At 43.0% G+C, this 142258-nt stretch overlaps 9 protein-coding genes across 10 annotated transcripts; 6 read left to right on the top strand and 3 right to left on the bottom strand.

Annotated features, from left to right (window-relative positions):
- Positions 1 to 51397: 51397 nt before the first annotated feature.
- Positions 51398 to 63225, bottom strand: LOC118787101 (stimulated by retinoic acid gene 6 protein-like). Its single transcript, XM_036542529.1, has 18 exons — positions 63071 to 63225; positions 61982 to 62051; positions 60671 to 60771; positions 60198 to 60328; positions 59220 to 59340; positions 58664 to 58709; positions 58394 to 58522; positions 58244 to 58302; positions 57004 to 57124; positions 56606 to 56762; positions 56269 to 56344; positions 55996 to 56077; positions 55606 to 55654; positions 54984 to 55101; positions 54751 to 54870; positions 53958 to 54121; positions 53569 to 53715; positions 51398 to 52833 (listed from the first exon to the last, which is right to left on the bottom strand). The coding sequence occupies exons 1-18, from the start codon at positions 63091 to 63093 to the stop codon at positions 52616 to 52618; spliced, it is 1932 nt and encodes a 643-aa protein (XP_036398422.1). The 5' UTR covers positions 63094 to 63225; the 3' UTR covers positions 51398 to 52615.
- A 624-nt stretch (positions 63226 to 63849) lies between these two features.
- Positions 63850 to 73467, top strand: tmem39b (transmembrane protein 39B). The gene is made up of 9 exons (XM_036542462.1): positions 63850 to 64148; positions 66491 to 66704; positions 67297 to 67516; positions 67929 to 68012; positions 68387 to 68541; positions 69224 to 69557; positions 71844 to 72031; positions 72184 to 72304; positions 73133 to 73467. Exons 2-9 carry the CDS (start codon positions 66574 to 66576, stop codon positions 73364 to 73366), a joined length of 1467 nt encoding a protein of 488 aa, XP_036398355.1. The 5' UTR covers positions 63850 to 64148; positions 66491 to 66573; the 3' UTR covers positions 73367 to 73467.
- A 918-nt stretch (positions 73468 to 74385) lies between these two features.
- LOC118786562 (importin subunit alpha-7-like) lies at positions 74386 to 91410 on the top strand. The gene is made up of 14 exons (XM_036541683.1): positions 74386 to 74484; positions 82094 to 82227; positions 82339 to 82434; positions 82753 to 82852; positions 83092 to 83186; positions 83359 to 83490; positions 83685 to 83773; positions 84392 to 84491; positions 86217 to 86380; positions 86885 to 86963; positions 87829 to 87954; positions 88163 to 88290; positions 89822 to 90000; positions 90633 to 91410. The coding sequence occupies exons 1-14, from the start codon at positions 74481 to 74483 to the stop codon at positions 90818 to 90820; spliced, it is 1614 nt and encodes a 537-aa protein (XP_036397576.1). The 5' UTR covers positions 74386 to 74480; the 3' UTR covers positions 90821 to 91410.
- Positions 91411 to 99676: 8266 nt separating this feature from the next.
- Positions 99677 to 107133, top strand: ccdc28b (coiled-coil domain containing 28B). Of its 2 annotated transcripts, none has more exons than XM_036543089.1 (6): positions 99677 to 99775; positions 101068 to 101259; positions 102403 to 102572; positions 103315 to 103469; positions 104381 to 104403; positions 104592 to 107133. In XM_036543089.1, exons 2-6 carry the CDS (start codon positions 101093 to 101095, stop codon positions 104644 to 104646), a joined length of 570 nt encoding a protein of 189 aa, XP_036398982.1. In that variant the 5' UTR covers positions 99677 to 99775; positions 101068 to 101092; the 3' UTR covers positions 104647 to 107133. The 2 variants fall into 2 exon arrangements, with proteins under 2 accessions (XP_036398982.1, XP_036398981.1); XM_036543088.1 differs by having other exon boundaries at positions 101068 to 101328.
- A 2992-nt stretch (positions 107134 to 110125) lies between these two features.
- On the top strand, positions 110126 to 111877 carry iqcc (IQ motif containing C). The gene is made up of 4 exons (XM_036542245.1): positions 110126 to 110287; positions 110612 to 110978; positions 111569 to 111690; positions 111797 to 111877. Exons 1-4 carry the CDS (start codon positions 110126 to 110128, stop codon positions 111875 to 111877), a joined length of 732 nt encoding a protein of 243 aa, XP_036398138.1.
- A 2279-nt stretch (positions 111878 to 114156) lies between these two features.
- dcdc2b (doublecortin domain containing 2B) lies at positions 114157 to 122200 on the top strand. The gene is made up of 12 exons (XM_036542243.1): positions 114157 to 114458; positions 114958 to 115009; positions 117480 to 117550; positions 117628 to 117759; positions 118115 to 118261; positions 119122 to 119161; positions 119804 to 119869; positions 120197 to 120377; positions 120828 to 120937; positions 121398 to 121487; positions 122016 to 122112; positions 122187 to 122200. Exons 1-12 carry the CDS (start codon positions 114184 to 114186, stop codon positions 122198 to 122200), a joined length of 1275 nt encoding a protein of 424 aa, XP_036398136.1. The 5' UTR covers positions 114157 to 114183.
- A 1413-nt stretch (positions 122201 to 123613) lies between these two features.
- tmem234 (transmembrane protein 234) lies at positions 123614 to 126758 on the bottom strand. Its single transcript, XM_036542608.1, has 5 exons — positions 126736 to 126758; positions 126170 to 126321; positions 125027 to 125093; positions 124711 to 124803; positions 123614 to 124172 (listed from the first exon to the last, which is right to left on the bottom strand). Exons 1-5 carry the CDS (start codon positions 126746 to 126748, stop codon positions 124087 to 124089), a joined length of 411 nt encoding a protein of 136 aa, XP_036398501.1. The 5' UTR covers positions 126749 to 126758; the 3' UTR covers positions 123614 to 124086.
- Positions 126759 to 126827: 69 nt separating this feature from the next.
- Positions 126828 to 133666, top strand: LOC118787053 (eukaryotic translation initiation factor 3 subunit I). The gene is made up of 11 exons (XM_036542463.1): positions 126828 to 126958; positions 127675 to 127767; positions 127904 to 127991; positions 128177 to 128242; positions 128873 to 129022; positions 129995 to 130122; positions 130381 to 130491; positions 131089 to 131178; positions 131921 to 131994; positions 132136 to 132228; positions 132931 to 133666. The coding sequence occupies exons 1-11, from the start codon at positions 126956 to 126958 to the stop codon at positions 133010 to 133012; spliced, it is 978 nt and encodes a 325-aa protein (XP_036398356.1). The 5' UTR covers positions 126828 to 126955; the 3' UTR covers positions 133013 to 133666.
- A 2490-nt stretch (positions 133667 to 136156) lies between these two features.
- tdh2 (L-threonine dehydrogenase 2) lies at positions 136157 to 141126 on the bottom strand. The gene is made up of 8 exons (XM_036543126.1): positions 140967 to 141126; positions 140456 to 140498; positions 139981 to 140051; positions 139587 to 139736; positions 138916 to 139088; positions 138223 to 138313; positions 137541 to 137810; positions 136157 to 136302 (listed from the first exon to the last, which is right to left on the bottom strand). The coding sequence occupies exons 1-8, from the start codon at positions 141124 to 141126 to the stop codon at positions 136157 to 136159; spliced, it is 1104 nt and encodes a 367-aa protein (XP_036399019.1).
- Positions 141127 to 142258: the final 1132 nt, after the last annotated feature.

Here is a 142258-nt window from a genome sequence, read left to right as displayed (position 1 = left end):
CTTTAATAGTGTGCTGCAGCTATTGATAGTTCACTGGTGTTTGGCAGAGAACCCCAGCTTAGATGACCATTAATTCTGCAGAATGTTCACAGCAAGTGATTATTCCTAACTGCAATATTCCGTGTGAGTGATTACCACTGAGTGTGCAGCTGTGAACTATGTTATGGGAAAGTGGGATTGGAGCATTGAGAAACATGAGTGTATTGTCCTGACAGCAGGGACAAATGGACATGGCCCACTGCTGGATGTATGTATCCGCCTGTATAAATGGATACAGTTGCAACCTATGTAATTCACTCGGATAAGAGTACCTATTAAACATCTATAATGTAATGTAATGTACAGAGAACATGTTGGGACAGATTGCTTCGTTTCACCTCTGGCACCAGACCACAGTTTAGATGTGGAAGAAAAAGAAGGGGAAAGAAAGGTGGGAAAACAGAGCTGAGGATATTTGAGTAATGATTAATTCCTCTTCAGCATCCGTCTCTATTTCACTCCGGACAGCTTTATTTTTCTACCCAGAACACTGAGCAATCAGTCTGTTCGATGACATTTTACAAGTATCTTTCTGTTTTACTGCGCTGTCATTGAAAAGAAAGAGAAGAAACAAATAAATACTGTACACAATTTACAGCGACAACAGGGCTGATTTCAGGAGATAAATGTCAACCTGTTTTGGTTTTGTGTAGCATTTTGACTGTGATTTTTATGTCTTCAGCGTCCCAGTTGTTTGATATCATTTGTTGAATATACTTTCCATTTTCAGTGCCTGTGTTTTTCTTCCTTGCAATGGTTGCAGAACAAATGCTAACATTTAAATTATTCTAGCCCAGTCCTTTTCTTTTCCATTTCCATTTCATCAGCATGGTGTTTCTTCCATTGGTGCTCCCAAAGCATTGGTTTTTTGAATCATAAAATGTTTAAAATGTTTTTCAGCATCTCTTATGCAGCAGTTCTAGTGCATACAGTCTACAACCCAGAAAAACTAGCAGTCTTCACATCTACCATTAAAAGAAATTGGCACGACAGCTGTCGCGGGTGATTTTAAACTATAATGTGATTGTTACTGGCTTTTTAAAAGGTGAATTTTGTTTGAAAGTTGAATGTGTTTTCCAGACACAGAGTTACCTTTACTTCATCTTAGATGTGAGCATTTCAGCAGGTATTCTATAATGATCCTTTCAGGTCAATTGATGGGAATGGATTGTTGAAACTAAATGCATTCTGATAATAAACTTTTCTCTGTGTCACCCTTCTCCCCCCAAAAAATTTTGCTTGTACTTGCAGCTTTCTCCAAGAAAAACCTTATTATTAATATAACATGTAGCTCTTAGCCTTCCAGGAATGTGCTATAATATAGAAAAGACACCCTGTCTCCAGCCAAACACAGTCTGGATAGGCCAGATACCAAAATTATCAGTGACCAAGAAATGGGGGTTATTTTTAATGTTTTCTTTACTCCAGGCCTGTGCAGATTTACATCTCTGACATATGTAGTCTTCTGTGTGTATTTGGAATCACACTGAGCATCTCTGTGCAATAAAATTTCATATTTATTGAGGGCACAACCATCACATATTCATATTTTAAATGACAAAGGATCTCTAAATTAATGTCAGAAGCATATGTCACAATTAAAAAAAAAAAATCCTACAGACTCTGACAGCAGCAACAAGGTGTCAGGCACCTATTGTGTACGTAAAGGCCATTTCCCAAGGTATGGACCAAACCCTCAGAATATTTTCGATGAACAGGACATGTAACGGAACAGAAGAACCCTGTATTGGCGGTGCTCCGGCATTCTGAAATATGAAAGAGGAGTATTTCACTTGGAGGATTTGGGGGGATGTTCTGATATCCACAACACCACATCCCCCGACCTGAGGAACCTAAATGCATAGGGAGGGAGGAGACAGGGAGGTGGACGGAAGGATGCAGAAACCATGATATAAACAAATGCAGGAGGTCAGTGGTTCTGTTTTACAGTTTGGTGGAGGGGAGATGTGGTCCTTCCTCCTGAACTTCAGTGAATTTAAAAGCTTATGAAGACTTTAACAGGAAAAGAGGTAAAAGTCAGAAATGTGCACTTAAGATGCATCTTGCATGGGTACTGCTGTATGTCCGTGTAGGAGATAGCAGAAACTGGAAGGCAAGGCTTTGCTTTTCTTTTCCACTTGACCTGGGTCATATGCTTTAAGCAGACTGAGGAAATGTGTTTTGCAGTTGTTTTATTCTGATATGGACGTCTTTGCCTTGAACTTTAGATTTATCGTGAAGCACCAGCAGGTGTCTGAAAAGACCATAGTTTTATTCTGCTTTTTCCATTCAGAGATTTTCCATGTAACAGATCGAATGAAAGTGAAACAGAGTGAAGAGTTTTGAAGGGTACGCCAAGAGACACTCTCAACAAGCAGTGATCTGTATCTCTCTCTCTGTCTCTCTCCTTTGTCTTTTATATCAGTGCTTTAGCTGGAGAAAAGGAGGAGAAGGGAGAGAAAAGGGATGAAAAGATGATGAAGGTCACCTGCAGAGACACTCCTGACGTTGATGTGAGGTTCAGTCGTTTCACAGCTGGTGTCTGTGATCATCGTGGGCTGTGCCGGAGAACATTCTCACAGGGATACACATTTCTTTTCCATTCTTTTCACTTTTCCCTCACCTTATTTTCCTGGAAATGACTAGCATTGCTCTGCGACTGGGAAAGAGGCATCAGATTTAATCTGATAACCACAATGTGGACAGCGGTTGCTTTCTTTGGAAATGTAGATGGTCATAGGCATGTGTGTGGGGGAGGGCTTTTCGACTGGAGTGTCCCCTGTGAAATGTGCTTTGGAGTCCGCATGCTTTGCAAACGGACAAAGAAACAGAGGCAACTTGCCAGAACATTTGTTAAAATGTGTTGAATGTGTTGGGGAACTGCATGTGCACACACACACACACACACACAAACACACACACACTTCTGTATAACTATGTGTTGTTAAAAGAAGTAGATATAGTGTTGTGGGTGGCAGTGAGTGTCAGGACACCTCTGACTGCAGTGTTGGAGATGGTTTTAATGACAGTTTCAGGGGACCTGTGAAGGCTGAGGTCCCTGTGCCACAGCAGGGGTTGTGTCTGAGAAGGTGGGAAAAGAAACTAATCTTTTTCCACATCTCAGCTCTTCCCTTCTCCCTGTGTGTGTATCACTGTAAAGGTACCCACAAATGCAGGTGAATACACAGTCATACCAGCTTTTGGTATTATTTGTTGGTATTTGTTGGTATTTTGTTATCTCTTTGGGCAAAGTCTGGGATTTTGTATAGAATGGTTGTGAAAAGACACATATGTAGTATGCTGCTTGGTTAAATTACTCACTCGCGACCTGGAACACCACTCTATAGTCCTGGTAGTTTTTTCCTTTCTTTTCATTTTCTCCTGCCAGGTCCAGTGAAATGTATCTATGTGATGCCCATTAGCAGCAGTGGAACCCCAAGGTAATCAGAGTTCTGTCACGGCGCAGGAAGGCTAGTGAGCCGATCACCGCACAATTGATCTAGCTGTCCTCCATACGAAATTGCCACAGCCTCTTAACTGAATATGGCTACTTTCTGCCTCCTGGAAAATCTGTTTCCTTAAGACGTGTTCTTTTCACTGGGCGTACAGTCTGATAAAGCGTCTTTTCAAAATCCATTTATTGGATGATATCTCTCAGCTGTTCTCCACTGTTAGCATGCCCTCCTGTGTGTACTAAATGTCTTGTGTCATTGTCCAGGTCATAGAGTGTCATTTTTAGTATGATGCAGTCATAGTTTCCACTGAAGGGGAGATAATATGGTTGTGTGTGAGTGAGTGTGCGCAAGTTTGTCAAAGGTTTTCAGAGAGTTCAGGGGATTACAGTTGGTGGTTTTGATAAGGAAATGAAGAAATATTCTCAGAACACCGCCAAAAATAGCTGTTTTACTTGTCCAGGACGAGAGGGAAGAATAATATGAACCTTTAGCTATCCCCCTAAAACCTAAGAATGCTTGTGAATCAAAGCTTAAAGAAAGGATTTCCCCGTTGAGTCCATCTTTGTCTTCTTCTTTTTGCAGATGAGAGAACTTCCTTGCACACAGAGCTTCCCTGTTTTAACAATGGCTCTGTTCAAAAGAGAAGTCCGACCCTACAATGAAGGTCTAGATTGTTTAAAAAGCTTTGATGGCAGTGTACCTCTGAGGAAAAAACCCTGATCTCAGGAGCAGCTCACAGAGCTGCCTGAAGCACAAGGAGCACCACATTTTTAATCTCTCAGATTAACTGAGTGGTCAAATGGTTCATTTGAATACCGGCCTCTGGCTCAGATTAAGTCAAATCTGTCCCCTGGCAGGTGAATGTAGGGTTACCATGGAGACAGGTATTACCGAGCGCGCGATGATAGTGGAAAAGGCAGGGGAAATAACCTGGCCTGCCGTAAGCACTCAAGGTCTCCCCCAGAGCTGTATGAAGGCTGTCCTCTCTACGAACACTGGTGATTAGCCTCGTTGGTCAGAGTTAATGCTAGCCCCTTTGAAATAAAATTTTTCAATGTATTAAGCAGCAGTGCATTTCACTCCCAGTAATCCATCCCACAAAAAAGAAGATGAAGGCTTCTCTCTTCAACACGCTCCCCTGCTGCGGAACAGAAATCACCTGTGGCTATGAGAAGGGCACTGTGTTCAACAGTCTCAGTAGTTCCATTGTCTAAGGATTTATCCCTAGCCAGATTGGGTCTTGCCAGCTAGAGCAGCGATAGTCTACTACATTATGTGGTTTATGTGTTTGAATTGTAAATGCGATGTCACTTGACATGACAACTTGGCAAACAAAAACCACAGAGCTATCCTCATTAGCTAACTTGTTTGTTTGTCAGTGATATAGATAATTCACAGACTAGTTTGCTCGTTAACAACTTTATCCAGCTTTAGCTGGCTAGCTAACCCAGTTTTGGCTGGTTTTGAAGCATCATTAGCTAAACATAATACAGAGCAAACACAGTGTGACTCAAAGTACAGCAGAGTACAGTGTTTGAATACAATCATAGTCCAGACACCATGTGCAGCCCAGTTACAGTGCAACCCGCAGACAGATGACATAATTACGTAGTCATAGTGTAACTTGACAAAGTGTAACCAAATGCTGTACAGCCCAAATGCTGAACAACCAAAGCACATCACAGACACAACCCAGTCATAGTGCAACACACATACAGTAGAACCCAACTGCATTACATCCCAAACAGTACCATCTGATTATATAATGACCCAATCAAATTGCAGTCTAGTCACTGACTGACGCAAGCACAGTAAAGGCAGATCTTAGTACAACAAATTCAAAGTAAAACCAGTCACAGTGCAACCTGATCACAGTACTACCCATTCCACGTCTGTTTTTGTCCAAAAAAAAAAAAAGCCACAAGAAGGAAACAAGAAAACATTATAAATGAGTGATCTTCTACTGCCGAGCCCGGCAGCGTGCTAATGAGATCCGTGTCGAGAGATATGCTCAGGAAGCGTTCACTCTTGTAGAATGAATGGCTTCATTTAACCCGCAACTCTGCCACTGTTGTTGTTGTTGTTGCGGTTGTTGTTTTATGCTGCACAGTCTTAATTCTGCTTATTAGGGGTCCCTGTTGAGTTATGGATCTTAACGAGGGAGAGCGAGGGAATACAAATATCCGCTAAAAAGGCAGAGCAAGGCCACAATTAAAGCCATAAACTGCCGCACGCGGAACGGCCGCCTTTTCAATTTTAGTCACTCATGAACGCCTGTTGCTCAGAGCTGGGAATTGAGACTAGAATTTTTTTTGTCTTTTTCATTCCAGCCTCTCCGATGCTCACAAAAGAATAATTAAGCCTCCTGTTTTGCCATTTTGACAGAGCAGCAGCAAAGCAGAACACTTAAAAAACTGTCCCCTTCTCTCGTACTGTCTTCATCTAACATTAAGTCACAGCATGTGACGTTTATTAACATGACAGAACGACCCTTGCCTGTTGAGACATCATTCCTAAAACTGAATGATGCAAATTTCAACCCCCTACAGGGTCTTAAATCCATCTGCTGTGAGATTTAGGTTGGGACTATAAAGCCTCTGCAAACTCTGACAGAGGAAATGAAAGTAATTCAAACAAAAACATATCCTACATGCGTGTACTCAGAAAACTGTTCTAATCATGTACAAAGAATGATAGTCTTTACTGACCTGACTTTAATAGAGTCTACACCCAACAGTAATTGCGGTTACCTTCTTTTGTCAAATTTAGTCAAATTGTTTTACAAATCTCAAATTACATCTTAAGTGTACATTACTTCCTTGACCAGTTCGTTCCAGACTAGCTGTCTGGCAGTAGAATGACAGTGTGAGAAGAATAAAACTGCATGCCGTGCTGGCTGGGTCATTCCTGGATTGCTAAACATTGTTTGAGCAGAGCAGGAAAAGTCATTACTGTCATTGTGTTATGTTCTGTGTGTGACACCTGAGATTGCCATTTTGGAATTGACCAGAATGTTCTCAGGGACAAAGAGAATATAGATGCCACAAAATAAAGAAAATTGCTGCCAGATGTATAGGTCTTATATACTCTTTTTGGCACAATGCCATATTCGTTGCCAGCTTCTATTCATTTTCTTTCAACATTTCTCCTCCAGTGCACAGATACTCTTTGTAAAGATTTGTGGGCATTGTGACATCACTGTGTAATCTTCCATTGTTTTGTCCTTGGTTGAGACAGTGGACCTTGGATGGCGATTTTTTTTTTTTTTGCAGAGGTGAAGGGGGCAGAAATGTTTGTTCTACTGCAAGGCTTAATTAAACAACTATTTTAATGGGATGTAAAAGCTCTGGGGGAAAAAAACAGTTAACGATATTAGTTATTACCCAGAGAATGACCCCCCCCCCCCCCCCCCCCCCCACCCCACAAAACACAGGCATACATGTTCAAATACTTACATACACACACACATACACACACACACATACACACACACACACACATGCACCCGTGTACCCCTCCTGTTGAGTATCATTGGCACACAATGGCTACACAGGACTCTCATTAAGAGGAGTGGAGCCTTATCTTTCCAGACTAATTAGTCCCATAATATATGAAAAGGTAGAGGCCAGTGAGAGGGCGTGGCCCTGGCTAAATGTGCTGCAGAATTAAATTAGCAGCCATTGCAAAAAAATGTGCCTGTAATCTTCAGATGAGATCTCGGCGCTAAAAGATAAACCCACATACCCTTATCAGGAGCACATTAAAATTAATGGTGTTCCAAACAGCATCCCTTTCGGCAAGGGAGAAAAGGAGTGAGGGAGTGATGTGTGTGTATGTGTGTGTGTGTGTGTGTGTGTGTGTCTCTGTGTGTGTGTGTGTGTGTGTGTCTGTGTGTGTTTGTGTGTGTGTGGTGTGTTGATTAGAAAGTTCACTCATTTTAATTTGCTCGATAATTAGGGTTGCCTATAATTGGATTTTTTTTTCTTATTCATTCATCAAGATTTGAATAGCAATTTATCAATCATTAATGGTCCTCACAGAGGGAGCCAAGACATAATGCTAGTGGTGGGCAAAGGGGTGACAGGGTCATTTGTGACAACATCTCCTCTTATTTTCACATTCCAGCCAACATCCTGCTAAATAACTATACTGAAACAGCAGAGGCTGATATCAGTTACAAATTACAGCAGCAGTGTATATTAGTGAATGGTTGATAATTATCTCCCTGAGCCCCCAATGAAATCCACTCGATTATGCTGCTGTACGATGCTGTAATGTGCAGGGGTGGGTGGGGCACAGGCCTGAGCTGGATGACCAGATTGATCTGAGTTCGAATCCCAGACGAAAGCCTAACGTTTTTCGCTTCAGGTATATGATATAGATTTAGATTATAGATTTACATGATATAGATATAGATGATATAGATATAGCTGATACAGATTTACATGCCTAAATCGCTCCAGCTACAGCCAAGTTGACTCTTGGAGAGCCATGGGGAATTCTTTTTCTCTTTTCACCCCTTGTCTAAATTACCCCATTGGAGTAATTGATTGGAAAAAAACAGGCCACAGTTGCCTTAAGGTTTCTCAGCTGTTGGCTGACAGGCGTATTTAAAATCTATAGGAACCAAGCTCTTAAGGACTAAAGCAGGCCTCCTTCTGAAGCAGACATCGTGATGTGAGGCAGTGGATCTAAGACACTGTAGGGGAACCAGGCCAGCTGTCTAGCGCACGCAGACCCATTTCTGTCTCTCCCCAGATTTTCCTGGAAAATCTCCCCGAGGCTGTGAGAATCACTCACTCCCAATACCCCGAACGCGACCGTCCTTCACGGTCACCCGGAACTCACCTGTCGCGTCGGTCCCTCATCCAGGCTGTTCCCCGCGCCTGGCATGAAGCATGTCTGATCCCCACGGAATTACACCTTTCAGCCTTCTGAAATGTGGCATGCTCTCATTCTGCGTCGTGAATTTATCCGAGGTCACAAATGAGCTGCATCTTCGAGGCTCAGCAGGTAGGAGAAATGCAGTCCAGCTTCCTGGCTGTAGCCTGTATTTCAGCTATTAAAGTGTGGCTAATACATAAAAAATGTTTTTATTTTTAAATTGCTATTTTAAAAAGCGTGCTATTACCTTGACAACCACAAACACAGTTTAAGGCATCATGGGATGTGGCGTTCCATCTTAATTGCACTGCAATAAAGACAAATTAAATAACAAGCAAGGCACATGTTTTGTTTCTTCATGACATTATCACACTTCAGAATGGGAGCAAAGGGATCTATTCTTTTTGCAATAATGGCTGCTACCTTCCAAATTACTGGCTTACTTAAGCTCTTCGTTAATCTTAATTCTCGCCTTGTCACTGTAACAATAAAGGATTCTTGGGGGAAAAAGCCTAGAGTCCTTGGATTGGTTTGGTCCTCCTCAGCACTGTCTAGTAAAATGTGGGGGGAGAGCGGGGGTGGTGGATGGGGGGTATAAGATGAAAAATAAATCCATGGCAATTTGTGTTATTGGGTGCTGCAAGCCGGCAGTCGAAATGAAACCCACAGAAGATTAAAAAAACAAAAGACTAACTGCAAACGTAGGGGAACAAGGCTGCTACAACAGCTGTTTAAATCAATTCTGCCAGAGATAATCATGGAAACAACACAAACACAGCCCTTGCACAAACCCAGCCTGTCCCCCCTTTGCCTGAATCATCAAGCTTTGGGATGGCTGTACACTTTTTCCTCCCAGTACTGCGGACACAATGAGCGACGGACATGATAAACCGCAGTGCTGGCACCACATTTTACCCAAAGGTGGGTGAAACACACTGCTGTTGCCGCAGTAGCCAGTGCTTAAATTAAATTATTCCCAAATTTCTCCACCTGGGGATCAATAAAGTGTTATCTTATCTTATCTTATTTTATCTTATCTTATCCTATCTTATTATATGTCCCCTTTATACTGCCTTATTCTGATTGTTAATTTGATATTTTAAGCTTGTCTCATTGCGAAAACAAATGTACTCATGTAGGAGTGCTGGGACTTAGTGAATGCAATCCTCTGATACAGTCACATGCCAAAAGTGATTATATTGCACACTGCAAGTCACCCAGTGTTCTGCAGTGAGTAAAACATCCATTGGGGATGGGTGTGGCTTCGCTGATGTCATATAAGCAATATGCAAGCTTCTGATGAGTTACAGGGTGCCTGAAAGCTGCAAGATTTCTGAGGTAATGTTTTTACCAATGTACATATCTCTGGAAAAGAGTGGAGAAAAGTTTTAACTTGACAGTTTGCAGGTAGCTTGCATGCATATTTCCTCGGGTGACATAGGAGGTGGTTACAGACAGGTGCAGAGGTTGAGTTATCATGGAAGTGTTTCCTGACAGTCAAGGCAGTAGCTGTCATCCATTTCAGTCATTCACATTTGTCATTCATCAGTGTCAGTGATCGAGACATAAACTAGTTTTAAGAATGGAGACCTGTACACATGATGTCAAATGAAAATGTGGTGTTTCAGTGAATTCATGTTCAGCAATTGGAATGTAGCAAGGTATGAATGCTAGTTGTTATTTAGCAGATTATTTTTTTGTGCATGAGATAAATGAACAATGTAGTGTGTTGAATAACTGATTTCATGTGCTGTGTACAGGGTAAATGCCATTAGGGACATGGATGGAATTACTAGCACTGCATATTGCCAAGAAATAAACCAGACCGGAAGCACAATGTTACTGAATGCCAAAACCTGGATTATTTCTCAGACCTAAAGCATCTTAAAAGCTAGTACACCTTTTGTGCAGCATTGTGTGGTGTTGAAAAGTAGGTGCAGAATAAGGCCTAGGAAGTGGATTGTATGTCACCCTGGACAAAGGTGAACTGTGTCCTGGTCTTTAATGAGCCCTTATTTCACCAGCGAGTGATCTCTGTGCTTGCATTTCTTAGAACACTCAGAGGACTTACCCACAATGACAAAGAACTCATATGGAGCCTCTTAATCTGTCCCACCCACCCACAAGTCGCTTATTTTAATGAACCAAACCGAAACCATCGTCATAGATGCTCACTGTTACATCACACAGGTTTTTTGTAGCTGAAGCTGGTGTTATTGTGCCCAAAGTTTCCCATCTATAGAGTCTGCAAGACATCCCTTATCCTAAAATTCTCTCTGACTGGGTGTTCATTTGCCAAATGATGCATATTTGGACAAATTATGTCAAGATAAAACACAAATGCATATTAGTGCATCAACCTATTTATCCAGCTCTGCTTTAATAATGAGACAACCTGGTGTCAGCAGCTGAATGCTGTCTTTGTATATGTCACATGTGAACACATAAGATAAAAAATGGGTTATTAGACTATGTTTACACATGATTGTGCCTTTCTTGAGTCATTACATAAATTAGGTGATTTTCAAGCTGTGAGGATTTCAATTGCCCTCATCCTGCAAAACTGTTTCTCTATGTATTATCTAAATAATTCCAGTGGGTTCCCTTTTTCTTAATTGTATGGATCTGCCGTATTGATCTTTTTGTGTACTGCTAATCAGGACATTGGGTGACAAAACGTTTATGGGTTAGAGCCGGGCCAGTATTACAGTTAAGCACCTACTGTATGTCTCAGGTAATTAATTTTGAGACTGCTGCAAGGGCAAAAACACAATAACGGCAACAGCAATAACAACAATGCCGTAACAAAATCTCCGGGCTGGGAGGTCAGGATCTACGCTTTGGATGACCTGTGCTGATCTTAGATCACATGGAAGATGTCTAACGGCATTTGGAATTGTGTTTCATTTTTAAATGTGAAACCTTTTTCTCAAGGTGGTTGCCTTAGAATTACCACCATGTGATCAGACTCTTTCCTCCTCTTTTCAAATGAATAAAAAATGTCTCTTTTTTCTGTTCTTCAAGGCTGCTGCTGGAGAAGGGTTTGCAAGACACACTGCATTGTGGGGCCCCGGGCTGCTCTCACTTTATCTGTCCTCGGAGAGAATATATATTTCTAACCCACTGCGGTTCATATCTTTTCCTAGCTTTCTAATGTTCAGCAGTTTCCATTGTCATGTTTTAATAGAGATGTCAAACACTACAGGCCTGTTCCCATCCCTGAGAGAGTGTCTTACAAGGCCCTGCAACCATGATTGGGTAATGTACAAAAAATAAAAAATATGAGTGTGTGTGTGCCTGTGTATGTGTGTGTGTTTATGTGTATGTGTGTGTGTGTCCACTGTGCCTTGGTGTGTTTGTACTCATGTGGCACAAATATCAATAAACAAAGACGCAGCACTTTTGCAGTGACCCCCAGAGACAGCGAGACACGAGAACATTATTCTAATTCAGCCAAGACAGAAAGAGGTAGTGCGTGTAGCAGCATTGATTAGCACTATCAGTGTAACAAGACCCTTGGAGGTTATCTCAGTTCTCTTTAATCCATTTCATTTAATCCCCTTTTGCTCGTTCATTTTACTGGGGGTGGAGTGAGAAGACAGCACATTTTAAGTGATGATTTTTCAGTACTTAGGCTTATCATTTTTGACCATTCAAAGGTCATGGTCATTTCTCTTAAGAGCACCCAACTTATCTGTAAAACAATTGGTTGAATTAAAAAAATAATAATGGTACTGACAGGGGATATCACAGATGTATATAGATGTGTATCATTCCCCTACATACAGCATCCCACACTATGTGTTCTTTGTTGAATAAAGTTGAATTCCAGGTATGAAAAAGGAGGACATTTTTTTTAATTATTTGTTTCTTGAGTGCAGGCATTGTGAGATCTTTGTTTTCATTGTAGCCATTTGGCAAAACATCACCATGGCTTTTCAGGAACACAAGGATTTTTGTCACACAAGTGATGTGGCAGTAACTGCTTCCTGTCCTCTCTGTGTCTGAGACCTTATCAGGGTTCTGAACCATTTCTAATGAGCTCAGATGGGTGGTGCACAGCAGCTGGAGGCAAATATTTTTATACCTTTAGTTGTTTGTCAGATACTCTTATGCAGAGCGACATAGAATTAGGGCACATGAACAACAGTGCATATAGATAATGACCACACAGGTAGGTCTTTAGTCTGTGGTAGAGGGTAACCAGGAGCTTCACTGTACTGACTGCTGTGGGATGCTCGTTTCACCACACTGGATGTGAAATATACTTGCAGTATTGGGGTGTGGCTGAGGAGCCAGAGTATGAATGTTGGTGTGGCAGTGTTCACCATTTATGACTTATGGGCACACAGACAAAGATAGGGGTGAGTCATTGCCCACAATAACATCATTACATTGCATTACTGGCATTTAGCAGATGCTCTTATCCAGTGCGACTTACATCAGTTACAGTTTTTTACGATGTTATCCATTTATACAGCTGGATATTTACTGAGGCAATTGTGGGTTAAGTACCTTGCCCAAGGGGACAGCAGCAGTGCCCCAACGGGGAATCAAACCAGCAACCTTTCGGTTACGAGTCCTGCTCCTGAGACACTATGCTACACTGCCGCCAATTAGCTTATTAAGGCAAAGTGTAACCAGACTGGGTCAAAAAACTACTCTTTACAATGGGCCAGGCACTTCAGTGAAGTGACCCAGGTGTCTGGTACAAGAAATAGTAATATAAACAGATATACAGATCGAAGCTTTAAAAAAAAAAAAAAGCGATGGACAGGCTGATCGATTGACCCTGCTGTGCAAACCTGCTCATGCGTCAAATTCAGGAGCTCTGCTCTTCTTTGTACTGGCTCAACGCTACCGAGATGTATTGTAAAATAGCCCATATTATTTGCTTTCGCTCTCCAATATTTTCTGATATCTTGGGAACGTTTTCTTATTTGGAGTAGATATTAAACCCAGGCTCCTGTCAGAGCGTTTCATCTATAAATTTATCGCTCCAGACGAGCTCTCTCAGTGCTTCATGTCTCTGTCCTGGCAGGCGACATCGTGTGGCGAAGTGAACTGCGTAACTGATAGAAGGCATGACCAAATAAAGCTGGGCAATTCAACACAGCAAATATACAGCAGGGCCCAGTGCCTCGAGGGAGGCCGCCTGCTGGAATAGGGGAATAGTGGTCCAGAAGGTTCATCCATGGGACAGTGTTCATCCGGCCCTTGGCTAACGGTACTCTGCTTATGTTTATTGGCACAAAAAACACAGCTACATAAATTAATAGGGGTTGGTGCAATACGATGGTAACTAAAACTTAAAGATATGAACTAAAATAAACCCCTAGATTTCAGCAATCACCAACATAAGTGTGACAAAAACAGTAAAGTCAAAGTTCTTCACACATGTTTATTGATTCCACTGCTCCACATTGGTCAGACAGACACCTCTGCGCAAGCATTAAACTTTTATTGGGGGGAAAAAAAGGTAGCAGTCAGTTGATGAGCTGGTGTGGATTTTGTTTTTGCAGTATTATTCTTAATGAGGTCCCTGGGAAGTATTTATCACATCCTCATTTTGAATCCATGCAGTTTTATTTGTTTTATGAAGTCTCAAGACGGATCGAATCATTAGCCAAAATCCACCCCCCCCAAAAAAATAAAGTCTGTATGTGATCCACAGGGGGCAATGTGGGCAATATTTGCCTCGGGGAAAGTCTCCCCATTCCAATCCTCTCAATCACCACAGCAATCAGTGGATTTTGAGTTCAATCCATGATGAGATTAACCCATCATTCACCATGTTCACCAAGGGGAGGAGATCAAAGATTAACCCATTATTCACCATGGTGACTAGGAGGAGGAGTTCAAAGACCTACCTATCTTTCACCATGGCAACCAGGAGGTAGAATTCAAAGGCTAACCCTTCATTCCCCTTGGTAACTAGAAAGTGGAATTCAGAGGTAACTTGCTCACCAGTTGAGAATAGACTATTTATACCTCCAATCATCTATGTGTTTTTTTTTAAAGATTTTAAGTCCCATTCAGTGGTCTTGTGTTTAGTTGTGTAGTTCACTGCAGCGACTGTCATGAATGGGAAATCAAAAGGTTAATTTCAAAACACAACATGATACCTCTTTCCTCAGCAATGTCTTTTCTTAAGGGCATGCTCGTATGCCAAAGTGCTTCTCATCACAGAAAGGAGAATAGTTACTGTGGGCCATGTGAGCCATTCAGATGCAAGGATTGCCTCAGCCAACACTCTCAGCAACCTCCTAGTCAGTTATTTGGTGCTTTAGTGCTTTTGCTTGGCATACATCTGGCTACGTGCTGTGCTCCACACAGATCAAACATGAAGCTTTTCTTGCTGACAGAGAAAATGAGGCCTTCTTTGTCTGGAGGCCTTTACTGGACATTGAGCACTTGTTACAGTGTTAAATATTTTAGCATTATGTTAGCCATAGCCAATTTTACCAGTGAAAACAGATGACAATGAAAAGGCACAGACAAGACTCCCAAAAAATCTCCCTCACCTAACATAACTTTTTTTCTATTATGCCATCCTTGGTGCTTACATCAATAGGAGCAGACCAGAGAGGAAATTGCCATATTCTAATGGGACAAACTTGATTGTAACCCTCGAAGGTAATCTTTTCCGCACCAATGATTTGCATCTGACTTTTTAACGTAATACTTTTTTTATGGACACACAGTGCAGTAAACCACAGAGACTCACTCCATTACTGTGAGTCTTATATAAAAAACACTAAAGCAGCAACATTTCTGCCTTTCCGTTTTTTAATATTCTGCAAGTTTCTCTTTCAATTTACACAATAATATATTCTTCAGAGGCCCGGATGGGTGTGATTTACTGTGGTTTAATCCCTCTGAAGATCTCAGGGGGGATGGGGAAGGGGGTGGGGGAGCAGGCACGGGGTGGGGAGTGAAACAGTGGCTGCTTCCAACAGGGATTAAAACTGTCTTTTTGTCCCTGAAGTTGTAGGTGTGCTGACTGGGCAAAGTTTTCCTGAACGCTGTTACATTATTTATGACATTCTCAGGTCGTATTCCTTTCCCACTGTGTGCCGCAAGACATCTGGCATTTCAGCACAAACACAAGGGGGGGGGGGGGGGGGGGGGGGGGTTGGACAGTCATGGGGGTGAGGGGGGCAGGTAAGAACCTCAGGAAAGGGTTCGGTTTCCCCTGTCCAGCAGTTTGATAGCCATCACACACTGTCCATTAGCCCCAGGGCTGCTATCACACACTGTCTGCCAGCCCGAGGGCCTCTGTATTTAAACAAGCAAGTATATTTTGTCCCCTCTGGTCAAGCAGGGTTCCTCTGTCCCAGCGGTCAGACAGATACAAACCTGCCACTCACAGTTTCCTCACAAAGGCCAGTTTTTTATAGAAAAGACCTAGTTGCTGCAGGCTTTATGTAGTCCTAAGGGATACTTTTGTCAGGAATAGGACGGTAGGATGAGTCACATCTATTGTTCCCGGCTGCTGAGGTGACTGATCATTAGTGCTGAGGGCAGGAGACATTGTTGATACCATCACCACAGATACCATCAATTATCAGTCATTAAACACTAAATTACTGTCTGGTTTACTACCCCCTCTGAGAGGTTGAGCATTCTATGGCACAGTGTCCCACTCACCATTTCATTGGGTTCTACCATCTCCATGTCTGACTGTCTCTTAGTCTGTCACTCAATCCCAGCTGATAGGCAGATAGTTTGTTTTTCCCACACATAACTAGGCCAGATGCAAAAAATAATTGCAGCAAAACTATGGATCTTGAACTCCTCTAGTCAGCTGTGTTTGCCAGTGATGCATTATGGGTGAGAAGCAACCGCTTTGACAGGATAGAGAGGGAAAGGGGAATTACAAGTGTGACTGCCATGAAGACATAATGATCAATTAAAGAGAGAGAGAAAAAGAGAGGGTGGAAGTAAGGTCTGCGCCAGGGGATTGGCAAGGCTTCACCGGATGTCTTTCCACCCTGTTTTCTGCTTGTTAGATGAGCTTAGTGATCACAGCTAGAGCTCATGCCATATGCTGTTAAGAGCTGGGGAGATTGATGTCCATCTTCTTGAAGTGCAACTGCTGGGCAGAACACCGGAACCCGATTCATCTCCGCTGAGCGGTTTAGCCCACAAAGAGCCAGCCTTGTTAGAGAGGCTGCCCCCTCTCTCTCAATCCCCGGGGTTTGACCCTATAAACCACTGGTGTCACAGAACACAGGCACTGTTCCCCATTGGCTTTTGTAGTTGCTGCTTTGGACTCCCATGTTATGCCCATAGATGCGTGTGTTTCATTGGGCTGATGCTGTCTCCTCTTGTCTCCTCCCTCTAGGTGTGAAAGTATAGCAATACAAGCAAGATCAGTCCACATCTCAGTTGTCTCGATCTATTGTCATTCTGGATGTGTGAACTGCACACCCACTGATATTAGTCAGGGTGGTCTACAGCAGAACCTGATTCATGGATAAAGAGGACTTTTATTGCTGGTTAATCCATCAGAGGTTTAATCAGTACTGTCTCATTCTATTGTATTGATGGACTAGGGGGTCCTGGTCATCTGGCCTGCAAGCAATGACTGTGCTGCTGCCTCCTTACAGCTTTCTCTCTGATGCACAGGCAGCTGCGGCCTATTGTTTCTGATGCCGGGGAAGGGACAGGTGCTGAAACTATCACATATACTCTCGCTAATGATGCACCGTCACAACGTGCATGTTCGTTACACATGTGAACTGTATCATTGAGCATGATGTGTATGTGCGAGTGCATGTATGTGCATGAATGTATATATGCATGTGTATGCCTGTGTGTGTACTTGTATGTGTGCATCTGTCTGCACTTGGATGTACATATGTACTGTGTTTGTGTGTGTGTGTGTGCAGGTGAGCTCACCACCCCATGCTGTTAGCTGGACCCCTGCCGGGGTGTCCTGTCTGAGTTTGGGGCTGTGGACACTGACAACAGTAATACCCAGTGAATTATGTAACACTTGGTGAATTATAGATGTGCTGTCTTTAAACACAGCTGGGCAGCCCTAGCAAGCCCTGGGGTCTGGAGGGACGGAGCCGATAGCCCTCCCACCCGTCCACTTACACTGCCTCTGAGCTGGAAATGGGAGTGGGGAGGAGGTCATTCTTCAAAGCTCCAGGGCTCCGCTGGGACAACAGGAAGCACTCATATCACTGAGACTCATTTCAAGTGTAGGCACTGAGGGCATGTTTAATTATTTCCTCACATTAAAAATTGAAGTGAGAAATAGAAAGCAGAACACAACCTTTGATATCTTGTCCACAGGCCTTGGCAACTTTGAACACAGTCCTTACTTTTATGTGCTTTTTTTAAAAGAAATGTTCCTCCCATTTTATTTTGAGACAATGAGTTTCATTTTCTTTACTGTACTGTTTTTACTGTAGATGATGTTGTGCCTTTGAGTATTTTTTTTTATTGGTGTCAGTTAACTTAAACCTCTGCATATTCTGTAAAGAGATCTTTTTTTACAGATTTTTTTTTCTTGGCACTTTAGTGGTTATAGCTCCAGGATCCTTCACATTAATGTACCATCCACAAGCTCAGATCTGTTTTATCATTATCTCCCTCGCTGGCTCATCTGTCCTTGTGGGGGAACGCTTAAGCAGATTCATTATTCATTACAAACCTTTTTTTATGTGTATCAAAAATCTGTCAGAAGTTATAGAAACCCAAGTTTCCTTTTTATCTCAGTCCCAGTTTAACATTTTTATGCTGGGTTTTAATTTTCCAGTAATCAGGCCAGGGGGCCGCAGTATCTCTTTACTTTGTTGGGAAGTTAATGATAGGGTTTCCAGGAAACCTTTTGCTTTGACAGAGAATTGCAGAATGCTGGACCTGAAGCTGTGGTGGTCATATACTGTTATGTAGCCTATCCTTCACAATACTACATACTACACTCACAATCTCCCTGCTTACATATTGCTCAACTCGTTCACAGCTACTTAAAGAGGCTGTGCCCTTCAAGGTTTTTCTTCCAGCATGAGGGGTTGAGGGAGGAAGGCAGGGATGTACATGGTTTTACTCATTAAAGTAATAAAGGATGAAAGTGAAAACAAAGGGCAATGTGGCTATGTGGGATGGAAGCGAATTTGAATCTTTGCTCTTACTCAGTTCTTTATCTCTAATATGAAAACTAATGTGTTTCAGGATGCTATGTTGGGAAGTGGATCATTTTGAAATGAATCATATAGGCCAGGGGTGTCAAACATACGGCCCGCGGGCCACATCCGGCCCGCACAAAGATTCAAAGCGGCCCGCACATCAACCAGAGGATGTAATACAGGCCCTACTATTTCCGTCAACTCTTTACCATTACCACAAAACGTAATTCGTCATCCATCCACTAGGTGGCAACAACCTATTTCAACTGATCAGCTAGTCATCTTTCATGACTAAAGAAAGATCGCGAGCTAGCTACTTGCTGGCAAGAAAATGGTGTCAAAGATAAGAAAAGTTGATAAAGAGTGTCTGGCCTTTCAGGAAAAATGGACAAACGCCCACCTCTTTGGGGATGTTAACAGTAAGTGTATCTGTTTAGTTTGCTCACAGCAAGTAGCTGTTCCAAAGGAGTATAATATTAGATGGCATTACCAGACTACTCACGCTGAGAAGTATGATCGCTACACCGGCCAGTTGCAGGAGGAGAAAGTGAAGGAGTTGGTGGCTACATTAGCATGGATTGAGGACATCGCTGGACAGCTGACACAAAAGCTCATTCAAAAAGTTCAGGGATTTGTTGCTTTTTCCGTCGCAATTGACGAAAGTACAGATATAACGGATGTGGCACAGCCGGCGATTTTTATTAGAGGTGTTGACTCTACTTGTAACATTACAGAGGAATTCGTAGAACTGGTACCGATGACTGACACTACTACGGCTAGCGACATCTTCAGTAGTCTCGCTGCATCATTGGATAAATTGGGAGTAGACTGGGCCCGTGCCGTAAGTATGGCGTCAGATTTATGTCACAAGTCGCGAGCGCAGAAAATATACTTGCGAGCACACGAAACATGCTGCGAGCGCAGAAAACATTCTCACGCACAAAGCAGCCACCACGCGCGAGAGAATTTCTGCTTTGCGCTGGCCAAGCGAGCATGTTTTCTGCGCTCGCGACTTTTGACATAAATCTGACGCCATATGTAAGTCTTGCGACTGATGGCGCACCATCAATGATCGGTGTGAAAGCTGGAGTTGTGGCCAGACTTCGAGAGGAAGTGTAGCAGTTTGGAGGGGGTGAGTTTTGGAATTTTCATTGTATACTCCACAGAGAGGCACTCTGTTGTAAAACACTGAAAATGGACAATGTCATGGCTGTTGTCATCAGAACTGTCAACTTCATTCGAGCCAAAGGGCTCAATCACCGCCAATCTGTAATATTTTTTATGTTAAAAGATATGAAACAAAAAAGTTGGAAATGTATTGAAATGGAATCAAATAAAATAAATGGGAAATTAGCCTAGTAGTTGTTTTACTGATTCCCAATGAAACGGTGTTCAAACTGTCTTGAAAAAACGAATCGTACTGCCATGCAGATTTCATGGTTGCCCTTTTTGAATGGATGGTCAACGATTATTTGGCCCTCGATGACCTAGAAATTTAGTGATGTGGCCCTCAGTGAAAATGAGTTTGACACCCCTGATATAGGCCTTCTATGTAGTTTTGTATGCTGAGAAGTAGGGGGTGCCCTTTGTTAGGGGACCAGTGTCGCCAAATTTAAGATTTTGTGACCAGATCATGTGACATTCAGAGGGACAGTGTTACATATTGTGGACAAGCTGGCTGACACAAACAAACAAACAAGACCAGCCTAAGCACACAGTCAGCGAAAAAAAGCCTCCTGTTCTCTAGCCACACATGTGTATTTAATATGCTTTAATTAAGCAGTTGTAGCTTGTTAATCAACAGGCCAGCTGTACACCAGTAAACCATATATAGACAATCACAAACAATTAAACAATTAGCCTGTTCAGTTGAAACTGATGTGAAACCAATTCAATTATTGACAAGGATGAAGACAATCCTTAAATATGTAACAAAGTGGAAATGCAACAAAAAAACACTTTGGTGGGATAGGTGATGGTTCTCCTTCACACATATATTTATAAGAAATCACTTGAGTTAATTTTTTCTTTTCTTTTATTTATCAAAAAATCGCCTGCAGCTTTTTTTTTGTTTGCCAAAGGACAGCCTTCTTTGTACCAGAGTGTCAAGAAATCCCATGTTTCCATCTGGACATTGTCCAGAATGGCCCATTGTAGATTTTATCCACAAAAAGCAACTCCTGGAGGTCAATCAGATGACTTTCTACATTGCCTGAAAAGTTGGCAACTCTGCCCAAGGACATTACGTGTGGCAGGAGGGCAAAAGTACTCTATCTTGTTCGCATGGAGGCAACATTCTCAGACATTATGCATGGCACAATCTCCGTATATTGTGTTTCAGAGCATGTCTACTTCATTCTTGACATTTGTTAGAATCTTTCAGCCCAGGGTCAGGCTTTTTCAGGTGAGGTAGGATGTATCTCATGGAATACAAAACCTCAGTGAATGAGGGGTAAAATGTTTGTTTCACAAAAGCACCAGCCATGAAATCTAACTAATGAGGAAACAAAGTATATTGTTGTGATGAATTAAATTTAATTTAAATAACGCTCAGTATAGAGCTCTGAAATTACACATCAGGAAAAGTCATTTCAAACATTATGCTAATATTGGTGGGAAATCTAGAAACCTAAATGACTGAAAAAACAATGGACAAATATCTCATTACTGGGCTTTAGTTTTTTCGGTGACACACCAGCACTCCGCCTGCCATTTTAATGTTCTCCAAAACAGTTTGAGCGCAGTTCCAATTTCATGAGCGTGACGCATGAGAGAAGGTTACCCTGTCAGGAGCTAATGAACCTGTGACAAAAATGAACCTATGCTAAAATGCCAAACCTTTTTTTTCCTTTCAATTATATACAGTATTTGTTCTTTTATTTTTTTCAGCAAGGAATGTTCTTTATTAGTACTCTGGGGAGGGAATGAGAGAGGTGTGCTGTCTCCAACACTCATCTCCACTAAAGGTTAGCTGATAGAGGAATGGGCCTTAGAGCCAGACTCCTTCACAGTTCGCCGCACTGACCTTTCCAATAAAATGCCTTTTATGAAAATGGCGGCGAAAAGGGGGGAATGTTTTGGGCGATGCGTGAGCTGAGTCCCCAAGGAATATCACAGCTTGGTAGCAAATAAATAAAACAAACAAAAAGTGTAAACCAGAGATTGCAGGGAACCACGACGACCCATTCCCGAATAACTGGTGACTGAGCTACTCTATAATGACCAGTAGTGGAAAAATTTGCTAACCATTAGACAAGTGAATGAATGCCGATATAATATTTTATGCAGAAATCTTGTTCACAACACTGTATTATGCACACCTACAGATTACGTAAACATTTGTCTTATTGAACATGGTTACCAATGGTCAGGGACTAGGATCCATGACTAGCAGTTTGATCCCATCTACAGTCCACGCCTGGTATTTGTGCCAAATGTGAAATGAATGAGTGAATGTTATGAGACGTTATTGATGGGTTGGGAGCCATGCATAGGCTGTGGCCTTGGGCCTAGGACAACAGAAATACAGTAAGTTTGTCGTCAAATTGGAATGATACTGGGCAATGCCATTGAGAGTCACATGTGGAAGAACATCAGGGGAAAAGTAATAGGGAGAGACTGGAAGCGAGAAAGGAGAGGCGGTAAGGAGTAACAGGTCTGAAAGCCCTGGAGAGGCACAGAATAGCGTTGTCACATGCGTGTCTTCCCAGCCGAAGGTGAAGGGTGACCAATCACAGTGGGCTGAGGAGCAACGGCAGTTAGAGGCCAAGATGCGATGTCTTTGAGGGGAGCACTGGAACAGCGGAGAAAAGAAATGTTCTCTCCCTGCCTTTGATTCATGACCCACTTGTTTGCTCTAACTGGTATCTGAAAGCCACAGGGTCCTGTCAAAAAGCATTCCCGAAACACATTAAAGACATATGCAGGTTTTCTATGCATTTTGCACCTCCCCTGTTATCACAAGGACATTCTGTGCAGATGTAAATAAGGTCCAGCTCTGAAAATGCATGTATTTCACAAGCCTGGATTTAGCCTTCATTGAAGCCTTAGGAGAACTGTGATGCACTATAGAATAAAGTTTTTTTTTCCCCCAGAGTAACATTGGCTTCTTTTTAGATAGTAAGGCAGTTCTGCCAAGTAATCTTAAAATGCAAGAACCCCATTCATGTTCCACATTAATGCAGAATTTTTGGCTGAACCTCCACTTCATGCAGTGACTGATGGGTGGTTGGTGGTTGCACTAACAATAAATAAAACTAGATGTTGCTAGCACCCCCATACTGCATGCTTCCAAGCCCAATTGAGTGCTAGACATCTTACCAATTACTTTATAGAGTGAGGCAATCAAAGTGCTTGTTTTAGATATCATAAAATTATATGTCATAGTTTACCACCTTGTGAACCTACAGTAACACAAACTCACTGCACATTGCTCAGCTATCTGCAATTCATACAATACATGAAAAAAAAACCTGTATAGAAAAGTTTTATCACATTGTCAATATATATGCAAATTTTGGGGGTTACAGAGATGACCAATATAGAAAAGTAGCTTGTAGACATATATTTGACATATGTAATATGTTATATGTTATAATAATGGTATGTGACGAACAGATCAGTAAACAGAGGTTTGAACTCCTTGATGTGCATTTACAAAATTTAATGTTATATGCCAGATGTACTGTGTGTATGTGTGTGTGTGTGACATTTAATAACATCTTATAACATGTATTATATGTATTATAGGAGTTCATGTTTGATTTATTTAATGATTGTGATAAATTTCAAAACTTTTGGCATGGTTCCCATGCAGACCATTACCATAACACTGAAAATTTGTGTTCAGAATGTATGCATAATCCATGTCCCAACATCACACCGTGTTATAGCCAGATGACACGATCACCTGCTCCTTCACATTTCAAATAGGGCAGTACCTAAACACAATTAAGCAACAATATGAACACCGTGCATTCTTTCCAGCTATATCAGATGTGGCAAAGATGCTTCAAGGAGCACATTCAAGAAGTCCCTTTGAAATCTTGCAATGTCATGATGAGTTACGTGAAGGATAAAAACAGGAAGAAAAAAAAAAAGAATTAACAGTACAAGTCTCCCATCAGAAGCCTGAAAAAAGAATAAGATTAAAAATCAGTTTCCTTTTTATTTCACCATAGCAGGGATGTGGAGGGAGGCATTAGTCAGCCATGCAAAGCCTGCAGTCAAGGACGCTGCTCTCTCTCTCTTTCTGAGAGCACGAGGTCATCGTTTCTGCGAGTATAATTCATACCCGCCACATCGTCCAGACCCCCTGCTGTTCCCAGCATGCCGAGTCTCCGAATGACTTAATGATAACGGACAGGGAGCCCAGAGTGGCGGGCTGGGGGACGGGAGACCAGGGGAAACTGTGCGGGAAGTGCGTGTGTGGAAAGACAGATCGGCCCTCCACTGTCTTCCTCCGACACACGAGACCGGACTCTTAATTGAAAGCTTGGGTCCCAGCAGTTCATGACAGTGGGGGAGGGGGGGGGTCTCTGGAGTTGGCAGTTTTGACATGCCATTCACTCTGTTTCCAAAGCCCTGTCATCTTATGTTCAGAACTCTCCAGAGAGATGTCCTGCCTTGTATTTGGCAATTCATAGCCCTAGCAAATGACATGTAAGGACACACTATATATATACACACACACACACTCACAACTTTCAAGTTCTGAGTGTCGCACAATTGTTGCATTGACAGTTCTATTCCAGTTATCCTTGCCTAACCTCCACAGCCCTCCCACCACCAGCACTACCACTACCAGCACAACAGCATCTGCCATTACTGGGGATGCCTGCATTTGTCACATCCAAAAATACAGCAGAAATGATATCAACATTACTATGACACTACACTGGGGGCGGCCTCCACAAGCAGGTCCACAGTAGCACTTGCAATGCATGGGTGTGGAGGGACATGTGGGGAACAAATATTCTGGGGAGTCTAAGTACTGTGGCTCAGGGGCCCCAGGTGAACGACAGTATGATTGGGCCACTTTCTTTGCACCCTGAGGAATGAGTAATTGTTGATGCACTTCTGCATTCACACCGCTATTGACAAAACAAGCCTCAAGGTTCCCTGTGACTCAGAACTGGAGGGGTGGAATGTGTTTCTTTTTTTAATGGATTGAGGTACCTCAATTAGACAATCTAAACTTTCTTTCTCAAAAAAAAGTTTGACTATAAAGAAGTTACTGCTCTCAAAAGCATTCTCTGGAGGGAAAAGGTTTTGTTTTGTTTTTTAATCAAACACAATGCCCATGGCTCAACCAAAAGTCTTTTCTCAAACCAGCGCATAGTGAAACATCGCCTTGCGTGAGAATCTCTTTGTTTTTTTTCCCCTTTATGCTGCTTCCATGTTATGATGTGAAGTTCTGAAATTCTCCCGCCTTCTCCTTGTCTGTTAAGGCCTGAGCTTGTGAAAAACTAGTTTAAAGTCCTCCTAAGTCTATTCTTTCACAGCTGGGAAAAAGTGTGAGCTCCAGATTTGCCAGTTTTTTTTAGCCCTGGTTGTGAACTACAGGTCTCTGCCAAATAGACACAAAATGAAATAGAATCCTTCAAGGCATGCGTTTATGGAAAAATATGCCAGACCTCAGTTCATTAAATCGATTCGTCTTGATCTTTCTACATTTGACTCTGCAGAGCTATGTGGAGCTTAACCACCTTGCAAGAAAGCAAAAACCTGCATATCTGCCTAGTAACGGCTGACACATTTCCCAAACTGACATTCACTTGCCGCAATTTATTTGATTTGCAATTGTGTTTTCAAATCAAAATCACATGGTGCACCTGATTTGGGGCCATGGGTTTGAATATGAGATCACAGATAGATCCCGACTGCGCTGTGGGTAGAAATAATAAAATAGTGCAGGAGAAAAAACTTACATGGCAATGCCCAATTTCAATTTCAAAAGGCGCTAGAGTATACAAACACACCAAGTTATTCACACAGAGAAGCCATGTATTCTCCATATGTCAGTGCATCCTCATTTGTAAAAACTACTTTGGACAGAACTATGGTGAGGTGTATTATTAGAGTTACTGGGAAATTTCAACAATGTAACATGGTAGGGCAATTAAGATGGGGAAGAAGGAGAGGAGGAAAAAAGAGCAAAATGATCCATGTCTGTGTATTCATTGCGTGACCGTATGAAGCTCTATGTGAATTTTGTGTTGATAAAAATTCATGTAAAATTCATGTAAAACTGTGTGGAACCAGCGTTCAAATCAGGTTGTGGGGTACAGAAGTGAATGTCTGTTAGGATAGCTATTTTTGTAGGGCACTTTAAAAGGTACTTAGTTCTCTGTGCAGTACAGGTATGGGATGGGGTGACACACCTACCATCCCTATATAAAGTGCAGTATTATTATAGCATGTAATGCTGAAACATTTGAGTTGCTCGTTGATTCAACCACACGAGAAAAAAAGCTTCCAGTGGGGACAAGTATCATATCATTAAACGGTTCACAGCCCTGCACTGCTGTCAATGTGTCAGTCCGCTTGTCAATCCATTAACCATGACAGCTCTGTCAGGGAGCTGCCAGCTCAGGGGAGCAATGCGGGGTGTGCCGCTGTGCCAGTCACACAGCACAAGGACAATTGAAGGGCTTTTCCACCCCCCCCTTTGGCCAGGTCCCCACCACCCTCCTCAGTCTAATACCAGCCTTCCTCTCTCCTGGCACAGTGTCAAGATTATAGTTGGGGGGGGTGGCTTGGGGTCTGGAATCAAATGAAAAACGACAAAAGATATCACGCCCTGTCTGCTCGCCGATCACCCTCAGTCTGCAGCAGAAGGGCACAGCTGAGAGACCGGGCGCGGTGACGTTGCTGCAGCCCCTGTGTATGGTCTGGATAAACACCAAGCAGAGTCCGCTGGTTGGCTTTGGGTCTGTCGAGGAGGGCCGGGGGGAACCAGACCACAGAGCAAGATGTGGAAGCAGGAAGTATCTCTTTAAAGGCCAACCATAATGAGGAGGGCAAAAAAGGCCTCTGCAATCAGCATTCATCAAACAGGCAAAAACTTGTGCCGTGCCGTCAGGATTATAAATGTATAAATAAATGCAAATCCTGCTGGAGATTAGGAAACCATTTCAGACTGCTGCACAAGACTGGCCCTGAGATTGTGCTAATTGCCATTTTACGCTCAATGTCCCACTGGCCTCTGGGGTTTGTTGCGTGTTAGCCTCACAGGAAACGGAACGTGCCGTGAGAAGGACTCCTGAAGGTTGCGCATTGACCTTCGTTTATTTGCTGTCGAGCCTGACCAGAGACAGTCAGGGCAATTTCACCTCCACAGGCTTATATTTCTTTCACATCATAGAGTCAGAGGTCTGACGTCAACACTTTATCTTTTTGCCATTTTGTTTCTGTGCTTTTGCTTGCTTCCATGGATCCCCAAGTTGGTTCATTAGATGCATAGATTAAATTACATTACATTAGTGGCATTTAGCAGACTCATCCAGAATGACTTACATAGTTTACAATTTTTACATTATCTATTTATACAGCTGGATATTTACTGAGGCAACTGTGGATTAAGTTCCTTGCGAAAGGGTACGGCAGCAGTGCCCTAGCAGGGAATTGAACCAGAAACCTTTCAGTCACAAGCCCAGCTCCTTATTACTGTGCTATACTGCCGCCCTGTAGATAGATAAGCATACAGGACAATGTACACACATAGAAACACTTATCTGTATGCTCACATACATGCCTAAAGCATGTATGCATGTATGCTGTGTGCAAGTGTGTAAATTGGGCAACTACACAGACCAACTTCAGACATGAAACACATATGGGGCAGATTCACTCTTCATGCACACAAATATTTTTGTGTGTATGGTGTGGATACAATCAAATGAGGAAAATTTTGGAATTCATCAATTTGTTCCTATTTGTTTGGAATTTGTTCCTACAGTTAAATTTTATGACTGCTCCAGAGCACTGGTGCCACAAACTCAAGCATAGATGTTTGAGCAAGTTGCATAAGGACAAACTTTTTGTTCTAAAAATTGCTTTAGATATTGGAGTCCTTTCAAAGTCATTCTTATTTCGACCAGTGATTTATTGATGTCCCGGGCACTCCACTGTTCACACAACAAAAATATATATTTATTCTTTCATCCACACTCTGTCAGAATTGTAAATGTCTCTGAGAAAATATTTTTCTTTCCACCTTTTCAGCAGCATTGGCTATACCTATAAAATATATAAAGCTATACCTATATACCAATAAAGGTAATATTAAACATGTATTTGCCATAACTTTAAGTGCATTGAAACTATTTTAATAGTAATACTAATACTGTATCTAGCTGCCATATCATGTTTATGTAGTGTGCATGAATGTGTCATAAATACAATATGTAGATAGATTTCATATAAATGGTTACCATGTGAATGGATGGGTTTCTATGTGCCAGCAGGAGATTTGGGTTTTGGATGGTTTTTGCACAGAGAGTTTTGAAGGTGCGTGTCACCCTGAAGGTTTTTTCGCTCTACGCCTGCTCTCCAGGTTCCACTCGACTCGCTCAGATTCCATCTCTCTGCAAGAGCCTGGCAACAGTTGTGTCTGACTAATCCGACAGGATAAACAGTTGCTGCTGCAGCTGACCGGAGGAGAGTATGAGAGACATGAGATACTCTCTGTTTCTGTCTCTCTGTCTATCTCTTTGTGTGTATGTCTACCTCTATTCAATTTAATGAGCTTTATTAGTATTAAAAATATACATTTGTGTTGCCAAAGCAAAATGAACTCTCCCACTCTGAATATTTAAGAATACAGGCATACTTGCACACATACATACATACATACATACATACATAGAAAGAGACAGAAAACAATTAGCTGGACAATGTGTAGTGATCATCCACTCTCTCACACTGACTCTCTTCACTTATTGTCCCTCAGATTAATCCCTCAGTGCAGATTTCACATTTTTGGGTGCAGTAATATGCCTTTTTGTCTTTGTACCATTTCTCATTTGGTGAGGAAGTTCAGCTCTGTCTCCACCTCTTAAAAATGACAGAGTGAGCACAGCCTGCCCTATCTTGGCAGCCATGTCTGCCTGTGTCTCCCAGAGTCGATGGCCAGATTGCACTCACTCAGGTTGCTTCTCTCTCTGTCTTTCTCTCTCTCTTTCTTTCTCTCGTGCTTTTTATGAGCTGACTAATAACTTGGAAGAGTTTAAAGTCAAGTGGGCAATAAATAGGGCAATCTTTGCTAGTGATGAGGGAGATATTGTGTTGACATTTTGAGGGACTCCACTGATGGAGAGTGGAAGAGTATGTTTTGTTAAATGCAGGAGGTTTTAAAAGTCTCTCTTCCTCTGTCTGTCTTTCTCTGTCGATTCAATTCAATTCAATTCAATTCAGTGGTGCTTTATTGGCAGGACAAGAATGTGGGGTTGCCAGAGCAATAATTTTAAAATTAATGTAAGCAATCAAAGTACAACTATATTGAGTAAAAAAAAAAAAACAATCTGCATAAAGGTAACATTCAATACAATACAATAATTAACAATAATTTACCAATGGATTGTATTACATACTGAATGATTACAAATAGCCAAATACAATATAGCCAAAATTCAGTTCAGTTCAGTGTCATCTCTAGTGCTCTCTCTGTGCTTAATACAATTACATGCCATGATGTGGCAAATGTCAGTCTTGGCATGTCTCCTACCTCCAATCTACTCTGAGAGTGCCTCCCACACTTCTCCACTGGGAACGCACACTCTCACTTTCCATGCCAGAGATGTAACCAATGACAACTGACTTCAGGCCAGTTATACAGTGACTGGTGCTCATTTTTTTCATACGTTAACAGATAAAAATCACCTGTGCATGTGTTGTGTTTCAGTGTGTATGAATTAAAGAGAGGACTGTATTAACATTGCAAGACCATGATGTTCAACAGGAGAGGTGAATGTGTGCACATATGTTTGTGTGTGTCTGTGGTCTGTGTATGTGTGTGTGTGTGTGTGTGTGTGTGTGTGTGTGTGTGTGTGTGTGTGTGTGTGTGTGTGCATAAATGCATGTGACTAAGCAAGACCCAGCCCCTTGGCCAAACTGTATTCAAGCGTCATGATGAACTTAATGAAGATGAAAGGTCTGACAGAACTGAGAGTCGCTGCATGTTAATTATTTTCTCCCCTTCAGGCCATGAAATAATCAGTGAGTACCACTGTAGGTGGCTGATGTGTGGGTTTGCCTGAAATGAATGGTGCAGAGGCTCAAAGATGTATGTGTGAACCTGTCTATCAGTGAACATGTACCTTTATTCTGAGACTTTTCTGGAACGACAGCCGATCCCCTGTGCGTCTGGGCAGTGGCCAGCCTTGAAAAAGATGAAGAGTATTGTCTCTCTTGATCGTGAACCATGGCATCTCGAAAAAGCAGTGAGCGATGCATCCTGGGAGTTTTAATTACGGAGGAAAAGAAAAGTTGCTCTGCAAAAATCATCCCTGATGAATGACTCTGCCTGGGCTCAGGCGCGCCGCGGAGTGCTCTGCTCCTCATTAGCGCTGTGACAGGAGCGACTCGATCCAGTGTTCAAACTCTGTGTTCAAACAAACCGCACAGGGGTTATTAGGGAAAGTTTCGGCTGAAGACCACTGGTGGCTCTCATTAGGCTCATTTCCACGAGTGAAACAGCAGCTCCCAGCAGCCACTGCATTCCCACCCCCCCCCCCACCCCCCCCGCCGACTCGCTCACCAGGAAATCAAAGCCTTCGGTCCCTGTCGGGATTGGAGCCGGTGATCAAAGTGAGCGAGAGTGCTGATGTGAACTGATGTGGAAAGGCTAGTGAAAGGAAGGGAGGGATTCAAACCTTTCCTTGTGAACAGAGAAAGAGTGAGAGAAACAGAGAGACCCTGGGAGTGAGACGGGTTGGCAGAAGAAAGAGAGAGTGCAGAGAGTGTAATCTGCCTAGTATATCTTTCCCACCATTCTCAGGATCCTTCACATGATTGTCAAGGAAAAGTTTAAAGACATAACCCCTAGGAAAAAAATCTCTCTCTGGCTTCCTTTCTCCCTCTTATTCTGTATCTCTCTCTTTCTCTCTCTCTCTCTCTCTCTCTCTCTCTCTCTCTCTCTCTCTCTCTCTCTCTCTCTCTTTCTCCCCTTCTATCGCTTTTAAAACAATCATCCGTTACTTCCTGGCTTTGTGTAAACAACCCTGGCGGTCAGTGTACACTGTTTCAGAGTACAGAGTGCAGCAGGCGCGCTGAGCAGCCGGGAGCTTTCACTTCAACAACAGAAGCAAAAGGGTGCCAAATCGCTGCTTTGGAGAGAAGAGAAAGACTGAAAAAAGACACAGAAAAGAGAAAAGGAGAGCCGAGCAGCTGTGGCAGCCCAGCAGTCTCCCTTTCAATTAAGGAAAGTGTGGAAGTTCAGTGAGCGCACTTAACATGTCTTTGCTATTCAAATCTGCGGCAATCTCTTGAAACTGCACGTTTGGCTTCTCCCCAATGCACCCCTCAGACAGGTTTTCTGTGCTTGCTCAATGATTTGACTTGATTTTTGGTTCACTGTTTATGATTTGTAATATCTTTTAAACCCAGAGTTTCTGAGCCTTGCAGCTTTCCCCCTGCATGGCAGTAAATGTCTTTAGGGGGAAAATATCCATGCCTGAACTCTCCACCCCCCCCCCCCCCCCCCGTGCTCTTCAGCCAGGGCACGCAGACATGGATCCATGTCCCAGAGGTCCCTTCTCTGTCTGAGAGCAAGTCTGACAAGTGAAATGTCAAACCTGGCTGCTCCTTCCACTTCTTGCCATTCAGTAGATTTCCTTTGATGCTGAAGGACTGAGCATGCTCAGAGCGCAGATCACAGCTCCACCCCATCCCTACCCCTCCTTGCACCTCCAGGAACCTGTCAGAGCCTCTGTCATAGTCCCCAGACAAGATCAGAGAAGAGCAGAGAGGTTGGCGAACCAGCCAGGACTCCCTCTTTGACATGCCTATAATCACATTAGAGGATACACTCTCAGAGGAACCTTTCCCTCCTGCATGCATAAATGAAATAGATAGAAAGCCACCGTCTCCTTGGTCTGGTGCATCTGCTGTCTAGGAGCAAGTGGGGAAATGAATTTCCTCTTCTTATATCTTCGGTGGACTGTTTGTGAGTGTGAGTAATAGAGATGGCAGGAGGGGCTGCCCATGGAGGAAACGGGACTCTTATGAGCCCCCACCAAGCCTACTATCACAACTTATGATGAGCCCTTATTCTCACACAGGGACTCACAGGAAAGGTTTTGAGGCCTCAAGTCCTACTTTTCTGTGATTACCTGCAAATTACAGTCCTTAAAATATGTGAGGAGGCCCCAGATTCAACATGCAGTTAAAGTCAGTAAAGTCTGACTTATTATTGTGAGCAAGATTTGTGGTCCAGCTTTTCTCCCCCCTCAAACAGAGAAAAGATTTTCTTGTGCTGAGCAGTAGAAAGGGGGATTTCTAAAGTTTAAAAAATCCAGATCAGTCAGATATTGCTGCTGAGCCAACACACAAATGTTCTCATCAGAGGTGTGACTTTCCTATTTCTACCCCTCTGATTGGACTGCAAAACTGTGAGAGGGAGGAGGGGATGCAGGGGTGGATGATAGGGATCCTTGGTCCTCTTTTTCTCACTGAGCCGCCATCCTCATCTACAGCCACCTTCAAGCAATCACTCGATTAGACACACATGCACACACACAAACCCAAACACAAACTCTGTGGACTTCCCTGAAAGTGCTTTCTGAAATCTGTGCTGTTAATGTGGAGTGTTCTGTGACTACTACGACTCTTTTGAAAGCAACACAGGATTGCTGTGCCTTGTCCTTTTGGGGCAGATAACGACCCATGATAGTAATGACTATAATTTAGATTTCAGTCAGAAAAAAATGTAAAGAAATGTTGGAAATCACAAACAAAACTGCATATATTCAAAAGCGGCCTGCTCTCCACTGAAACATTACATCATACAGCACCTGTTGAAAAGCAACTGGCTCACTGATCATTACCAGGAAATACACTGGACAGAATAATCTCCTCTTGTCTTTTAGGCTTTTTATATGTGCATGAGTGTGTGTGTGTGTGTTGGCGGGGTGTATTGTTGCATCTTGCCTGGCCTAGCACATATCCGCAGAGTAGTTAATGAATGGATTATATTTCAAGTGAAAGAACTGTGTACTTACAAGGAAATGGAAACCTGCAAATGACAATGCCCAACATTGTCAAAAATACACTCCTAGTGGTATGAAACAATAAAGGCAGCCTAATTTCTGAGTTCACTTTTTCTGAACTCTATCTTCAGCTCTACAAGCACAGAGAAAAACAGAAGAAGGCTAGTACTGACCTTGACTACCCTTTCCAAGCTCCCTTTTCCTTTTTGCTCCATATATAAAAGAGGATCCATCAAAAATGCTTGCTGTTACCAGATCATAAGTGCATTTTAATGCTAAATGCCCCTACCACGTTATCCAGCACCTTCTGGGTGATGGTGTTTGATTAAATGTAGGAATACCTACTAAGCAACACTGATGATTAGTGTTGTTTTTGCATGAATGGGCAAATGGTTTATGCAGCACTCTCTTTGGATTCAGTACCTTCACCGTATTGGTATTGCATGGGTGCCAAATGGGATCCTCTCAGCTTGAGCACATTTTGCATCTGAGATGAAGATTAACAAACTAAGCCTGAGGCCCAAACATAAAATCAAAATTCAGATCAGGGCAGCTCTTACCTCCAGGAAACCACTCTCTCTCTCTCTCTCTCTCTCTCTCTCTCTCTCTCTCTCTCTTTATCTCAAAATCCAATCCATAGAGCATTTACTCTTAAGAGAATGAAAAGAATACAGTGAAAAGGGATCACCGAATTGCCCCTTTTTGACCTGCCGGTATGCCAACAAGGCCAGAATATCAGGGGTGTGTGTATTGTATGTTAAGTTTGAGAGTGAGATCATATGCATACTGGCAGAAAGCAACACCTCAGAGATCTGCTGATATTTCAAGTGATAAATAAGAGGCTCTGCTTGTTTTAAACAATCAATTATACATTTCTTTTTACATTATTTATAACTGGGGGTCTGCCAAGGGTTTTTCAACCCAAAATTTTAACTGATGTGCTACAGTGTAAAGATTACTGCAATGTGACCCTGCTCACCCTCTCCAACCATTTCAGAAAAAGAGCACATGACCCATATTAACTCCTTTCAAAGAAAAAGTATTCCACAATAATCCACAAAAAAGTGCACTTTGTCTGATAAGTGATGCTACGCCCTGCAAAGCTGTAAAGATCTTCTTTTGAACAGGTTGTAGCTCACAGTACCCAAATGACATCACATGTGATATTGCAAGTTACGGTGAGAATAATTGCCTTAAATTGGTAATAGCTTGCACAGTGACGCTCCAAAAAACAATTATTATAATTGCACTGTAGTTTTTTTTATTGCACATCAAAAATTGTACATTCAAATTTGTTTTGTTCCATGAAGTTGTAATGAACCCTCTCTGTTACTGCAAGGTTTCTTCTTAAACCACCACAGTGAGAGTATGGAGATTGAGAAACCATTGCAATTAGGGCTGAGAGATACACAGCTGTGAATCAACACAGATTATCAGGGGATCTCTTTAACAAAACAAGATAAATGTTCACAGCAATTAAGTATCAAGCCTTGGAAACTGGAACTGAGAATAAGTGGCAGATGATCCCATGCTATAACATCACAAACAAGTGGCGAAGTCTCTCTCTTTACCCATACTGCTTTCTTTGTTTGGCCTAACGGCAATCTTCCCAAACATCGCATCATGTTCTTTTGGTATGTCCACATAAACAAAAATAAAAAGTAAAGGGCCTGACAGATGAATTCAGTGCCGTATTGCTAGTGAGCTAGCTGTTTTTCCTGTTGCCAGGGGATACAGAAGATGCCCCCGCTCCCCTCCCTCTTGTTAAGCTATCAACTGGTGTAGAGGCCCAAGGGCAACCTCACTCAGCACATTACATTGTGTACTCTTTGTTTATGCCCGCAAAGAAGAAGATCAATACATTATTTGACACGGCTATTTGTGCTTAAAGTGATCTATCATGTTGTTTTATTTACACTGCCCTGTTGGCAAGATTTGCACTTTGCAGAGCAAACCTTTGAGCATTTGACCTGGAAAATCAGTAGAGCCCCTTTGGCAGAATGAGCATGTGTGTGAGTGTCTGCATGCACGTGTGTGTGTGTGTGTGTCTCTGTACACATATGCACTGTGTGTGTTTCAGTGTGCCTGTTTGCAGTTTTTGTTCTCTGCATTTCTCTTGTAAAACCTCTAAAATTTGAAATCTGTGTCTGTGTGTGTTCATGTGTCTGAGAGTGTGCACGTGCATTGGAGTTGGATGGCATGGTTCTCTCAATAATGTGTCCCACCTGGACCACTTTGGGATGCGAATCGGAGAAGCTGCTTCCATCCATAACAATTGTTTATTGAGATCACACTGTGCGATTAGGCTCTTTCAGTCAAGACATCATTAGACAAAAAAAATATAACCGCACACCATGATAAATACATCTGTCCAGCAGGTTGAAGCAAAAAAAGCCCAGGTTAATGATCCAAGCGTGGCTTCTCATCTTGGGAGCAGCAAGCTTCCCTCATCCCCAAGGTTAACTGGCTGCCTTATTGCCGTGTTATACTGAGTGCTATCAAAGCCAACGGTGAATGCTTTCACCTCATCTGCAGTTGACATTTTGTAGACTCGCCATCTATGATTTATTGCGGGGTTGGAGGCCTGGGCATTTTTTATGTCTTGCAGAAGCCCCAGTGGCTCAGATCCTGCCCTTAAACTCAGGCCTTAATTGCTTGTTTGATGCGTTCTCAGAAGGACTAGCCTGTGATTTCATAGTATGAACCCAGTTTGCTTATTTCTAAGATCCCAAGAATACCTAGAACTGTTCAATTTTTAAAGATTGGTTCCATCCCTTAAGTACCATCTCGGCATGATTGACTAGTTTAGATCACTTTGCCTGACCAGGACTTTCTCCTCACTTTTGTTGTTCACCACAGAACCTACCACTTGTTGTGAAGAAGACAAACTTGAGCAGAGCTTTCTCCTGATCTGAGTGTCTGCCAGAAGTCCAGTTCAGTCCTCAAGCATTTCTTCCCAGATACAGTAAAAATGACAACCACTATTTCTCTGCTCGTTCCTCAGAGATGGATTGAGGCAAATGACGGACTGGCATTCTTTCCTGTGAGCGCACTCGTGCATCAAGATGCTGTTTCACACTACTGAAATCGTGCCCCTTCACCTGATTGGTATGTATTGCATCAGCTTACCCCAGCAGAGTCGTCTGACCAGTTATAAGGGGTAAGTAATACCCAATCTCCCCCATAAAGAGCATGTGAGAGGAAATAGAAGAATAGTGCTTGCTTTTGGTGAGCAGGTATTATTAGTTGTTTCTAGTGTTCATTACTTGCAAGCTGTCATGCAGCTAATATCAACAGGGAGACACTCTCAAGAAAGAAGAGTCATTATTTTGTTTCTATGTTTGGTGATATTTCTTATCGTTTCATTCATATTCCAGCATTGTTAATGTGCATTCTAGAGGGCATCCCTATCAAACTCCAGATCAACTCACTGAGTCTTTTTTAGAAGAAAAGGCCATTCACCCCAGCTAGGCTTGTCATTTTCCCTTTTACCAAGAATGTATGCAACACTGTGCTAAGTGTGGCCCTGAACACTCCAATGGTTTCTTGTTATGTGGTCATAAGCTCCACATAGTTAGCATCAAAAGGTGTTGTGATATTGCTCTGCTATTTCCTGTTTCATGTCATTTGGTGTCCAATCCATTTCTGTTGCAAAGTTCACTCAGGGACAAATTAATTCACCAAGGCATTTCAAAATATACCACAAAGTTTGCACTGGAGTGGAATAATGAGAATAAATAATACATAAAATAAAAACTGTTTACAGGAGGTTGGAGTTTTTTTTATTTTTTTTATGCGCTGTCTGTCATTGTTCTCCATAATAGGCAATAGGCAAGCAGTGCGTCCGGGCTGTGTTAATGGTGCCCTGCAGGTTCAGCCATGCAGCTCATGCAGCCAAGGAAGTGGAACTCCAGGTTTGTGTTAAAGGCCTCCCCCTCCGTCGGGGATAGTGGAGCCTCTCTGAGAGGGAGAATGCTGTGTTACCGGAGGCGCAGGGTAGGAGGGGGAGGTGAGGGGCAGGGTGGACTTACTGAGGCATAGTAGGAACAGATGCTTCCCCTCACTCAAGTTTTTCACCCGTGTCATCATCGCTTGCAATGTCACTGCCGTGAGGTGCCGCCGGGTCAAGCTGAATGACCTTGTCACACCGTCGTCATCCTGGCTGGGGTGCAGTACCATGTGCGCTTCCACAGATTGAGGGGTTATTTTTCAGTCATAAAGAATGCCGATTAGGGTCTTGCTTTACTGCAGCAGACAGTCTCAAATACAAGCATGTGCATACACACAAGCACACACACACACACACAAGCACACACAAGCACACACAAGCACACACACACACACACACACAAGCACACACACACACACACACACATGGTTGCTTCACAGAAGTATCTGTCCTTATTTTCTGATGAGCTCAGCCTAAATCATTCAGTCATTACTGACTAGCACTAGGGTCTGGGGTTTACTGAACATCACAGTGTTCTTGATGCTGAATTGTTTGGTACAAGCTGTCAGAGCAGATAAGGCTCAGATTTTTTCAGAGCTGTGATCAACTTGATGATCACATGCTACTGTACTAATCCATCTTGGTTGGGAGGTTCAGAACAAAGAGTGCTCTGTGACAGGTAATTCTATTTTATCATGTGGCAATTGTATCATGAGGTGGCTCTTTATGATATGTAACACGACAATAGTCTATACGATATTATGTCCCCACCTGGTACCTGTGATCACAGACATAGAATTAATGAAAGAACCACATCCCACAGTTAGTGGTGACAGCTGCATTCATGGTGACAGGTGATGGCATACTGCCTTTGCGGGAGGGGTTTCTGAGATAGCTCTCTTCCTAGTACATTCCCCTGCTTTTTAAGAAAAGTTCAGAAAAAAAAATTAAATAAACGGTGTTGATGCTGCTGCTTCTGTGGTGCGGTGTTGTGGCTGCACGAGAGGAGATGACACAGCGTTTATTCACCCCAGCTGCAGGAATCTACGAATTCACACGGCGTCCATCACCGCAACGCGTCCACACAGTTTATTCCATGCATTAATAAAAAAGAAAAAAAGCATTGCAAATTGTCCATCTGTGCTTTGGTTTCTCTCTCTCTGGCTGAACCCACAGTTTGAAATGGCATCCCATTGCATTATTTATCCGTTTTGGGAGACCCCCATCCCACTTCCAGTCGTTGGCTTCTTGCACGGGTTTTCCACTCCTAGCCACCCACACAAAGGCTAGATCCGACTAACTGCGGGATTCAGCATCTCGTGTTGAGGCTGTGCTCTCTGGACCCTTTCTCTTATGTTGTCAAATGTGCGGCTATTACTCCATACACCCCACTGATGTTAGTCTGAAGGGAGGGCTGGCATTAGCTCTGTGAGGCTCTGAAAAACTGTGTATGGAGAGATCAAGAGGAAGAGGCTCCCCCTCAGAAACAACAACAAAGCAAAGCTGTGCTAAACAAGAGGCGCGGCACTCTCAGCACTCATCAGCTTACAGAGAGACTTCAGACCGATCCCCTGTAATTCCCCTCCAGGGCTGCTGTCAGTTATGCGCCTCGCGCTCTCCACTCTGGGACATAATGGCGTTAGCGTGGGGTTTCCAGCCGAGTGGCTCCGCACAGAAGTGGGGGAAGACTAAAACCTCTCACAGCGGCCAAGTTTAAAAAGCATGCGGCAGCAGGCACTTAAAGAGAGGCACTTAAGGAGTCATGGTCCTGTTTACTGGAGCTGACAGAGACGTATGCGTACCTGCACAAAGCCCGCCGGGGCCACAAATGGCATTACAGAAGTTTTTTTTTTTTTTCCTGTTCCTTTTCCTCCTTGTTTCAAACACTGTGGAGGATAGAGGGCTGGAAGGACCCCAGATTTGTCAGATGAGAGACAGGATTTCAGTCTGGTGTTGGGGCAACAAGGTTGAGGGAGGGGGATGAGGAGGGGGCTGAGGAGAAGTCATACAATCTTCCCAGAGCCCTTGCTGTTAGGATGACAGGGAAACTGTACTGATTCAACATTGTCATTGTGATGTCAGTGTGATGTCACATCATCAATGATTCTTCTGCTGAAGAGTGCTGAGTGTGGTGTTGTAGTCATAAGAGAGGCAGATGCAGAATTCTGTACCACCTACCTGCCACCCATTTTAAATAAACCCCTTAAAAATAAACAAATAAATAAATGAGCAATGGAGAATAATAATCATGGGAAAACACAAAAAACTCTGGATGGCCTACATTATTATATTATTATTAAGTTATATATATATATATATATATATATATATAATATTATTATTAAGTTAGAGCACATCTTGCAACATTTTTACTTTATATTTATTAATTATATTTATATTATATACTTATTCACAATGTCAAAGCTTCCAAGCTTTGGATCTGAATCCAGTTCTGCGTATCGTATGATGTATTTGTACTTTTAAAAAACAGATGATCCCGAGTGTTGCACCACTCAGCATTTAAGGTGCAACAGTACTTCTTTAGATTGCTGAGCCAAATGAATTTGGTTTTAATAATCCTTTACTTTCTGTATTTACAAGAAACTTCCTCTGAAATATTATAGCAATAAAGATAAAATGTCACTACACAGACAGCCTACATAAGCTCGCTGGACCAAAGCCTGCCAGACTCAGCATTATTTTATTTTCCTTTATATCTAGGAAAAGTAAAGAATGGATTCAGGTTTGGCTGCTCCTTCTTCCTTGTTGTTGAGAGGGGGCTACAGAATTGCCTCTAAGCGGTTTTAGTGGCCAAAAGGTCTGTTTGTCCACCTGGATATAGGTGTGAATATTGCGATTTTCCATCCAACTGGGTCATACAAAGACAGCTGGCAAATTGGCTCCCATTGCATCTCAGCTTGGCAGGCTCACAGACAGCCTTGGCTCTTATCCTGGCAGAGACTGAGTGGCATAATGGCACAGTGCAGTGCAGCACAGGAGCATGTCTGTGGATCAAGCTCCTTCCTGTGGCTGTGATCTCTAAGAGATCCAGGCTCATGTGTGAGGCCTTGCTTCCCAAACACCTAAAGCTAAACGCCCTTTAGCAGTCGGTGATATTCTAGGTGATATATGATGAGGTACAGTCGCAAATGTAGACCACATGCGGTCGCCTCCCAAGTGCTTTGCATCAGGCTGAAGGGTTATATGGGAGCCCACTTCATAAAATCAGAAAATGTATTTGCGAGACAGAAACAACGGGCGCCAGTCCACTAACACGGTCAATAGCTTCATCGCCCGCCGTCTGCGGACAGCCGCCGTAGCATATCGATCTGCCAACTTTATTTATTAAGACTCCTAAGTGCTTTCCAATGGAAGTCCCCATTAGCGCCTGCCCAAAGAGCTGTTTACATTCATTGTCATTAAGGTCAGAAAAACACAAGTCATGTTCCATGAACCTCAGGGGCACTTTGTCATCGATATCCCTCACAGCGCACCTGACAAACGGGAGAAATTTTCCAACAATTACAACACACAAATTCCAATAGAATCAGAGGTGAAACAACAGTCTGCCTGTAGCAGACTGAGAGCAGAATGATGCAAAGGTCCCAAAAGCAATTCAAGGTAGAAAGTTCCCGTGAGTTAATCTCCCTCACAGTCCTGTTAAGACAAATGCATCATTTAAGATTACTGTAGCTCCACCATGATGTTTCCAACATCCAGCTTTGGCACCTAGTGGGCTGGCTCCCTCCTGGAACAGACCAGATCTCTGCAGACACAGCGGATGTGCTTGCCTCAAAAAAAAAGCCATCCACGCCTCCCTCCCACTATCACTATCTCCCCCGCCACCTTAGCTGTCCTCTCCTGAGCCCCAAAAATATGTGCGAGAGTATGAGAATGCTTGGCTTCTTGTGGCAGACCTTAATAAACACCACCCCACAGAGGAGAGCAGCAGGGCACAGTGCATAGAGCAGGTGCATGAATGTGCTCAGGTTGTCACACTCTTTCTTACACAAAACAAAAAACAGCTACTGAGCTCTCTGTGGCCTCACCTGCTATCCTCCCTGGGAATGGACTCCTCTTGCCGTATAAACTATGACCAGAGAGGCTCGGTCTTGTGCTGGAGTCATATGATTTCATAGCCGGGAATAACCTGCAGGGGACTTAGGAACAGCTGTTCTGCTTCACACCTCTGAGCCACTGAACATTGGAAGGTTACCTGTCCTGTCGTGAAAAAGTAATACCAGTCAATACATTCTAACAAAGCCAAAAAAAAATGTTAAAACGTGTATGAACAACAAAAATGAAAAATTAATGTAGATATTTGTAACATGCTGTATGTTTCATAGCTAATTGGTATGCTGGTGACCATATACTGGGTTTCGAGGAGTTCAGTTTGGTGTCAATAACATTGCATGGCCCACTGTCCATTTGAATCCACCCATTATTTTTGAACGATAGAATGATGGAAAAGTCCATACCTGTTTCAATTGCATTTTCAAAGTGGCATAAAATGACCGAAATTACACAATTTTAAATATGTTGAAATATATCTATATATCAATATATCAATCAAATGTGCACGTTCATTCAGCTTTTCATATGTAACACCTAAAGTAGTTCCTTTGCATAATTTGTTAGATTTTTATTCACACTTTATCACATCTCTTTGTTCAGGGTCCAATTATGTATCTTCACTGATTAATGTGGAAATGATTGATTTCATTCATCAGGTGTAACTAATTGTTTGACTGTAGATCAATCCTACTCACCGGTAATATTGACTGAGGGATGGCCAAAAGATGCTTTAGAATTGCTGCCAAAACATTCACTGCTCCATCTGCCTGTAGGGAGAATTGGATTTGTGGTGGATTTGCGTGCCTTCACTGACTTGGCTTAGAGTTGAGCCTGTTTTTGCAGCACAACTTTCCTGAAAATTTTCAGGTGAAATATAACTCAGCGGTTGCTCAGAGGAGCAACTGTAACGACCAAAATATGATTTCACCCCTCAAACCCAAAGTGGTGTAACCCACTTAAGCACTAACCCACCAAACACAAAAGGTCTCGAGGAATGGCAGACCTAGTCTTTTATTCAGCACATAATGAAACAGCTCTCATTCCCAGTGTGAGGCAGCCATGTAGCCAGGAACAACACCACCATTATGATGCAGACCACAAATTCCGCTTCTTTGTCTCAGCCTTGAAATAGTAGCTTCATCTCAGTCACATTCCCTTACTGTGTGTAACAATTAAATATGTGCTGTTCTATTTTAACATCTCTTCTATGGTTGTACCTAGCACTGGTTTTGGACTCCATTCAAGATCACAGTTACCGTCATGGTCATTACGATAGTCATAGTCTCTGACATGGTGGTACTGACAGTGCATTTGCTCTGGACGGCCACTAGACTTTGTGTGGTCCAGCAGTCGTCATCTGTAGCGGATGAGTGGGGAGATCATGGTCTACTCCGGGGACTGAACCGGCCAGTGTCAGCAGACGTGTGGCTACAGCACAGTGGAGGAGGTAAGGAGCCATTTTGACACCGCTTGACACCACGTGGTGAGCGAGACAGTGAGGAAAATCACAACGGCGAGTCATGTCCGGAAGGGGAAAAAGGTAAAGGCCTCATTCTTTCTGCTTCATGGAACCCCACCCCCATAGCTTTGTTTACCACTTCCTCTTCTCTTCTTTTCTCTTCTGCTCTCACTACTAAAGAAATTAAAAATTGTGTGGCCAGTCTGCAGTGCTATCAGGAGCGGAGACTAAAATATTGGTCCTTCATCAGACAGAAGTTATGCAGGTTGTATTTTTGCATTTGCTGAATCAGTGATCATCCTTTAATCTGGATTTTGATCAATAACAACAAATCAATTCTTTTGGGAAAAGAAGAGTTCAGTTTGAATAATTTCACCTTTAGTTATTGCATCTAATTACGAAAGGCAGAACATATTGTAGTGGTGTAGTGGTTAGAGCAAGTCTGAACCCAAAGCTGTTATGGTCCTGAATATGTGTAATTATTATTTACAGACAACATGTGCAAAGTTTAAAGTTTCATGCAATGTACAGTGACATCTCCTTTACAGGGGTAATTTACTGTAAAAGACATCGACCAATGCAGCTTCCTTGACTACACTGGCAAATTATGTATGTGTGTGCATGTTAGATGGGCAATCGAAGCACACAGTCGGACTGTCCGGTCAGCAGGCAGTTCACATTTCATCTTGTGCTCTCCCTCCAAAGCTGTCCACTGGTCTCAGCTGTGGGAGGAGCAGCTTGCAGGATGTCAGTCATGGCTGCCTGCTCGTGTGACATGTTTTACAGTGACGGTGCAGTGCACATTGCGTGCCTTGGCAGCATCAAGCTAAAGCAGAACGTTAAAGGGCACAGAAAAAAAACAAGCTCATAATGACCCTCTCTCAGAACTGTGCTGTCTGTGTGATAAACAAGCTCAGCTCTGAAACCCAAGGAGCCTCACACAAGCTCATATGTCACTTGAGGCACAGTCTCTTTAATTCCGCTACAAGAGCGTATTATAGTACATTAATAATAAGCTTGTCAGATCTGGCCATACTGCATGTGTGTGTCAGTGCCTGCATTTCCTCCCTCTCTCTCTCTCTCTCTCTCACACACACACACACACACACACACACACACACACGCACTCTGTCTGGTTGGCTCACACTTGGTCTGTGTAGAAACAGTGAGGCATGTGTGTATAACCCTACTTTACTGGGACGGTAACCCCCCTCCCTGAGAGTGCAGGGCATGATGAGACACTATAATTAAATGGCAGAATTTTTGTTTTCCCAGTGGGAATTATGTGCCGTGTAGAGCATGCACCTTTTCCCAGTATGTTGAGGCCTTTCCAGCCAGACATCAGACTGCACTCGCCCAGGCAGTGTCACCCCCAACCCGAGAGAGAGAGAGAGAGAGAGAGAGAGAGAGAGATGAAAGAACTGCCACCATCCCTTCCTCTCTGTCAGTCTTATCTATGGCAGAGTTCTGATCACCTGTTAGTGATGATCCACTGAAGACTCTGCTGAGAAAATGGGTTATGGGATGGGTGTATTACATTGCACTGGAAGCATTTTAGTGGCCATAAGGAAAGACACCTGCTTTGAAAATAAAAGTAAATTCAGTGTGTTATTTCTATTAGCACTTATTTGTGTAGTAGCAGTAGTTGTAGCATAAGCAGTGTAGTAGAAGTTACATATGTATTCATACCAAGGTAAAGGGACAGAAGAATGTTGGATGTTGCTATGCTTTCTCTTTTGATTTAATAATATGGGCTTTTTGACCCGTTCATATAGCAGTGCTTGGCATTTTCACTGCTGTATAAATTAATTAATTCTACTCTCGTTACTGGCTTTCTCAAATTAGAGAGGGTAAGAAAACCCATCCCTAGCAATCACAAAGGCTCACTTAAACCAAGGGGGGGGAGCTCTCAGAGGGAATAATGGCAATCATTGTGACTCCTAATGCAGAATAATAAAAAAACAGAGATTACAGCCGCGAGTTAATGTAATTACAAACTGCTGTCACTGCTGGGAGAGAGAGAGGGGGATGAAAAAAACACACTGTTGACAAAAACAAACAAATGTTAACATTGAAAAGGCAGCCCGGGGCCACTTTCATGGGAAAAGCGCAGAGCGTGTTATTAGAACGGAAGAATGGGCAATTATAAGGGCTTCCGAGAGCAGTCGCTCGCCGTTAAAAAGGACCCAAAGCAACACAGAATGTCCTCCCACTACACCCCCCCAGAACACATTTATGACTTTATTGAAAGACTTGTACTGACATCGTATCGTCTGGAGAAGCTTCTAGCTCCAGAATAAAGGAATTAGGGTGTTATCCGATGGAACGTTTGCTCACGGCTGAAGCCAGAGGACAGATTTCGTTTAAAGACAGGCCATGAAAGGACACACGCGTACGTAAGTGCCGCTGCAAACACTTGTTTCCTCACAAGACCCTGGGAGCCAGCCAGAGCTGCATCTGATGTCAGGGTGTCAGGGGTCAGCTCTGTACTGTAAATACAGCTCCGATCTCTGATCCGTAAGGGTGTGGTTCAGTGGTCTCAGGGGTCTGGGGGAGAGAATGGATAGCCCATGAGGTCTGCGCTGTCATAGTAACACAGTAACTCTCTCTCCCCCATCCTCCTTCCAGGAAGCCTCACATGGATCAGGCAGGTTGTGTATGCCGTTACTACTGATGGAAACTATGGTTGCCAAGGAAACCCATAAACTTTACAAGGCAGCAGTTTAAAGCCGATAGGCCATAATATCATGCATTGATATTTAACATATTCCCTCAGCACATGGCGAGCACACATCTTGTGGTGGTGAATTTTCAATTCCAATGCCCCACTCAAACAATCTAATGTCAATCATTGATCTGTGCACGAGTGAATATGTGTGTGTGTGTGTGTGTGTGTGTGCATGTGACAAAAGCATGTTATGGAGTTCTGTGCATGTGTGTGTGTGCGCGTGTGTGTGTGTGTGTGTGTGTGTGTGTGTGTGTGTGTGTGCGTGTATGTGTGTGTGTGTGTGTGTGCGTGTATGTGTGTGCATATGCGTTTGCATCTGTGTGTCTGTGTGCAAGTGTATGTGCAGGGAGAGATGGTGAGGAAAGCAGAGAGATGGTAAATTAGTGTGCTTGTAATGGAGGAATTGGTTTTAACTGCACCTCATCAAGGATTATGTGTAACATTTAGGGTGATTATGAACAGAATTCACTTTAATACCAAAGGATTAGGGGAACTAACTAAGCGAGAATAAATATAGACAAGCAAAACCCCAATTAAAAAATTGCTACCCTCTGCTTTTTTCCATCTTACTGCCCAAGTCCCTGTCTGTCACTTGCAGGCCTTTGTGCTCTCTCTGTCCCTCCCTTTCTCCCTCTACCTGTCTCTTTTTCTCTGGCGGAGAGACAGAGAGTACAGGTGAAGAAAAGGAGAACGAGATAGGAAGAAGACAGAGCGGCCCTCGCTGTGAGACGGCTGTCCCACTTATCCATACCCTCCTGTCTGGGGGGGGGGGGGTCACCAGTGGTCACATACTTCTACCAATATCCCACACTTTTTTACAGCATTTTTAATTTGCCCTCACATATGTGCACACACACAGACACACACACACGCACGCAGAATGGAAACACACATCTGCTCACATGTACAAGCACAGACACACATGCACACACTGGTACACACAAACACAAATGTGCACACATAAACCAAAAGCCTGCGCCCTTCTGCTTTGAAAGCTACAGTAGGCTTTTCCAAGAAGCGATGTAAAATTGTCTGTATTGCTGTCTCTGCTGTGTAATCTGTTGCATAACGTCAGTTTTTTTCTGAAAAAAAAAATGGCCTGGCCCCTAACTTTAATGAAAATCTCTCAACCCCCTCTGGTCCCAATGACCACTCAACAAATGACTCTCAGTCCAGCAATCTGTTGCCAGCTAAAATGAAATCCCAGTCTCTTGGTCTCTGTGTTCAGGAGTGCTCAGCCGTACCTTCTCATGTCAAAATTGTGCAATATCTCATGATCTGGCATTGAAACAGAAAAGGAAAAAAAGAAGAAAAAAGAACCTCCAAATTCAGGCTAAGACTGTTCTTTGGGAATGGAGTCTTAGGCATGATCTCTGCTCCTCTCAAATCTGCATTTAATCACTATTTCACCTCAGTCTTAGTACATCCAATAGACCCCTGGGACACCAGTTAAAGTAATCCATGATGTTCATCCCTACTGTTCAGACAGAGCACTATTGAAGAACTCATGCTGTACAAGAGAATCAATACACCTTCTCTTCCTCCTTTTACCAGATGACAACATTTGTCTCTATTTACTTGGTAAATGGCAAGGCATGTTTGTATGCGTTACATCAATGTCTGTTTTACCAAATTCTGAGTGGAGGAATTCCATTTCTCACATGCACGCCTCTCACCCAACAACAGACATCTGGCCTATCCTCTTCAGCCTTTATGTCTTGCGCCTGCTTCTGCTTTCTTGCACACACAAAAGTGTCATTACTGCTTCTCAGTCTCGACCCCGAATAACCATCTTCTATGCAGCCATAACTCAATGTACTTAGGCAATGGTGCCACCTAATGGTGTTTAATTTTTCAAGCAACCGTCAGCTGCGTTATGGCTGGAGACAGATGTGCAGTACTAAGCTATTCTTTCACGCAATTTGCTCGGGGGCAAACTGACAGCAGATGCACAGCTTATATTATTTGTGCCATGTTCAATTCGCCTTTAGTGGACAGCATCTGCAGCGTCGCAAGGCTGCTGCAGTGCCCTGTGTCACGTGGTGTCTTTTTTCCCCAGAATTCCAACGCATTTACAAGCAGGAGTGCTGTGCATTATTGAAAGCCCTCTTTGAAACTTTGGGAAGTCAAGGAGCAAACAGCAGGCTATTCATCTCATCAGCTACCCTCCTGAATTTTGGGCAGGACTCAGGTAAAATTCAAACTATGAGTAATGCATGCTGCAAGTAACACACTGCAAAAAAAAAAACAAACAACAGCTGAGAGGCACCAATAATATATATTATACAGCATACTTATATAATATATTATATCATGTTTAATATGCAAATTTTATACAAAAATATCCACAAAACCATCCCTACTGGTTATCCTTAAGAGCTCCCTGAGATTATAAATGACATAAAAACAAAACAGACCCTCAAACAAAAAATATCCAATCCTTGACTATTTTGTAGTGTGGCATAACTCTAGGTGTGTTTTCTGCATATGTATAAATTTGTGCACAAACCTTCACAAACCAAACCACAGATCATGAAACTAACTGATCAAACTGCTGTGATCTGCTGTGAACCGCTCTGAACACACACAAAGCATTGACATTTATAAAACAAATGTGGTGTACCCAGGGTACCCAGGGTAATGTGTGTAGGCAAAGATGCCCAGCACAGTCAGCTATTTCCCGCCCTGCAGAGAGCAAACAAAAAACTTACCCCTGAACAGTAATCCCACAAATACAGAAAGCAATCATGCAGCAGGACAAAGGCCCATGGGAGTCTGTGAAACAAGCCCTTTCAGCTTACTGGGATGCCCAAGAATCCATTTTCATTTTGTGAGGTGCCATTTACAATCAGACTGACACACAGCGCTCCACCATGGGCATTTTTCCAGACTGAATAACAAACATATGCAGTAGCACATTATGTACATCAGCGTGGGGAAAAAAAAAAAACAGGAAAAAAAATCCCTGACCCTTAATCAGCAATCAATGGACTCCTGTGAAATAGCAGGAAGCTATACATTGCAAAGAACATAGTTGTTTTGCAACACAGTTGAGACATTACAATGTGTTTTCTGGTCAAATAGGATGTCAAAATGGTCAAGATAACACTTTGTCCAGTGTCATACAGCAAAATTTCATGTTAGCTGACTAACTATGGCTTCTCATAGTAGACCTTACCATGTATTTCCTCCACCCACCACTGAAATAAGTATCAAAAATGCAGAGTAATTTACCGCATCAGTGGTCACTGTAAGAATAACAGTAAAATCCTAAATGTAATTGTTTCTTCTGCTCAGTGATCATTTCCCCATGATGCAATAAAATGTACATTGCTTCACAGTAAAGAGGACACACAATTCTCTGCTGTGTCAGTTAGAAGACAGTAAATATGTGTGAACTACACTTATTTCTAACACGGCAGTCTAATCATGGCCATATGCCTGCTTAAATGGTATATTAACACAAATAGTAAGTATGATTTACATTGGACCCTCCAAGTGGAACCCGCATCGTCTCGCTATAGTTTTAAATCCATTTCATATTTTTTGTGCTGCAATATCAGCAAAAGCACCAGCAGCACTTGACAAATGGCTAATGTGTGCGCAATACTGTGCTCAGCACCGGCACGAGGAGAGACAGGGAATGCTTCGCATTTCTTGGCAACGAAGGAGCAGTGTCAATCACGCCGATTAGGGAGACGCGACCAGTTCCGGAGACTACTGCCAAAGTGAAGGATTATACGCGCTCGAGAAAGTACAAATCCGGCAAAACGCTCCAAGGAAGCAAAGACCCAAGGAAAGATTAGGAAAGAAAGCCATTAACCCCATAGCATTACCGCCTGCCAGCTAACCTTCAGGTTGAGTAAAAAAAAATGGGGTGCGGGGGGGGGGGGCAGGCTGGGATTTATCTGCCTGAGTCAGATCTGATATTTCCTGATGTGACGCGGCTCCAACATTCTGAGATTACACTTCTGAAAACTTTGAAGCATGATTAAGGTCGGAGAGCTGGTGGAAGGAACTGTACAGGCTGAGTGGACATGCCTGATTTCCAGAGACCGTCTGTAGTTCAGGTGCATTTTTCCCTCAGAATACATTCCCAAGTCATCCTACGGTAGATTTAAAGTAATCACACTGAGTTATACCGGCAGACTTTTTCATTAAAATGCAGCTTCTGCTCCCATTGCAGGCCCTTGCACTGCCCTGCATTTAACTCAAATGCTGAGATCACAGGCCTGTGAGTGGCAAGCATGCAGCCTTTGGTCCAGGCACTAGCCATCTTATTGATTTTTTTGTGTCCCTCAGGTGATTGTGTAAATATGTATATCAAATTTTAAAACATTACAGTAAAACATTTATTTGCTATACTTTCTGTTTTATTTCATTTCAGACAGATCTCCCAATAATCTTTGACTCAATATATCAGCAGTCAGTCCTTTCTGTTAGTTAGTGATGACTATAGTCATTGTTGTGCAGTGACCTGAAGATAACCTGAAGTCACCTGAATATTCTTCAAAGCTAGTAGCTCATCTTGTTGAGTGGCCTTCAAATGTTTCCTTCTCATTACAGGGCTAGTGTGTTCATGCTTGTGTGTGTGTGTGTGTGTCCCTGTATGTCACTGGTTTTCATAGTGTGTCTTATTCTGAAGTTCTCACTAACTGCTGTGCCATGCCATCTCAGATATTATGTCCAGAGTGTATCTCTTCAAGGTCTGCTGTCCTTTAGCTCAGATTTGTTGCCTGGCAAAATAGAACCACCTTCCATCAGCCAGGTTTAGTGCCTCAGACTATTCTATTTTTGTGGTCATGTGGCCAGCCCTGAGCTAACATCTGGCCGGGCCGGAGGCCAGCTCTTTGGCAAAGTGCCTTGTGTTTCTGGAAATTTATAACGGGCACATTCTCACGGCAGCACCTGCCTGCTGCGCCAGTGTGGTCTGCAAGGGCACTGGATTGGAAAAGATGCGTACTTTGTTTAGGTTCTTTGCCGCCCTCTGGGGGTTGAACTCAGTACTACCCATGGAGCAAACAGTGAGGTTAGTGATTCATCTCTGGGGTCTCCCATTATTCCTGGTCTCATGCTCCAAGCCCTTGGGCTCCTGTTGTGCCAGCTGGCATGTGGTCCCATGATTAGTGTTCCAATTGTCTTGCTCCTCTTCTTGTCCTTATGGTTTCTGAGATATGGAGACTATCGAACTGTGTTTTCCATGCAAAGTGCCTTGCAGGAGATTTCCCATCAGTATCAGGCACTGTTACACTGGAAATATTGTTCACTAATATAGCACAACTCATACCATGTAACTGGGGTTCTCTTACTGAAGAATTGTACCTCTGAAGGAAGCACTCAACTTCATTTTGAGAAATGGCGGCATTCAATGTTCCTTAACTCTATTACTTTTCAGACTTCTTTTTTGTATTCTTTATTAAAATAAATCAGCTTTCTGATCAAAAGTATGACCAAGCCACATAATCTTCTCTTTAATTCCTTGTACTCAAGGAGTATTGCTCCTTTGAAAGCAGTCAATGTTTGGGCATGCAACCAATGTTGAATCCTCATTCAGTTTAATTTATTTATTCATTACAAATACAATATATATAAAAAAAGATACATAAGGGTATTTTTCATCTGTAGTCCCAGAGTAGGTGAATTACATACAATATCATAAATAAAAGCTGAAAACATTTCTAAAATTGCCATAATTAAAACAAAGATAGAACAGAAAAGGAGGCCAGAGACAAGGAGGAGCCCAAAAAGTCAAGCTCATCAAGTGAGTTTTGAGAAATATAAAATATGAAAATTCTCATACATATATAGATTAACAGCCATTACTCTAAATGGTAATTAGATGGTAATGGTAATGGTAATGGTATACAATATGTAGTTCTAAGTTTATTGTTTATGCGAACTGTAAATATAGGCACATATTGAATATGTAATACTACTATCTTTGCATATCCCTAAATGAAAAATCACTGCAAACTGTTGATGTTTTAGCTTGTGAAAATTTTGTATGTCGCTGTGACACCTCATAGGCAGTTCTTTCACTTGTCATTCTGACTCTGCCGTACAAATTCCTTTAGGGATGTAGGTGTTAATTCATTCGTGCATGCTTTTGAAAAGTTCATGAAATTCTATAAATTTAGTAGCAGAGTGTGTGTCTTGGGGATGTGACAGTGATGATATTTTTCTGCCTGTTTATTTACAACTTTCTCTGTTTGTAGAGCAAATAAAGAGGGTTAATTACAGTGAGTTCAGCATGTGACCACATAGTTATACAATACATTATATGAGAGAAGATTGAGATGTATAGTCATTTTTATGGTTTTAATAGATAAATTCTTCCTAATTCATCTAAAATTGGACACGTTAAAGTTCACAGTCTTGACTTTTCTTCTTAAAAGAAAGAAGGGAATCCATCATGATGGTCAAGCACTTATATTAAGAAACTATTTTATTTATTCCCCTTTACAGTAATGTAAAATTGATTTGATGCTAAATGTCTACATAGAGAAACATGTTCCCATGGCTTTATTCACCTTTGAGCTGAGGAAGGGGTGATCGAGCCGCTTTGATGTATCAATCATTACTGATTCCTGACTAGTATTGGTACTAACTGAGATAACTGTGTCATCTGTGTACATATGAATATTTATTGCTGTGCAGACTAATGGAAGGTCATACAGATACAAAAGTGAAAGGAGTCTGTCACATCAACTGAGAGCCAGCATCTGGTACATTAATGGAATCCAGATAGTCAAAGGGCATGATTTCAAAACTGATGACAAACTTATTTGAGAAGTCAGGAAGCTTGAGTAGCTTTTCCAATGGGATACTTGTTCAGACAAAAGCATGGGTTGAATAGTAAATGATACAACAATGTGTAACCATGCAACCAGAGGCTCATCAAGGACTAAAATACATAAATTGTATTTTTCACCTGTGTCTTAAAACTTAAAACACACAGTTTTAAAACTGTGTGTGTGTGTGTGCTGGCTGATGTGTTTCAGGGGGAGGTGTTGTTTTGTACTTCTGCCAGGGGGCCATTTGAGAGGTTCACAGCTAATGGTAGCTTGCTTGAAGTACTTTTGTTTGCCCTGAAATAGACCAAAAGAAATCATTAGCAGACAACAAACAATCCTGAGCCATCTGTGATCCATATTTTCAGGGTTGCGTTGACTGCCCTTCTGGGGAAGTGCTACGGCTTTGTGTCTTCAGGACAGGCTGACGACCTGCCTTCTGTATGGAGCCACAGAATAGCTACAACTGCCTCTGGCTGTAAACTGGAGAGATCGTCTCAAGTGTACACAAAGAGGCGATGGGGAAACTAACAAAAGGAGGTGAAGCAGAAGGTGATGATTAAAAAAACAAACTTCAGAGATAAAGAGCATGTACCCACATCTGTCATGATACTAAAATAAATGAGGCTGTGACTGCCATCCACTTAATGTTTTGTCACCAACTGCATTTAACAGCATGATGTCTTTTCTGTGACTGGAATCTTCATCTTCAACAGGAGACTGCATGCTGATGTTTTTTGAGAATCGGACAGGCGCATCTGATCGCTTCAGTCCAACCTGCTGGACGGTTCCACCTTACTGACTGCTGAGGGGTAACAGGACTGAACCAGTCGGGCATGGAGGTGGGGGTCACTCAGCCGAAGCAATAGGCTCTGCCAGGGCACTGATCAGCAGCTGGGCGTCTGCCCAGTCTCCGATGCGTGGATCTGACTGTCTCCCCCGGGCCTCTCAATCTGTGAGGCCAGTACATAGGCCCGTGCAGCGGTGTCCAGGCCGGGGCGCAGGGCGGAGGTGTGGTGTTTTCTCAGCAGGATCAGCCGAGGGTTCCTCATCAGGGTGTAGAGCAGCCGCCATCTCCGCCGCGCCCTGCTACCCGCCACTGACGCTGGGGTGAGGGGGGAGAGAGGGAGGGCAGTGGGGATGAAAAGGGAGAAACAGAAGTAGGGGTGGAGTGAGAGAAAGAGAGTATCACAACTTTGTGCATTGTTCATGCCTGAATCTGTAAAACGCCATTTACAAAAGAACGCTTGGCATTAAATGTTAGAATTTGACCTACACATTTGCAGCTAAAAAAGTCTACATTGCACATCAAACTGAGGACAGTACTTCCCTGAAAAGAAAAATTCTTATTTTCCCTGGCATGAACCAAATGTACGTCATCTCCATACCATGAGCTACACTTTAAGGCAGCAGTGTTTCATCTCAAACTGCCCAAGCTCAGTAAAAGTGAGGAATTAGTGAAACATGGCTCTCTTAGGTCTGATAGCTTACAGGAGATCAACAGGGACAATGTACCCCCTCTGCAACTCTGCCACCTTAATTCCTCTGCCTATTTAACTCATCCTAATAGGAAGTGTTATTTTTGTCTTGTGGGAGAACGGAAAGAAAAAGGTGCAAAACTATATCATGTCTATTAACTTTGTGAAATTCATCTAAAGAAGGCGTGAAGGCCTTGTAACACTAATAAGGAGTGAGAACTCATTACAAATTACAGCAAAAAAAACCCTCAGGTTTCAGTAAACTACTGGAGCTGTGGGACCTTGGCTTTTACATGGATTCAACTGCTTATCCACAGCAATGCCGGCTGAGATGGAAACGCCTCAGAGGTGCAGTCACTGACCGGTCGATATGTGGTTGAACTGAGAATACGACGAAGCTGCTCTCTGTCTCTGAAGCCTGTCCGTCAGCAGGAGATGGCAGAAACAGACCATGACAGGGTTGCCATGGTAGTGGTCAGCGAAGATCATGCCGATCCAGGTGCTATACCCTAAAAGCACAATATTGCCAGAGCTAACCCAATTTTAATTGGACTTGACAGTATTGTGTGTGGCATGGCAATTAAAGCCATTATATCAAGACCAGGAAAATCACACAGACTCATAAACCATAAACAAGAAATGACACAGAGAACAACTGAGCATTCTCAACCTTTACTGTACTGATAAATACAAGACCATGCACTGGTGAGTTTTTACCCCATCCATGTCATGTACAGATCAGCAGTCTCACCTGGGTCCAGGGATTCATAGCCCCTCTGCATGATGGTGCGATCGATGCGTGACACCAGCCAGGTCCCCACCACACAGCTTACCAGCAGCCGCAGCACACAGTTACTCAGTCCCATGATCACATTGTAGAAGAAGAAGAAATAGTTGAAGTTGTGGAAGGCCCTTCTGGAAGGGGGGAAGACAGCAATGACACTGGTTACCCATTCACTCCACCTGCCCTGTGCTGTGGTCATGTGTCTTAAACTTTATCAGAAAAATAGCAGATAGACCATATTGTACCAAGCTATCTCCAGAAAACACAAAGAACCATATCACATGGATGTTGTGATCCACCCTTAAGCATTGCACATTACTACACCCTGGAGCAGAGCACACAAATGGTATATACAGCTGCCAGGCCCTGTTACATCAAAGGCATATTGTTAATCTATCCAATCACTACACGGTAGTAAGAGGATTATTTTATAATGTTTCTTCTCCTAAACTCATTGCAACATTTGTGGCTGCTTTTGTACACTGCATGTTCAGTTTTAGTATGGCCACAATGCACAGATTTTCATAAGGCAAGATGGGAAGCCCTCTAGTGGTAAAACAATAAAGTGCAAAGCTCTGTATAAAAAAAGTGATCAAATCAGCACTCGGTTCACCACAAATTTGCAAGATAAAAGAAAAATATCAAAACTTAAGATTTAAGAGATACAATTATTAACTCTTCCCTTAAAAACCATTCTCTGTGTATCCTTCAGCACACAAACAAATCAAACTGATCAATCTTTCAATACCTCAGGGCTTACCTGTTGTTTAGGGCTAAGGGCTTCTGTTTGTCAGTGGGGGAAATCTTGTCTTGAAGGAAGAAGACCTGAACGAGGACTAGCTGAACTGTGACCAGTGCCATCACTATGCCCATGGTCAAGCTAGGGTAAAGGAACACAAAAGAAAGAACAGGGCTACCACTAGATCACACTCAAAGGGTCCCCGTTCTCTGAGTCACACCTTGTTCCAAGGCTACAATATGTGCTACACTCACAGGACAAAGCCGAGGTTAGCCAGCGCGGCCATCCCTCTTCCGTGGCGCACAGGAAGCACCAACAGGTACGCTATGAGCAGTGCGAAGAGGAACTGGACAAAGTGAATGATCAGATAGCCTGGAGGGGTGGGAAACACACAAGCACACAATGTTAGGTTGACTGTTGTGCAACACAGTACTGCAGTCATTTTCACTCGGACCATGACCTGTCACCTGGAGCATGACCTTTTACATAGGGCAGCTATTTCTGTTTCCTGTATGTGTCACTGATCTCTATTTCCTTAAACTGTTAATATATCTATTAATCTAAGAAAAAAACAGCTTTTCATTATAAACACCAATAATTTTCATTGACAGAAGAAAATTCTCCCTTCAGTGTCCCTTCAGTTGTTTTACCACATGTGCTAAAGACACAATTTGACCGGCATAAGGACCTCTGCTAATAATATCATATGAAAATGACCTATTTGGTTTGCTGATAAAGTGATCAATTATCAGTAACCATTTTGCCACCTGACAAAAATACCGAGGGTAATAGAAAAATGTGAACACACAGAACCTTACTCATTGATTGAATTCCCAATTTCAATCAATGAGAGGCTTTTGCACATATTGCACTTACCCCACAGAGTAAAGGCAATCTGCCAGCCAGAGTATTTTGCAATAGCTGCCTGAGAGAGAAAGTAGAGAGAAATACTATTTATCAACATCTTCTACTAACTATTATATTAGCATAATATTATTTTACCTTACTTTAATATTTTTGATAACGCTGTAAGGGCATAATAATGATGATGATGATTAATAATTAATCTGGCAAACAAGCTGATGCAGAGTGATAAAGTCCATCATGTCAAAATATAAGTATGTGAAACAAGACATAAGTATATAATATATAATTATATAATAACATTTATTGTTGGCATGCAGTATATGACAGGCCGACAGCAGTATGCCATTCATCTGATCACACATTGTAATACTTCTGATTGGCTGACGTGCTGTCACTCACCACGCTGACAGCAGAACTGGGGTTGTGGTACCTCTCTGGCAGGAAGTACTTCTGTCCCGCCCATAACCTCCTCAGGTGCTTTCTGTGACAGGGGTGAGGAAATACTTATTTTCTGCCCCTACTACTATGCCAGTAAGAGACTCTGTTCACTACATCATGTCCCAATGCCACCCCTCACTCCCCTAGAGTGTAACACATAGAAGGTCACAAGAGCAGTACCCCTGAGCTTTTGAAACCAATTCCTATCTGTTATTGAAGCACATTTAAACATACCTGTAACAGACCAACACATGGAATGTATATGTCACAGAGGTTAGGCTGGAAAAAATAGTTGTGGCAAGCCAGGCACCTATGAAACAAATACAAAATATTTCTGTCAAAATTCAATTTTCTGCTGACTAGCGGCGTGAACTATTGTGATTTTTTTTCTACCATAGATCAGGTTTTCTGCAACATTTACTTTCTGACATTACGTACAGTCAACGGGAAATTCTAAACACACTGTGTGAGGCAAATTAAGTATGTTCTGACAACGCTTGTCCTCAAAATGTCAAACACATACAGGATTGCAATACTATACTCAAGCCCATAACAGTGTAGAGTTTGTTACCCCGGGCTACATTGCTGAACTCCTCCAGCTGGGGAATCCAGGCCACAAATGCATTGTTTGTGTCATTGCAGGCAGCAACCAAATCCTTCAAGGAATCCTTCAGCGTGTCCAGTTTGTCGAAGGCGTAGTCACTCAGGCTGTAGTCTGCCAGTGTCATCTGCAGAGGAGACATGCGCATAGGTATCATAACCAAAACAGCTCAAGGACACTAAAAGACGCTAAAGGAAACATTGAATTTACACCAGAGAACGTCACCGTGCTGTATTTACTGCACTGGTTTTGTTTAATGACATAAAAATAAGTCCATTAATTATTATTAATTTCCATTCACTGGAATTATTCCCATAGATTCACTACATATGCTGTGTTGCCCTGTTGGAGATATGAACAGTACCCACTATGTACAGGCCGATTAGAGAAATGATGGAAGTGCCAATCATTCTGTTGGGGAACTTGAAGTATGGGTCCCATGCATAAACCTTCCTCTGAAACCAGCTCTGTTCCATCTTCCTGTTAGATGAATGAGAAGAAAAAAGAAAGGGTGTTCAATTTTAGGCTATATCTCTCCTTTTACTATATCTCAATACCCTAACCAGAATATGAACTGTCTTGTGTGCCAATATTTGATGTGATAGAGGGTGATCAGACACCCAGAAGGTTGTTTAAGATAAATTTAAGATCAAGAAAATCTCATTCTAAAACCTCAGATAGGTTACTCATCTCCCAATCTGAAGTTTGCCTGTGAGAAATCTTTCATGACAGCAGTACCGTGTGCCCACACCAGAAGCACTCAGCTCACATGATTTTGGAGTGGGTCCCTGGTCTCATGTGAGGCTGCTAGACAGATTCCTATAATGGTGGTCCAGAAACTGACAAGCAATAAAACAGAAGCAACACCAAACTGGTCATTGCAAGGTCTCTCATCATCATCCCACACTGTTTGCAATCCAATCCAAGGATCACAACCCGAAGGTTGCCAGTTCAATTTCCAGGCCGGGAGCTGCTGCTTTGCCTTTATACAAGGTACTTAACCCATTATCAAATACCCAGCTGTATAAATGGATGGTAAGTAAGCTGTGGGAATCTCTCTGGGAAGGGACATCTGCAAAGAATATTAATGCAACAATATAATTATGATATACTCCATGTGTGGGGCGGGAGAAGCAGGGCTCTACACAGCCCTCCTGCATGCCTGAGAAACTGGTGCCCCAAGGCACGAAGAAGAAAACTGATTCCATCAAGGTGTGTCAGCCATAAATTTCTGTTAACAGTAAAAAGGGGGTAGGAAAGCTACAAATCACACAGAAACTTGGAGATGAGACAAACTACGCCAACCCTTAGAAGGAGAAGCTTGTCTATTCCTTAGATTGTTATTTTGCCTTTGTTGTATTAGTTTGTTGTTTTGGCGGTGCTATGAAGACGTGCTGGGAAGATATTTTTTCTTTTTTTATTGTACGTACTATGGCTTGCAAATAAACGCTGATCTGACCATAAAACTTTTTGTACCTAATTCTACCTCCCATCCAGTCTGTCCCACATCAGACAACACTTGTGACTATAATATAGTATAATATAATATAATATGGCCAGGCTCATTACTTCAGTGATTGGTGTTGCTGTTCTAAACCCCTGCTGTAGCTCCTCAGTAAGCTCTGGATGTACTTAGCCTGGTGAGTCTCCATCAGCTGCTCCTGTGCCTGTAGAGACAGAGAGGAGGGGGGCATGAAAGGAGACTTGAAAGGAAGGCCTTCAATGCCCATCAGTGCTGCCCCTCCCAGTACCCCTCACCTCCTCCCGCTCCAGCTGGAGATGTATGCGCAGTGCCTTCACCAGCATGTGGACAAAGCGCCCCAGCAGAAAGAACAGACACACGATACAGGGCCACTGGAGCACTGGCTTCTGGTAACTCCCAAGCACCTGGCTCCAGACAAACATAAAAGATTCTGATGAATGATTTGCAAACTCCTTTGCAAATCCTTTGATCTAACGGATCTGCTGTTGTCAAATGTGGTTTGCAAAAGTGCATGTTCTTCTGGGGCACATGAAGAGGTCACCTACATTGCCAGCCGGGCACGTCACGGTGTCCCACAGTGTGACAATAACCCTGCACATCAAGAGGAGGAATTATGATGCTGCACCAAAAGTGAATGACAAGTCTAATTAAGCCCATGAGAAGATGTTAGGTACTTTCATCATATTTGCTGGCATCTGGATTTGCTGGAAATTTAATGGATTTCAGGTTACATACCCTGGTCTAGGATTCAGAGCACCCCACCTGGGAAGCAAATTAGCAACCTTTGGTTTAACAGACCTGCTCCTTACCAGGGCGCAGTGTGCCAGGGCGGCAGTGTAGCATAGTGGTTAAGGAGCAGGACTTGTAACCGAAAGGTTGCCGGTTCGATCCCCGCTGGGACACTGCTGCTGTACCCTTGGGCAAGGTACTTAACCCACAATTGCCTCAGTAAATATCCAGCTGTATAAATGGATAACATTGTAAAGAACTGTAACCTATGTAAGTCACTTTGGATAAAAGCGTCTGCTAAATGAATAAATGTAAAATGTAAATGTATCACTACAGCAAGCTGCTGCCTAAACTACCTGCTGTGCCACTGACCATGCCATTGTATAGAGAAGCCCCAGCACGCCTCCAACGGCCCGGAAGGGGGTTGAAAGGCAGGCAAAGAAAGGGAAGTATGCCAGGCCCACTTCCAGAGCGCCCACCAGGTACACAATGGCTGCAAAGAAGAAATAGAAATTTACTGTAGTTGTCTGTATTTCCTTGCAGTCATTTGCATTTCTGCATTTTTCATCTATTTCAGTATTCATCAATAATGCATTTCAAGTTTATCACTACTGTAGAGACAACTGCTGAAACCACGTACGAATGCTGGGTGAGGTGCCTGAAATCCTCTGCATGCTTATGATACATCTACCGAGACTATTTTTCACACAAATCCCACAGTTCACCAGGGGCCAAATGCTGGCAGTAGATAGGTACATTGTCCTGATGCTATCTCAGTAACTCACAGCAGTTAGGAATCCCACGTAAATTCTATTGTGGTTAGAGTCGACCTACCTACCCCTATTCCCTGAAGAACAAAGCCAATTTGTCATCGTTTGCAAATGATATGTCTGGTTTAGAACCCATACCATAGGGTCCTGATTGAAACAAGTGCTATGTGAGTCACTCAAGAGACCCCTACATTTCCCTTTTCTGTTTTTTTTTTTTTTTTTTTTGAGGGTGGGTAACTGCAAATTGCACATAATACTTGCCTCTGCTTTACAGAAAAGGAGGTTGACAGTGGGAGAAAGAACAGCCTGCTATGTTCTGTTCTTACCACCTGCAGCGTTTCATTGTTTTAGGTATTTTCATGTGTTTTTGGGTGCCAGCGGTACTTAATATCTATGATTAGCATCTGAGTCAGAACTGCTTTACAATGAACCACAATTCAGCACCCCAGAATTCCTGTACTTGTGCACTCAGGGATCCTGAAGTGGTACACATGCTTCAAGTCCAATAAAATGAACCATGACCGGAAACAGAAAACCTCAAAGAACAATCACAATCCTTAAAAAAATAACTTTTGCATACCACTGGCCCACGCTGGAACATTGAATGGTAGGTAAGCCTCTGAGAAGAGTAGCATTACGCTTGACGATACTGCCCCAAAGGCAAACCCATATGACCATCTGTTGCTCAGGCTTCCGATGAAGTCTAAGGGACTGGAAGAAGATGAAATAACATTGTACAGAGCAGATTAGATAACAGCACAATCTACCAATAAGAGATGTTTCAGCTTAGTTTCAGAACTACAACATAACTTTCTCACAATAACAGTGTAGCATAGTAACAGCATGACAATGTTGCCACAACTTTGCTAGTGTTGTGACAACATCATGTGTTTTCTGTAACCCAGGAAGGACAAGAAGGGAACTAAAGATGACTGAGTCCAATCATATTTCAAACTATCAGCTAGCAGGGCTCAATCCAAGCAATTGGAGTAGACTTAGAGGAGTTGAAAACTGTCAGTGGGATTTTTCTGGATTCAGAGGAAAACGACTCACACAACTATCCCAAAATGACCGTTGAGAACAGGGAATTTGTTGTCGATGGCAGTCCGTCCAGCCCTCTTCTGAAGGAATGACAGCACAGCCATGATGAGGAACTAGAAAAGGTTAGAACAGAGGTGAATAACCTGGAATATGATGCAGTTTTTCCCAGAGGATTTTGAACAAGCTATGGATGTCCTTAGCTAGGCACCCCCTCCCATCCCCCTATCCACAGGCAAAGGACAGCAACAAGAATTTGATCAATCCCCTGCCCTAACAAACCTATAAGTGTGTGCAGGAATGACACATATTCAGATGTGGTCAGTTATGTCCTATGTGTACTACCTTTCATGCAACTTTATTAGCTGCATTTTGTATTCATTCTTTGTACGTTGTTCTGGGAAATAGTATCTGCCAAATTTTAAGATGTAATGTACAACAATTCTTAAACGCAATCCCTACCTGCACATCCAAACAAATGGTTAAAATGGTTAAAAGTGCCACAATAATTTGAAAAGTGTAACAATCCTTCGAGATTTGTTTTTACTCAGTTCATGGAACAGAAATACATCTAACACGTTCTTCATTTTTCTCAGTTGTTCTTCTGTTCTGTGTCAGTGGCATTGCTTTCTTATGAAAGAACATTGCTATTTTTGCAATAGGGAACTTTCTCCAGCAAGTTACCTAGCATTAGTAAACATAGGCTTTGCCTGGATTGCATTTTTAAAATTATTATTATTTTCATATTTGTATGAATCTCTCTGCTTTTCATGCAACCTTTGTAGTTGGGCAGGAGTGTGGTGTAGTGTTAACAAAGAGGGCTCGTAACCCAAAGCTTGTCGGTTCCTTTCCCATTGGGGTATTGCTGTTGTATCATTGGGAAAGGTACTTAATGTACAATGTCCTCAGTAATATTATCTGTCTAAATGAATAACATGTAAGTAGTGTAACTTATGTAAGTTGCTCTGGATAAGATTATCTGCTATGCAACTAAATGTAATTGTAAATTGTTAGCAATAATGTTAAAACTAGCTACTCAAAGGTGTTTACCTAGTCTTTGTATGTAGCTTTCTGTTTTGTGTGTTTTGGAATATGCATATGTCCCACAGCACATATGCCAATGAAAATCCATAGCAATCTTGGCAGCTATTGTTTTTGTCATTGTATTCTGTGTTACAGAGTTGTACAACAGTTGGGGAGGTCTTTTGGTTGGGAATGCTACCTAGTCTATACAATGGTAAAGGAAACTGCAATGACATATATGAATGCATGCCATCTGTATTGCACCTGAAATTTTTGTCAGTCTTTAGTAAACAGGGTACTTACAGCAGGCACAAGAGAGACATGAAGGAAGAGATCCAAGGAAATCCCATTCTCACATGCCTGATTCGGAGATCTACATGAAAAAAAGAGATTTTTTTTCAGTTTAGTACAATGTAATATCAAATGAATGTGATGATATAAATAGGGGAGAGTGGGTGGAGGGAGGTGGAGGGAGATCTTTAAGATACAGTACAGTGTAAATTACTTTTATTACTGAAATTAAAATTTAAAAAAAATCCTTAGCATATGCTTGTTATGCCAGTGAAAAAGAAAGCCCTGATGGTTTAATCATTGTCAGGAATTTTGGGAAATAATCACTTTGGGAGATTAAGTAGATCACAGTATTATTATCTACATATAGCATATATATTAAGTTGTATATTAAGCATCTTTAGGAAGTGGCCCACATAATTCTACGCAATGGTGTTGTCACTACTACAAGATAGCTGCAAACTGATTGGTTCAGCTCATTACACAAACAATGGCAAGTGAGGGTTCAATGAACTATGCCAATGACCCCCCTGACTGCTCAGAGAGTTAAATAAAGCTTTGCAAGGTACAGGAAATGTGTTAATTTGTAAAACATACTTTAAATTTCACCACATTAATCCATCTGTGGTTGACACTATTTCCTTCGCTTGACTAAAAAATCAGAGAATCTACACGTAATAGTAGTAGAACTAATTGATCTCCTCTGTGTGACACAACATGTCTGCTCCTGCAGTTCCACTAGATTTATGCAACACATAAGTGATTTAAACATATTTATTGTTTATATATATGCTTAGTATTCATATATTTCATTGTAAATTGAATACATCCATTTAAGATCTACTTTAAGACAAAATGATATAAGAAGCAAGTCCTTAACAAACCCATAACAAATTCTCAAGATATAAGTATATTACAAAGTAGCATGCCACTATTTGAATCTTGAATCAATTCATCAGTCAACATTTAAATATGCATCTGTCTAATTCTGGGTTGGGGTTGAGGTGAGTCAACCCTCAACCATCACCCTCACAGTAAAATGCTTTGTTTCCTTGAAATGTGCTATACAAAAGGAATCGTATTATTGTGATCATTACTTACCTGGCATCATTTACTCTCATCATCTCTGTATCAAAGAAAAAGGAGGGAGTTGCCAAAGAGCACAGACTGATGTGTCACTTGAACACTGGGCTGAATAACAGATGTATTCTGCATGAAACAATGCCTTCATTAATTCCCATGTCTCTCATTCTCAAGCTGTAATCTGCAGGGCTACCTTTGACCACATGCACTGTCATGAAGAGGGAATCAAAGGGGAGTAACCTAGAGGACGGCTATTGAGTGAGCCATGCGTTACTGAGTAAAGACAGAGCAAACACACACCTGGGTTCACAGATGCAGAGGCCATGAGTAAGTTTGACTTTGGACTATTATCATGCACATAGTGGCATTTCTCACACAATCAACGGGTATTTTTTTTCTGTGACATTTCAAAGTTGCTTTACCACAGCCAACTTGCTGTGATAACATGTGTAACATGTAACACTAAATGACACCTGTGTGAATAGTATTGCTGCTTATACACAGCTGGAGTAATGGTAACTCCAATGTGCATGGCGCCATAGAGTGAATACCTCCATCATGTACATAACTGAAGTTCAGAATTTTCGGTGTTGCTGAAGAGGGCAGGCCGGGTATGGTGACAGACCTGAGTGGTCATAGAAATGTGCAGGGCAGGTCAATGTTGCGTCAACCGTTCTTCCCGTTGCCACAAACGCGGACGCGTCAATTTCGTCAGAACGCAACCACGTATGTTCAATAATCAACGCAACTTCCGCACCATTTAGGATCGAATTCATTTCCTCAGCATTTCGTTCGATTTTGTGTTTCAAACGAAGAGTGCCACTCTAGTGATTCAATTTCTAAAAAGAGGATTGTCTCTTTAAAAAAGACTCCGCTCCCTCGTGTTCTCAAACACGTCCGCGCCCCCGTCTTGCAAGCGAAACAACAGCAAACCTGCTGGTTGCCCATCCTGAGTACAATGAAAATGCAGTCATACTTTACTGAAAAAGACGCAGTCTATACAAGAAAGGACTAGCCAGCTACCGGTCCAGACCGTTAAACCTCCCGTTACATCAGTCGCAGGCCTGTGTGAAATATAATCGCTGGCGGAGCGCCGGTAAGCCTGAGTATTTTCGTGTAATTTGGAGTCATTGTCGCACTTATGTGCATGTTATGGTAGGCCGCAGTCTTTGTGGTTAAAGCATGTTGTCTTAGCGGAACGGCTCAGTTATGGACGCCTTGCAGTGAGCTCGCACAAAATACACAGCAGATATCATTGACTACTTTATTTCAATGTTTTGTCTATCATTTGCAAGTGCGTTGCTGACAACTTGCACACGTACTTGCAAAGCAATTGCGTGAAGTAACGCGATCATTACATAATCTTTGCAAATATCTCACTTATGCCAGTTTGAGAGCTAGCTAGTTAAACTGTTTTAGCTAAGTAGAACAACTGCTTTTGGTTTCCAAACCCATTCATTTAGCAAGCTAGCTAACAACAACACTTATCTGTTTCGCTGGCAAGTTAACTAGCTTGATCTATAGACACAAGGAAATATTAGCTGTCACTGTAGTTCGCTGATTAGTCAGCTGTCTGTGTTTTTGTTGATGGGTATGGAGCTACGTTTTTTGCTTGCTCTTCGTATTGAGAAATGTTATGTCGGTGGTGCTGTTGTATCTGTGACGGGGTGTGAACTTTTTGGCCTTGACTAGAGCAGATATGACATTGTGGCATTCAAATAAAACACACATAGCCATTGCACGAATGGTGTAAAGGTAGCTAGCTGCGTTTGAAATGCCAGTGCTTATGCTTGTGGCATGTTGTCAAGCGTAGAAAGTGAATGTTTTTCGAAGCAATGTATCCTAATACTTCCGCAAGTTTATACCCCGTGTTAGATTGCTAGATAGACTATCTTAGCCTTCATGCGAACTAGCTCGCTTGTCTCTCTTGAAGATAATTGTTTGGAGTAGTTTTAATTAGGTATGTGTAACTTGGCTATGTATTTTAAGACTCTAATATATAAGTTAGCGAGTTACGTTGAAAATGTGTTCTGTAACTCTTAGCTTTCAAACTGTCTAACTGATTTTAATATTCTGTGAGCTAATTTGAACAGAGAGGTAATGTTGGCAGATGTAGCTGTTTGGGGTCCTGGAACTCTGCTGTGGAACAGTTTGGGCTTTTGACAGTTTTATTTGGGGTTTCGTCACGCGGTGGAATGACAGCTGATAGTGGAACTTAAGAAATGCCACTGCGGCTACTTCACTACTCTTTTGCCGGGGACGCATGCATTAGGCTGGGGAGCAGTTGCGTTTTCTGTTCGCCTTTTGAGCCAGAGTTAATTCGTTTCCCATTTTCATTAAGTACTGTGATCGTCCTTAATGTCTTCATGAATCGCGCTCTTCAGGACGTGTGCCATATGTGATCCATGGTAGTGTCTCGCACCGGTCACTGAAAGGTCCAACCACAACTGGCAGTTTATGTAGAAATTTTTATTTCTTTCCAAGCATGCATCTGAACCTTCTGTATTTTATTTCACAGGTTTAGATGCAATAAGCGTCTGCAGCTCTGCAAATAACCTGCTGCTCATATCAAAATCAATGATTCATTGAAACATGAAAATGTGCATCAATATACCACTGAAAGGCTCACCTCTGTCTACCAGTATAAAAGGTGCAATGCAGCTTGGAGGCTTGGGAACTTCCATTGGTCTCTGCACAAATATTAGCCTTTTACTGTGTTCACAGACAAGACATTATGTTTTATACCCTGATGGCACAACATTTATGACAACCTGGAAGACATACAAGCATACATAACTACAGGCTCACAGTCCAAAGTCTGCTCTGTACCTGTTCAGTACAGTGCTGTAGTTTCACATTATCACAGTGGCAAAAGGGTCAGCAATACTGGTGTTGTAATTGTGAATGATTTTGTGTGGTGCAAATTTGATTTTATAATCAGTTTAACTTTACTTGGCAGTACGTATTTACACATACTGCCATTTAAACATACATGATCTTGAATAATTCAAGATGCTGTTGCTACATGCTGTAAATCAAGCCTGCAATCAAAATGTACTACAGAAAGGAGAGGTGTGCAGCTGTGTGACACACATTCAGTGTTTTGTGAGAACCTGCACTGCAGTGGTGCATGCAACCAAACCTGTGCTTGTGTGACTCGATGCTGTGTGTCAGGCCTTCTTTCTCCGTGCCGTTAGTTCTGCGACAGTGCCCTGATCCAGGGTATCAGCGCAGCATCCTAATCTACCCTCCCTCTCCCTACCCCCTCCATCCCTACTTATCCCAGATCAGTGACCCGCAAATGAGTGCTGATCTCTGATCAGACGGCGGGGAGAGTGGGTGTGCTTGTTTGAAAGCAGCCCTGGTTGTGTTTTGGTTGACGCTGAACACCCGAGTGGGTGCTGATGTTGTTTTCTTTTTTTGCTTCCTTTTTTCTAGGTGTGACCTGCAGAGAGAGGGAGAAGTACACGCACACGCACACATACCCATACACACTAGTAAGCGTGGTGGGTGTGTCTGAAATGGCGGGCGGAAGGAGAGGCGCCAACCGGACCTCTTACTGCCGGTCTCCTTTGAGCAGCGAGCCGGGCTCAGTCGGCAACGGCAACCACTCCACCAGCTCCCCAGTGACAGGGGTGCGGTCTCGGACCAGGTGAGGGCAGTTCCAGCATCGCGTTACTTTTCCTAGATTTGTCATTGCTCTTATTAAAGGTCAGAAATTGCTGATAAATACCATTCTGCAGTAGAGAGTTTTGTCTGTTGCCACTTGCAGAACGGACATTATTTTTTCTGTTGACAAACTTTAAGAGGAAGATTTATTGGTCTGAACATCAGCAGTTGGATTGTATCCATGATAGTTGGTAGCTATTCTTTATGGGATTCTTACTGTGGAATTGAATCTGCCATTGGCTGTATGAGTTTGCTTTTTAGCTTTTAGGACAGGATAAATCTATCACTTCCTGCAAAACTGTTGTGAAACGTTTAGAGGAAAAAGGCCAGATTGAGTTTCATTCTTAAAGTGACCTCTGATTTTGAGCTCATGGCAGTCCAAGCCTTACAACAATTCTGATACCACTAAGTCCGCTCAGTACCCTGTGAGTGTTCAAGAAGCGTGGTAGCTGACATCTGGGCAAACTGAATGGTGACGTGCTTATGCCGTCACATCCACGCTGGTTTTGACAGTGGCTGACTGTGTCTGTGTGTGTGTGTTTGTGTGTGTGTGTGTGCGCGCACGCACATGCTAGGAGTGGATCCGGCACCGGTATCTCCAGCCCCCCGCTGGCGGCCCAGACGGTGGTCCCGCTGAAGCACTGCAAGATCCCGGACCTGTCCATGGATCGGAACGTGCTGTTTGAGCTACACCTCTTTTTCTGCCAGCTCATCGCACTCTTCGTCCACTACGTCAACATCTACAAGACCGTGTGGTGGTATCCCCCCTCCCATCCCCCATCACACACTTCGCTGGTGAGTCGCTGGGATCCTTTCACTCCTCATGGACAGACCACGACAATGCCTGTCTGAATCTGTACTTTTGAATTGAGACATGAAGCACTCCTTATGGGACAAGTAGTTTTACTTTCAGAATGATATCTCTAAATCACACAGAGCAAAGTCAGCCTTTGACTGGTTTCTATCTCGTTTGCAATTTGCAAGTGTTAAATGGCCATTCCTGTGTTGGAAGATTGCTGTAAAAATGGTTATAAAAGCTCAGAAGTGTCTGCAAGAAATGCTTAAATGGAGAAAACACTTTTCAGTAGACTGAATTGTGGACTTGTGATTGAAGCTGTATTTGCCATGTTAGGAGAATTAACTGCTATATTTTGGCAGGTCCAAGCAATATAAATTGCTTTTTTTATTGTTTTCAAATCTTTTTCAGAACTTTCACCTCATCGACTACAACATGTTGGTGTTCACCATCATTGTGTTGGCTCGCAGGTTGATTGCAGCAATAGTAAAGGAGGTAGAGTTTCACTCGCTGTTCTCATTACACTCTCCTAATTATGGATATACTGTCTGTTAATGGGAAAGTGCTATATATTGGTACAAGTCAAGCTGCATTAAATAGTCAGTTCCATATTGGCATGCTATGGGTTTATTAACTAAATTGTAAAAGGTATATAGAGATTCGCAGAAAATGAGGACTTCCCCTCACTCACCTTCCTGTGCATGTCTGTTGTTCATGCGGTGTGTGTGTGTGTGTGTGTGGGGGGGGGATCAGCTATGAGAGCCAGGGACGAACTTGTGTTTGCATGTTCATGTGTATGTGTGTGTGATGTACTGTGGGAGGCTGGTATTGGCATGCTAACCTTCCCTGCCGTGTGTGTTCGTTCCCAGGCCTCTCAGAGCGGGAAGCTGTCCTTCCCTCACTCCATCTTCCTGGTGACAGCACGTTTTGCAGTGCTCACGCTGACAGGCTGGAGCCTCTGCCGCTCCCTCATTCACCTCTTCAGGACCTACTCCGTCCTCAATCTGCTCTTCCTCTGCTACCCGTGAGTATGGGGCTTTCCGGGTGGCTCCGTCTGTGTGACGTCACACACCACACCGCCTGCATAGTCCTTAGAAATCCTTGAAAATATAATCCTCCTGGAGAAGTGAAAGTGACCAACTGTCCAATGGTTCTTGAAGAGTCGTTAAAAATTTCCCAAATCTACACTACAAGGGACAGGTTTTTTAACGGTTTCAGATAAAGAAAATCAGAATCACATTTAAACAGCAGCTTGATACTCACAGAATGTCACCACCATTTTTTGTACCTGCGTTCACCCCTTTGTTTTAAGTTGGGTGTCTCTTGGTCCCCATTACCTTACAGCACTTAGTGTACATACTTGTTAAAGCACTGGATTTTATTTTGTGACTGTGACTACTTTTATGCCCTACAGCAAGGTCATAGACGTACTGCAGTATAACAGTCCACCCACATAAATAAATACATCCATACATGTTTTTCTTACCAGACACTGTTATCCAGAGGGACTTGCATAGCTTGAAGTTTTTACATGTTATCCATTTATACTGCTGGATCTTTAATGAGGCAATTCAGGATAAGCACCTTGACCAGGGGTACAGGAGTAGTGGCCCACCTGTAATCCAGCAAGCAAATTAATATTGTTTATGTTTATTACAATTACCAGCAAATGGGTGGTAATGAGATTTGCTCATGTGTTCCTCCAGGTTTGGTATGTACATCCCCTTCTTCCGACTAAACTGCGACTTCCGCCGGGCGGGGCCACTGTCACCCATCGCCAGCATTGGGTCGAAGGAGGTTGGGGGCGTGGGCGGAGGGCGGGACTACCTGACAGTGCTGAAAGAGACGTGGAAGCAGCACACCAGCCAGCTATATGGGGTGCAGGCCATGCCCACCCATGCCTGCTGCCTCTCTCCAGACCTTATCCGCAAGGAGGTGGAGTACCTCAAGATGGACTTCAACTGGAGGATGAAGGAGGTGCTGGTCAGCTCCATGCTTAGTGCCTACTACGTGGCCTTCGTGCCTGTCTGGTTTGTCAAGGTGAGTGACCTCCCAATCCCGCTGAAAGTGTTGCTTATTAACTTAAGTTTATAGCCAAGGAAGTTCAGTACTGTTTTAGAATTCATTTTATTTTAACAGTCAGCACTTACGAGTCGGCAAAAATATAGGCTGATGGCCATACCATGTACTTATACGGCACTAAAAGCTGTCTTAATGTATTAGATGTCAATGATGAGTGTTGATAACTGTGATGGAATTGACAAGACTCATTTTTCACTTCTCTCATTTCCCTCAGTGATGGCATAGCTGGCCAAACCCAAGACATCTGCATTGTAGTAGCGTAGCTATTAAAAACAGTGTGTTTAGGTGAAAGAGCTGTACTGTATGCTAACTGGAGAAGTGAAAGTGTTTCTGTGAAGCACAGTGTACACTCAGTATTTTTTGACAATAAGAAACTGTGTCTAAAGAACGATTCTGCTCTGTGCATGTGGGATCTGGTAGTGCATATAAAGAGAATGGCTTTTAACAACAAATTTGACAGTGATGTTTTGGCGACATATTCTTTATAAGGCTTAGAATAGGAGCAGACTCCCTTTTATGCAGATAACAGGGATAGTCAATGAAAAAGGTGAAGGAAAATGGTAATCACAGTTTGAACATTCTGCAGGTGAATTAAATTGTACCGACATAATATGGACTTAAACATGACCATTGCACCACCATTGCTGAAACGCTACCATTAACAATCTACTTGAGAATTGGAACTCCAGTCTCCGGATTGGTAACTTGGGACTTTACTTGAGACTTGACCATTGTTACCCAGGGCTGAACTCAAGACTCATGAGTTAGGACTTGAGACTTTATTCTGACTCACATAAGAGTGACTTAGTCCCATGCATTGTGTGAGTCACCAAGACCCATTCCTTTTCTTACTGTGGGGGGGTCAAGAGTAGCAACTGGATTCAGTCATTCAGTAGAGTTGTGATCATACGCTGAAAGACAAGTCAAAGGTTATCAAATCAGGAACATTTGATTATTTGTGTCTCTTCAGTAAGTGGGTTATTTGAGGCTACGGTTAGTCCTATAACTACTTTTGTAACCAAACATAATAAAAATGGATTGTCTTAAAATGGGGAGACAGACTGCAGCCTTTTCATTGCTGTGGAATGACTCCATTATTAAATTTTTTTGTCCTTTGAATTTGTGCTGGCACAGTGAAGCACACTGCACTCACGATTAATCTGGCTGATGCCTCCCGTCCAAAGAGAGTTCTGGAACCCACCTCAGACATGCATTTATCTCCCTCTGCAAAACCCAGGCTGGAATGCCTCTCAGTGCATTATCTTCATGGATTTTTGTGTTCTCTTCGGCACGAATAATAAGCTTTCTGCTAAAAACTATATCAAACTTCAGCTGTACCTCACATAAGCTCAGTTCAGTCAGATGCACATGGGTGCTGGCTGTGCCCTACTTCTCACCTGCTGGACATATTTGATTAGTCTCATTCTGTCAAAACTCAAGTGGAATTGGGAAAATCGCACGCAGGCTGTCAGTGATTATTGAACAGAGCCATCCAAAGGACGTTTCCTCTGCCTCTCCTAACAGATGTCCTGATGCTCAGTTCTATTGCCCTAATTGATGGAAAAGCCTGTAAAAACATTTCTTCCAAGGGACTTTCCACATTAGTGAATGGAGACTGAGAAATGGTCTTGTCAGAGTAGAACAGCTACATTGGGCCTGGATTCAGTCATTTGTCCATAACGCTGACTAACAGTTTTGTCAAGTTATTTTTTCCAATGCAGACACAATTCTTGTTAATAATTTTGGTGATAGCTGAACTCGCTGAATTGTGTTTGTAAAGAATAAAGGTAATGGTTATATTTATTTTGCGAGACAAAGCTAAGGACAAATGTTGACTGGATCCCAGCCTCCTTGTGTGAGAGAAGTAATCAGTACCTGTCCTGTACTGCTCCATCGAAAATGCTACTATGAAAGACCAATGTGCAAATCTGAAAACAAACCATACACAAAAAATTCTGGCCAAAGCTTTCTTCATTGTACTTCCATTTCTAAAATTGCCAACACTCTAGGTTTTTTTTTTCCATAAAGCTAATTCTAAAAGCAAAGAAAAAATAGTCCTTCAGTAAATTGTGAATATACTGCAGAACACTCATTCTGAGATAACTGACTGATAGGAAAATGTCTGCTAATCTGTTGGATCATTTCATGCACCCTGTAAGGTGTCGTGGTTATGGTAAGGCTGCTGAGTCATAGGAAATACCTGTCAAGGTGTAAGCCCTGATCACCTGTTGTTCCCCCACTCAGAGCACACAGTACGTGGACCGACGCTGGTCCTGTGAGCTCTTCATCCTGGTGTCTGTCAGCACCTCCGTCACACTCATGAGGCACCTGCTGCCTCCCCGCTACTGTGACCTGCTCCACAAGGCTGCCGCCCATCTGGGCTGCTGGCAGAAAGTCGACCCCTCCCTCTGTTCCAACGTACTACAACACATGTAGGTCACATGGCCCAGCCACGGGGTTCTCAGTTTGACCGTGTTTGTGGACATTTCTGTTTTGTAAACTGCAGTTTTTAATGGTTTTGCTTCTTTTAGCCTGTGTGTAGGGCTGATCAGCCTACATAATTGTTTGTTATTTCCCCACACAGATGGACAGAGGAGTTCATGTGGCCACAGGGGGTCCTGGTCAAACACAACAAGAACGTGTATAAGGCCATGGGCCACTACAACGTGGCAGTCCCGTCAGACGTGTCCCACTATCGCTTCTATGTGAGTATGCCATTACCAGCATGCCCTTTCCTTTACAGTGGGTCTGTTTGCTAGATATGCATTTGGTTCAGGGGGAAAAAGAGTGAAGGCGATTGAGATTTTTAAAAATCATTTTCTGGTTTAAAGTTCTCGGTTCTAGAAACCTATATGACTGGTGCAAATACCCTTTTGTTGAGTGTTGAATGGGGTGAACTGCATTACAGTTTGTAGTCCACCGGCTGGCATACCCTGCAGAATGTTTTTACAGCAGGTGCATTTAAACGACTAAGATTTTTAAGGGTTAACTACAGATACCACAGTCCAATGACAAAATAGATAATAATAAAAAAAAATTACATGTTCATTGAAATATTAGCTTATCCCACATTTTTGTCCTCGACCTCTATGACCTCCTTTCTTATACTCCTTGTCACCCTTCCTCTGCCAAGCCCCCCTGTACCCCAGTTTCTCCACTCTCTCTCCCTCTCAGACATGGCTTTCACCAGCTACATCACCCTCTCACCCAGTGTCAGGATACTGTACATCACCCTATTCTCTTGTGTCAGGCTACATCACCTCCTTCTGATGTGTTTAGTGTAGATTCCCGTCTCTGTCATCTCCTCACTTCCTCAGCCATAATAGAGATGGGACGTCAATATGACCAATGCTATATCATGAGGGAGGTAGTCTGATATGTGAGGGTGTAGTGTGACTGTATTGTCACTTTTTTCTTCCTCCTGTTGTATGTTTGTCAGCGAAGAAAATGTGGTACATGTATTTAAAAACGCCAGCTTTTGATGGACTTTGATTACCAATAATGCGTTCCCTCTCCATCTTTCTCTCTTTCAGTTTTTTTTCAACAAGCCATTACGAATATTGAACATTCTCATCATTCTTGAAGGAGCGATGATATTCTACCAGCTCTACTCACTGATATGTTCAGAAAAGTGGCATCAGACCATATCGCTGGCGTTAATTCTCTTCAGCAACTATTACGCCTTTTTCAAACTACTCCGAGACCGAATAGTGCTGGGAAAGGCCTATTCATACATAAACAGCTCCTCAGAGCAGAAGATAAGTTAAGCTATCCTCATTCACCGTGGGACAACTCAAAGTACGCATGAGAGCTTTGTATTTTTTCTACAATTGCATTTTTTTGGTGTCACTCTTGTTTTTGTTCTGATCTGCCATAATAAAAAAGAAACATATTTTTGTATTCCCTTAAGGAGTGGTCCTTTTATTCTTAATTTGCATTTGTCTTAATGGTTTAAATCTTTAGTGTGTGTGTGAGACAGTGAGTGTGTGTCAGCGAGTATGTAAATGAGTGCTTTAGAGATTTAGATGTGAGTGTGGTTATGTATCCCAGCAGCTGGCTAAGGCGTTGGTAGACAGATACATAGTATAGGATACTTGGCTCTTACTCAGTCACAGTCACATTATTTTATGTAATGATTCCTACTATTGGTTTTGACAGTGATGATTTAGTATCATATGTGGTCTTAGCCTAACCTTTCTGTATATATTTGTACATCATGGTGGATAAGCGCGTCTGTGAAATTAAGACATGCAGTGTAAATGTAAATGTAACTTTCGTTTGGTCTGATACATCATATATGAACACACATTCACAGTGCACATAATTGACTGAACAACACACAGGTGTGAAGTGCAGTAGTTGTAGCATTTAACACGAGGGTAACATAAGTGGGCAACTAAATCTGCACTGCGGCATTTAAAAACTATTTCCCAGATTTTGCGTAACATTTTAAAGGAAAAACTAAGCACTAGGTGAAGAGAGCGGAGGCTACTTTACATTTCAGAACACGCACCGGTCAAGGACACAATTGCGTAAAGGTTTAGCGGAATGCCAGTTTCCCTTACGGCTACCACATAATTAAATTATTAATTGAATGTCTTTCACTGTATAGTTATTAAAAACACTATAATACATCAGTGAATATCCCGTCAAATAGCAGCTAGGGAGAATTAATTACCTTTACAAATTTCTCTTCGAATCACGGGGGGAGGGGGGCAAAAAAAAAAAAAAGTCACGTCAATTTTGTCTTCCCTGGCTTTCCGTCTTTCTCGGACATATTGTCTACCGACAGCAAATTCTGGAAGGGAGGAGGGAGAGCTCAGAGATTAAAATCTATTTATCAGAAGGGTAGCACGGCGTTTATAGACCATATCAACCACCATGGGTGAGTTCTAAATATTTCTTTTCACATATAAATGACAAATAAAGAGAATACATGTCCATTGCTGTGGGGAAATAACGTAGCCACCTAGCTAACATTAGCCTAGCTAGTGAGACTCGAGGGTCTTGCTTGTCAAATCCTTACTGCTAGCTCGTTGGGTAGAACAGTAGACGAAAAAGCTAACGTTAGCTACCTAGGCTAAATAGATGCTGTCTTAATGTAGGTTGAGTAGCTATCTAGCCAACTAACTAAGATAAAAATGAGCTTGTTGAATACGGACGAAACTTCTATAGATGGTTTGTCTATCTTAATTGGTAGGCCTTCACAAATCTGTAAAAATCTGGTTTTACAAAATCCCTACTGAAATTTATCCCCCATGTTGAGTTGGATTGGTGACCTGTTTGGTAGCTGTTCAGATGGCAAGCTAACTCGGGCTGGAGCTCTAGCTAGCTAACCCAGCTAACGTTAGCGAATAGCGACAACCGGACCAGCTGTCTGAACGGCTTGCAGAGTGCTCTGAATTGTGCGATAATCTGCTGATGGCCTTCCAAAAAATCTGTACAGCTGTGTAGCATATTAACAGTGGAGGCTAACAGATTTTGTGCATTTCTTTAAAATAATGTATTCGGCCAACTCACTAGCTATGCATACACAAAGACTAGGGACGTCAGTTAACGTTAAGAAGTTGTTCGGCTTGCTGAACTGCAACCAAGCTAGCCGAATAGGTTCTTGAACTTGCGTCGGATGTAATGAACGAATCCAGACAGTACATATTGTGTATTTTTTTGAAATCATTTGCATCCTTGCAAACAAGCCGTCCGTTTTCCGTGTCCGTCGGGAACAAAACAACGACTTGCCGACTTGCAGTGCTACGGGGCTTTCACTCAGACGAGTTAGCTATCTTTACTAACCACAAATAAATGAAGCCTTCCATTTCGTGAGCGTTAGTTAACCAGCTAGCGGTAATAATTTCTCTCCTTACTTTGCGAAAATGACACTGGCTAGTTAGCTAACCCGTGCGATTAGACAGATTGAAATGCATCCGGAAGACTGTTGGAACTCACTTCAATCCGCGTCTCTGATCAGGCAAAATGTATGCCCAAGTGCTGAACCTCCTAGCTACACGGTCTGGTAAACCGGAGTTTAACATTCGTAGGTGTTTTTATAACGTTGTCCTCGATTTGTTTGATCCACTTTGATCTGTTGTTTCTCATTTGTTGAAGGAGTTTAAATGTATAAGAATGTGTAAGTTCAAATAAAGCACAGTTGTTTCTTTGTTTGAATAAGAACACTGCCAACAACCCATACCTTTAAAAAAGACGTGTTAAGTGATTACCAATCCATCATGTGCCCCTAGTAGCACGCTAAACAAGCATTGCTGTATATCAGTTTAACACGGCAAGCCTATGCAGTGGGTCCAAGGCTAATTTTGACAGCTGACTCGTACCAGAAGAGTAATAAAATACGTGACATCATTAGTGCTGTTAACTGTTAGTGTCAAGAGACTGAATTAGATGACAGCCACACTTGTCATTAGTAAGCAGAAAACTAGCCCAAGTTTAAAAAAAAAAAAGTGACACGCTCCATCAGCAGAATGCCAGCCACTGATAATTCAGTTCTTGAGCGCTGAGTTGCCGTTCTCCCAGGAGGAGGTGGAGCTCAGATTGTCGTTAGCCGAGGTGAGATGCCAAGCGTGCTGTAATGTTGCGTATCATAGCACCTGGAATGTCCTGTACCAGTCTGGGAGCCAACCTCTTTGTACTTCCGTTAGCTTTGATCTGGGATGAGTCAGTGCTGTGCGCATGTCCTCTCCTTTTTAGAGACATTTCATTTTTTGCCCTCAGGAGCAAATGTACCGTTTTATCTGTTAGGAAAACGCCTTCTCTGTCATTCTTGAGGACTTTCATAGAAATTGACTCTACATGTATGTGGATTCTTTATGCTTGGCCTCTGTTCGGCCCGTGTCAGTTAGATTCACAGGGGATTTCTTCACCACAGGAATGTCGGATCAGTGCGTGCCACAACAGTATGTACCTTTGGCTCCAAACAGAAATGAATAAAGAGCTGCGGATGCAGGCGTTCTGTTTTCCCACACGACAGTCTCGCTGTGCTGTTGTAATGCTTTGATCCTGGGCAAGTGATTGGGTCTCCTGGAGAAACAGTAGCAGACACCCCCCACCACCTCCCTGCCTCCTCATTTACCCACCAGAACTCTGTCGCTACGGCAATGTTCTGTTCCCAGCGGTGTTCTAGGTTGCCTGGCGGCACGCACTGCTTGATCCATCGCTCTTCTCGAGAGCAATCTGCACTGGCTCTCTTTCTCTCTCTTCCTTTTCCTTGCATTCTCTTCCCACTCTTTCTCTCTCTCGGTCTTCCCTCTTCTCACACTGTGCACCTGGAACATCTGGAAGGAGGCTGGCAGCTGTCTGCTTTAGCCTTTCCGATTGCTGACAGACAACAGGAGACAAGCCCTCTCTTTTAAAAGAGAGCAGTCAGAAACCTTTCTCTGGGACCAGGTCCATCCTTTTTGTCTTTTGGGGAGGACGAAATAACACTGTCCATTTTGATGTACTTCCAGAAGACAAATACCAGAGGCATGATATCGGGCCCCTTTCATGATTAATCATTCCTCTACTTTATCACGCTGACGTGAGCAGTCTGCCGTCGCCGGCTCTGTTTCATTAGTGCCGCTGCTGAAAGGGGCGGCGGGGGGGGGGGGGGGGTCTCTTTATTCCCAACGAGACAGAGGAAGTGAGCACCTCAGTGGGGGGAAAAAAAAATTCCCCTCAGGAAGGCACATCCTGCTTTTCTCCCATGTGTGTCTCTAAGGCCCAGCCAGAGGTGTTTGTCTAAAATAGCCCCGCTGTGACGCGCCCCGGGCCCGCTGTCCCTCTCCGAGACGCCCATGTGACGGTGAGCTATAACGGGAACGCCGGAGCACGGCGTAATGAACACCGGTTGCCGCTTGCACATGGGTGCCGGGGCCAGGCCTGCCTCTACCCCCAGCTACGCACTTGCTAAAAGCAGCACTGATGGCGGTCCACTGAACACAGTGAGGCTGGAAGCCTGTGGCACTACCATCTGGACACATCTCTTCCTCTGTCCCCCCCAGTCCCTGCCCCTCTTTCATTTTATGTCTCTCTCGCTTTCTTGTTCTCTCTTGTTATTTCCCTCTCTCTCCTTTCTTCTTTTCTTCCCACCACCTCTCTGCCCAGTGCTTTAGTTGCGCTGTGACATTCAGGCCCGTGGTCTATACATTGTGTGTTGCTTTTGTGTCGTTGGTGTTCTGACAGAGGAACAGGTGGTTCTGGGTTTTCCTTGGCGTGTTATTAATTGGACAGATCGGGAGCACACCTGAGGAAGGGCGCTGTGAGAGGAGCCACCTGCCCTGTGATCGTTGCTCGCTCCCCAGCTCCACGTCCCCGTGTTCAGCCAGCTGGCACGGGTAGGGGGGGACAGGCACGGCCTCTGGCACCCCCCCAAATTTCCCGATGTGTGGTATCACCCGCTCGCCGGATGACTCAGGATACACCAGGCTGGGGGATGACTGCACTAATGCTGAGGGTGGGCAGATTGGGCATTATGTGCAAATGCTGTGATTAGCCATGAATAAATGTGTTTGTTTCCGTCGGCTGGTCGACTGGCTGCTGAATAACCCTCGTGTTGTCCGTGGTTGAGTGAGGGGGGGGGGGGCAAACATTCCCTCGGTAGGTCAGCACTGAAGAAGCTGGAATGTTTTAGAGTGAAATTGGTGTGGTATGGTTTGGACTAAAGCAGTGGTTTTAAAATTATGCACTTTACATTTTTAAAGCCTTTTGTTTCAGCAAGCTCAGCTGAAAGAGAAGACAGTTATTCATGACCAGAAGTTCCATCTCTCTGTATGTCCTTATGTTAGTATCATTGTTAATATCGATATTCTTTACTTATCAGATATTCTTGTTCAGAGCTGAATGTAACTTGCATAAGTTACATTTTGTTCCATATAAAATATCCATTTATAGAGCTGGATATTTTCTGAAAGAATTTTGTTGAAAGGCATTTTTCGCTAATGTGGCACCATTTAATATTAAAGCCAACAAGGATGCAGCATTTTTAAAACCACTTCATCACAGATGATTAGGAAGATTGTTCTGGAAACTTGGTACCAGTCAGTATAGGTGCGATTACACTGAAACAACAACTGATGGGACAAATTGAGTTCTTTCACAGAAAAGCTGACCAGCACTAAACTGAATGGGGAATGGAAAGAAATTCTGCTTTACTCAAGAACCCAATGAGTGAAGTAAGAAGAGAGGACAGTGAATTACAGAGATTGACGGTTTTAGTTCATAAAAATTTCTTCTGAATTGATTTAGTAAGGTGTACATCTGTTAAATTAAATCACCGAATGTGGACTGCATCCAGACCCCTGTAACCCACATCTGGGAGAGCCTGCCACAGCTGTTATGCTGATAGCCAAACTGTGTCACAGTGTGCCATATTTTTTGTCCTGGAGGTATAATTTCTGTGTCCGAATCCTTTCAACATTGGCTTGAGCATTGATTGTAATCAAATGATTGTTCTGCTGAACACATGGCAACGTCATTTCTGCAAGTGAAGGAACCAATCCACATTATTCTACTGCTTAGAGAGCAAGGACTTGCAGTCAGTGGAGTGGTAAGCTGTAACTTGCCAGAGGGCCAGTTTAGGACTGACTGAATCATTACCCTATGTTGGTGTGTTGAGACCAGCAGGCAGAAACCTGCTGAATTTCAGCTCGCTAGCTCACTCAGTGCATTTTGTACAGAATGTTCTAGAATAGTTTTACCTAAGAATAAAAGTGGTCAGATCTATGCTAATATAAATGATTTTAAGGGGGAGAGAAAGAGCCAGTTTTCTCATGTAGGAGTAAGTCACACGGTAACATGCTACATGGTAAAGACATGCTACAGAAGAAGACTGACACCTTCAGCCCACTGCACATTGTAGCTCGATAGATAGAAAGGTGCTGTGAGTGGTAATGCGGTTGTAGACCTGAAATGAAAGTACATACAGAAAATTGCTTTCAAGCAGTACCAGCAGTATGTCATTGTAATTTAAACTGGCAAAGATGAGCATAGCAATAATTGGCAGTTGACAAGTGTAAAATATTTTGAAATGGGGAGGAGGCATTCCCTATCCAAGGGCTTCACATAGACATCCTGCTATGGAACCAACTCAAGTGTTTCTTGAATCTAGCCTTAGCACATATATGTCACACTGTTAAGTAACTGGTGTTGATTGTTATCAGTAAAATATTGTATAGTGTATATTAGGTACAGTTGCTTGTGTTATATAGGCTAATGTTTAATTTGCAGCTCATGCTGAGACTGCTGTATATTTTAAAATTTTCTTGTGTCAAAGCTAATTGTACAGCACATTGAGCCTGGGGAAGACTTGACAAATAAAATTATTATTCCTTCCGACCTATTATCATTCCTTGATGACCTGGATTGGCAAGCTGCCGCACCACTGAGACAACACAACACAATAAAAAATGATAATATTGTCAGGGAGTCATGGCTGGATGTTGTTGTGGCTGTTGACTTAAAAGTTTGAAATTGTAGCTCCTGGCGGCTGATAAACTGATAAGTTTCACAGCAGTGGGAACAGATACCACAGGACATAGCTACTGTATCCACTAAGGGAGAGTCCCATCGTCTCTGTCAGTCTCTTCCTCTCCAGGCCTATCATAGTCTCTCACACTTCCGTCCTCATTGGAGGAGGATTTGGGCTCAGACTGAAACCATAATATGTTCATTTGTGGAGGGAAGTACAGCGCAATACCCAGACACTTTTGCGGCCCGGCCTAGCTGGTGGCTTAATGCTCAAATGACAGACACAGTCGGAACACAGAAGCTAAATACTTCCTGTCTGGTTGCGTTTTCTTTATGCTAGTAGAGCTGCTGTTCACACTTCAGCTCGTAAGTGAGCACCTTCCCGATGAATGTGTTAAAACAAATAACAGCAAAAAGAACAGCCAGCACTAATGGCTGTTCTACATGCAGGGGCACGATTTAATGTAATCAGAAAAACAACATTTTAAAGTGTCTGCCACATTGTGGCGAATATACAGATGGTCGGGAGTTTTAGGTTTATCCCTGTCCCAGCCTCACATTCAGTTGGTTTAAGGAGACTGAAAGCTGGACGGACTGTGGGACACAGGGTTGTGTCTCGGGACAGACAGGGCTGTGGGGGGGGGGTTCTTCACTGCGGCTGTGTCCAGCTGGGGGCCGCTCCGGCCTCTGTGTCAGGTTTGGGCCTGGAAAGGGCGGCCCGCAGAGCCCTTATCTGAGCGGAAAGGAAGTGATGCGTATGGAGTGGAACGCAGAGACACGGATGTAATCACTGTTAGACATTCCGTAAGTGTCCCATTCATCTCGCTGATTGCTCACAATAGCCCGATTGTCAAGCTGTCAGAACAACAGGGAGACGGCATTTGTCACTGTGCGAGGAGCCATTAACCTCACGATTTTGCTTCGCAGACAGGAATGGCTCAAAAATGTGTTTGTTCATTGCCGTTTTTTCCGTTGTGTTGTTTAATCTTTGTATCCTGCATTCAGAAAACACTTTCGCTCTTCGGGTGATTTTGTTGGCGCTGTCACTGTTGTGAGGATGCACATTGCACAGTATCCACTGTACTGTACACTTGTAGTGCATCATAGTCTGGTGTGCTTCTGTCTGGGAAAAGTACCACAGACCAATCCTGCACCCTGGTAGAAGCCACTCCGGCAAGCTCCCAAGTGTCTGACGGTTAGGATGCCAGTTCCAAGTGCAGGCTAAGCTGTGCAGCCCAAAATATCACAAGTTCGTGGCTGGGCTGTGTCATTAGTTGTCATCGTGTCATTAGGAGTAATCTCTCCGATACAGCATATTGAAGCTTTGTCAGTTACAGTTACAGTTATAGTTATTTATTTAGCAGACACTTTTATCCAAAACCACTAACAGCACATTGGAGGTAAACATTTTGTTATTATGTGTGTTTCCTGGGAATCAAACCCAAAACCTTGGCGTCCCATGCTCTACCATTTGAGCCGTAGGAACAATTACCAGCCAATCAGAGCAGAAGGGTAGCAGCAGAGATAATTCCTCAACCGAAAATTAAGGGAAGCAAGCAAAGTCAGTGGAAGCAAATTTGCAGGGCATACGAATAGATTATCTAGTACAAACAGGAGCAGATTGATATGTTTGTTTTTTGAATTATACAGTGAAATGGACCTCAGTTCTAACTAAATCTGGAAAGACTTCTGGCAATGCTTTGCCTTACATTTTGTTGATGTTACCACTACATTTGTTGTATGGTACACTGTGAAGCGTAAGCAAACTGTGACCAGGACTTGTTTATTTGCTCTGGGTTGGGGAAATGAGGTTTCACCGCCTTCTAGAGTTTATTTTGTTTCCCGCGGATTCAAAAACAGGCAGTTCTGTGTATCTTGGTTTATTTTGTACCCTGTAGTATTCTTCTAAGTCCTCAAGAAATGCCATTTGTGGGTAGTTGGGAGCGGTTGTGGTGGTGAATAGAGCCCTTGGCAGGGCCAGATAGCCAGGGACAGCTGGCCCTCTTCTAAGCCGACGTTGGCTTGTCTCTCCGCAGAAACCACGGCGAGTCCCGCGAGGGATAACCACAGAATGAACCGCTACAAGAACAAAGCGCTGAACCTGGAGGAGATGCGCCGGAGACGCGAGGAGGAGGGGATCCAGCTGAGGAAACAGAAGCGCGAGCAGCAGGTGAGCGAGCCCCTGTCCATCCACACGCCCCCCCCACCCACCAGCACACTCAGAAGCACGAGAGCTGAGGAGAGAACACGGCTGTGATTGGCCTCTCCCTGTGATTGGCAGCTCTTCAAGAGGAGAAACGTGGACATGCTGAATGAGGAAGCAGGCCTGTTGGAAAGTCCCCTCATGGACTCCTTCATCAGCTCTTCCACTACAGGGGTGAGTGAGCCAGTCTTTTCCCCTTTCCCCCTCTCCTCTCTTTCTCCTCTTATTTTTCCCCTCATCTGTCTTTTCTTCTCTCGCCTACCCCTCTTCCCACTTCCTCGCCACCCTTTTTCTCTGTCCCCTCTCCCCTCTTCCCTCTCTCCTTGCCTATCTCCCTCTCTCGCCTCCCCTCCTCTCCCCTTTCTCCTCTCTGTCCTTCTCTCCCTTCCCTGGGTCATGTGGCCCACGTATAGTACAACTAGCGTACAGTCTGTAGCCTCGGGTCATGCACTGGTGAACAGCTAAGTTCACTTCCCAGGTGTGTTGTTTCAGGAGGGGGTCATCACAAGGAGCATGGTGGAGACACTGTTTTCAGAAGATCCCGAACTCCAGCTCGCCACAACACAGAAATTCAGAAAATTGCTGTCAAAAGGTATAGTTACACTGCTGCCTGTGCTACAAAAAAACTGTTTTATTTTCTTGCTCTGTTTTCCCTTCTCTCTTCTTTTTCTTCTATTGTTCTCTGTTATCTTTCCCTGTTCTCTCTCCTTCATCCTCTTTCCCCCTCCCTTCACCCATACCTCTGTTTCTCTCTCTCTCTCTCTCTGACATGTTGGCCAGTCAGAACTGAGTGATTCTGTGTCTACTCCTCTGTTACCCTCACTTCTCTAGAGCCCAATCCGCCCATCGACGAAGTCATCAATACACCTGGTGTGGTGGAGAGGTTTGTGGAGTTCCTGAAGAAAAGCATCAACTGCACATTACAGGTGTGTTTGTGTGTGTGTCTGTGCACAGGCAGGCATGTATGTGTGTATGTGTGCTCAAGTGAGGAAGAACCGAGGTGACAGGAGAGTGTGAAGTTTGAACGTGTGTAATGGATGAGTATTACCCCACACATTCAGTATGGATGGCAGATGTTCTGCTTCATTTCCACCACAGTTTGAGGCAGCGTGGGCGCTGACCAACATCGCGTCGGGAACGTCCCAGCAGACCAAAATTGTGATAGAGGCAGGCGCGGTGCCCATCTTCATCGAGCTCCTGAACTCAGATTTCGAGGACGTGCAGGAACAGGTAACGTTCAGCGTTCAGCTGCCCGGGTGAAATTACCTTCTGTGGAACTCTTTGTTTGGAATCTGTTACAATTCACCTGGTCCTCGGCCCTTGTGTGGACAAAGCACTGTAAGGTAACCTTTCCCCCGGGTTTCTGTTTCTACACTGGTGCACTGTTCTGTGTGAGTGATGGCAGCGTGTGACCTGTGTTTCAGGCCGTGTGGGCTCTGGGGAACATCGCCGGCGACAGTGCAGTGTGCAGAGATTACGTACTCAACTGCAACATCCTCCCACCGCTGTTAATGTGAGTCCTGCCGCACCAGCCAAGGGACCCAGTGATATACCCAGGCCTGTCACGCTGATTTGGACTCGGCCTTCAGACTGGTGCTTTTTGAAGTCCAGCCCAGTATGGCATCCTGAATGTGTGTGTGCGCGGAGAAGGGCATGTTTCTGTGTTTGGCCGGGGGCAAGACTCTCCTGGAGCTGGCAAATAAATATTGCCTTTGATCTGATAGCGTGAAGCCAGTGTTTGTGACTGTAGAGAGTGACTTGGCATATTCATTACCCATTGGGCTGGAGGTGTGTGTCACTGCTGTTCTTGACTCTGAAGTTCCTGGCTAAAGCCAGTATGGTAATAGCTACTTGTGTAGGTCTAGGTAATGTCATTTTTCTTAAAATGTCAACAATAATCTTTATTGTCAACACATACATCAACTATTTGACTCATTTATAAAGTGTTATCTTTAGATGTATGCTTTACCAAAAGCCAAGGTCACCAGCCATTCAGCTCTTAGTTTTTGGTGTTTCTGTTCTGCGTTCATGTCAGTGGTAAACGCCCAGCTGTTTTAGATGAAGAAATGGAAGGGAGTTTGCTCATTCACTGGATGTGTTTGATTAACATGGCCTTTTTGCTTCTCCGCAGGTTGCTGACCAAGTCTACCAGGCTGACCATGACCAGGAACGCAGTCTGGGCACTCTCTAATCTGTGCCGAGGGAAGAGCCCGCCCCCAGACTTTGAAAAGGTAACCTGTTTCACACCTGCTGTGTGTTTCCCCACAGCATCTGAACTCAGTGCCCTCTGGCCTTGCTGATTGGCCCTGATAGCTGACCAAAAGGTGTGGTGACCTTGCTGTTTAAGAATCGCACAGTTCAGCCCTTAAAGGAGCTGTACACTCTCCCCTTGCCTTCTAGCTAATGCTGACTGACAATTGTGTTTGTGTCCCAAAAGTGAAGTTGTGCGTGCATTTGGGCACTTGTGTTGGTCGACATTTGTGTGAGTACAATAGTGTGCATGAGTTGTGTGTGCATGTGTTTTAACCTATTTCCTTGGTTGTTATGAGGATGTATGATTAGGAAATAAATGGGGTGTTTATTATTTAATATTTTTTATTGTTTTAAACAGCTGTGACTGTTGATAAATTTAATCATTCTTTCTATAATACTTCTCCACTTGTGCAGTTTAAAGTCTACTTTCAATGGTTCTGGTTTTCTGCACAATTTTGGCACAGAATATTAGAATATTTCTATGTATACACTTTTGCTTATTGCATGTAGTGTGTATATGTCAGTGCATTGTTGATTGCATTTTGATGACCATGTGTTTCACACATACTGCATATTGAGGACAACATGTTTTTCACAGTTATGTGGGTGCATACTCAGGACAGCATGTGTGTCACACTTAACTTAGCAGCATATACAGGACTGTGTCTGCGCGTGTGTGTGTGTGTGTGTGTGTGACAGTAATGTGACTTTAAGTTGAGTACAGTGTGTTTCTCACGCTTGCATGACTGAGGACAGGAAGTGTTTGCACTGACGGCAGTGAGGCAAAGGGGTTGGTGTGTTTGAGACTCCGTGTGGGCATTCAGTGAGGTAATTAACCCTAATCTCTGCAAGCTGCCGAGGTTCACAAGGTGTTTAAAATAGAGCTCTGTAAGTCAGCCCACAGAGATTCATGAGCTGAGCGTTTGCGTGTCAAATTCTGTGGATGTCAACAGGCACTGGTGAGCATTCAGGCAACCCAGCACTGACCTGCTTCTGAGATGTGGTCAGAACTGGACCCACATGCAGCACCATACCAGTGACCAGTAATGCATTGGAAAGCCAGGTCACAGCATAGGGCAAGCAAAGCGATTTGATGCTCCTTTTATGATGAAGCCTCAGCCGTCAATGCTCACATGTGATGATGTCGATGCACTGTCTGTTGATGATGATGACATGATAATGATACATACGTGTATTAATGATAGTAAGGACACATATGTTGGTGGTGATGATACACATGTGTACTGATAATAATGGTGCAAATGAGTGTTAATGACAGTAACGAAACACATTAGTATCGATGATACATGAGTATTGATGATGATGGCGATGATGAAACCTTGGCCGTGGAGAGTGCTGTGCACCTACAGAGCTTTGCCTTCCTCTGACAGCAAGCTGTGATGAGTACAGCACAGTCTGACCTATGACCCCTGCATCACTCAGCTGCAGTATCACAATAAAGCACAGTTTCTCAAGGCCTTGGTTCTCTTTGACATGGCCTAGGCAGGGTTTAATGGGTGTCATTTCAAGAACCGAAAACTTCAAAGCTTCACCATCATGTTGTGTGAGAGTTTGATATGAGAGTACACTGGCTGTTTATGGTTACACTCAGAAAATGCCATAGCTGCTTCACAGAGGCGGTCACTTGTGCTTTACTCTGTCCTCGGTGTTCGATTGATTGGCAGTTCTGTCCCTCCCACCAGGTGTCCCCCTGTTTGCCGGTTCTGTCCCGGTTGCTGTTCAGCAGCGATCCGGACCTGCTGGCGGACGCCTGCTGGGCCCTGTCCTATCTCTCAGACGGGCCCAATGAGAAAATCCAGGCCGTCATCGACTCGGGGGTCTGCAGGAGGCTGGTGGAGCTGCTCATGTGAGTGTGGGATTCTGTATGGCGCATGTCCTTATCCTTAACCTCTGACAGGCTGCACGTGCACGCGTTAAATCGCTAGAGATGCTCTCTTCCTGGGGCACAAACCATGTATACCTGCCCTGCTGTAGTCCAGAGAACCTGCCGGAAGGACATGTGCCATGATGGGGTGACCCGGAGCAAGTAGTCTGTAAATATTCAGCTGGAAGAACGGATGTTTACTCCATGAGTGATTTGACTGTACGTTTGAATGACAGTGGAAATGTCGTAATCCTGTGACTTTTACATTTACATCTTTTTCAGAGAGACAGTTCAGTCAGTAGGGTTAGACAAACACTGCATCATTAGTGCCATCCTTGAAATAAAGTTCCACTGAAGGGATACAGTTCCACATGGGGAATAAGGTCTGTCATGGGGCACACAAGCTTAAACCTTATAAATAATTATTTTGGATTGGTTATCTCATTTGTTCTACTCTCTGTATGTTTGTCTGTCTGTCTGTCTTAGGCATACGGACTACAAGGTGGCCTCACCAGCACTCAGAGCGGTGGGCAACATCGTCACAGGCGATGACATCCAGACACAGGTGGGAAAGAGCAGGGGATTCGGGGGCAGTGGTACCGTGTATGGATGGGGTGGGGATCACGACACTGACTGGAGTTCCAGGTCACGGGCAGCATGTGCTGTGAGGGGGCAGGGATAGGGGTCAGGGCACTGTGACTGGAGTCCCAGCTCTGGGGCAGTATGTACTGTGTGGGCTTGGGGGTAGGAGTTCGGGCACCATGCCTGCGGAGTTCTGAGATTTGGTATGTTTTAAAGGCTCAGAATCTCTACTTGTGTCTGCTTCGCTCCTTGTTAGCTGCCCCTGTAGAGCTGTGTGAATGAGTCACAGTATGTGTGAAATGCTGAAGTGCAGCCAATGGCAAATAAATAAAGCCCTCGTCACCATGCTAGAGAGGAACACCCTGGGCCCACCATGCAGTGTGGCACGTCGTAACACTGCAGCACCATTAAGGGCCTGTTTGTGCAATGCAGTAAGGTCCAAAGGAGACTTAACACTCAGCGTACTGGGCGCTGTTTCAGGCAACTGCTTAATAGCCATGGCAGATAAACAAGTTTTAACAGGCCTTGTGCATCTAAGTTAATTGTGCACACTCACGTTTAATGAGCTCCCTTTGACTAGTCACTGCCTGTCCATCACCTGGTGGTGATGAATTGGCGTAACCTTTGAGACAGTATTTTATTTGTTTTATGACATTTTGCAGGATGCAATAAGATGAAAAATGTTGAGGAGCTGACGACAAACCTTGCAGTGTACGGAGGGCTGCAAGGGCTGCCCCGCCTTGATAGAATTTGATTTGTTTCTATGCACTTGGGGGGGAGGCTAAATATGTGGCCTTCCTGTGCATCAGCACCTCCACTCACCCCAGGGTTTTCCATGTCTCCATCAGGTGGTTCTGAACTGCTCCGCCCTGCCCTGTCTCCTGCATCTCCTGAGCAGCCCGAAGGAGTCCATCCGCAAGGAGGCCTGCTGGACCATCTCCAACATCACAGCGGGAAACAGAGCTCAGATCCAGGTGGGCTTCGGGGAGCCACATGTAGGACGTCTTGGGATTCTGGTTGTCTTGTGTGTGACAGCTTTTCTTTTGCTTCAGCTTCCACTGAAACGGGTCGTCTTGTCAGTGTTTTAAAGTGATCAGGGAGATCTAAAGCTCAGTCGACGAGATGTATTACAGCTCAGTTTCACAAAAGAAGACCTCACTTCCCTTTCTCTCTCTCCCTCAGACGGTGATAGATGCAAACATATTCCCTGTGCTGATCGACATCCTGCAGAAGGCCGAGTTCCGCACGAGGAAAGAGGCGGCGTGGGCAATCACAAATGCCACATCAGGCGGGACTCCAGAGCAGATCAGGTGAGCTGGGAATTCTGGGATTTGAGTCCAGGTGAGGCAGAACCTCCATGACTTTTAGAACCTGGCCACCAGACTCTGACATCAGAGCCACAGTGTTTGATATCACTTTGTGGCTGTGGTGACTGTTGTGGTTAGGGTGACATTAGCATGCCCCAGTGCATCCAGTACATAAACAATCTGAAAGAGGTTTTTACCACTTGTCTGCTCAGCATAGGACCTTACAGAGATTCAGAAGATGGAACAGGATCCTGCCCAGGGACCACACTCATACATCTGAATGCTTTTCCTAATGATTCAAGGGACTCCAGTGGTCTCTGAAGCCATCCTGCAGTCTGATCTCTGTGGTCCCCTGTATAGTTCTAATCTGTTTTGTGGGAGAGCTGGCAGTAAAACAGTTTCACTGTTTCCATTGGTATTTGAAAGGCCTCATTGTCACCAGAGCACGGGTTTGGCCAGCCTGTGTCTGGGCTGCGGCCCAGCAAGTGGTTGCGCCGTGCTGTTGCCTTAAATTGCGTGGAATGTGAGCGGATGGTGTCGCGGCCGCAAGCCCATCCAAACAGAGCCGTTCTTATTTCTTATCAGCCCCCTGGATTTTCACGCCTTCAACAAACGCTAAAATGTGATCTGAAGTTAGCAGATCAGATGTGGTGGATTCTCATCTGACAGGCTTTTTCTTACTGCGCTTGGGGGGGTGAGGGGGCTTGCTGAGGGAGGAGGCAGCTCCGGCGGACGCAGGAATCTCAGGCATGAGCTAAACTTGGATCCTGTGCTCTCTGTGAAGCCTTGTTGTGAGATGTTTACAGAGATTGAATTACAGCATGAAGCAAGACTTTTTTAATATACATAAATGTTTTGGGACTGTGGCAGAAAGTCAGCTGATCTTGGAATTCGTTGGCCATCAGGAAGGGGAAAATTATGTCCCAACGACTTAACAGCTTCTTTCAGTAATTGTGCTGAAAATGTGAGGTCTCTGTTAGCGCTGATTAAACAAGCCTGTTTTAGTTTAGGCTGAAACAGTGGTCCCCACATTCTCTGCCCTTTGCAGCCGTGTCCACCACTGGGAACTGCCCTCACAACAGGCCTGACAGAAACGTTTCCAACAAACAAAAGCTACCAAATGTCAGCGCTCTTGTCCTCTTTGCCTTGTAACCCCCAAGCCATTTTAAATGGTTCATCCTATTCCATAATACATAACCTGAGTATTTCTTTGATAATTCTATAATACACACATCCGTTGGAGCTGAACAATTGTTATTATGTTCGAGCCTTTGAATTTAGTGTGCAGTGGTTATTTTGCACTACATGAAGACAGTTTGAATGCAAGCACTCTGGTATCAGGCTTTTAACAATGTGACAGAACAAAGGTACAGACATGCTGCATGAACAGTTGTGGCATTAGCATCAGCAGATTCATGTAGCTTGTTGCTGATATATAGATGGTCGTTTTCTGAAAAGCACCTGAACTTGAGAAATATAATCTTGCATGAGGAGCCGGCGACCATACTCTATTCCGCCTGTTTTTCCTCCTCAGGTACCTGGTAAATCTGGGCTGCATCAAGCCGCTGTGTGACCTGCTGACGGTCATGGACTCCAAGATCGTCCAGGTGGCGCTCAACGGGCTGGAGAACATCCTCAGACTCGGGGAGCAGGAGGCCAAGCAGAACGGCAGCGGTATCAACCCCTACTGCGGCCTCATTGAGGAGGCCTACGGTACGCACTTACGTTTCACCCTACAAACTCTTACTGCTCATCCCTATACATTTTCACTGCTCGCTGTTAGTGCTCGCGTACATACACTTACTCTTCACCCCACACACTCATACTCTTCATCCCACACACACACTCTCAGTCTTCACCTTGTATATGCTCACTGTTCACTGTTACAGTTCACCCCACACACACACTTACTGTTCACTCTGTACATGCTCAGTGTTCACCCTACACATTCTAGTGGTTAACCTGAAACAACCTCTCACCATTCAGCCTACACACAGTAATGCTAAGCCCAAACTGCAACACATGGTACAGGCACTGCGGTCCAACACATGCGCACTGTGTGCAACATGTGCTCTCATACATCTTGTAAAGAAGGCCCATGTCACAGCGGCAGCGCTGTAAAATGGTTATAGAGCATTTTGACCCAAGGGATGTAGTCTAAAATATACTGGTCTCTTTCTTAGAGGTGCAGCAGCAGTGTCTGACATGAACAGCAACAATCCTGAGTCTGGTCTCTAAACTGTTATACCATATGCAAGCCCAGTACAGCGCTCTCGGGCCCAGTAGTCCTTTGTTTTTATCTTAGTGTAGGATCAGCTTCATCCAAGTCTTCCATGTTCTCACAGGCCTGGACAAGATTGAGTTCCTGCAGAGTCATGAGAACCAGGAGATCTACCAGAAGGCTTTTGACCTGATCGAGCACTACTTTGGTGTGGAGGAGGAAGATGCCAGCCTGGCCCCACAGGTGGACGAGAACCAACAGCAGTACCTTTTCCCACAGCAGGAGGCGCCCATGGAGGGCTTCCAACTATAACGATCCCTTCCGCTTTGCCTCCGCCATACGTCCGCTCCCCTCTCCCCGACCCCCGAACCCCCCCCATCTCCACATGCCTCTACAAAACAGTACCACATTACCCAGCCTGGCCCAGAATGGGGGTGATCCAGAGCCCCAGTACTCAGGCCCAAACTTGCGAAGATGAGACGAAAAGCAACAGGTGACATCACAAAAGAATCCAGGCTGCCAGCCATTATTAAAACAACCTTTTTTCATTTTGTCAGGTTTTTTTCCTCTTAGTCAAACTAAACTGGACCCCTCTCCAGGCTAGGGACACAGAGGGACATTATGACAGGGCCACCATGCTCAAAGGGGTATGAGAATTCTATGGGGAGGATTTTTTTTTTTTTCTTTTTTATGGGGGGATACCTAGCACTATGAAAAAAATCCTTGCCTGGTAGCTTGCAGGAAATGATGTCGTTTCAGTCATACAAAAGTGAATTCCCTCAGCCTACATAAAAACAGTTTGAGAGTTATTTATTCAGCCCAGCAGCCAAACATTGCTCTCAGACCCTACGCTTTTTTGTCGTCAATATAGAGTGAGTTTGGCGATGAATATAAAAGGCTTTTTTGCTACTGATACTAAAAACAAAGATGGCGTTTTTTCCTTTTTGCTTTTTTATTTGAAAGGTCTACTTTAATTCGGTTTGAACTTACTGTTTTGTTTTTTTTTTTTTGGTTTTTGTTTTTTTGCTTATTGTGGAAACCTTAGGATGTGGGAGGGTAATGGGAGAAGGATGGGGTGGATGGCAGGGTGGGTGGGGTGGTGGTGGGGTGAAGGGGTTGATTTGGGAGGGCTTGGGTGGCGGGGTGGAGGGCTTGGGTGGGGGGGTGGGGCGGGTGGGAGTGGAAAAAGTCAGTGCAGATAAAACAGAAAATCTATAGATGAATAGCTTATCAGAGCTGGTATAAGTAGTGGTATGTTCGTTGTGTGCCGTGTTATTATTAACAATAAAAAAATCATTAAAAAAAAAAAGATGCAAGATAAACAAGTGTGCACCTGAGGGGCGGGGCCTACGCATCTTACAGCAGCAGACAATGTACATTTATCAGTCTGCGCTTATTTTTTTCCTATATGCAGCTATAAATACAGTATTTAGGCATATTGAGTCTTAAGTTGGCATTGGAGATTCTCCTGGATTGGATCTCCATGTAAATAGAGTGTATGAGCGAGCAGGCCCCGGGGGCCTGTTGGCCAGCCCTCAGTTTGCACACTTTAGTTTCGCATGGTTATATTATATTACAATCTGTCGTGTGGCCTCCCTTGCCAAACACTTGTTGAGAAACAAAGGAATCTTGTCCTTCTGCTTGGCTAGATAATCAGGAAGGCAGTACTTATCTAATTATATATAAAAAAAATTTAACGATGATTAAAAACGTCAAGGGGGAGTTCAGAGATGGAGTGTATGTGTACGTTGATTTGAGAAAACGAACAGGTTGCATTTTGGGGTAACCCATCCCCTTGTTCGATGTAGGGCTGGCCATTTCTGCCTTTTCCCCACGTGCTGTTTTCATCATGCGATTCTGCTTGAATCCGTTATGTATGTTGGTCCTAGATTCCTCTGCAGCAGCGGGAAAAAAAAGCCTGTAGACTTGTGTTGGTTTCACTCTGTCATTTTGCTGAAATGAAGGAGAAGACGTTTGTGCACTGGTTGAGTATTTGTCCTGCCAGAGCAGAGCAGGGATGTTGTGGAGTCACAGTGAAGAGGCATGGCTGAGGTCAGTGAGAATGGAGATTCCGTCACCCACTGCATTCTCTTCATCAGTGTCAGCCAGCTAAGGAGGTGATTTGTTTTGGCTCTATTAACACATGGTGGAAGAGTGTTTTGCAGGGCATCAGAACTCTTCACTCGGAGCAGTGATCCATGGTGATCTAGAACACTGGCATCTTGAAGGCAGACCAGATCCTGGCTTAGCACAAACATTACTTCTGATTAATGTGCCTGCTCTCAGTAGCACATTAAAATGATGTATTTGTTGATCTGTTCAACATTTACAAAGCTGATACATGGTTCCCAGCCATGCAAAAATAATCCATTTGTTTCTGAAATGTCCTTCTGATGTGGGTTAAATTCTACCTGCATTGTGCATTGGACAAGATGCAAAGCATTTAGGAGTGGTGACCTGTCTGTTCACAGTGCATGATCTGTGCGTTAAGGGTTGGACCAATTAGGCAGATTAGTGCAGGAATAATGAAATATTTGGGTGTTGGACATTTCCATGCCTGAAGGCCCCCTGCTGAAAAGAAGCATGTTGTACAGAGTTGATTACTTTCATTCTTCATCTTTGTTCTTTGTTTTTGCCTTCCGTTATCTAGCATTTGTCAACCAAGCTTTGGCAAGGGATGAGTTCTTACATTTATGACAAAAGTGAAAAACTAATGTGACGCAGATATTATATATATAAAGACTATATATATATATATAATTCTATATGAAATTATTTGCACACACTACTTGCACACACGCATTCAAGACCAGCCACAGACATTGCACACACCTATGTCATAGTCTTTACACAACACACAGCAGGGGAAAATAGCTTCCATAATCCAGCCTCCTTAAGGTATCTGCATGTCTGTGTGCAGATTTTTTTTTCTGTTTTGTCATCCCTGATTTTGTGCATTCTGTGTCAAAACTTTAATCGTATGTTTTCTTGTTTGCAATTTTTTTTCCATGCACTTAGCCTGTTATAGGTTTCCTTCCTCTTGATTTTGGTTTACATTAGCGGATGCCCTCCTGCACCCTCTGCCTGCCAGCAGGATCGGTGAGATGATTTTATTTTCTGATGGGGAGGTAGTGAGGGAAGGGGGGGGGGGGGGGGGGGCAGAGGTGGGGATAGGACAGCTTTTGATATAGGGGATATATAAAGTTTAACATAAAAAAGATGTCTTTCTCTGCTTTTTCGAAAAAGGAAAAACAAAAAGATTTTGTTATTTTTTTCCATAATTACCTCTTGAACAAAATGGCAACTGTGACTTGCTCTAATGTAAGCGTTTTGTGTATGGGGGGGTGGGGGTGGGGGGGGTACTGCATTTGTACTCCTGTATTATGGAAGCGTTTTTCTCTACCTCTACTACTTTACGCCATACAGACGAATGGGTGGGTTTGGGTGGGCGGGGTTTGGGTGGGCGGGGCAGGGTGGGACTAACAGCTCAGACACTGCTGGTGGGACATTGACTGACAGGAGTTGTGTGAGGAAGAGATTGTACTGTACCCTTTGGTTCACCTCTGAGCTGGTGACATTAGTGCTGATAAGTTTTATTCTCTTCGACTACTGAACTAGCTGATGCGTAGTTACACCCCATGAACACCAGGGGGCTGCTTGTGTCTGCCCCCCCTATTTTAACCTAACACAGTTCTTGAGCCTGTTGAACAGTGGTTCTCTGCTTACCCTCCTTACACATTTGAAATCTGGGGTAGACTGACATTTCTTTGCAAGAGATCAATTTAACTATGTCTAATGCTGTGTAAACATTTCTCTGGCAATTTGGGGGAGGGGGGGTGCAGACCAAGTCATAAAGCTTCAGGGTATTGTCATAGCAGCCCATTAACAGATATACATGACTGTGATTAATGATCAATTTTCCAGACGCTGTGACCTGCCAAAAGTAAGTAGTACCTTAATAAATCCAAACACCCTCCTGACTAGTAGATCTAAAGTAACACAGAACTGGGAAAGGTGTTCTTCATTAGTGGTAGAGCTGGGTCAGTCATTTCACTAGCTTGTTTAATTGGTTTATATCAAAAGCACAACATTGATCTCAGTGGTATTATCACTTCCCATGGAAGAGTTGGAAAAGTTTCAATTCACACCCTTTGTTGATGCAGCAGACCTTACAAAATTCTCTAAACTGGCATACAATTCAGAACAAAGGTGTGTGCGTATCTGTGCACATGTGGATGTGTCAGCACGTGCGCCTCTGTGTGTGCAAAACGCATACATGTAACACCAATGCGATCACTTACAAAGACTGTCTGAAATGGAGGAGACCTGTTTCTGTGATTTCTGTGATTCTGTGAATGAATTTTCTGCCATCCGTCAGAGGCATTTGGTGTTGGTCACCTTTTAGCTTTTCACCACAGTTTGATATGTCACGCCAAGTTTTTCTGGTGGAAAGATTGACTTCTCCCCAGCTTGGGTCACTCTTCTGAAACGAACACCTGGCCCTTATTCCGCTGGTTCAGTAGCCGGAGTTCTGCGGTCCGCTGCGCTAACTATGCAAAAAATGTGAGAGAGGCCTTCTTACCGAGGTACCCATCTATGTGTTTTTCATAAACTATGAATATTCCAGTATTATTTGGCGATTTTTGTAGTTTTCCTCCTTTTCTATTTTTTACATTTATTATGGCAAAATTTGGATTGTTAGGGGTAGGGGTAGGGGTAGGTGTAGGGGTGGGGGTGGGGTGGGGGGGAGGGTGAGAGTGTTGTGAAGCTGAAATTTTATTTATAGTTTTGTTTCTGTTTCATTTTTTTTTCCTGACAGTGAGGTAGAATGGGACAGTGCCGTTGAACAAGGACGCTGCATAGCTAGCATACATTTAGACAAGAAAGGGCAAGGCGAAAAAAATGATACTTCCAACTTGTAAATACTAAGTTAAGGAGGGAATTACAATAGTGGGTGGGAAAAAAAAACAGTGTGGAACAAACCAATTTAAAAAATGCACTCCTCTATTCACTAAAGTGCCAATCCGACCGTTAGAGTTGAAGGGTCATCTATGTATCTATCTTCTTGGTCTTTGTGACTTTGTTTCTTACTTGAATGTGCACACATGATGTGCAGAAAATATTGCTGCTTAATCTCCTTGTCAGATGAGTTACATTACCTGCTACATTAAAAAAAAGAAGAAAAAAGAAAAGAAAAAAAAGTGGCATCCTTTACTGTTCTTGCACTAAATTCTTTTATTGGATCAGAATAGAGGAATTCTTGAATCGTTTACGGTGAATATCATTGTTTTTGTTATTGTTCCTAATTTATTGTGTGTGGGACTGGTCTTCAGAACTCGTTTTAGATGGAAGCCACAGCATCATCTGCACTGAGGGTTTGTCTTGATCTTACACAAACTTTGTTCGCCGTCTCTGGAGAAGCGATCCGTATGCCCTGGCTGTACTCCTCTGCCTGCTTGCAGGACCCCTGATGGAGGTTCTTTTTTTTGTTTTTGCTTTAAACCGAGACTAAAACTTCCGGCAGTCAAAGTACACACTTCCCCAATCATCGTATCATCCCGATTGCTATTTTCAGCAGCCAGCACGTTTGGCTTTGAAGAGCGAAGACATGGAAACAACAATATTTGACCTTCAGTTGATCAGCACCAACTTTGCAAATGCTTTTTTTTTATATGATTATTACTTATTCCATGTCAGAGGTCATTGTGATGTTATGATGTCGGTTACATGTCAGAGGGTGTTTCGCTGTGAAGGTTCAATACTACTTTTTAAAGTAATGAACAGAATAAAAATGACAAACCCTTCAGAGCAGCAACAGAAGCATTATCAGTTGTCTTATTGGCCAGGGATAAAAACACTGACTCTGTTCATTGGTCATTGGAGCAACCACTTGACCACTTGATGAAATTTTGCCTTCAGAAATGTATTTGGTCCGTAATCTCTAGTAACATTAATAACCCAGGGATAACTTGATGACACAGGTTTTTATTTATGAACAAACTTGGCCAGGACAAAGCAGTGTTGTTGATTTTCTTGGTATACCTGCAAGCACTTGTACTGAGAAATGAAGAGGATGCTTCATGTATTACTTTGCTGGTTAAAAAAAAGGTCATGCTTGTCTTCCGTCCTGGGTCATGAAATTTTGGAGGTGTTCATTTGCCAAGATTTTCCATTTTCAACAAAATAACCTGTCAGTGTTTTGGAGCTGGACTTTGTCCCATAGGGTCTTTTCCCTCTTGAGTTTACAGTGACATATTTTTGTCATATCAGTTGGAAAAAAAAATTTACTATATTTTGAACTGGACATTTCGTCTGAAGATTCTGTTCTGAACCTCTTGTTTTCTGTCTTTTGTAATTTATTGAGTTTTTTGTTTGTTTTCTCTTTTGGATGGCATGCTAATACCCATGTTACATTGACTGACACACTTGACTTGACAGGTGGCGTGAATGAGGGACAGCAAAATGACGTAAACACAAACAAAGCATGACACACAAACATGAACACGAAAACATCAAACATGTACAAAAACCAATACATATATTATGAAATTAAGTTTTGTTTGGGTTGCAAATACTGTAAAAGAAAAAAAGCTGAATAAAATAATGCAACCCTAAAAAATGTCGTGTGCGTTGTTTTCTGTCGCCCCCTGCTGTCGTGGAAGTTCTTGAGCATGCTCAATCCATGGGTGCTTTTCACTGCTTTGTTCACTCCATAACAGTCTCCGAGATTGGATGTGTAGCAAAATGCTGTAAAGCTAATTATTCACAGTATTTGTGACCTTGCATTTCATAGGACTTGAGTTAACAACCAAATGTTTTACAGAGAAACTCAATCTTAATTCTGCTGGTTAAAGGTCCATAGAGAAATATCAACCAGATTCAAACCCGTAGCTTTTATGATAACCCCGACTGCCCTGCTAGAGTCATTGTTTGAACTGAAAACATAACAGCTGACGTGATACACTGTAACTGTGTATTTGGCTACTGTGTTTCTTTCACCCTTCGCACGTCCTTGACTGTGAAGTTCTGGTTTGTAACAGGGGGTTCTGGTGTTGTCTGTGCAGCTGTGTCAGCTATGGATGTAGTTTTAGAACATGCCCCTTCAAGAATGTCCATAATGAGATGGCAAATTCGAACTTCCAGGTTCAACAACAGCAGAGAAACAGCTTTCAGTGTGAAGCATATCTTATTGTTAGGTACAATACCTATGATATAATTTTATAAGAGCATGCACATACATGTTACTCTGCAGAGGTAGTTTGTGTTTGTTGTCCTGTTTATTTGGGACGGGGATGGGGTGGGGCACCTTAAAGCTTGTGACTGCCATGAGGACCCACACCAAATAGAACATTTTTTTTTTCAAATAACCAAATAGAACATTTTTTTTCAAATAAATAGTGTAATGGCTTTTGAATTGAGTAGTACAGTTGTGTATGTGTGTGTGTGTGTGTGTGTGCGTGTGCGTGCGTGCGTGCGTGCGTGCGTTTGTGTATTAGTGTTCACATATCTGAATGATAACTTCTACTCAAAATGTCTAAGCATGTAAATAAATCAGCCTATACCATCTTGTCAAGGTGTCGCTGGACTGGTATGATCAACGTCACATGTTCAAATGCCTGGCCCTTTAGTAAAGGAATAGCCACGTATTTGAAAAAATAATCCAGGAAATAGAGTTGGAGATATTAATCAACATGTCTTGAGGAGATGGAGAAAACTAGTCCCACATGAATAGGTTTTAAATATATGACGTCATGTATTTTGCTCTCATTCAGTCGAAATGGTTTAAACATTTATAGAATGATTATCATGTGGGCTTCTCTCGGCAGAAATGTTTAATGAGATTGTATCCTCACAATGACACACTCAAGGAACTACTGTCTAATCACGGTCTCGGGAGCTTAGCTAAACAGATTTTGGAGGTTTTTTTCCAGCTTGATCCATCTGCTCTACTAAATGTCATATGAGTATCTTTATTGTAGTTTGTGAAGTTGATATAGGAACCTTGTAAGTTGTATGCTCAAATCTGTCACCACAAACGCAACAGTCTTTTTTTTTTATCATTTTCATAGTTTTGTAACGGACTTTATGTATTTACAAGAATTTTGTTCATTGTACTTTGGAGCCCTTCACCTATTTGTAAGTAAAAGTGTATATATTTATATTCGGTACATGTTTAGGTTAACTTTTTACTGTACAACATTTGACAATTATTCACTTCTCTATTTTTTTATTATTTGGTGCTTAGATACATATGTATTTCTGAGTTTTAGCCTTTTTCACAATATATCAACAATTGTGTATAAAAATTGATAAGACTGCATATGTTTTCAGTTATGATAGTCATGATGACAATTATTTACCTAAACTTATCTGTTGTATTGTAGTGAATGTTTGTGTGTCTGTACTGTCAGCCTAGTATTTGGTTTATCGTGCAAAACCCTGTAATAAGGACAACCAATTAGTTGTAATGACTTTAAAACAAGTCTGTATTACTAAATCAAGACGTACAAATGAACCAAAAAATTATATTTTTGGTTCAAATATTTATACAAATATTTTAATTCTCCATCGGTATACGTCTAAAAACGCATATATAACTAATATATTTTTTGTTGGCTACAATCTACACGAAGTATTCCGTGAAGTCCTCATTTGTTCTTTAAGATGAAAACAAGTACTGGAAACAGGCACTGTCTGAAACTAGAAACCGTCTCTGTTATAAATATCATGTTCTAAATGTATTCATTTTCTAAAACTTTCCTAAAAACGTGACATAATCGGTTTTTTGCAGAACTGGGCGTCCAAGGTATGTGATGCTATGTAGTGCCTTACACAAGTAACCATGATTTTATTTCATAAATTATCAATTTCATATTTTAAAGACGAAGAAGAATAGAGATGTTTTTCTTTCCTCTTTTTTTCTTCCCAGTTTTATGGCACCGTGTTGGCCAGTGTTTCGTGAAGTGCGCGAGTTCTCTCACGCGTCCGTGTCCGAATAAAAGTGCGGCTGCCCCTTTAAAAGCAAAGAAGACCTTCCCTTCGCAAGCCTTTCTGACGCCCCGCGTCGAGGGATTTATTTGTATCTATGGCCATTAAACAAGCGTTTGTTCGGTATAAGTGGAAGCTACGGATATTCTCATATCTGATCTCATCAAGTAAAACAAATCAAACGACGCATTCGGAAGTAAAAGTGACAGCAATAAATCGGCTAATATTGAAGCGGTGGCCAGCTTTATTATTTTGACGATTTGTGCATCAGTCTTCACGGTAAGGACTAAGCGGTTTTGTTTACTGGTGTTGCTTTGTGTCACATTGAGGTTTTCTTTATTTTGCAACATGTAAGAAAACCGAGAGGAATATACGTTTTGCATTTCGTCGCTATTTGTGCTCTTGCATCCTGAAGAGTTTTGCTGTTTTATCTACGGGTTTTTTGTTCATATTGTAAACGGTTGTTGTCCGGCAAGATAACAAGCGAGACGTTATATCCACCTCGGTGGAATTACCGTATCATGATTTTCAGGTGAAATTTTAGCATCATGGAATTTAATTATTCGCACTTAGCTAAGTAACTGGCTACATAGCAGCTCGTAAAATACAGCAATATTACGAGGTCCTAACTTGCTTAAACGTACATGAGTGAAATTCAACAATCTTATGAATGAGATATATTAAGTAAAGGGCCACCACTTGTATCGTTAATGAAAATATGTCGCCTTTGAACGTGTATCGTATATTCTCCTGTTTAACACTTTTGAGATTGACCCAGATTTCAATCATCCATTATGTCCCACATCTAAGAACCCGGTTATTCTTGAGGCTGTTGACCGCGTGGTGATTTGCCATTAAGAAGACATATTGCACTTTGATTTTATTTCATAATTATAAAACACTGTGGTAGTTTTCAAAATATGTAATCTACGAGCAACACTCAATTGTGAAATAATATCTACAAATCTTGACACATTTTACTTTCAGTACCATCATGATTGTCCCAGTTTAGGACACAGTCATCCTAAAATTATATCTCTCTTGTGGTTGTATGCGCACGTTTGGTGTAAATTAAGAACGATGTGAAAATTGGAAGAGGAGCCCGAGGTAGAGTAGATGCCCAATTATATTTTAAACACCAAAATCTTACCGGCATTTAAAATATGCATAAGAAAAACACACAAAAGATAAAAACATGAGAAACCTTAGAAATACAAGCCACACTCTCAACAGGAAGACAAAGCTGTGCTGGGGAGTGATATTTTATATGCTTGATGAAAGTGGAAGAACATTATTTGCATCAGGTGGACAGTCACTGCCAGAAGAACACTCATCCTGACAGTGTAATGGAGAACTTTTAGCTCCCACAGTAGCTCCTGAAAGCTCTTTGTGGTACCTTGGATGTGTAAGTGTGTTTGTTTATTTTTTACAGAAGTCGGGGTGGGGGGGTCTTGTGACGCACATGCACTTTCACTCTGTATTGCTTTTGTCTGTATTGCTCCTGCATCTTAATACCTGGGTCATCCTTTCTTCCACCCCCCCACCTTTCTGCCACCCTGTCGTCCATCCAGTGTGGACAGACCTACAGTTGGACACATGGAGGACAAGCGCAAGAAGAGGAGCCCCAAGGTGTCCCTCCCCCAACCCCCTCCTCCCCCCGTCAACCCTCGCAAGCTCTCCGTCCTCCCTGCCAGCAAGAGCGCCACCTTCTCCCTCAGCCTCCCCCAGCCACCTTCCCCGAAACCCAGGGGCAAGTTCAAGAGGTCAGTAGGAGCGGCTGGGCAGGCCAGAGACGTTCTCAGTGTAGCTGTTGTGCCGCCGAGGAACGCAAGGTTTGTAACAGTCACCATCAAGGAGATTGATCTAGGAATGTGATTGTGCCCAGCAGAGCCCACTGTTACAGTCTACCTTCCCCTTGCAGTATATTCACATCAACTCACCTGCATAACAGTGTGCAGGCGTACTCATTATGCAGGTCTTGCATATTATGAGCGAGTGGTGCCTGACACACCTAATGACCTGAAACTGCATGTCTCCTTTCAGTTGACTCAGTGAGTCCATGATGTAGAAAATCAGTGCCTGTAAATAAATCATAATGTGAAGAATTTATGTAACAATTTGGACAAAAAAAAGCTGAATACCTCCCACCCTGTGCATGACTGACTGTGATGTAGGGTTTATTTTCTTTTTTCGTCCTGTTTTTGTTAGGAGAACATTTTTCCCTGCCACACAGAATAAATGTTATCAGTATGTGTGCCAGCTCTCTTAGTAAAGATTATAGTTTTGTGTCATACCAGTCCCCAGAGGGCCACCACGGAATCGATGACGTTGTTCTGGTCATTCTTCATGGGTGGTTAGTCACCCTACTCTGGTTTGCTCTGAAGATTTCTGGCCTCTTAGAAATTGTTTTTGTGCTCACTGACACGAAGATCAAGGCTCGTTAGACCAGAAACATTATGCAACCTACTCGGGGCAAACATACCCTGAGCAGTGAGCCAAAATAAACTCAGTGGGTCAATCTGAGCGGAATCAGTGCTGAAATTACATAGTGTTTATAAGGCGTTACAGTGGAGTAATGCTATGACAGTGAATATGTCTGCCTTATGCTTCAAAGGTGAATGTGTCACCTTGGACAGTGCTATTATGATGTCACTGTTTTACTCAACCCATTAAGTGTTAGGTCACCGTGTAGCATGAGAAACTGTCCTGCACTGATGTCACTCACTCTCACCCAGTCTGACACATTCCTTCATTTATTATTTCGCTGTCTTTGTCTCACACTCTTTCTCTCTCTGTCTCTATTTCTGCATCACTTTCTTTGTCTTTATTTCTTTCTCTGTCACCCTCCTTCTGTCTCTTTCTCTCTCTGCTTCTGTTTCTCGCTCTCCGTTCTCCCTCTCTCACAGGCCTCACAAGGAGAAGCCTCGTGCTCCCCAGCCCGCTGGCCCTAGTAAGGTGGCTCAGTCGTCTCCTTTGCAACACTCCTTCCTCACCGACGTCTCCGACGTGCGAGAGATGGAGGGCGGCCTCCTCAACCTGCTCAACGACTTCCACTCCGGCAAGCTGCAGGCCTTTGGTATGGCAGAAGTGCATCATGGGATGGAGAGAGCATCCACTAACTGAACTTCCTCCCTCACATTTTCATTGATGGCTTATTGGCTGTCCAACATTAAATCAAAAAAGGAGCCACGGTTTATGATAATGTATCATTTTTTTAATTTGTCTACTTTACAGAGAAATGTTTTTTTCATTTAATTGGCAGTGCCTCCTTTTGTCAGCCATAACAAATTAAGCAGTAGGTGAAACATCATGTGACCAACAAAAGATCCTCAAACAAGCAATGAGCAAATCTCTCTGCTGTAAGAAGTGCCTGTTCTGTTGCTGCAGTTCTGTTCCGTTCTGCATCTCAGTGTGCCATAAGTGGGTGGATCACAGAACAATGCGATTAGTCATGTTCACTTCCTTTCATTTTCTCAAGCATTGCGTGATGTGTGGTCCATCTGGCCACCAACCTCTTCTGTGTTCCATGTTTATTGATAAGCAACATGAGAAGTGTTGCAGGACTGTGACACCTCTTTTCCCCTTTCAGGGATGGCGTGTGGTTGAATAAACTGAAGTGCTCTCTGTTAATTCACTTTAGAGATTAGATGAGATTAGATGCCGGGTGATTGGGCCAGCACCTCCATCGTGCACATGTGCACAGAACGCATCAGTGCACACCACTGCAACAGTCTGTGTTAGCGACTTCCTTCTTTCCTTTCTCCAAATGACGTTGTGTGTGTATAAGTGTGTCTGTGTGTGTGTGTTTTCCTCTCTAGGCAAGGTGTGCTCCTTTGAGCAGTTGGAGCATGTGCGTGAGATGCAGGAGAAATTGGCACGTTTGCACTTCAGTCTGGACAGCCACGTGGAGGAACTCTCCGAGGACCAGAGGAAGTCTGCCTCTGACCGCAGCCTGGAGCACCTGCTCTGCAATGTAAGATTAGCATCATCTCGCCCAGCCAGCCAGGAGTGCGGCCTGGGGGGTTCAGGTTCCCAGGGGGTTGGGCTTCGGAGCCCTTGATCTCTACATTTACAGCTCAGAAACTGCTACTAAGTATTTTTAGCAGCAGATACAAAAAAATCTGTTTTGCCACAGATAAGTGCATTGGCTGGGCAACTATGTAATGTGATGTTATCAAGAATGTATCAAAGCACTGTTCCTGCCTCCCGAGTGGCTGTTCGTTTCAGTCCTATTACTTTTAAGTATTTTTTTGGCATATGCCCCTGACCAGCTTTATCTACAGGGCATTAGTAGAGACAAGTGCAGGACAACAAGCAGAGTGCAAGTCCACCATAGAAAGGCGTATTTTACCGATCAGCAGTTTACAGTTAAGCTGTACAAATCGCCTCTAGTAACACAATCCAGATAAATCACTGATCAGTCCCACACTGCTCCTGATAAGCTCTTGAGATCAGTGTGATAGCCATGCATCACTGCGAGGGCCTCTCACTACTGTTACTAACCCTGGCTTCCAGCAGCCACTGCTGTGGAATGTTAGAGGGTGGTGTGAAAGAGGCCTTGTCTCCATAGAGACAAAAATGCCACGGATACCCCGTTGCTGTGGAAGCAGCAAAGGGACGCGGCTTCAAAACAGAAGGGGTTTGTGGTGAAGACATTAAATAGTGCCTTGTATGGTGTTGCATATTAATTGCATCTAGCAAATGTCAGAATGCAAAGTCCAAGTTTACTGTGTGTATTAATAATACTGGAGTCTGGTGTGTGAATTACTAATACTTGGGTCTGTTATAAATAGCATAGTCACTTTGGGTAAGGCTGATTAAGTATTGATGCGGAGTATTATATATTTTTGTAGCTAACATCTGGTTTGTCCACTTTCTTCACAGCTGGAAGAACTCAGCAGTTCCATGTATCCTTTTCCTGTAGTTCACATTGACAGAGCCTAATAAAGGGTCTGATAATTGGATCTCAGTGCTGTCATGTCTAACTCAAGGACCAATCACCTTGGCTGAGATCATTTTTCTCCCGGTCTCAACAGCTCCAGGTTTAGCTCTTGCCTCTGGCTCACTCGGTCTGATCCTTGATGGATGTTTCCAGACAGAAATTACACCTGGCTGAAAACCAAGACCTGCCCAAGACATCAGCTCCCTGACATAAAGAGCCTGGATGACCAGTACCTAACCTATTTAAGGAGAGGGTCCATGGAGGAAATGCGTCTTCTGTAGAGACATGAAGTAAAGTTTACCATGATGATGATTCAACTGCATGGGCAGTTAATAAAGCTAGTAAGACAGTAAATGGTATAAAGCTTGATCAAAAGCTCTTTTAAAGCACAAATTCATTCTACACAGGGTGAAATTTAACTATTAATCTCACAGCTTCTGTCTGGAACACCAGTGTTTGTTTTCCAGTACTCACACATTTGTTTATGGTATGTTTTAGTTAATTAAAATTTTAATTGAAATTCTGATGTGTATCCATCGTTTGCAGCAGTAGAGCAACAGTAGGTGTTTGAAGTCATCAGTCAATAGATGCTAGGACTGGTGGATGAAGCAGGTTTTTTCCCTGAGTGTGTGTGTGCGTGTGTGTTTCTGTGTGAGTGTAACATGCTGTTTTCTGTAGAAAAGTTAAGCCCGTTGTCATCCTGTTCTCTCATATGTCACCAGAAGTATGCAAGTTGGGAACAACATTTCATAGCTGGACCTTTTTCTTCAATAATCTTGCTAATCATAACGTCAGACCTTAGCACTGTTCAATCTTGCCACCACATTTTAAAGCCACACCATAAGCTAACTCAAGACCATCTCAGGACTGCTTTGGGTAGTTGTTTGGGCAGCTTTTTCTCAACATACTTCATAGCGGATCCAAAGTGCCAGGTTTGGGGATGAATCATGATCATTATTTCTGTGCTCTAGAACTTCACTGCCCCTAAACCCTTTAAAATGCAGTTTATGTTTAGGAGGGAGTTCCTGTTAATTTTTTTTAAATATATATCACAGTTCATGTGACCTCTGTGATGCATCTCAGTTCAGAGGGAGATCCTGTTGGTGTACGCACCCCTACGTTCTGTGGTCTCTGATATGTATTTTGGTTCAGATGAATATCCTGTTAGTATCTGGGTCCTGGTTTGTGGGACTTGTAGGGTGTGCAGTGGGGTGGATGAAGCTGAAGGTGAGGAATGGCCGGCAGCTCTCTTAGAGTATATTCTTCCAGTTACTGCAGAAAGCAGGTGCAGATGAAGTGATGGCTTCTCTCTTCCAGGCACTATTTAAGCTTGAGAGCTGTGGTGAGCTGTTATGGTGGCAGTGATACTGTTTTTAATGTGCACTGAATATGTGAAATTCAGTTAAAATGAAAAAGTACTTAGTGCATTTTAAGGGTGTGAAGATTGATAACCACTGGTGCTCTTTGGAAACAGGGGTAGAAGATTTCATAAAGAGAATAAGAGTTCCAAGGGGCTCATGTGGATTAAGAGGTGTTTATTTGCTTTGCGCTAGAACATTTGAATAATCACTGGTGACCAATGTTGACCACAGCTGTCTGTTTATGTTGTCTTTTTATTAAATTTATGGTTAATTCCTTAAATTAGGTGTGTCTTAGAAATACGTCTTTCCAAAAATAAACATAAATTGATTGAACGTGTATTGGTGATTTGTGAGGAAAAAACAACCCACAGGACTAGAAAAAAATTGACATTGGCTGGCTCATTAGATGTGGTTGCTTACTCCCTGTCTGTAGTGCATTAAATATTGATCTGCCTTGGCTATTTATGGGCAGGCATCAGAAAGGGCAACAGACGGCCCTGCCCCTGTGAGGAGAGCTTTTTTGCCAGCACAGAGCTTATGCATATGCACAACCAAGCTAACATGCTGTGATAAATATCATACAGTGTTGCTGTACTGAAGGCTTATAGTGCTTATGTTTTTTCCCCAGCAAGGGTAGATACGGAGCAGACAAATAACAATGGAGGCCATGACATTTGTTTATTTAAAAACAACAGGAACACAAAAGTAAAGGGCATATTTTATATAATTTCACCTCTTGTCCATCTTTGTATTTACACAGACTTTGTATTAGCAGTAAACTAAAATAGAGAAATCCTATTGTTACATTTAATTAAGTAACGCAGCTAGAAAGCTTGATAGGAATATAGCCAGAGATGGTGGAAGTTATAATTATCACCTGAGGCAGCTACCTTTCATCAATGAAATACATGTGACCCACTCATTTAGCTGGCCCAGATATTCCCTGCCCTTTGGCAGTATTGTTTGGCTGGAGTGCTTGCCAGGTAGATGCACCAATAGTATGTTACATTATCAAAAAGGAGAAGTCACCAAGCAGTGTGGTCTTTTATATGCGAAATTATCATGTTTAAAACGAGGCTAAACCAGTGAACGCCCTTAAAAGTCGACTTTTCCTTCATTGGTACATTAGAGATGCAGCATGACACAACACCTACCTCCAGTTTCCTTCTGCATGCCTAAACCTGAGAAAAAGTGACCTCTGCCTATTATGACTTCCTCTGCATCTCTGTAAAAGAAATTATAACCTTTGTACGAATATTTCAGATTATGCTATTAGGTACTACAAACTGTATTGCATTTAACTGTTTTGTATTTATTCTCATACAATAAAAGAAACTGACCTCTGTACGTTGCAGTATCTGACCTATTTTTACCCTAGAACTCATCAATGTGTGCGCACACACACACTTAATAATTGTAATTGATGTTTATGCTAAATCACAGTGACTGTATTGTAACCTCATAACCATTCTGTTCTTCCTTTGGCAGTATTTCTCCAGCTATCTAGAGATATAAAACAGTTGTTTCATGCTATGTTAATGTTAATTTTTTATTTCCTTTCGTGTAAGATCAGCCATAAACAATGTGTGCTCTGGGGCATAGACAGAATATGGGGTCAGAGAGGCACTACACTGATATTTTTACCATCTGAAAAACTCTGTGAAAACACAGTTTTGATGTTTTTATGGTTTAACACCTGTAAAAATCCCACATGAAGTTACAGGAGGTCGCCAGCTGGTTCTACATTATGCACATATTCCTCTCTGTCTAGATGTAAATCATTAACAGTTTTCCGGAAAATCCCATCTGCTAAATATCGCTAGAGACCATCATTCTTCCAATTCCAGTCAAATAGACCTTCTCACTAATAGCTGAGCTTATGGAGTTCCAGTGATGTTGACTTGGTATTAACAAGTGGTCATACTTTAAGTCTAAAGCTGTATAGTGCTGTATAGTCAACTTTTTTTATGAGGTCCTCGGTGAAATAGATTTTGAATGATTTATAAACTGAGGCCTAATAATGTGTTCAGGTGCTGTATCAGAGAAAGCAAAAACCCTGCTGTGTTCATTTGTTGGGTGGCTATGGAAAAATCTGTCAACACATTGTTGCCTTTTAAATGTAACCCTTTTATCTGAACAGTGGCATGCGGGTTGAACACACAAGGGACGCAATGCGTGGGGACGCAATGCACTGATGCAGCCAGAGACAATCTATTTTAGGAGCCACATTGAAGCAGCAAGTCGGTTGTGGTGCGTGCGCTGACTTGAAATGATCATAACCGTGTAACATGCTATGGGCCAATCAACATGGCAAAAAAAAATTAAATAAAATAACCAAAAGGACCCCTCTTGAACTTTGTGGGGGCAATTTTGCTCAACACCATTGGACCAGAATACAAGTAACTATAAAGGAAAAATAAATGCAGAAATAAAACATGTTAGAGAGATGTAATAACAATATGATCATTCCACAGTCAAATTAATGTTACATGCATTGTGGAGGCACAGGTCTCACACAATGTTGAGATTATAATAATTTATTTTATTATTTTCTTATAAAATCAAATATATATTACATTTCTTCAATAAACTGTTTTTTGCTGTCTTTATCCCTCCATTTAACCATTGCCCAGATCCATTTGAAACTATACAAATTAAACTGTGCTAACATGACGAATACATTTAATGGCGTAGTAGACCATGAAACTGTCGCCCAGCTTCAAACTGCCCGATGTCCTCGTTAACGAATCTCGTCATGATGCAGATCCCGCGCGTAGTCACTGATCGCTGTAATTTGTGGATCGACTCACCGTTCGGCACAGTGAAGACGAAGACCCTGTCACGTGATTATGAAATCTGCACAGTTTGAGCAGGAGGGCTTCATACGACCGGTGTCTCAAGCGGAAGTTTGGGGGGGTTTCTAAGGAAGTTACTGAAACAGGAAGCTTCCTGTGTGAACGGTTTGAAATGGAGAGGGAAGATTTGGAAAGAAGAATCACTCTGTTTCAGGTAAACTGATCACAAGCTATGTTTAAAATGGATTTAGTTTAGCAAACCTGTATTTCTGTGCTGACTAGCTGGCCATCTTGTTCGGATAATATCGCCTAAATTAGGTTTATCAAACTTGTTGGCTAACTTGTCTAGCATGATATTGTGTACATGCACAGGTCGCAGTTTCTGTTAGGGATGTTGATGACCAGTCAGAAAGAGGGTCATTAGCCGATTAAGAGTCAGTTAAATAGCAAGTGAAATCAACTGCGAGCCACTGCTTGATAACTAGACTACATGTTCTGCCAGTGCTTCCTGGCTATCGAATTCGCTAATATTGTAGCTAACGTCAACAGAAGTATATTATTATATTAACAATGTGTAGCCAGATGTATTAGCTATACTGCGCATAGATAGCGTTGTTCGGATTTTGTGTTTTCCTCCTTGGTTGTAGATTCCAACAGCTGCACTTGATTACTTGTTGTTTTGATGCGATGGATATGAATGTCTGTCAAATGATATAGATGCACAACTAGCTGACTGCGTCCCTGCAGACATGCTCGTGTGGGCATTCTATAGGGAGTTTGAGTTAACCCACGTTGGGCGAGACCTGACCATTGGACCTATTCAGGCAAAACAGCGAGGATAGGAGTGCATGGCCCCAGTCAGGCCAACCCACATAGGACCAGCACTTCAATGATCACAGTAAAACCACAATGTGCCCATTTAGGCAAGGGTTCTGGGCCATGAAAAGTGTCATCTGTATTGAAAGCCAAAGTACTGACACAGTCAGTCAAAATATCCACTAAAGAAAACATGACATTTTATTTTAAAGGGAGTATACATTATTTGCCTTTTTGGGTGAGGATGAAACATCAGAGAAATCATGAAACATGTATCAGAAATAAGAACATTTGCTATTTTTTTAAAATTATCTTTCATTTTATCCTTTGGTTTAACAGGAGGAAATACTGCATTCCTGAGAGATTCCTGCAGGTTAGCTAGCTGGCTGGATGAATCCTGCATCTCTAGCTAACTAGCTCTGTCCTTTACTGCTTTTTTCTTGTTTCAGTTTACAGTCTTGAAACATCTTCCCAACATCACCACCAAATACAAATAACTAGCAAAGCTTGAAACTGCAGAAGAATCCATTACATAAGTCAGAAAAAAATGATAAATTAAGCAAGTCACTGACAAGCTAAGAAAACAGTGAGACAACATAAATCTATAACTTTTACAACATATTTTTGTGTGCTGGGTTTTTTTTCTGTGATGTTGATCATTTAAATAGAAATCACAAATGCTGTATCTCTGTAATGTTTTATGTGTACATATTTTATGTTTTCACTGTTACAGGCAAAAGCACGCGGATTCTTGATTAGGAAAGTGTTCAGTGGCCTGAGTGCTGAATATGAAGAGATAGTGCGAGAGATCGAGGGGGAACTTAGTCATCTGGAATGGAGGGGGTCCATAATACCAAAACCTTATTTCATTGAAAATGTAAGTATCCTATTTGTAATCTGTCACATTTTCCTAAAGCAGTCATCACAGTTTTATGTGACAATTAAAATAAATAACAACTTTCACACATAGATAAGTGAATACAAAATAATACATTTCAATACACTGAAAAAAAATGTAGGGTTTTAAGAGAACTGACACCCAAAATGACTCAGACCCACTCCATCGTATTAAATGGCGACTTTTACAAGTAATGCTAAGTAGCAGCTGTTAATTGTTGTAAAAACTATTCCAAGAAGAAAGAAAATTCCACAAGTTTCTGTTAATCACCAGACCAATTGTAAATGCTTGATATGCTTGCAGGCCATTTTACGACAAAAAGCTGCTAGCACTACCACAGGGGAGTCAGGAAAGCCATGCAGTGCAGCCAGTTCAAATAAACAGACAGAAGAACCAAGGGAGGAAGCGTCCGCTGAGAGTCAGGTGCCAGAGAAGGACAACAGCCAGCCTGTCTGTTCCCACCACATCGCCACTGTAGAGGACGATGCGTCCTCCAGGCCAGCAGAGGGCCATAACGAAACAGCACTGCAAACCAGTGGTCCTGGACCTAGCCCTGAGGCACACAGCAAAGATGAACCATTGGAAGGAGGGGCATCGCTGAGCCTGACCGATGAAACGTCCGTCTGGGACAGCATGACCATCGAAGGGGGCGGCAGCTTTCTCCAGAAAGGTACTCTTTTTGAAAACTTTTGCTTAAACTGTAGCAGTTGGTATAGTTTGACCTTTTGTGCTGGGACTTCAGATTTCAAGTCCCGCTTGATTTGAATGGATCTGAATCCCTGGTAAGATACTAATGCCGTACCCTTTTAAAAAGTACTCGATATTTTAAGTACTTCCTCTACTGTCTACAGTAAAAGTAGTTGTATCAGTTGGTTATGGAAAGGTTGAATGCATTGTAAGTTGTCCCACGTATGTAAGAAATAATAAAAAAATATGCGTATCTTAATATGGTATCTTAATATATAAAGAGAATACAATATATTGGTTGGATATAAAAGTGAACCATAAAAGATAAGCTGACATGAATATGGGCACTGAATATTGGAATATGTCTAATTTGAAACACATTCAGACTACATCTTTTTTGGGGATGAAAATGAGGAATAACACCTTGGTCATGGCTAAAGCTAAAAATAGAATTATGAGACTCAAACCTTCAGATCTCAAGCCTGCTCTCCAGTTCAAACGCCCCCCCCCCCCCCCCAAAAAAAAATGACATGTAATATGTTCCTTGTGGTCTGCTGTGTATCCCTGCCTCAGGACCCCGGAATCGCTCCCTGGTTCAGGAACTCCCCAGGAACCAGGAGGACCTGAGACTGCACCGGAAAAACCTGGCCATGGAACTGCTGTGGCTGCAACAAGCCATTGCTAGCCGGAAGAAGGTAAGACTCCCCACCAGCTAGCAAGGTCGGAGCTGAAAGACCAGGGATAGGACATAGTGGTAATGAGCAGGTCTCGCAATCTACAGGTTGCCAGTTCAATTCCCAGGTGGGGCGCTGCTGTAGTGCCCTTGAGTTTAACTTGCACTACTCCATCCTGGCCCCAGAGGGCATTCTGCAAGTTCTCTAGCAGAACCAGAACTGGAAAGCAGGTTAAATGGATTTGTAAAATCCATAGAGTTGAGTGAGCTGAGATCAGCCAAGACACTACTGCTTTGGGCTTGGAACTGAGACCTGGAACTGTGGACCACGTGTATAATTATTTCATCTTGCTACTGAATGTTTCCATATACAACATTCCTGAGATGGAACTTCTAATGCCTGATTATGTGAGCATAGGTTCATAGCTTCTGTATTTGAACTCATCTAGTTTTTGAATGCATGGGGATGGCACAAGATACAAGAAGAATGAACCGACTGCTTTGAAATATATTGCATTTACAGCATGGCTCTCCATCTGCTCTACATATAGGAACACTTTTAGACAATTCATTTACTCCTATTTACCACACAAGTGAAAGTATACAGTTATGTGTGAGCGAAGGCATTTTGCTAACAAAGAAAATGATGGATTGAAAGTCATGAAAATCAGAAGAGAACAAGTCTTCCTGACATTGCTTTTATTTGACACATCCTTCATTTTGTTGCACCCATGTGGACCTATATGTCTGAAACACTGGACAGAAATGAAAAGACAGATTGACTTGATTCCATTATATGCCTTCATTGCAGTATCTGTTGCTGAAACAGAGGCTGGGACTTGCAGAACAGTAGAGGCTGTGGTCAACATCGAAGCTTTGAACTGGCCGACTAGAGCCAAATGCAGGACTGGAAGTGCATTTTTTGGGCTGATAGGCATGCACTACTTCCTTTGTCACAGTAAATAGGCAAGTATTAAGGCTGCAATCTGCTTGTTCACTAAGGTTCGTACATTTATCCGGAGAGAACCTGGAAACCGAAGAGTAAACCTAAAGTGGTCTTAGTTAAGTTTCACCTTACCCATAGTTAAATCAAAGGGTGAAGGGGTGAAATCAGCGCCGGCCTTCGTGCAGAATGGAAAATGCGGATACAGACAAGGAGTGCACCCAGGTCTGACAAGGTCTGGACTGAATTGCTAAAGACACACCATCTGACAACCCTTCTTACTTCATCACACTGAATTTTTTTTTTTTACTATGTAAAATTGAGAAGTATCTTAAACTGTAAAGTGCTTGAGTCATGAGACTGTGTATTTTGTGTTTATGTAAAAAAGGACAGTTATTAAATTATTTTTGCACAAAAAACAACTTTCACGTGTGTTCTGACTTGTTTTGAAATCCCAGGTCAATAGACCCCATTGTTCCCACTGATGTGAACACCGTGTTAATGCTCTTGCACCGTCTCAGAAGTCTTGCATACCTGTTGATTATTGTGAGTTATCTGAAGCCCAGTACCTGCTTTAGTGAGATGGAGGTGAGTTTGAATCTCTGATCTTCAAGGAACCAAATTGAGTATGAATGTGAAAATACTGCAGCTTGCTCATGTGGCAAATTTATTAAGTAACCTGCTCATTCAGTTGCCTCATGATAGACTCGTGTACATCCCGTCTCCCCAGGTTACATCAGTAGTTTCTGAATTGCCCCTGTGAAGTGAAGATTACATTTAAAATTGCAGTCCCCGTTAGTGTATCCCTGCCTCCGTTATCTAAGGAACTCATTGCGTGGCAGGTCCCACTCTATATGCTGCTGAGTCCCCAGGATGAATTACTGCTGATAATTCACACACTGTTTGACATGGAGGGTTAATGACAGTTGTATTACTTGAGGCTAGCAAGTTGTGTTAGTTCAAAGCCTGTCTGAAACATGTTCACACTCACGCTTCTTGCCCGGTAATTCACCTCCCCTACTGGTGGGGGGTGGTGGGCCTTTGAATTTGGTTTCCTTGCTGCTGATTACTTTCATTATTCTTCTCATGTGGCAGTACACTGCTGCCATTGAGCACTGGAATGGGGGCCACGATGTGATTTACGAAGGCCTGTTGCCACACAGTTAAGAAAGCGGGAGAGGGGCGTCGAGCTTATCTTATTGACTCAGCTTTGAGCGCTTTCTCTCACTCTTTTTTTTTTCCTCTCCTCCCTCCCTCTCTCCTTCCTTTGTTGTTGCTGTTGGTGGCTCGGTCCCGCACAGCCAGTCAATGCTGTCCCTGCTGCCATGGCAACCAGGAAATACTCATACCCAACGCAGTCACTGAGAGCAGGCATGTAAGAGAGAGGGAACAGGGGTGCTCACCGAACAGCTGGCAACCAGGACTTGGCCACATCTTTCCTCCCCTTTCACTCTGAAACACTTTCTCTTCTTTTATTGGGACATTGGTTTCCTGACCTCTAAGTGTAGAAGTTTTTTTTTTTCTTCTATTCGGGGGGAGGTGACACAGTGGTGATAGGTCAGGGGCAGAGGAATGGCCACTCACGGGATGGCGCTGCCCCCGGTGAAGAGTGTGGTGGTGTACCGCAACGGGGACCCTTTCTTCCCTGGCAGGAGGTTCGTAGTGAACCACAGGCAGGTCGCGAACCTCGAATCTTTCCTCAATGACGTCACTCAGAACATCCAGGCGGCGGCGGCTGTGCGGACCCTCTACACGCCCCGCGAGGGCCACCGGGTCCACGAGCTGCAGGACCTGCGCAGCGGAGCGCAGTATGTGGCCGCTGGGTTCGAGAAATTCAAGAAACTCGAGTGAGTATTGCAAAGGGTCTATACCAGAGTGGTCTGCCACAGGTTTCTCATATTTATGCCTTTAAACCCTTGATTGAAGGCTTTATTGAAATGGTATTGCAGAGCTGTGTTCAATTTGTGTAGGACTCATTCATGGTTTATATATTGGTGTTTAAAATATAGATGTGTGTAGCATTCTGAAATGAGTCCAGTGACTTACAAGGGCTTTTCCTATGACAAGTCCTGTTCCACTTGTAGGATGAATGCAGATTGCATGGAATTGTGCATCAAGTATTTAGATTATTTGTTTTCAAGTATGTGTTTTGTGCTCAAGAGTTCAAAGCTGTTGGATTACAGTTTAAATGTAATTTAAAGATGAAATCTACAGTCTTACAGAATGTGGGACTAGTGAGGCTCAATTACATTGATCTTTCCCTCTCTGCAGCCAATTTAGAAAGTAGAGATTACATCTGCTCTTGTTATTTCTAATTGTTTCCGTTTTCCATTTTTAAATTTACAGCTATTTGAACACAGGACTGAAACCAGTTGTTAACCGCAGTGACAAAGCACAGGTAGGTATTTATGTGGCCTGGAATGCAGTTTATTACTTATTAATCCAAGTCTGGTCACTGATTGTGGAAATGAACAGGATGCCTGAATGCTCTTTGTATGACCAAAGTTCTAGCTTTCAGATCTGATATGTATGCAGTCAGTTTCTTTACTAAGCACTGAAAGAATTTTAAAACCATAGTCCTGTGTCCCAAGTCAAGGAACAATATCTTCTGACTCTTTGGCTGACAAATACTTAGTCCATCTTTAATTAGAAGGGTTGGCAAGCATTTGAAATGGCTTTTGGATGAAGATGTAGACGTATATGTGAGAACAGAAAGCCTGAGTGCTTGCAGTTTTATAGTCAGCTTCAGTCACTTAAAAATGGTTTGTTCTGAAGTGGTAAGGTCCATGGGCTCACCCTTTTACAGCAGCTAGCTGATGTTACTAATTTAAATGGTGTTTGGATGTGCTATGGGTCGATGTGAAGTGGGGGAGAGCTGTAAATTCTCAGAGAGAGAGACAATATTGCTGTGAAGATGTTCCCCTGCCAATTTTTCCCCTGCCAGACTTAGGTTTTATTAGACTGTGGACTCTAAGGAAACATCACCTCTTGACCACTAAATGGCTTTGAGGGAAGCCCCGAATGGAGCTGTCAAACACTTGTGTTACGCTCAGTAAACACGCACACACAAAAGCCACGTCAGGTCCCGATCGATAAAACTGATTGATCATCATACCTCCACAGGGTTTCACATAAAAGTAATGGTGTACGGTCCAGCTATATATCAGTTCATACTCCAAATTCAAAGTTACATTCACATGATAAAAACATGGGACAGTGTTATCTCTTATACGAGGTGAAATGACTGCCTTCTCTTTCTGTATAGTTATATCAATCCACAGGTCATGTGGAGGTCAGACACATGGTTTATGGACCAGTCCTTTTATGATGTCACACACAGGAATGGTCTCAAGCACTTCCTGTCCCAAACACCCCAAATGGATGGTTTGCATCTGTACTCATCATGTTGGTTCTCAGTATTTGGTTGGTTCTCAGTATTTTCCTCAAATATTGAATCTGATCAGATCACAGATATCATTCTTTTGAATGGTAGGATTTTAAATGTTTACCTTTCAGGTAACTCTACCATTGCATGCATGGCCAGTGTGACAACTGTTATGCTATGAGAGTAGTGGCAGCAGTTCTGGCCCTAGCATTCAGTTTCAGGCTGTTACTGGACAATGCTGCTCTTTCTTATATCCATAGTAACCATTTGGGACAGCCCGCAGGGTTTAAACTCCAATCACAATGTCTGCTCACACCCGGGGGCGGAGCACAGCAGGAGCTGCTGAGAGCTCCGGGGGGAAGCCCACCCCATTGTCTGGTGATTATGAGTTTAATTTCAGGCAAGACGTTTGGACTGAGATCACAGGAAGCCCCCGGAGAGCTCGAGTATCAGGTGCACATGAGTCATCATCACTCATTGTAACAGGCTCAGCCCAGTGAGATGGAGCACCCATGGAGATTTCTGTCAAGGGTGACAGCTATTGTCCCCTTGCCCCTAGTTTTCGTTGGTCAGTCCTTGCATGTGGACTGAAGCTCAGGCCAAAGCCTGTACTCAGGTGGACATCTCCACAGTCCCACAGGATGACCTCACCCACAGCACTCTGCCTCTAGGTCCAGAAACTTGAACACTGTTGCCATTCTGCAAAGCTCACTGCTACTGTAGTGCTGTGAAAAGAGAGTGATGAAATTTGCTCTCGATGGTTTAGCGTCTAAATTCTGTCCTTTAAAATAAACAGCTCTGTCATTAGAATTGCAGAGATCCACCCACCAGCAGATACGTCTAGTTATTATTTTTGGCATGTAGGTTCCCTAAAATAATAATTTACTCCTACGCGGTAGTGCTTGTTAGCGTTTCAGATTACGGGCATTTCTTGAATTAGTGTGAGTTGAAGGTAGGCATGACACTGACTGCTGTTTGTGTGTATGGTATCTGAGAAGAGCTGCAGTGCCACATCTCCTTCCATAGTATTGTGGGGAAATTCCTCTCACCAGACAAGACAGCACAGCATGCAGAGGAGATGTACATTGACAGCCATGTTGCCTGTTGCCGCGGGTTGCCCTGAAGCAGTGCGCTATGGGACGTGGCATGAGCGGGCTATTCTTCACAGAGAACAAAGCCAGGGCCAGCCTGGTAATTACTCCAGCTCTGAGCGTGCCCAGACAGGCCCGCCTGCTCCATGCCTACCATTGATGTCAACACTGTTGCATAGTTCAGCTTCATAAAGTCACTTTGTTTTCGTTTATGAAAAGACACTGAGCCCGGGAAATTGATTACAAGAAACTGTGTACTAAAGCAGCTCATGTACACAGTAGATTTTCCATCTTTGATTCTTTGATAAGGTACTGTGTGCCAGTGGCAGGTGGAAACTTTTCTTCGCATCCATAGCATCTGCCTGTATAACATCTTCCTGTGTCTCCTCCAGGCGAGGCCAGTATACAGGCCAAATGTGTCAGCAAAATGGAGGAAGGCCATACATCTACCCTGTATCATACAGTAAGTGATCTAAGTGATACATACACAAATACACACAAACGCATTGGTCCACATGTGCTCTATGTGTCTCTGTGCAGCGTGTTCCGAAACGGAGACCTCCTGTGTCCCCCGCTTCGGTTCATCATTCCCAGGAGCATACTGCAGGACTTGGAGCAGATTCTCAGCATGGTGTCGGAGAAGGCCAGCCTTCGCACCGGGGCTGTCCGCAGGTCAGGGGACTTGCTGTGCAGAGCGACCTGCACAGGTCATACTGTCAGCACATTCTTAGAACTGTCCAGCAGAGGACGCTGTTAAGCAAATAAGGATTTCGTAACTTCTCACTCATGTCTAAATTGCCAACACAACAGGTTAAAGCTGATAATATCCAATTAGGAGCTGAAGGATGTCACCTGGTGTCACCACAGACCGGTGTTCATGTTGTGGCTGTGTATCTTTAGAAAAAATTCAGCTCAAACAAGCACTGTCCTAATCTTTCTGAGAGTGGATGTGGAGAATGGGTGAATTAGTCAGGGGTCATCTATCCCTTTCATCAACCTTTGACCTCCTTACCTATTGAACTCCCAGGCTGTGTACGCTGGAGGGTGGAGCAGTAGCTTCAGGGGAAGAGCTGGAGAGTGGCCAGTACTACGTTGCTGTGGGAACGGAACGGTTCAAGAAGCTTCCGTATGTGGAGCTGCTGGTCCCTAAAGCCCCAGCTGGTCACAACCTAAGGTATGTCACGGAGTTCAAAGGGACCGTGCAGAATGCAAATGAACATTACTCAGACCCCAATTTCCCCCATTCCCTGAGGTTTCATAGTCTAGCAGAAGAGCCTTATTCTTTTAGGGTGCACTGTTGAGTAAAAAATGAACTTAGCCCTGCAAAGTTACAATTTCAGCTTGTAAAAATTTTGGAAATCGTTTGTCCCACAAATAATCATGTAGAATGCAATATTTTCAATTTACTATGAAATCCTGGTAAGGAGAAGCAGGAAATATATATCTGCATACTTCATGACTTGTGGAAAAATCAATCAAATGTAATTATATAGCACTCTTATCAATAGAAGGTAGTGCTGCACTACAGAAAAATAAAATATAATGAGGAAAAATGTGGCGGAAAAAGTTAAATGATATGAAGACAGTTCCAAACATAAAATAAAAATAATAGAAATAAAACACAGATACAACTGGAAAAAGTAAGACGTAAGCTAAGTTTGAGTTAGAGGTAGACAAATAAGGTAGACAAAGAAAGGGTGAAATACCATAAACAAAAACAAAAAGGAAAAAAAATACATAATGAAGAAGACATCTGAAGCTAGGCCTTACAAGCAAATCCAGCTTGGCACATGGTAGAGCTTTGAGATGCTCTACACAGAAACATGACAGATGCACTAGATGCAATTAAACTGATGAATACTATCATGTGTAACACTATGTACAGAAGGAAATAATCAAACAGGACCAACACAATCAGACTGAAGTGCTCATTATCATTAGAGACTCCATCTTTATATCTGTGCCTGTTCGAGTTGTTGGAATACTAATGCATTGTGCTTCTCTTGGTTTATAATTCTGTTGTCTGTTTTATAGGAACCAATATGGAAACAGAAGGCTACCAAAGAGAAATGAGGTAGGCCATTTTGTAGGTGCACCCCCATGCAATAGCATGCTGCCATTTTCCCTAGAGCTGGTATGTGAACACAGGTTTAAGGTAGACAATGGTTTTTCACATTGTGTGACATCTAGATCCTCAACTCAAAGACTGATTTGATCTTGAACACTGACTGCACGTACTCATGGCTACATGAAGTGTCCTGGAACCCTTGAAACAACAGTCAAGCAATTATCAGTCTTTAAACTACCATCAGTTATGATTCCATTTCAGTCCTGTCAACTACCTCTTGTGGCTACCGTGTAAAAATGCAAGCGTTTTGAGCCCATCTGATGTCCTTTGTTTAGAAGCAAAGACTGAAGCTTATATGAGCAATGACAGACGGGCTAAAAGAGTCTCAATAATGAAAGATATGCAGATAAGTGCAGTGTCCTCAAACAGACTTTGCTCTCAGCTGAGAACTGTCTCATTGTGGAACTGTACACATCCTGTCCCTGTACTGTCGCTATACTTACTGTATGCACTTTTGTAAGTCACTTTGGATATAAGCGTCTGCTAAATAAATAAATGTAAAATGTAAATGTAAGTGCAGATAATCCTAGTGACTAAAGCAGTTAATTAGTCAGGATGGTGGTGATGTCATTTCCTGTGCTCTGTCAGACCAGAAAGCCAGTAAGCGTTCCACAGGACCGATATAGCGACTCTGCACTGCTGGGTTCCCCAGAGGTAGGGCTATTTCCTGTCTGTGTCTTACATCAGCTTAAGATGATTTTTAGCTGCTCTAGCACCGCCCTGCTGGTGTGCACAAACACAGGCGAGCTAAGAAAATAAAATCTTGAGTAAACGTGTGTGTGTGTGTGCGTGTGCATGCCTAGCTCCTAGGATGTCCTGCTATGCAAGCACTTGTCAACAATAGAAAGAATTACATTCTGGATGTGTAAATCAGTGTTGAGGGTCAGTTACAAAATCAGGTTGCCCCCAAATTGTGGCAATTTGTGTTAAAAGTGGGAAAACAACCCTCCTTCAGTTCCTTTCCCGTTCTGGTAAATGCAGTCGGATGGTCGGAGGGTAAAATCCACAGGGGATGAGGCAGGAGGCGCAGCTCCCACCCATGGGATACATACAAAACAGGGGAGGCTCCCAAAAGAGGAGGAATCCCTCTTCTATGCCAAACCAGTGAAAGTCCGCAAGAATGGGGCTGGAGCAAGACCTGCAAGGCCACTGAGGGGAGACAGTGAGTGATCCTGACACTCTCACACACACACACACGCGCACATGTGCGCACGCACACACACACACACACACCCTCACACTCACTCACTCACACACACACGCACACGCACACAAAATCCTCCTGCACACACCTCTTACACTAACCTACCGCACATACAGTGGACAGTGTACTGTTGGCTGTGTTTAAGAGTAACATTATCCTGAGTTTATTTTAGTGAGTTGGTGAATGTAATAATACCCATGTTGGGAAATGGTATAGTGTTTTTTATCTATATAACAGTGGCCTGAATTTTGTAGTCTATTTACTGGTTATAGTAGGTTTAACATGTAGCAGCACTCTTGTATTCAGCATTGGTCAATGGTCTGTTTGTTCAGTGTCTAAAGGCAACCTGATTACTTTTTTTGCAGTGTGTTTGGTGTGTAACAGTGCTTTGTCTTCCCTGTGATGCAGCACACCCCAGTGTGTTTAAAGGAGACCGCAGGAAGCGGAGGGAGGAAGTACAGGGAGCCGAGGAGGTGGCTGAGGATGAAAACACTGCAGTGGAACTTCCTGTTGATCAGGTACTCAGTATCGGTGCTCCTCTCCTGTCTGTAACTTTTTTCCTCTTCCTTCCTCCTCTCTTTCTTGCTTTTCCATGCTCCCTTTTCATTATTCTTTCCTCATCTATACAGCTTTCCCCCTTTTCTCCTCCTCCTGTCTCTTTTCAGGTTTTGCTGTTCATGTCTGATTTCCTTTCCCTGCGTCCTCTCTCCTACCCACTGTGTGATGAACCATGTTGCATGATGGGAAAACAAAAAATATATCAGGCAAAAAAATTTCACACAGGATTAGTGCACATTTTGCCCGGGGCACAAAAGCTTAATGCACACTGCATACATGCACTTCATACACGCATAACAGGACTGCCTACGTTCTGTAGGAGCCCAAAAGGAGGCAGGCAAAGTCCACAATACGTTGATTCCAAGGATGAGGGCCTGACGGTTCTTTGAAACTAGCTTGTGTTTTATTGTGTTGATGCAGAGAGTGGCAGAAACTGTGGAAGATGAAGAATTTGATGGAAGAAATCACCTTGAAACACCTGGAGGCAACACTGACATGGCACATACAAGAGTAAGACCGCAAGGAAAAGGACTGGGCACAAAGCTCCTCATCATACATGAAACCGTGTGCGGGTTTTGAAGACAAGTTATCATCTACTAAGACACTACTTAAAAGTAACATACAGTGACAGTCAAAAGTTTAGACACACCTGATTAAGATAATGGGAAACATATATTCAAAGATATTTTGATCTAAAGACTTATGCTTTAAATGCTTGAAATTTCTTTCTTAGACAAATATAAGTAGTGAAGTTGATGCCTATGTATGAATGCCTTTCCAAAAAAAATTATTTGAAAAAATATTTTTGGCTACATTGAAGAATCTAAAATATAAGAGTTTTGATTTTAGTATCATTTTTGGTCACTGCATAATTCCATTTCATAGTTTTGATGACCTTAATATTATTCTAAAATGTAAAAAACAGTTAAAGTAAAGAAAATCTCTTCTATGAGTAGATGTGTCCAAACTTTTGACTGGTACTTTAGTTGGCTAGTTGGTTTACTGTTTGACTGAATAACTAATTCTGATTGACTGCAGGGGAACCCATATCAGGAACCTGAAGTTGGATACATAGCAAATGGAAGAGCTTCTGCCAGCAGCAGAGAGAATGACGATGGAGCCAATACTGCAGCCGGTGCTGAAAGGCAGGAGGTACAAAAAAGAAACGCTCTGAGTGCAATAAAAGAATGGACTCGGTCACATCTGCAGTGCTGCTGTGCTGAATCAAGTTTCAGCTACTCTCATCTTTCCTCTTTGCTTTAGGAGCCCAGTGCTCATGGCTCCAGACCTGGGTCATCAAGAATGGGCAGCCTGCAGGATCCCAAAGAGGATCATGCCAACAGAACACATGTGACATCTTCCCAGGAACAAGAGGTGGCAACACTCAGTTCAGAGCATTAATAGCCACTACCTCCAAAACCCCCATTCAGGTCCTTGCTAATGTGCTTGTGCCCTCTTTATCTGGCGTCCCTTACAGGAGCCAAGGCCTGCTGAATCCAGGGGAGGGTCCATAACGTACCGCACTCCCCAGGACTCCCTTGAGGTGGAAAAGACTCGCCCAGCGAGCCACATGTCCACCAATGAACTGGCAGCATAAGCAGGAGCAAGGGTAGAGATCCTTAAACGGGAACAGTGGCAGCAGTCATTTGTAACAGCTCTGTTTCACGTGAACCAGGAACCCAGGAACACACAATCACTCCCGCAGGAAGACCCAGACCCAATCAGATCCCAAATGTTACATTTTTTTGCTTGGCAGACACTGGTATTCAGACCATTCATGTGTTACATTGTTTAAGTACCATCCATTCATTCAGCTAGATATTTACAAAAGCAATCCAGGCTATGCCCCTTGCTTAAATATACTAGAGCAAGCCCTGCCTAGGAAGCTGGTAGCCTTTGGATTAGCCTTGCTCCTAACCTACACTCCTATCCGCACACAAAAAAACACAAACATACAGCATTCTGGAAGTTTATAATGCAGCTGAGAACCTGTGGGATTGAATTTTTTTTTTTAAACACCAGGAAATAAATTTCCGATTTGTTTTTAATTACAGAACGTGTTTTAATGCAGAAACTCTCATCACTTTGCCACATTAAACTGTATTTTCAAAATGTCTTGATCTTAAGGAAGCTTTTGTACATGCACAATTATACACTTATTTGAAAAGCATTGGAATTTATAAATTAATTCAATAAATGGTGTATTTTCCTATATATTTCTTTTTAAAAAATCAGCAACATATGTTTTAGTTAGATTGAATTAAAGATCTTTAAATACTTTTATACATTTAATAAAAATGTACAGGTATAACAATCATGTATAAGTATTTTGGCCTGATGTTTGCACATTAAAATAGTGATCTTTACACATGCACTATTTCTATTTACACTCAATAAAATATTGTACAAAAATAAAGGTAACCCCCCAAAGCATACCAACTGTGCTACAGAACATTATACTACATCATACAAAAATAAATACAATGCTTTAAGGCTATAAAAAATCAGCTTTTGTGTTAATTAGAAACATGTAGCAGCTCTATATGGCTTTTGAATTAGATTTCATATACTAAGTAAAAAAAATTCTGAGAAGAGAGAACTCATGACATTCATTCTATGATTTAACTGTGTGATAATGGGCAGTACCATAGAGAAGGGATAGACAGATTCTCTTTCTTTGGAAAAGCACTATGTCATTAAATGGTCATGGCTATTACTCCACTTCAAGGCTAAATTCTATGGCAATTAGTGTAGGTCCCCTTATTGGATGAATTACAGACTAGTCATACGTTTCAGCCCATTCTACTCTCCTTTTCTGTCCCAGAGACATTTCCCGTTATGGCCCGCATAATATTCATGAACAGTCAGACCTCAAATGTTCTCTGATTTGTAATATGTGTTTTCAAGGATGTCTGAAGCAACCAGAGTCATAACCAACCAAGTACCAATGTTACTGCTATTTAAAAGGACCTGTCCTTCTGTGTCTGTGTCAGTTCAGTGACTGGATCCTGTGCTATGGGGTCTGTTCTGCAGTTGAACTCAATGATAAAAAGCAGGGATCGGTCTAGTGTGGCTTGAATTCTATGGTGTTTAGCTGGGACAAATCTCTTTATCCAGAGCTGTTATTCTCGCCGACAGAGCTGATGATACACAGCGTGACCCCTAGCATGGTTAAGAACATTCCCAGGACAGCTCCTAAGAGATGGAGAGCATCAGATGTCAGGGCAAAAAGGGCATGACACATCTCAATATCTGAATGAAACAAGTCTACATCAGCACACATTCTATTTTTGTATGAGCAGGGATCAAGGTTTCCATAGTCCTTAAACATCTTTCAAAATATTGCCAATATGGAAAACTCAAGGCAAGTTGTCAAAGATCCCCTTGAATTTAATCATTAAAACTCGTAACTCTTTCCCAGCAAATATATGTCCATCTTTCTTGCCAACTAGTCAAGCAATGCCAGTGTGCTTATATGGCTAACAAACTGGTTATTAAGCAGCTGGCAACACCCCCCCCCCCCCCCCCCCCCCCCCCCCCCAAAAAAAAAAAAAAAAAAAACATAGCCCTGGTTTCACAGGACTGTTACTGTTGCAGCAGTAAAAACAATGCTTGAACCCTTACATCTATATCCTTAAAATTTCACTGACAGGTGTCCACTTAAACAAAAAATACAGTATCAACAGACGGAGTATCCTGAGTGAATAATGAGATAAGAATAAAAAAAACTTACTTTTCCCTCCAATATCCTCTCCCAGAAGTCTCCCTGTTAGCAGTGTGAACAGGAAGGTGAGAGAGTTGGTCACTGGCACAGCAAGGGACAGGTCTGGTGGCGAGAGAGGAAAGGGGAACCTGAATTTCAGTCTGGCTCACACTGCTTTCCACAGATTCTGACAGCAGACTGAGACTTTATGAACATAATTATGGATGGAGCTATCACGTTCTGTCAACCACTAACTTATAAGAATCAAGTCATTCTGACAAGTCATTTAAAACTGCAAAATCACTTAATGTCTTAACTCATGCAGGTCTTTGCAGGAGCAGCTTACCTGTTGTGGCCAGCGTGAGGTAATACACCAGGGACCCAATCTGGTTCAACAGGAATGGCACTAGGTACTGCAGGGAACATGGGAAGGTTAGAGCTATTGCTCAGGAGCATACATGCTGGGAGACTGTATGAATTTAGTGTCTTAAGTCTGGGACTAATGCAGTAGAATATGTACCCAAAAACCCCTCACAAATATCTGTCCATATTTCTCATACATATAAGTTTGTTATAAATAATAAAATGTGCAGTAACTATCTTAAGTATCTGTGTTAAGTATACTGACCATCAAATGAAACTTATGGCATTTTTGTATGTATGTTCTGATAAAATCTGTGGACTTTGGATATTGATTCCATGCTTTCATTAATCGGTATTTAAAATCCGACCATGATCAGCTCCTGTAACTTTGAGTATTGCTTTAGTAATAACTACTAATATTGCCTTATTAGCCAGGTGTCGGCACAATTTATAAGGTGGTTTCGCCTGTTAAATATCACAATATATTAAGCAAAAAGGAACTGACAGACCCCTGTTATGTATGAGAATGAGATGCTGTTAACAGGTGTGCCTCAAGCGTACCTGCCAGCACAGGAGCCAAGTTCTCCTGAGTGAGGAACTGCAAGTGAACCACCATAGCATCACAGAATTTGTGTCAAAACAGCTCTTTTGATGAGATGAGAATGTAAATGCTACATCCCTTGATGCCTGAGTTGGATCCCCATTGTACATTTGCAGAATGAGCTCGAACATCTTGTGACATCAGAGACCAGTGAACAGGCATTTACTTTTCCATGCTCTGCAGGAAGAATGGAAAAGAATCCCACATGCCAGCATGCGCACCCAAGCGGGATCATAAGGTTATGGCTTGTACTGCCTCTAGTGGCGGCCACATGCATTAATAGCCTCTGACTTTCGCTGGACACCGCTGCATACAGTATGTCAAATGTTAATGAGCAAAACGAAGTGGCATTCTTGCTTTTGTCATTTTCATAAGAACTTTATGCATTTGTTCACAAATAAGAATCACTTTCAAGCAACTAATGACAAGCTTTTTATGCTTAATATATTTTGCGTATAGCCCAATATGTGATGGATAATGGAAGCGTTATATACAAAACTCATTTCGTGTTGTGTAGTTATTTACCTTAACATTGAGGAAGAGAAATTTCACCTCCCCAAGGAATTGGAGGACGACATTTCCCTTCTTTACCTCCTCAATCCCCTCCGTTCCTTTTTTCAGGAAAGGGTTTGTGCCACCCCACAGCACTGCCACGAGCAAGAGGCACAACACCTCCGCTGCGAGAGAACACGATGTAGCTCATGCACATGGCCATAATGAGTCATCTTTGCGTAAAACGTGTTTCAAGCCGATTTAAACGGATACGTGTTGTCAAACAGTTCTACGTCCACTCTTCAGTAAAGCTAACTTGCTGATTTGAGAAAGGTAAATTGAAATGTCGCTTGGTCTGGTTAGCGTGCTCTAGCTGACCATGCACCACGGCAAAGCTTTATGTGCAACTTTGTTTGCTAACGTTAGCTAGGTAAAGTCAAGATAGCCAGCTGATAAAACACTCGTGCAGAGTTACAGAGCTGATCTGCACAGTTAGGTAGATATCCACACATTTGGATGATTCAGTAACGAATTTTCCAGGGAACAATAAAAATCATTTTGTATATCTTAATACAAAAAGGAAAACTGTCAGTACTTACTGAAAGACACCATAACTACCGGCAACAGGAGACGTCATGTGATCATCTGGGCAGCGTTTCCCTTCGCATAGGTCAGCACTCCGGAAGTGCTTCCTTCAACTCGGTGTTGTTCATTATCGCGCTGTCGTCAGGCTAGAAGTTTCTGTGGATTGATTTGGCTTTGTGGCGCATCCTGCGAAAAGCATTTAAGAAATACCCCCCAACGGGTCGCTGCGAAATTATGGTGAGTAGATGCTAATCATAGATGTCATCTTTTACTGAAGAAAAATATTAGCTGCCCTCCTGGCTATCTATCGTACTGTGCGCAGACGGCCCAGTTCCCCCGCACAGTTTTCACTAAAAGAGAATGAGCATCATCTCATATATTTTTGGTACATTTTGTGAGCTATTTATTTGAAATTTAATGACTCGGCTAACTATAATACAGTATATATCCAGGGAGCTTTCTAGCCACGTTAGGAATGTTTGGCAGGCTTTGCTGTTAGCAGTTGGCTAGCCTAATTGGTTGTCTTTCTAACTGGCATCTTTTGCAAGAATAGGCTGTTCATTTGTTGCAGTAATAATAGATCAAAATGCCAACATTTCCATACCAGCTGCAAAAGAACAGCTGCAAAGTCCCTTTTCACCTATGGTAGTCTAATCCAGTTAGCTGTAGCGTTAAATACATCTAATTGGCTAGCTAGACAATCAACGTTACGATTTTTTTATCTTGACGTTTCTACTGTTGGGTAACTAAATAAATTAATACACAAGTCAGAACAGATGGAGGAAGATTAGGCGCCCAGCCAGTAGGTTTTGTTTTTGTACCGGTCTTTTGAATACTGTCAAACTAACAAGTTGCTAGCCGATCCGTTAACACTATCAGTACGTTATATTTTAAAACTAGCCTTTGACACCTCGTACTAAACGTCAGATAATGCCCCCTCTTCCGCCCCACAGAGACCCATCCTCTTGCAGGGCCATGAAAGGTCCATTACACAGATCAAGTACAACCGGGAAGGAGACCTGCTCTTCTCAGTGGCCAAAGACACGGTAAGGAGCCTTGCACGTTAATGCAATCCGTGGACGTTTCAGGCTCCTGTATAATTATCTGTTAACGCGTTCGGAGTTGACATTCTGACCCACGTTTGTTTCTCTGCGTCTTTCCGAATATTTCTTGTGTGCACAGGTAGTGAACGTATGGTATTCTGTAAACGGAGAGAGGCTGGGCACGTACAACGGCCACACAGGGGCTGTGTGGTGTGTGGATGTCGACTGTATCCTTCCCAAAGACGTATTGTGTTTACAGAATGACTGAAATGTTTTTTTTTTGTCAGTTGGGGATTTGCGCAGTTAGAATTAATATTTTGATAAATTCATTGACAGTCATAACTTAAGTGTTTTTCCAGCAAAGGTCTCTGGTGACTACCGAGGTGTATTTGCTCCTTGACAAACGGTGCAGGGGACACCAAGAACGTGCTGACTGGCTCGGCAGACAATAGTTGCCGGCTTTGGGATTGTGAAACAGGTAAGGTGGCGGAGTGGTCTATAAAGCTGAATGACAAACATAAATTTGAAGATGTGTCTGAATTAGGCATAGGTGGTCAAAGTAGTACATTAGAATCCAGAGCAGGATGTTTCTGCACACTTGTCTAAGTTAAAGGCCTTGACTCAAAACTTGCTCAGTAAAGTGGGTTCAAAAACTGATGCCCAGTTAAGAGAAATATTAATCATACCATCAATACAATCACATTTGATTTGCTGGGTCACGCTTTATTAAAAGTCTTGTTAGTGTAAAGACAGTAAAGACAAATTAAACACATGACACTTGACTTTTTGTTTGATTAAATATGAATATATATTATATATAGCTGTTAATTTTGCGGTTCCATATCATGTAGTTTTTGGTTATTCTAAAAAAAAATAAATGGGTAATGTTAGTTTTCTAATAATTGGCCACAAGAGGCCACTGTGTTGGCTTTTTTATACACATCCTATGTTCTTTCCGGTGAGCTCCTGAGATGCTCCCTGTAAGAGGTGCCACCTTTGCATTTTGATGACAAGCTTGATGAGTGACCTCTCACTGCCCTCTGTCTGTTTCCGTGAAGGTGAATAGTTTTATGGATAGTCCTCCTTATGTCTCTCTATCACTACACAGGCAAACAGCTGGCTCTGCTCAAGACCAGCTCAGCTGTGAGGACCTGCGGCTTCGACTTCAGCGGGAATATCATTATGTTCTCTACAGACAAGCAGATGGGATACCAGTGCTACCTGAACTACTTTGACCTTAGGGACCCCCAGCAAATAGGTAATCCCCTTCACCTAACCCACCCCCTTTCCCGACACTCGCCCTCCCCAAGGTCCATATGGCCAAGCCTTTGGTATCATCATTTTTATCATGTCCATGGCTCTGTGGAATTATGAACTGGCCTGAGAAGGTGCAAGGGAATTAAGTGCTCTGTTATTTTCATTGGATGTATCGCACAAGGTTTTACCTGTTGACAGTTTTGAACATATTAGAAGCTCACAGCTATGAGATTAACAATGTAGAATTTAATGAAGTTACTGAAGGCCCTCAAATTATGATTGTTGCAATGGATCTGCAGTGCATTGTTCTCTACCTGGATTGGAATGGAAGTTTCAGTTTTGTAATTAGTGAGGACCAGTTGGTCCTGTCCTGGACTGCTGGGTTTTGTTGTGCTTTTTCCCCTTTCTGCAACTCTGTTTTTGAATCACCAATTGTACATTAGGCTCATCAATCATATGATTCAGCCAATATCGAACCGAAGCCATAGCAATCAAAGCAAACACCTTGTCGACAGAGCCTATTAGGAGGTGTGGGCTGGTGTTTTAAGGCAATCCCAGACACAGTTCCACCAAAGACGGCTCCCGAAACAAAGTTGATTTACAACAGTTTGTTCATTAATACTGTGCTTGTCCCTTTGTGTGTCCATACCAGTATTGTGGATCTTAAGCAACTTGAGACCCGCTTAATGGGGCACTCCATGTTAACTAAGTGAATTTCTAGCCCAGTAAGGTACAAATCAAGAAGGAATGCAATGCAGAAATCCAACTAAACAGATAGTAGGGATCACATAATACCAATCATTTTATACATTGCAACTGTTAGTAATGATTCCTATATGCTTTACCTGTTCATCACACTTCTCATTCTTTTACTTCTTCCTCTGTTCTTCCTACCCTCTCTCTCCCTCCCTCCCTGGCTCTCCCCCTGTCCCTTCCTCTCTCCCCTCCCTCTCTCCCTTATTCCTCCTCCCAGAGGATAACCAGCCCTACATATCCGTGCCGTGCAATGACTCTAAGATCACCAGTGCGGTGTGGGGGCCGCTGGGCGAGTTTGTCATCGCAGGCCACGAGAACGGAGAGATCAACCAGTTCAGTGCAAAGGTATTGTGGTGTCCCTGTGTCCATAAGAACACATGCAAAGGTGTACTCCTCATCCCATTCACAGGATCCACAGTCATCAATAATACTTCAGTATTACAGTAGCTTTTACTGCACCAGTAACCTATGAGGGCATTCCGTTGCTTGAAGAGTGCGTGACCTGAGTCTGAAGTTGAGAGTCTAGCGTCAGTCTCCTGGCTTTGGTGGTTGTCCACACTGATGTTGTCTGAGATGTGTGTGCCTGCCTTTGTTTCTCTGCAGTCTGGGGAGGTGCTTAAGAAGGCGAAGGAGCACACCAAGCAGATTAACGACATCCAGACCTCTGTAGATCTCACCATGGTCATCAGTGCATCAAAAGACAACACAGCCAAGGTGTGGGCCACACTGGCGGGCAGAGAACTATGATAGCTGCATGCATGGATGCCGGATGCCTGCAGTCTTTTATGAAAAAATAGTGAGAAAAGAAGATTACTGGCTACGTGTTATGTCATTCTAGTATTACATTTCACAGAGAAATTGTAGCACTGAGGTGAACATGTTCCAGAGTAAGCCATTCTCAGTAACTAACCACAGTAAAATGCATCCATTTCTGCATCATGTTTAATGAGTTAATGCGTCGAAAGGACATAACTTGAGTGCGAGCAGTGATTTGTGAATTGGGTTTAACATCCCTATACATCTCTAAACATTGAGGTGAAGCATTGAGGTAGCTGGTAATTCAGTGCTGATTTATGGGTGATGTAGAGCCACCATACACTTTGAAATCCTTGGTGTTGTTTAGCTACAGGTGTGCAAAATAAATGAATATACTTACAGTTGACAGGAAGAGTTGATAGTGAGATCAGAGCTGTTTAAAAACTGAAGTGGACGTCCTCTATGGATGTCCAGCACAGGTCTGGCTAGTGTGACTGGATTGGTTGCCAGGGTTTGATTAGTCTGTGCTGATTGGCCCTCTGATTGCCTCTGCAGCTGTTTGACTCCACGTCACTGGATCACATCAAGACCTTCAAGACAGAGAGACCCGTGAACTCGGCTGCCATTTCTCCCATCATGGACCACGTACGAGCCCCTCCCCAGTAGTGGCTAAACCCTTATTCTGTCACACACCATCCATTATTCTAGATCTGCTCACAGCCATCGGTGCACCTCATTCATCTAAATGTTGTGCAGTTTCACTTTAGTGCTGTCAAATCTTTCATCCGGCCATTCGTGTACATTCATGTGTCCCCTTAGCTGGTCATCAACCACTAATAACCAAGTGTGAGACACTTCCTCTACAGGGCTGTTTATTCACTGGTGGTTTCACTTGCACTGTGCGTGGCCTGAAACAGGTGTGCACACTGTGTCGTGGTTTTGTGCTGTTACTGTAACTCACTGCCTGAAGAGCGGCAGCTGCTGTTAGAATCACCAGCTCCTCTGAACCTGCTCCTTGTCATCCAGTGACAGCCAGCAGAACAGCAGTTGTGGTGTGCAAACCATAGGGTTGGGTGGATGCTCGGTGTATCACACACACACAGTTGTTCGCAATTTTAGATCCCTTGTCTTTGCCTTTCTGACAGAAGGCTTTTTGTTCCTGAAGGGCTGCCATCTAACACACAGTTTTCAGGAAAGTGTGTCAGTTCCTGGAAAATGGTTGTAAAGGCCTCACCATGAGAGACATGAGATCTCTTGGGTTGAAAGTGTGCAGCATCAGAGATCGCTGCCAGGTAACGTTTGAGGTGGGGTTTAAGTCCTCATCTGTCTGGTTCTGTTTGTTGTGTCAATGGCAATGCCTCCTGATGGCCTTGTAATTGGGTTGCAGGTGGTCATGGGAGGTGGGCAGGAAGCCATGGAGGTCACGACAACGTCCACCAGGATAGGAAAGTTTGAGGCCAGGTGAGTTTGTGATCTCACGTCTGAAACAGAATGTGTCAGTCAGTCCCTCTCGGGTACGTGGCCCTGTTCGGTTAGACAGGGTATGAAAAGTGAAGGACCTCGACTCTGTGTGATCCCTGCTCTTCTCACTTGCACCCTCAGGTTCTTCCATGCTGCATATGAGGAGGAGTTCGGGAGAGTGAAGGGACACTTTGGTCCCATCAACTGTGTCGCATTCCACCCAGATGGAAAGAGGTTTGAGTCCCCAAATTCCATAAACATCAACGCCTGGCAGCTGGTTGTGTGTGTGTGTGTGTGTGTGTGTGTGTGTGTGTGTGTGTGTGTGTGTGTGTGTGTGTGTCTGTGTGTGTGTGTGTGTGTGAAAGAGAACGTACATGCAGAAACTCACACGGGCTGGCACGGACTTCAAAAATCACTGGAAGAATCATGTACTGTATTCCACAGTACAATTGCGACTGTATTATTACCTTTTTGCCTTCTCATGGGCTGTATTATTTATGCGCATGACAGACCATAACCTGGGTGACTGTTTATACGTTACATTTATACAGTTGGATGCTCAGCAAAACAAGGAGGTTTTATCAAAATATTTCCTGCATAGATTTTTTTCCCTTACTGATTTTTCTGCTGATTCTTCTGTTTTTTCCCAGACTGATATTTCTGTACCTCACATAATTGTGACAGACTTCAGGTGACTTACCTGTACCCAGCAAGCTATGGCAGGGATCCATGCAGAAGTTAAACACATGACTGTCTTACACCTGACCTGAGGCCTATCCTGTCCTCCACATACATGAGATTTCTGCATGTGCGTGCATGAGTGGGCATGTTGGTGCTCATGCATACACACGCCTGTGTACACTTGTCTCTGTGTATGTGCGCAAGTTCCTGCATCAGGTCCCTGAAGTGGTCTCTCTTCTGTCTCTATTCTTGCAGTTACAGCAGCGGTGGAGAGGATGGCTATGTCAGGATACATTACTTCGATCCTCACTACTTTGAGTTTGAGTTTGAAGGGTGAAATGAATCCAAAACCACCTCCCATTCCCCCCTCCATTACCCTTGGTTCCCTTCTTTTGGCCGTTTCCCCCTCTCTCTCGCCCTTTTCCCTTCTCCCCACTCACAGTTTTCTTCTCACTGGGCCCGCTTTCCCTCTTCTCTGCCCACAGTTCGACTCTCTCCTCTCATTACTGTCACTCATTACATTGCTTTCACAGTCCAATAATGCAGTGCACTCTGGTCATACAATGAAAAGAATCCAAAAATGGCATGATACAATCCCAAGCTCTAGGAAGGACTCAAATACTACCCCTGTGAACAAACTGGATTTCTGTAAGGACTGTACCCTGTCTGGAGACTTGCAGTGTTGAAGCCCAGGAACCAACCCTTGTAGCTCTGTCAGCTCCACACAGCTTGGTTGGATTATGTGTCTGCTTAAGGAAGGTCCAAACCTGTCTGAATGAAGCTTGGTTTGCATTTCAATACAGAAGCTCATCAATAACCACCTGCTCTAGAATGAAGTGTTTTCATTCTCCCTTTGTTTGAAAATGTACCAATAAACTGGATCCAAGGTAAACGTCGTTTCTAGTGTGAGATCTAGTTGCTAACTGCTTTGCGTTGGTGGAGTAAATAAATGCTCTACCATTGCCACTTGCATCCGGCATATTTAAAAACAGCTTTCATTGCAAGATGTGAATTCAGTGTCTTTTGAATAAACTGTATGACTGATTACATCCATAAGTTGCATTCCAGGAAATTATTCAAAAATGCTGGATGACTAGCAAATTGGCTTTTTTGTACATTCTTGCTTTTTGCCCAGTTTGGACTGACCGGTTGTATTACATTAAATTTGTCTCTTCACACATCCTCCACACTAAAAGGAGGAGTGTGCAATCCTTAAGTACACTGCTGTTTTTTTCACACTGCAAGTCCCACAGAACAAGACAGACACTGATTGACCTGCACATCTGCACTGGCACCACCAAGGGACTTTGTATGCGCCCCACGAGCCATTAGAGGGCGCCACAACAGAGAAACGAGGGAATTCTGGCCGGGAACACCAGCCAGTTTATTCTGGTGCTGTGGAGTCCTGGTCACTGTCATCAGATGCTATGCACATAGTCTGTACATGAATTAAGCACATTTTGTCTGAGTCACTGAGGACCTCCAGCACGTTGGATTTTTGAAGTTAAATTGCTAATAGAAATACCCAGCAGATTTTTGAAATTTAGTGTTTACATTTTGTTAAAGCTTGTTAAACAATGTATCTGGTGTTGTTGTGGAAATGGAACAAGGAAAGTGACAGGACATATCCCTGTACTGTTTAGCAAAGAGGTCCGTTCTTTTGTTGCAGCTTATCAAGGGATTTAACACATATAGACATCACTGTAAATTAAGAGTTGTAAAGGCTATTGAAGTAGGAAAAATATGCTTGATTTTTCCATCTTGACACCTACATTGGGATTTATTTTTAAATACTTCTCATACTACTTGAAGTTCCAATTAAATAGACATGTGAAACCATGATTCAACATTTTCTATCTCATAGGACCGTTCCAAGTGCCTTTAAATGACTTTCTGTTTGATACAGGCTGTAATCCATCAGAGTAATCTTAGTACCATAAGTGCTTTCTGTTACTTTGCCATGTAAAATACATGCTGAGCTCTAATCTACAAACATAAGTACACACAATCCAATTTGAACACACTGATACACACAGTCACACTGCATAATTTCTAATGCACACATTCACACTGTAATTTTCCACGTACCAATACCACCACATATATCCGTCACCTTTTGCATCAGGTGACTCAAAGGCCTTTATAACAGCTTTATGAACATGGCTTGACTGCTTTATAAAGCATTCATAAATAACAACAGTGCTGTGACAAGGCTAATGAGTGCAATATGTAATGCTGTATAAAAAATGCATGAGAAAACAAGCCATATTGCTTAGTTGGGAATCAGAAAGCACAATATCTTACAACTGCTTTATACAGTAGTAATTCTGTATTTGTGAATGTGTCTGTCATGCTTTATGAAGGCCTCCTATAGTTTCATGTCATATAAATTGTGACCCACAAATCCACAGTGAATTTTTAGTATACTTAAACCCTGAAAGCATCAAATTTAAATCAATGAAGATTTATTACAATGCAAATTGTAACACTCCTTCAGGTATTTATCATCAGGTATCATCAAGTGTTAAGGTTACACTTAATCAGGTATTAATCAGCCAAAGGAACAGTGCCTGGATCTGAACTTAAATTATGACAAAAAGATAAAAAATAAGGCCTTATTTCTTGTTTATTACTCCTCATGCAATATTCCTTTCTGTCTCCACAATCTCACTCTTGGTAAAGAAAGGGTCATTTATACAAGTTGTGTGTATGTGTGTGTGTGTGTGTGTATGTGTGGGTGTGTGCATGTCGGAATGAGTCCACCTCAACATGGCATGTGATTTGCTTTGTACAGTTCTGTGTATCAGTGGAACACTGTCCACTCTGCAGTGGGTTGATGGGTCAGGGTTTCTATTTCTCTACTAAAGTCCTTTTCCCAATGCATCACTGCTTTTCTCGCTGTCCCCTCTCCCCCTGTTATTACCACAGTGTTTTAACGCAACAACAAAGACACTGAACCCACCGGAGCCAGGTTTTTAACTGAGGTCATAAATAGGAGGCCATGTTCAACAACCTGCAAGAAAGGATATGCCCTCCCAAAGGCAAGAGCCCTACTCTAAATCAGCCTTTAAAAATATCTGATGAAAAAAGGAAAATCTGCTCTCTATCACGATTAAAAACAGAAACTGGAGAAGTTTACATGTATGCTTGACAGTATGGTACCCTGTAAAAGAGAAATGCTCTGTGTGAATATTTGTGTATGTTTGTATGTGCTTGTATATGTGTATATGTTTAAGTCCGTGTTAGTGTGTGATGGGTAGGATTATGTGTTTGAAACACTTTGTATACCTGTCTGAGTGTGTACGTATGTGTGTGTATGCATGTTTCAGTGTGTGCATCGCTGTTTACAGTCCTGGTCTGGTGAGAGTTCCTGAGCAACGCTTGTCAAAAGTTCTTGTTGAAGGGGATGCAGTGTGACCCTTCCCCTCTCAGATGATTGGTGGGCAGGGAGTCTGTGGAGTCTCTATTGGAGGGTGCGCTGCTAGCTGACTGGCAGCCCAGCCTTGGTCCTCTGCTCCCGGATGGACTCCAGCATGTCAACCACCAGCTCTGACAGGCCATAGGCCGGCTTCCATCCCCAGTCTCGCTGAGCGTTGGTGTCGTCGAACCGCATGGGCCAGCTGTCCGCTGTAGCCAGAGGGGAACAAGGGTAAGGGTGTGGAGGATGACTCTTGACAGCTTAGAATGCACCGAAAGGCACATTTATTAACATCTGAACCCTCAATCAGCACCTCTCAAGATCCGTACCTGATTCACAAATATTTACAAGTTGAGTTACATATGTTCTGGTGGTTCATAGGGACTGCTGTATTCATCCAAGCTGAAATGGAATGGCTACAGCTACTGATGGGAATCTGACCCATAACAAAAGCAGCATTACTCAGAGTGCAAAACCAAAAAATGAAGCTCATGTTTAATGCAAATGATGGGACTCCTGAAGAAGCTAGAGATGACTCGCTTTCCAATTACCTCTCTATGTTCTGCCACAGTGGTCAGAGCGCCACAGGGCCCATAACTCACTATGGCAATGGCCATCTACAGCCGTGAGGCACAGGGTATTCCACACACAGAGAGCTGCTTGTGGTTTTTATGAAGGTGATTTAACAAAGAGTGAGGCTGTTTCTTAGGAGGGTGTTTCCTAGGAGTATTTATTTTAATTTATTTAGCTGATGTCCTTCCCTGGGTGAACTTGCATCACTTACATTTTCCATAGTCTCCCAAGTGTTCCTACAGCTGGATATTTACTGATCTAAGGTTCCCCCATTTACACTTGCGTGTGGATATCACTGTTTATTGAACACCAATAATACTGATCACCCCCAGTATTATTGGTGTTCAGTAAACAGTGATATCCACACGCAAGTGTAAATGTCACAAATAATGAGTTATTACCTACCACACATTAGTAAGAAGATGAAACAAAAGTAATATAGTCAAATATTGTTTACTTGCCTGCTAACTTGCATGATAATTAATTCCTGCAAGATTTATAGTAGTGTTTAGGTACCAAAATTTGACACATTATATTATTTTCACCAACAAAAGAGTTTACCATACACCTAGAGTATTTGATAACCTAACCACCTTGTCCTCAACAGCATGAGCTGTTAACATCTGAAACTCCTTACACAGTAAAACAAAAAAACACAAGGACTGTTCAATCTGTAAACAAATGGAGATCAATGCTGAGTAATCCCAGTATTTTTGAGTACATCGCTGACATTCCAAGAACATTCTAAGACATTCCAACCTCAACATACATTTGAACACATCCACAGTTCTCCCTCTGGAGACTGCAACACAACACACCCACCCACTAACAAACACACACACACACACACACACACGTGTGCGTGAGGACGTACCGATGGTCTGGCGGACGAAATCGGGGTTGTAGGTGACACTCAGGCCTGGCAGGTGCTTGCGGATCTCGTCTGCCACCTCCTCGGGGGTGAAGCTCATGGCGGCGATGTTGTAGGTACGCAGCGAGAGCTGGCGGTCCTGAGCCTGCATGAACTCCACTGTGGCACGGTGGCAGTCGCGGATGTGCATCATGGGAAGGCGGGTGTCCGCCCGCAGGTAGCAGTCAAAGTGTCCAGTGCTGAGGGCGTCGTGGAAGATCTGAACCGCATAGTCTGGGAAGGGGAGGACAGGAAAAAAAATGGACAGGAAATGTGAAGGTTCTCTCGATAGCCAAACAATGCTACACTAACATTACAAAATAGGGATACATTTTTTCTATGAAAAACAGAACAAAAAAGCACCATCCAAAACAAAAACAAGAAAAAAGGATTGATAAGAAATTCTCAAACCTGGCTTGAGTCTGTTAGTCACCTGTTTCTATCTGTTTTTCAGATAAGCATGATTTACAGGTAAGTATATATATATATATATATATATATATATATACATATATACTAAAGAATATAAGCATTTAAATTTTTAATTTTTATCTAGAAACTGTATATAGGCTGCACAGTGAGTAAGACAGCTAGCTCTTGTATGAGATGGACAGAGATTACAGGCACCTCCTGTAAGTGGATTTACCTGTCGTTCCGCCACCGGGCTTTGTGTCTGCAGAAATAACGCCAGGGTAGCGCAGGCAACGGAAGTCCAGGCCATACTTGTGGTGGAGGTACTGACAGAGAGATAGAGCGCAAGAATCATTAACTCCTCTGAAAGACAGTCCATGACACTCCCCTCCTCATTCCAGATGTAGGGTTGAATGAAAGCTTTGGTGTTGGCGTAAGTGCAAGTGTTGCCACATTTTTTGGCCCATTCCACACGTTTCCCATGATACCCAACTTTTTGACCTAAACAGGACCACTGGTTTGTATTTTTCTCTCTGCCTGTTTTTGTGAGCGTTCACAGCACCCCAGACGTGATGCAGGGTCATTGTTTACCATGTGGTTATTGTTGGGGACTCTTTGTACAGCCCTTTTGTGTGTGATGCGTATTTACCCATTGTGTGGCCAAAGTGACAAAGCGTGTGGTGTGAGCGAAAGAGAGAGAGAGAGAGGGAGAGAGGCCAAAATGACAAAGTATGAGGTGTGTGAGAAAGAGAGGGAGAGAAAAAGAGTGAGAGAGAGGTCAAAATGGCAAAGCCTGAGGTGTGTGAGAAAGAAAAATAGACAAAGTGGTCCTGGCATGTGGTGTGTGAAAGAGAGTGCAGAAGGAGTGGTGTGGTTTGGTGTGGTATGAGACAGCAGTCATGCCAGGGGTTGCCAGTTCAACACTCACCTCCCCCATCAGCTCCCCGTGTACTTTGGACACACCGTAGATGGTGCGCGGCCTCTGGACACACAGGTCTGGTGCAGGGTCACGTGGGGATGAGGGTCCGAAGGCTCCAATGGTACTTGGGACAAAAAGGCGAAGGCAGTTTTCTAGTGCCAAGTCCAGAACATTGTGGAGGCCTAGAGACAGACAGAAAGACAGAGAGAGGGAGAAAAAGAGAGAGGCAGGATCGGGGACTGGAACCAGTGAGTCTTGCCATGAAAATGAAACAGAAAGAAAGGAGAGGAGAGAGGGAGATGTTCGGAAGAATCTTATGAGGTCGAGTGGGAGTGACTGAGCATGACCGGATAAAGTCTGTGAGTGAGGGAGGGTGAAAGGGTGAGAGTGGAGTTGGAAACCCCCGTGCTCAGGGTCAGGCTGGTGTTCAGGGTCGCCCTGCAGCTAGGACAGAGTCATGGAGCTCAAGAGGGCAGAATAATGGGATGCAGCTCAGCTAAATCGTAGATGGAGAACTGAGAGAGGAGGGAAAGGGTGACAGATCTGGAGAGAATGACAGACAGAGGAGGTGAGGCTTAGGCAGGACAAGGCTGAAGGAGTGAGGACACTGACAGGTAGGAGGAAAATAAGAGGTCGCCCTGGTAGGCGGGGAGGGGGGTGGTTGGAGTTGACCCCCCGACCTGTAATGTTGATCTTGCGGGCCAGAGCCACGTTGGCCTCCCCCACAGCACTCAGTAAGGCGCTATAGTGAACCAGCCAGGTGATACGGTTATTCACAATCAGCTCCCTCAGGTTCTTATAATCCAGGACATCGGCATAGACAAATGGACCTACAGAACGAGGGTGAAAAGAGGACACCAGGAGACAAGAGAGATAGAGATGAAGAAAGAATGCATTGAAGAGAGAGAGAGAGAGAGAGGGATAGCCACATTAGCAGATCAGTGTATTCCTCTTCCCAAGCACACTCCAACATAGAGAAACCTATTTCCGCGTTATCTGGTAGAAAACACCTGATTCGTCACTTTGTAGTTGTTGATCCTTAAACCAGCCAATGCCATCTTTGAGTCAACATACCGCTGTTAAACACTTCCACTGGAGGCTTCTTGATGTCTGACAAGATCACGTTGTCTGTCCCATACTGTTTCCTGACACGGACAAAGACACTCATCAGGGACTGACATGGCAAAGACTTTGATGAAAAAAACGTGTTGATGTTTTTTTTTTTTTTTTGTATCTTAAAAACCCTTCAACTGCAACGGGCAAATGGTTCTCAGAGAATTCACAAGGATGAATGATTCTAGAAAAAGCAAAAAGGCTTGTCACCAACTTTAACATCCAGTGAAGAGATGACAGCTGATTGCTGGGCCAGCAATGTAAGCAAAAAATTCCTGTGGGTCAAGGGTTTTAAAAATGGACATGTCCTCATGTATGTTATCCCTTTCATGAGTTGAATGGACAGGGTTGTTTCACAGAATCCGGTAGAATCCTGTCACACAACACTCGACACAGGCAATCCCCAAACCATGAGAAGCAGTGTCCTTTTACGCACCTTAGAAGCTGCGCTAGCCCAACACCCAACTGTCCAAGGCCACCTAATGTAACAGAAACACAAAAATCGTCACTAAAGGCATTACAGGAAATTTTCGCGACGAACTTTTCCTAATTATTTCCCCTGAAAGGTGCCCACTTGTGTATCCCATCTGTATTATACAGTTAATGTTGACATATTTTTTTTCTCTGGCTGAACACAAGTTTCATTACTGCTCACGTTTCATTATTATCAAAGCATTATACGAGGACAAAACAGCTCTCTCTAACCGCGCTATTGTTTAGGCCGCTGCTTTTATGTCGCGCACACCCCTGTTCATTCACAGGCTATTGTCACAGATGTCAAACAGTTGCCTCCGAGGGAAAACAGCTCGAAATCTAAATAAAATGACAAAGCAAGTGTTTCCCTTACAGGCCACTATATCTCCCACAGTTTTTTATTAACTTTACCCATTAATATATAGCAGATACTTCTCCCTGTCACTTTGCAACCTTGGACACTGGGAGTTCACCTGTGATGAGGACTCGGGGGTTCTCCGGCGGAGGGGGGTCGGTGGATTCCTGTTTGTTCCACCTGCTTATCTGCCGCGGTGACCAGCTCAAAACCCGCGCCGGTACGTAGTGCCAACGGGCTCTGCTGCGGCAGCCACGACACAGCCAGCCCGGCAGCATGACGAGCCGCGGCCCCCCTAGAAAGAGGTGCACCAACGAGGGGAGACGAGGGCAGTTTCTAAAAGGGGGAGGGATGTCATGTCAGTCTAATTTTGAGTTCGTGGGATCGGTCTCTATCTCAACAAAATTAATGATTATAGTTTAAAGAGTAAATGGTCATGATAAAACCGTAAAAGTAGTTCTGAAACACCAACATCCATCGACATTGCATGTACCTTGGTTCGGCAAATCAAATCAAGATCTGGACACATTACACACGACTTTCAATGATAACATGTACACCACTGAGACTTGCATACTTCCCATTTTAAGATATGATTTGAGTTTTACTATTTATTCAGTTTTACTATTTATTATTTATTCATTTTGCCGACCTGTTCTGCTGGTTGAGGCATACGTGAATATAGGTGTACCTATTACCAAACAATTACTGATCCAAATAGCCATTTGATTACTGTGTTTTATCTGCTAAAAGTGCGTAGCGGAACTGAACAAGTGTAACCTCTCGAACGATTCACGGTAAACTGTTGTCAGTACTACATATATTCAGCAAGTTAAATAAAATTTTAAAGTTAAAAGAGCGCTTATTTACCTGTGACCTGCTGAAAGCCTCCAATCCTTGACAGCTTTAACCGCGTTTGGCAAGGAGATCCGACAGGTAAATCCCTATAGTAAACTTAGGGCAAATTGCGCTGATAAAGGGGATTTCGAGGTATTTAACCGTTAGAATTAAAAGATTACTTTCCGATTGGTTACCGACTGAGCGGACCGAACAACCATTGGGTAGACAATTGGTACACGAATGGTATGCTGGGACACGTAGTTTGCCTGTTACCTTTGACAATTGCAATACCACTGTGCAAAACTACATTGCCCAGTTTTCACAGCCATACATGTGCGCAAACATGCTGACTAGGGGCTCGCAATGGGATTGTATTGTATGTGGTGGTTTAGCTGAGCTTTGCTTTTGAGAGAGTAGAGCATGTAGTTGAAACAAATGTTAGCGGTCTTCTTTCAGTGAATTGCTTAGACTACTACATATTTAGGCAGTAGAGGCGCAGTTGGTTAACAAAAGATAAATACACACTGTTTCAAGATGAAGCGCCTGGAGCAATAGCCTCACAAAAGTTCT

The sequence above is a fragment of the Megalops cyprinoides genome, chromosome 12, assembly GCF_013368585.1.
Source record: "Megalops cyprinoides isolate fMegCyp1 chromosome 12, fMegCyp1.pri, whole genome shotgun sequence".
In the NCBI taxonomy this organism is placed as follows: Eukaryota; Metazoa; Chordata; class Actinopteri; order Elopiformes; family Megalopidae; genus Megalops; species Megalops cyprinoides.
The sequence above is the reverse complement of the archived record's forward strand: the minus strand, read 5'-3'. Positions and strand labels throughout refer to the sequence as shown.

Excerpts from the sequence above, each read along its gene's own strand:
- dcdc2b (XM_036542243.1), top strand. The coding sequence starts at position 114,184 with ATGGCCACTCACGGGATGGCGCTGCCCCCGGTGAAGAGTGTGGTGGTG. Across the intron at positions 115,010-117,479 it reads ACCGCAGTGACAAAGCACAG|GCGAGGCCAGTATACAGGCC; the intron begins GTAGGTATTTAT and ends TGTCTCCTCCAG. Across the intron at positions 120,378-120,827 it reads AAGGCCACTGAGGGGAGACA|CACACCCCAGTGTGTTTAAA; the intron begins GTGAGTGATCCT and ends CCTGTGATGCAG.
- ccdc28b (XM_036543088.1), top strand. The coding sequence starts at position 101,093 with ATGGAGGACAAGCGCAAGAAGAGGAGCCCCAAGGTGTCCCTCCCCCAA. Across the intron at positions 103,470-104,380 it reads TGGAGCACCTGCTCTGCAAT|CTGGAAGAACTCAGCAGTTC; the intron begins GTAAGATTAGCA and ends CTTTCTTCACAG. Across the intron at positions 104,404-104,591 it reads GAAGAACTCAGCAGTTCCAT|ACAGAAATTACACCTGGCTG; the intron begins GTATCCTTTTCC and ends GGATGTTTCCAG.
- tmem39b (XM_036542462.1), top strand. The coding sequence starts at position 66,574 with ATGGCGGGCGGAAGGAGAGGCGCCAACCGGACCTCTTACTGCCGGTCT. Across the intron at positions 68,013-68,386 it reads TTGCAGCAATAGTAAAGGAG|GCCTCTCAGAGCGGGAAGCT; the intron begins GTAGAGTTTCAC and ends GTTCGTTCCCAG. Across the intron at positions 72,305-73,132 it reads TGTCCCACTATCGCTTCTAT|TTTTTTTTCAACAAGCCATT; the intron begins GTGAGTATGCCA and ends TCTCTCTTTCAG.
- tdh2 (XM_036543126.1), bottom strand. The coding sequence starts at position 141,126 with ATGCTGCCGGGCTGGCTGTGTCGTGGCTGCCGCAGCAGAGCCCGTTGG. Across the intron at positions 140,499-140,966 it reads CCCCCGAGTCCTCATCACAG|GTGGCCTTGGACAGTTGGGT; the intron begins GTGAACTCCCAG and ends CTGTTACATTAG. Across the intron at positions 137,811-138,222 it reads GCCCGGTGGCGGAACGACAG|ACTATGCGGTTCAGATCTTC; the intron begins GTAAATCCACTT and ends TCCCCTTCCCAG.
- LOC118787053 (XM_036542463.1), top strand. Across the intron at positions 129,023-129,994 it reads TAGGGACCCCCAGCAAATAG|AGGATAACCAGCCCTACATA; the intron begins GTAATCCCCTTC and ends TCCTCCTCCCAG. Across the intron at positions 132,229-132,930 it reads TTCCACCCAGATGGAAAGAG|TTACAGCAGCGGTGGAGAGG; the intron begins GTTTGAGTCCCC and ends CTATTCTTGCAG.
- iqcc (XM_036542245.1), top strand. The coding sequence starts at position 110,126 with ATGTTTTCACTGTTACAGGCAAAAGCACGCGGATTCTTGATTAGGAAA. Across the intron at positions 110,288-110,611 it reads AACCTTATTTCATTGAAAAT|GCCATTTTACGACAAAAAGC; the intron begins GTAAGTATCCTA and ends ATATGCTTGCAG. Across the intron at positions 110,979-111,568 it reads CGGCAGCTTTCTCCAGAAAG|GACCCCGGAATCGCTCCCTG; the intron begins GTACTCTTTTTG and ends TCCCTGCCTCAG.
- LOC118787101 (XM_036542529.1), bottom strand. The coding sequence starts at position 63,093 with ATGATGAGAGTAAATGATGCCAG. Across the intron at positions 56,763-57,003 it reads CTCTAATCGGCCTGTACATA|ATGACACTGGCAGACTACAG; the intron begins GTGGGTACTGTT and ends TCTCCTCTGCAG. Across the intron at positions 56,078-56,268 it reads CATGTGTTGGTCTGTTACAG|AAAGCACCTGAGGAGGTTAT; the intron begins GTATGTTTAAAT and ends CCCCTGTCACAG.
- LOC118786562 (XM_036541683.1), top strand. Across the intron at positions 82,228-82,338 it reads AACAGAAGCGCGAGCAGCAG|CTCTTCAAGAGGAGAAACGT; the intron begins GTGAGCGAGCCC and ends TGTGATTGGCAG. Across the intron at positions 82,853-83,091 it reads CAGAAAATTGCTGTCAAAAG|AGCCCAATCCGCCCATCGAC; the intron begins GTATAGTTACAC and ends TCACTTCTCTAG.
- tmem234 (XM_036542608.1), bottom strand. Across the intron at positions 125,094-126,169 it reads TTCTCTTCCTCAATGTTAAG|TACCTAGTGCCATTCCTGTT; the intron begins GTAAATAACTAC and ends TGTTCCCTGCAG. Across the intron at positions 124,804-125,026 it reads CCTCACGCTGGCCACAACAG|ACCTGTCCCTTGCTGTGCCA; the intron begins GTAAGCTGCTCC and ends TCTCGCCACCAG.